At 51.6% G+C, this 140200-nt stretch overlaps 6 protein-coding genes across 8 annotated transcripts in view; 1 reads left to right on the top strand and 5 right to left on the bottom strand.

Annotated features, from left to right (window-relative positions):
* Positions 1 to 331, bottom strand: part of APLNR (apelin receptor) — a 1152-nt gene extending 821 nt beyond the window's left edge. Inside the window, exon 1 of the mRNA XM_060105302.1 lies at positions 1 to 331. This exon is cut by the window's left edge and continues 821 nt beyond it. Within this exon, the coding sequence (XP_059961285.1) occupies positions 1 to 331 (331 nt within the window).
* Positions 332 to 47957: 47626 nt separating this feature from the next.
* TNKS1BP1 (tankyrase 1 binding protein 1) lies at positions 47958 to 72435 on the bottom strand. Of its 2 annotated transcripts, none has more exons than XM_060102922.1 (12): positions 72334 to 72435; positions 69137 to 69244; positions 67437 to 68070; positions 65856 to 65925; positions 60435 to 61802; positions 56317 to 58439; positions 50317 to 50683; positions 49950 to 50100; positions 49711 to 49838; positions 48859 to 49016; positions 48550 to 48622; positions 47958 to 48046 (listed from the first exon to the last, which is right to left on the bottom strand). In XM_060102922.1, the coding sequence occupies exons 2-11, from the start codon at positions 69228 to 69230 to the stop codon at positions 48562 to 48564; spliced, it is 5154 nt and encodes a 1717-aa protein (XP_059958905.1). In that variant the 5' UTR covers positions 69231 to 69244; positions 72334 to 72435; the 3' UTR covers positions 47958 to 48046; positions 48550 to 48561. The 2 variants fall into 2 exon arrangements, with proteins under 2 accessions (XP_059958905.1, XP_059958904.1); XM_060102921.1 differs by lacking the exon at positions 72334 to 72435 and adding an exon at positions 69568 to 69738.
* Positions 72436 to 73469: 1034 nt separating this feature from the next.
* On the bottom strand, positions 73470 to 83210 carry SSRP1 (structure specific recognition protein 1). Of its 2 annotated transcripts, none has more exons than XM_060104634.1 (17): positions 83054 to 83210; positions 82436 to 82536; positions 81804 to 81989; positions 80855 to 80960; positions 80379 to 80569; positions 80043 to 80273; positions 79799 to 79902; positions 79587 to 79715; positions 79126 to 79347; positions 78299 to 78371; positions 77749 to 77887; positions 77586 to 77631; positions 75996 to 76125; positions 75180 to 75350; positions 74955 to 75043; positions 74226 to 74412; positions 73470 to 73973 (listed from the first exon to the last, which is right to left on the bottom strand). In XM_060104634.1, the coding sequence occupies exons 2-17, from the start codon at positions 82487 to 82489 to the stop codon at positions 73902 to 73904; spliced, it is 2130 nt and encodes a 709-aa protein (XP_059960617.1). In that variant the 5' UTR covers positions 82490 to 82536; positions 83054 to 83210; the 3' UTR covers positions 73470 to 73901. The 2 variants fall into 2 exon arrangements, with proteins under 2 accessions (XP_059960617.1, XP_059960618.1); XM_060104635.1 differs by lacking the exon at positions 83054 to 83210 and adding an exon at positions 82758 to 82863.
* A 1896-nt stretch (positions 83211 to 85106) lies between these two features.
* On the top strand, positions 85107 to 112750 carry P2RX3 (purinergic receptor P2X 3). Its single transcript, XM_060104480.1, has 12 exons — positions 85107 to 85225; positions 91851 to 91986; positions 92422 to 92493; positions 92663 to 92726; positions 93431 to 93524; positions 93744 to 93821; positions 94423 to 94564; positions 95115 to 95251; positions 111124 to 111217; positions 111489 to 111554; positions 112161 to 112238; positions 112637 to 112750. The coding sequence occupies exons 1-12, from the start codon at positions 85107 to 85109 to the stop codon at positions 112748 to 112750; spliced, it is 1194 nt and encodes a 397-aa protein (XP_059960463.1).
* A 6355-nt stretch (positions 112751 to 119105) lies between these two features.
* On the bottom strand, positions 119106 to 122551 carry LOC132493849 (proteoglycan 3-like). Its single transcript, XM_060104748.1, has 5 exons — positions 122491 to 122551; positions 121729 to 122042; positions 120909 to 121040; positions 119972 to 120083; positions 119106 to 119164 (listed from the first exon to the last, which is right to left on the bottom strand). Exons 1-5 carry the CDS (start codon positions 122549 to 122551, stop codon positions 119106 to 119108), a joined length of 678 nt encoding a protein of 225 aa, XP_059960731.1.
* A 6038-nt stretch (positions 122552 to 128589) lies between these two features.
* LOC132494120 (bone marrow proteoglycan-like) lies at positions 128590 to 130248 on the bottom strand. Its single transcript, XM_060105156.1, has 4 exons — positions 129973 to 130248; positions 129492 to 129623; positions 128853 to 128964; positions 128590 to 128648 (listed from the first exon to the last, which is right to left on the bottom strand). Exons 1-4 carry the CDS (start codon positions 130246 to 130248, stop codon positions 128590 to 128592), a joined length of 579 nt encoding a protein of 192 aa, XP_059961139.1.
* Positions 130249 to 140200: the final 9952 nt, after the last annotated feature.

Here is a 140200-nt window from a genome sequence, read left to right as displayed (position 1 = left end):
CGAAGATGAGATAGCTGCTGAGCTTGCAGGCGAAGGCACCGAAGGGCCAGTCGTAGTCCCGGTACGTGTAGGTGGCCCACAGCGGCAGGGTCACCACGAAAGTCAGGTCGGCCACCGCCAGGCTGGCGATGAAGATATCAGCCGAGCGCCTCTTCTCGCGGCTGCTCCGAAACACTGTCCAGAGCACCAGGCCGTTGCCCGTGGTGCCCAGCAGGAAGACCAGCATGTAGATGGCAGGGATGAGGGCCCCCGAGGACTTCCAGTCCGCGTACTCACACTCAGACTGGTTGTCTACCCCGTAGTAGTTGTCGAAATCGCCACTTTCCTCCATGCTGGGGAGCCAAGTCGGGCAGGGGGTCCCGGGGGTATCAGCTCCGTGGCTGTGTCGCGCCAACTCAGCAAGTGCCCTCAGCTGCTGGCTGGAGCCTCAGAGGGCAGGCGGGAAGGGCTGGAGGTGTCCAGAGCCCTTCCTAGCAGCAGATGGAGCTGCCTCTGGCTCCTCTGGACCCTGAAGGATGCCTCCCTCCAGCAGGCTTCCCTCCACCCCGTCCTGCCCTGCCCCAGCCTCAGCTCAGACACTTCCTCGCGCCCTCCTGAGTCTCTGTCTCCTCCTTGGCTGTCCCTCCCTCGGCTGTCCCTCCCTCCTCCCACCTCCAGACCAGCCCCTCACTTGTGAGTCTTAGGATCTTGAAGTTACAGCCAACTTTTTTTTTTCCTTCTTGTCCCTGGGCAAGTGGACCAGATTGACCCCTGCAGTGCTGGGCAGAATGTTATCTGTGGTTTGCAGCCTGCTCTCCTCCTCGCCCAGTTTCTCTCCCTCCGGTTTCCTCTGGTGTTTGGAGAACCCCTCCTCAGTCCTCTGCACCCTCCTGTTCTCACCCCCTCCCAGGCCCTCTAAATGGGGCAAATTATGCAGATTGAAACCCAGCCTGAGCTGGAGCCGGGGAGGGTAGGGGGCGAGGAGGGTGTGAGATTTCGCAGGATGGTCTCAGCCTCTGGCATGCCCTCCTGGTAGGCTGGTCTGTCTCCTCCCCTCCCGCCCTCCCAGCCCCACCCCGAGCAGACTTCCCTCTATCCTTCCCCTCACACCCTCCTCCTTTACACCTCGGCTTTGACCCTCTCTCTGTGGGGATGTTTGTGGTCTACAGACCCAGTTATAGAGGGATTTCTCTACGATTCATAAGCTGTTAGCAGATTACAGTTTTCAGATGGCACAGGAAGTTTTAGAGGGTCGAGGAGAGAGTCACCAAAGAAAGAAACCTCAGATTAAAGTATCTAATCAAGCCATTAAATCTATGGGGAAACTGAGGCTGAACAAGGTAAATGTCTTGCCCAAGTTCACAGGATAAATTTTGTTTTGCTTTTGTTGTTTGCTTTTCTTCTTCTCCAAGCACCTAACTCAGTGCCTGGCAGGTAGTAGGTGGTCACTAAATGGTTGTTGAGTGAATAAGTAAGTGGATGGATGAATTAGGGAGTGAGTGAAAAGGGGCGTCCATGTATAGAAGAACGGGTGTTTGAATTACTATGCAGTGAAAACACGGATACATTTCGGTCCCTGAGTTCTTACTGCCGTACATAGACCAGGCAGGGCATGTGGGGGTCAGGAAGTCATAACTGAAGGAAGAGGCAGAAAAAGCGGTAGCCATTTAGTAGATGCTGTGGGCACAATCCCATAGAAACTGACTTTGCCCTGTCTATTGGCCTCTCCAGGACCTCTGGGCAGGAAGGAGGGAATGAGGCACAAGATAAGATTAAAAACATGCACCCCTGAGAGTAGAGAAGGCCATCTGAAGTTGGGCAAGAGTGAGATGAAGCAAAATCCAGAGATGAGTCTTGGCCACATTCAAAGCAAAAGGCTTACAGAATTAGAATCCGTTATCTCAAACAAGAGTTAGTCAGAAAATCTTCTCCAGAGGTCTTAAGACAGGGACCCCAAACTCAAATACTCACAAGGACCAGGCTAAGAATGTATCTGGGTAAAACAAGCAGCCTGAGACAACAGGGAGTGGTGGAGACTGGCAAGGGGGGCAAGCTTACTCTATCAAGAGGAAGACTCCTGGGCGCCAATCTCCACTTGCCACACAGAAATGCGGAAGCTACCATGACCATGCCTTCTGAATTTTCTACATAATTTCAAATTCTAGATTTTATGAGAAATTTCCAGACTTGTAAATTTGGGGAATTCCATTTTTTTAAAATAAGAGGACAGGACAAGTAAAACATGTCCCCAGGCCCCCAGTTGGTGCCCTTTGAACGGGAGCTTACCCAGAATAGAAGGAAGCAGAAAAACAGGAAGGATAGGCCAGGAGGAAGAAACGTAAAATGCAAAGAGAGGGAAATGAAAACAAGCACGGCCAAAGCCTCAGAGTGTAGTGGGGAGATGCAAGAAAGGAGAGGCAGAGAAAGATAAGGAAGATCCTGAGGATCTCGGATGACCTTTCCCTAAAGGCAACGTGCAGATGCGAACATGTTGGTGTTTCTCATGAGGATTAATTATTGAGCACTTACTACATGCTAGACATTCTTCTAAACATTTTCTATTTTATATGTCTTCATGATCTCTTTTAATCAGCAGAAACACTTTAGAAAGTAGGTACCCTCATTCATCTCAATTTACAGTAAGGAAACTGAGGTACAGGGAGGTGAAGTGACTTGGCCAAGGTCAGATCAGAATTTGAACCAAGGCTGTCTTGAGTCTATGAACTGAACCACTACATTCCCAAAGAAAAAACTCCAACCCGTTTTAAATTGGGGGATTTGCCATCTGTAGAGAGTATAAAAATGTAGGATGGTGCTAGGATACCTGTGGTTTACTTTGAAATAAGCTCTCTTGGGTGAAATTTAAAATAGATTGACTAAAATGTGTTCGAGATACTCCCCACTCTTGATTAAACAGAGTATAAGACACTGCCAGGCAATAGCCTGTGCACCTTAGCCTGATCTAGAAACTGCCCTGTGACCAGCTATTCCCCAAGAGGATTTCCAGTTGCCTGAGGCCAGGTAGAAAGTTAACAGGACCCGCCTCTGGAATCGTGGCAGTCTGCAACATGGTGCTCCGGGCACCCAATAGGACCCAGAGCTGGGGCTTCTTTGATCTCACAATACACAGGGCAGGAATTGCTTGGGGCCTGCTTGCTCCTGCACGTTTGTCTAACAGAAGACTGTGCAGGTGGCAGAGGGGCTGTCATTATAACCTGACAGCAGGCTTGGGTGAAAATGGTTAACCTTCAGCCATGTTAGACTTCTTCAGTGATTACCTTGACCTATCAAAAGGGACCTAGGTGTCGAGCAGGAATCAGCTCAGGTCAGGTCACAAGAGATGGCCCTTCCAAGATAAAAGCCAAACGGAAGGAAGCTCAAGAGAGAGGGGATATGGGGATATATGTATACATATAGCTGATTCACTTTGTTGTACAGCAGAAACTAACACAACATTGTAAAGCAATTATACTCCAATAAAGATATTAAAAAAGAAAATGCAAAATAAATAAATAAAATGACCAAAAAAAAAAATTCAAGACCCCCAGTGAATCCAGAGCTTCTCTGGTTTTCTCAGAAAGATGTGGCCACTCGTGCCCTTTGCAGCTAGGAACACAGAAGGAGGTGAGCAAGTGAGCTCAGAGTGTCCCCCAAATCGGCCAGCTGTTCCTGGCTGCTCCCACTTGAATTCCGAGCCAAACAGGAGCCCAGAGACCCTGTTGGGAGAGGAGACGGATCCATCTCTTTAATCCTCTGGCCTCCAGGCTCTCTGACTCAGAGAAGCAGTTAATCTCACCAGAAGAACCAGACTCACTGAGATGGGAGGGAAGAGGGAGCCAAGGCTGGGAGGGGGCCATTGACTGGGGCCAGAGAGGGTGGGGTGCTGATAAGATCTGGCCCCCAGCCGAGAGCCAGCTGGAACCGGATGGCCTGAGTGCCCTGCCATGGCAGCCTGAACGGGGCAGGATCAGCCAGCTTTGCTCCCTCACCCCGCCTGACATCCAAGGTGCCTGGTCACCCAAAACAGAAGGTGAAAGTTTACTCAATGGGACGAGTAGCTGAAGGCTGACCTTACGTGCCCCCAGGGCTCAGAAGTTAGCCCTCTCCAGACAGAGAGTACCTGGGCAGAGCCTGCTTTTCATGTCGGTCCCCCCGAACTTGGCACTGGTATATATCCACTGAGTTAGAACCAAAGGAATGCGCTCGGGGAAAGGACAGAAGAGGTTGGGTCTTCACTGCAGGGCTGCTCTACTGCACTACCAAGGGCACCTTTTTGCTGAACTGAGCCAGAAGAACCTACCGTGAGCCATCTGGCAAAGCAGCAGCAAGGTCAGACCCTTGGCCAGTGTCCTCACACGCCCCACCGGGGTTGGCCGGCCCTGTAGAGGCCAAGCAGGTTTCCCGAGGGACTTGCCCCTCTCCTGGGTGATTTCTTTAGGATACTGTGATGAGTCTGGCAGACCAGCGCCCCAGACCTGCTGTGGGCCCTTTGAGGAGCGCCCAGACTGCTGGGGGGGTCCAGTGACTCCACAGCCCTCGCCCACCCCACCTCCAGGGTTGTCCCTGGCCTAGAAGGCATAGAGTGGCTTGGCCCCGCGCCCGGGCCGTGTGTGACTGCGCACACTTGCGGCTCGGGTGGAGTTGCTAGCGAGCAGGCGAGACCTGTGCGCGCCCGGGGTGCGCCTGCGCGCTGAGCGCGGTATTCGCGCACGTAGTGTGTGGTGGGGTCAGGGACCTGCATCAACAGCCTCCTCGAGGACAGGAAAGGCGGTTAATTGACTCTCTCTAAGGGCTTGGGATGAGGGGAAAGGCTTGAACCTCGGCCAGACCTGGCCCCAAGCCTGGGTGCAGGACATCAAAGCGGAGGCTTGCCTTTCTCTGCCCCTCGCTGACTTCTCACCTCCTCCCCCAGCTGCCCGCTGCAGCCCCCTCACTTCACAGGTCTGCTTTGAACTCAGCTTCGGAACTCACCCAGGGCACCAGGGCCCTGTTCTCCCCTTCCCAAGGGGCAGCAGCTGTGTCCCTCACAGCTGGTGGTGTCATCTGAGGAGAAGGGGAGGGCAGGCGAGGGAAGCAGGCGGGGTGCCCAGCCCACTCCCTTTTCCTCCAGCCACACTCCCTTCCCCATCCCAGCTTATCTGACCAAAAGCAAATGGCCAGCTGCCTTCTGACCATTAAAGCAGAGCCCCCTTGGCAGCCCCTTCTCCCCTGGCCATTTGGTGCTCCTTCAAACTCCCAGGCCAGTCTCCGGAACTCCTGGATCTCCTGAGCTCTGGGGACAGCAAATGCAGGAAAACCCACCGGCCTGGGAGCCAGGAAATATGAGTCCCAATTTCATCCTGATCACGAATTCATTCACTCAACAAATACTTATTGAGCAGCTACTATAGTGTGAACAATTCAGACCGTGTCCCTGATCTCCTGCACGTACATCCTAGAGGCTGGAACGAGACAAAATAGATGCACAGTAAGGAAATGCAATGAAATCTATGGATAATGACAGAAAAATACACGGAAAGGGGACGATTTTTGACAGGGTAGACCACGGGAGTGCAGGGCTTGGGAGTCGCTGACATTCTAGCTGAAACCTGAATGACTAGCTTGCTGTGTGACCCTAGACAAGGCTCTTGCCCTCCCTGAGCCTGTTTCCCTGTTGGTACTTGAGGACATTGAACCAGCCAGAGCTAGCTTTCTGTGACTCTGGAAATTGTGGCAGTGGCTCCCAGAGGTGTTTGAAGAAATGGATTTCCTGCCAAAAAGGTCAAAAGAGAGAGGCAGACTGACTTGGTGGAAGTCAGTGATGGGCAGGTTCAGATCAGAATCCGTTCTCCCCGTCATGGCACCAAAACCCATCTAATGTTTGTTTTGTTAGACTGTGAGTAAGAGGCATCTGGAAACCTTTCCTTATCTCCTCACCCACCCCTCTCACGCCTCCACCCACCATTACCCACACACCCCCTACATCCCTATGTAGCGTGGCACCCTGTATAGAGTGGGCATCTAATAAATACACAGGGACCATTTGGCTGCAGCCAGAAGGACCAGCATTTCTATAACTTCAGAAGCCCTATAAAGTCAGGGCTTTCTTTAAGACCACCTGGATGGAGGGCTAGTTTCCCATGACTTAGAATAGAAAGGACTCCCTAAATTGCATTGAGACCATTGACTCCCAAGCTGAGGTGATGGGCCTTAAGAGGAGAGTAATGGGGCAGAGGAAGTAGCACAGGGCCAGCATCAGCATTTCATAAAACCTTTTGGAAATGACACCTTCCCCGCCTCCCCCTTGAGGAGATAACCCTCTCTACATGTCAAGCTTGGATTTTCACACCTCGAAGTGGTAATTCTGGTGACTACTTGCTGCTCAGGACGCTTTGATGAATAAAAGCTAGAAAGATGAATTCATCATTATTTAATAAACTGAGTGGGCTAGATAAACAGAATCCTCCAAAATGATAACTCATTTGTCGGGGGAGGACAAGAAAGCCGGCAAAGTGGCCTTTGCCAGTGAAAAAGCTTACAGTCACTAATCTGTTCCATATACTTGACTTTGCCGATGAGGAAAGTGAGGCCCGTGGAGGGAAAGGGAATTCCTCCAGGTGTCCCCACGGGATCAAGCACACTGTCCCCTGTGCCACTCTGTCTTCCCCTCGCATCCCTGAAGGTTGCATCCAGAGGAAGGCTTTCTTCCTTGGAGGCTGAGAAGAGGGCTGGCAGGAGGCAGGAGGACAGGAAACAGCGCAGAGGCCGGAAAGAGGTCAGGAAGAGGCGGACAGGACCCGACCCCCGCTCGCACCCAGCCCTATCAGCCTTCAGGAGAGCAACAGGGTGTTTCCAAAAATATTTACAGTGAGTCTAAATTAATGAAGTACTGTATCAGCGCTGACAATGGGAGGATGTGGGGCGGAGCCCTCCAGGGGAGAAGACCAACGCAATCAGTCCAGAGGCTGAACAGGGGCGACTGAGCTTCAGGAAGGCCAGCCTGGCACCAATAACCGAGGAAGTCAAGCCCTTCACCCTGGGGCCAGAGCAGGAGACAGCGCTGCCCATCCAGGCGGCCTGGAGTCCACACTTCCCAGGGACAGGGAGACATCCTAGATTCTCAGAATTGCAAAGAGCATCATTAGCCTGCCACCCTGCCCCAATCCAGTGCAGAAATCTCCTCGACAGCACCCCGGTCTGAGGGCCATCATTCAGGGGCCTCTTGAATACCTCTGTTAACCAGACCCCCACTCCTGCCGCTGGCAGCCCATTCCCAGTCCAATTCGGGGCATCACTGCTCATTCAACAGTGTTACCTTCAATAGAGCAGAGTGGTTCAGAGCATAGCACAGCCGCTCACCAGTCATATTGCCATGGGTGAGCAGCCCAATCATTTCAAGGCTTGGTTTTCCCATCTGTACAATGGGAGTCATTATAGTATCTACCTTATGGGGTTGATATGAGGTTCAACAAGAGAGTAGAGGTAAAATACCCAACTTGGAGGGAATGCCACGGAGGCAGAAAGACAAGAGCAAAAGTGCAGAGATGCGAAAGGAAGAGCTTCACATGTCATGGGGCTAAAGTTAAATAAGGCTGGGAAAGCCAACCACCATTTTGTCGACATTAAAGTGTGACCAGAGAGCTGGACCTGCACTGTCTGGTACATTACCCACTCACCACAGTAGCTATCAAGCACTTGAAAAGTGACCAGGGTGAGTGGAGATGGGCTACAGCTATAAAATATATGATGGCTTCAATGTACGAAGAAAATAATATGAGAGCGCATTAGTAAGTTTTTATATTGATTACATATCAAATGATAATATTTTGGATATATTGAGGTAAATAAAATATATTATTAAAAGGAATTTTACTGGTTTCCTTTTTTTTTTTTTTTTTTTGCGGTACACGGGCCTCTCACTGTTGTGGCCTCTCCCGTTGCGGAGCACAGGCTCCAGACGTGCAGGCTCAGCGGCCATGGCTCACGGGCCCAGCCGCTCCACGGCATGTGGGATCTTCCCGGACCGGGGCACGAACCCGTGTCCCCTGCATCGGCAGGCGGACTCTTAACCACTGCGCCACCAGGGAAGCCCCCTACTTGTTTCCTTTTTTAATGTGAATACTGAAAAAATTTAAAGTACACGTGTATTTTGTGCAGAACTTTTTGCGAATATCTCTGATTTTCTTCAGAGGAAAATTGTTTTGCATGATATCACCATGTTAAGAGAATGAACATTTGTAAGTTTTGTAATGCGCCTCCAGGAATTTGGATCAGTTTACACTCCTAACAATAGTATATGAGAGTACTTATTCCACTGCACTCATACTAACATAGGATATGACCATTAATTTGCCAATTTAATAGCAAACAATCTCATCTCATTATTAATTATTGTCTATTTGATTAATGATGCTTTGATTAAGGTTGAACTTCCGTGCACATGTTCATTAGCATCTATATTTCTTTTGTGATTAGCTTGTTCATGTCCTTTGTCCACTTTTATTTTAGAATGTTTACATTTTACATGGTGACATATGAAAGCATCTATATGTAAAGGATAAAAACTCTTGTCATGTGTATTTCAAATATTCTTCCCAATTTTTTAAAAAAATAGTTTTTTTAAATTATAAAAGCAATAATGTTCATGATGCAAAGTTTAGAAACTATGAAAAGTAGAGAGACAAGTAAAAGTCATAATAATAAAAAAAAACTATACTTCAATTTAAAAAAAAAGAAAAAAGAAGTACACGTGTAGTTCCCAATATATTCCTATGGGGCAGCGCTGAGCTAAAGGATCAGATCTAAGCTTTAAAACGTTCACTCCGGAGCCATCTTGGAATGGGCAGGCTCATTAGGAAACAGCTGTCTAAACCAAAGCCCTGTACTAAGGGGAGAACTCAGATTTTTTTGGTCCCAAGGTAGAATCGGGAAGGATATGATTTCTCTTCTCCTTACACGAGAGCTCCACGTAAATACAGTAATAAATAAATACAGTATACAAATAAAGTAATAAGTAAAGCTTATCGCATCCTGATAGGTAAAGTTTATCGGGCACTGCAAACACATATTTAAATGCTTTTCCCAATGTAATTTCACAAAAATTTTTTAAATTCATAAAAATTTTATAAGGTATTAAAAAAAAAAACTTATGGTTACCAAAGGGGAAAGGTGGGGGTGAGGGATGAATTAGGAGGTCGGGATTAATACATACACATGACTATATATAAAATAGATAATCAACAAGGACCTACTGTATAGCAAGGAATGCTACTCAATACTCTGTGGACTTATATGGGAGAAGAATCTGAAAAAGAATAGATACATGTATATGTATAACAGATTCACTTTGCTGTATACCTGAAACTAACAGAACATTATAAATCAAGTATACTCCAGTATAAAATTTAAATGTTTTAAATAAGATAAAATATATAGTTCTAATAATTAGATTAGACTAATTAGACTCTGATTAGAATAACTCAGAGTCATGAAACAAAAATATTACAGGTGGGAGAAACAAAAGGAGCTTAAAAAGTAAAAAAACAAATTTATAAGATAATTTACATTATGATTCCCATTTTACAGATTAGTAAACCAAGGTTCAGAGAGTCACATCACTAGCTGAGGAGCAAGCAGCTTCTGTGTAACAGAGGGAGGATTTGAACTCTGAGCTTAGACTCCAGAAGCCTGAACGCTCTATAGCCAGGATATACTCTCTCGATGCAGGACTCTGCTTCTGCACCCAAATGGTGCCTGATAGTGCTTCACTGAAGGGGATGCCAGAGGAATCTCCTACACGGAGCCAGCTTTCTCCTGCACTGCAGTGTTAGCTCAATTGCAAGCAGCCTGTCTGCACCGTGAGGTTGAATTAAAAAAAAAGAATTCACCTAGGGCTGTCATCCAGGGCTCACAAGAATTCACAGGACTATAATAGCAAAATGATCCTTTGCAAGACCAACATGCTTTGCGATTATTTAAAAAGTAAACTCTGAAGGCAAAAAGCCTGGTTTCAAGTCCTGGCTCTGCTATTGTACCTCTCCAAGCCTTGATTTCATGAACTATAAAAGGCAGGTAATAACAGACAGCAGTGGTCAGAATTCTGAGATACGAGATAAAAAGACTTAGGTCTGTGCCTGGCACAGAGCAATTGCTCAGTAAACATTGCCTTTACAATTATCTCACTTAATCCTCACAATAACCTTATGGGATAGGGAGGGTCCTTTATGATAAATAGGAATGATAACATTCCCAGTTGGCAGATGCAGAAATTGAGGCACACACTGAGCTCTCAGGAGGACTTGGTGGCCTTGGGTCAGAGGTGGGAGCCCAGAGGCATCACAGGCAATGTAAAGAAAACTGCATTTCAGGGCCTAAGACTATAGTTTCACTTGGTGATGGTCCGAATTGTGTTCTGGTGACTCAGGAAGAAAAAGAGAAAGAAATTGAGGCACAAAGAAATTTGTCCACTTTCCTAAATTTCCAAGTATAGGAAGTAGGATTCAAACCTTGGATGGCTGTTTCCAGGGTCTGCAGTCTTTTTTGGGGAGGAAGGGGCGGTTGCAGTCTTAATCACCATGGTATACAGTTTGTGAAGTCATATTTTTTGAACAATTTGTGAAGTCATTTTTTTTTCTTGCTCCTTTTTAATGGCATTTCCTTAGTTTCTTGAGCTAGGAAAGCTGCCTGATCTACCTGCCCAACGCTTGGATAGCCTCCAGTGGGATAGTCAACCACTTGCTGTGAGCACAGAGGGGTGGCTGTCTCTGGATGCTACAGGGATCGGTTGATGAGTCACCCATCAGCTCCAGGGCTCCAATGGTACCACAGGTATCCAATGGCAACTACCTTTGCCAAGAAGGCACGAGGCAGGTGCTACAGCATCTCCCACCTTTGTGACAACTGAGGCCCAGGAGTGGTTGGGGAGATGGAAATAAGCACCGGACACGGGTGTCCCTGCCAGACAGGAGCGCAGAGCAGCCTCCTGAGGTCTGTCCTGGGCCTGGCTGTTAGCGGCAATGCTTCTGACTGCTGGGCGATGCTGCCCTCTGGTGGTCATAAGCTGGTACTCAGCCTTGACCTTCCTCGGAGCCCGATTCCCAGCACTGGCTTTCCGGCCTTGCCTTGGGTCCAGAGACCCCACAAGCTGAGCCCCTGGGTTAGGGGGGCTCAGGTAAGGCAGACCTCTCCTTCCCATGGCATCTGGAATTGCCATCCCCAGAATCTTCCAGTTCTGGGGCTGTGCTAGGAATCCTTAGCAAAGAGGACTTACAGTCAAATCGGCCGAAGATTCTGGGGCTGAGCAAGTCTTAGAAACCAGCTCGGGCCCCCCAGTATCCTGGAGAATCAAGCACTAGGCCCCTACACCCAGCTCAGTGTTTTAAGCTATGTATTCTCTCCTGAAATGTGATTACATTGCACTGCAATTATCCAGTATCATATTATGACACTGATATAGGAAAAGAAATGTTCTTGTCATTTTCTCTTTGGATGGTACAGGAGTAAAACCCAGAGACACTGAATCATCCTCAGTATTATTCATGACTCTCCATCAAGCATGTCACTCTGTAGATACACATGAAAGGGGGAAATGTAACTCTGTTTTATTAAAGAAAATTATGGACTAGAAAGAGACTAAGGAATCTTTGTTAGAATAAATAAACTGACAATTGATTAGAAAAAGGGTGCCAGTCAAATCCCTGGAGGCAAGACTCGCATTGCTGAGCACCTAGCGCCACCTTGTGGTTACTTTCAGGATAGCAAGCCCAACCTCCACTCTACCTGCTTCATCCACCGTTTAAGACATACCGAGAATTTCTCCTCAGAACCGTTTATCTCCATCAAATTTGTACTGAAACCTCTCCTATTACACCCACTTATTGTAGCACGAAAAAAAAGTGGAAATACAGTTGAATGGGCCCAAGGAAGAAGTGCGAATCTAGAAATATTCTTCATTCAACCCCTCTTAGCTATTCCAGTCCTAGCCACATAGAAATTTAACTAATCATATCTCTTAAAATATGTGCATGCCTTTTTTCCTCTTTCTCTCTCTGGAAATACATTTCCCTATTTCTCAGGCACCAGCCACTCAGATAAGAAGTGATCTTCAGCACAGACAGGTGTAGGGACAGAGCCAGTAAGTGGCTGAGCCAGGCTGGAGCTCCAGGCGCCTGTGACTCACTTAACCAAGGTTTACTGCATTTTTCCTCTGTATGCACTAAGCTCACTGGTGAGTCAGAACACTGCCTAGGCCTCTACCTTCAAAAGACTGAGAGCCTTGTGGGGGAAACAAACATCTACTAACGACGTAAAAAAGCAAAGCTGCAACTTTAGGAAGCCTTACAAGGAGAGTTCCTTTCCCACAGCCAGAGTTTTCGAGGCTGGCTCTTAGAGGCTTTAAGTACTGAAAAGATTATGACCTCTTCCATAATCAATTTAGAATAAAAACAAGCAGAATTAAAAGATAAGTGTAGGGGAATTCCCTGGTGGTCCAGTGGTTAGGACTCCACATTTTCACTGCCGAGGGGGCAGGTTCAATCCCTGGTTGGGGAACTAAGATTCTACAAACCCATGGCACAGCCAAAAAAAAAAAAAAAAAGTAAGTGTACTGAAATTTCAAAAAGTCTCGTCTTTCCCATGATGACTTCTTTGAAATTAGCATCTTACGAAAAATTAAGAGTGACCGTGTTTCACTAACGCCTGAAATACAAAATACATACTTAGTCTGCTTCTTGGGGAATCCAGGACTGGATACATATATAATAGGAGTTTGTCCCAGTCAGGGAAATCAAGAAAGACCTTCCTGAGAAAAGGTAACTGCTCTGAGAGCTTCAAGGTGAGAAGGCGGGTAGGAGAAAAGGATGGCAAGCACTGGGCAGAGCATGTGCAAAGGTCCTGTGGCAGCCTGGAGCTTCAGAAAGCCAAGGCCAAAAGTAGGCAGGTGAGGCTGGAACAGAGGACAATGAGGGGCCAGTCCACACTGGCTTTGTGGGCCACCTTGAGGTGTTTTGTCTTTATCCTCCAAGCAATGGAAAGCTGTTGAAGGGTTTACATTAGCAGGGGATGGTGACAAGACCCAGTTGGTGTTACAGAAAAGCCACTCAGGCTGTATGTGGGAAATGGATATGAAGGAGGACAAGAGTTCAATTAGGAGACGTTTGTCCCCACGGAAGATGATAGAGGCTCTGATTAAGAGCGTGGTGGTCCAAATGGAGAGAAGCGAATAGATTACGGAGATATTGAGGATCAGATGCAGGTCTAAGGACAAGGGAGCTGTCAGGGTGCCTCTTAGGTTTCTCACTTGCTGGAACTAAATGAATAGGGGTGTCATTCACGGAAACAGGGTGTGGCAGAAAGTGGTAAGAGAACCCCAGTGTCTATTTTCTCCTTCCTTTAGTGATTGCATCGAGTCCTCGAATGGGCCAGTTCAGATCTCCTCGGGCTCCACTCCCTTTTGCTCCAGCTCTACCAAGGGCTCCAATGGACCCACAGGCACAGCCGGATGGAGGGCTTCTCACCACCGGCCCGACCACACCTCCTCGCCTCCCACGCTGGGGCTTCCTGTTGATACGGCTGGTGCCCGTGTCCTTGCAGGCAGTCAGAAAAACAAAAGGGTTAGCACCCCAGGGGACCAAATTTGACCACTGGGAGACAGAAGCCAGTGGAAAAATTCTTCCTGCATTCTCTCCCAGAGGGCTGGTCCTCAGGGGAAGTTTACATAACTTGGAGTAGTTGTCCTACAGATGGGCCAATTCATAATATGCATCCTCCTTCCTGCCTTACTCCTCTTGTGACTTACTCTTATTCCCTGGGACTTTATTCCATAATAAAGTAAGAGCACATAGGTCCCCTGCCTCAGACCGTTCTCCTGGGAGGACCCAGTCTAGGCAGTAGAATAACCCTCCATATTTTAACTGGGAACACAGCTGCACTAGACACGGGGTGCCCAGCCCTCCCACTACAGCTCAGTCCCTAGCTGCAGCTTCATGATGAGTCCACAGGATGTGAGTAGAAGTGACGTGTTTTTCTGGGTCAGATCTTTTAAAAAGGAAATTGCTTACTCTTCACTTTCTTTCTTTCTTTCCCTCCCTTCCCTTGGGCTGGAACATGGGCATCAGGCAGGTGAGCCAGCTTTGACCATGTGGCTAAAGCAGAGCAACTGGACACTGCGTGGAGGGGGGCTGGACCACCCACCTGCCTCTCTATCTCACACCTTAGCCTGTCCCATAACCCACATACAGGGAAGAGTGGAACAAGCACGGGTTTGGGCGAAACCCATGAGTCCAGCTTTAGACATTCTGTATTTGAGTAGCCTTCAAGAAATCCAAGTGAAATGGCAATCAATCAGTTGGACATGGGTCTGGAATGGAGAGGGAAGGTCTGGACTGCAAATGTAAGTTTGTAAATCATCTCCCTCTCATGGGTGGCTGGTAATTAAAGTCTAAATGTGTCCAAGGTGTAGTGAGAAGAGAAGGGAACCTGTGGCAGGCAGCTTCCAAGATGGCCAGTATAATCCCCACCTCCCGGTATTTATACCCTGGGCAATGCCTCTTGAATGTGAGCTGGACCTACTGACTTGCTTCTAAACCCTAGAGTATGGTAAATGTGACGGGATGTCACATCCGAGATGACAAAAACTGGCTTCCGTCTTGGGCGCCCTTTCTCTCAATCACTTGCTCTGAGGGACATCCACCATGGTGCAAGCTGCCCTATGGATAGACCCAGGTGGCAAGGACCCAAGGAGGCCACTGACCAACAGCCAATGAGAGACTGAAGCCCTCAGTCCAACATCCTGTGAGGAAAGAATCCTTCCAATAACCACATGGGGGAGATTGAAAGCAGATGCTACAGTCTTGGTCGAGCTTTCAGGTGATGATTCAGCCCCAGCCAACATCTTAACTGCGGCTTTATGAGACTCTAACCCAGAGACACCTAGCTATGCGAGAGTCAGATTCCTGACCCAGAGAAACAGATAATAAAGGCTTGTTGTTCTAAGCTGCTAGGTTTGAGGGTCATTTGTTTCTCAGCGATGGATAACTAAGGTGGGGCCCATGCCAGAGCCTTGAGGATTCCTCTCTTTTAATGGCTGGCAGAGGGGAACAAGCCTGCAAAGCAGACACAAGAGGCAGTCCAGGTGGGTGTCCAGTCACAGCATCCAGGAGCAGAGGACAATTCAAGGAGGAGGGAAGAGCCAACAACAGTGGGATGCAGCTGACAGATCAAATAAGAGGAGAGAGGAACACCTGAAGGACATTGAGATGTGGAAATCACTGCTGACCTTAGACTATAAGCAGCTCTTTCAGGACAGCTGGGCCTGGAAAACCTGTTTAAGGTCCTTGAGGAGAAAGTTGCAATGGAGGAAATACAGAACTTTTACAGTGAAAGCAAAAAGAGATAGAGCAGCAGTTGGAGAAGGATAGAATTTTTTTTCTTTAGTGGCAAAGACTTGAGCTTGTTTAAGACCAGTGGGGACTTCCCTGATGGCAGGATGAGGAATTCCACCTGCTCCCCAGGAAACAAGTATAACTAATGAAAATTATTAAACCCAACCATTTAAAGTCTCTGGAAATTGTCCTAAGGGAGGACAGCAAATGAAGAAACAATTATGCAAGAACTAAATCTCAGGAAGAACAGCAAGAGTCTGTGAAACTTGAACCATAACACACTCCTTCCCTCCACCTCTCAACAAGACAATGAAAGCTGTAATCTGAGAAGGTGTGGTTGAGAAAATGGACCTTCCTATCCCCTAAGTTCCCAGTAAAGGGGTAAAGTATTTCACTGGGAAAGGCAAGCCACTGTCATTTCTCATTCCCCCAAACTCCAAGGTGCAGAGGCTAAACTCCTGGCAAAGGTGACCGAAATATCAGGGGCTCACTTGCTCCACCTGGTCCACACTTATAGATCAGAGGCTCAATCCCAGGCAGTGCAGGCCAAGAATATGGGGGTCCTGATTGCCCGCATCCAAGTTCATGTCAAGAGAGGCAAGCTGAGAAGACTTGAGGCCACCCTCTTCATTCAGTGCCCTGCTCATAAATCAGGGGTGTCACTCTGAAAAAGTGGACTGCTGTCCCTGCCCCCAGCTCTGGAGACACGGTTCAGAGATTTCACCCAGGAGGAAAGGCAGTTAGGAAGAATGGAGAGCTCCATAAAGACAGACAGGACTGACATATATATCAATGAATTAGAGTACAGCCTCCACAAATAAACCCTCACCTTAATGGTGAACTGATTTTTGGCAAGCATGACAAGACAATTCAATGGGGAAAGAAAAATCGTTTCAACAAACGGTGCTGAGACAACTGGATATCTACATGCGAAAGAATGATGTTGAACCCCTATCTCATGCCATATAGAAAAATTAACTCACAATGGACCAACACCTGACTCTAAGAGCTAAAACTGTAACACTGTTCATAGAGTACATAGGTGTAGATCTCATCACCTTGGATTAGGCAACAGTTTCTTAATATGACACCAAAAGCACAAGCTGTAACAGCAACCAAAAAAATGGATAAATTGAACTCTATCAAAATTAAAAACTTCTGTGCTGCAAAAAAACACCATCAAGAAAGTGAACCCATAGAGGGTGCTTCAAGATGGTGAAGGAGTAAGCTGTGGAGATCACCTTCCTCCCCACAAAAACATCAGAAATACATCTACACGTGGAACAACTGCTACAGAGCACATACTGAACACTGGCAGAAGACCTAAGACCTCCCAAAAGGCAAGAAACTCCCCACGTACCTGGGCAGGTCAAAAAAAAAAAAAAAAAAAAAACAGAGACAAAAGGATAGGGATGGGACCTGCACCAGTGGTAGGGAGCCGTGAAGGAGGAAAGGTTTCCACACACTAGGAGCCCCTTCGCGGGCGGAGACTGCGGGCGGCGGAGGGGGAAAGCTTCGGAGTAGCGGAGGAGAGCAAAGCAACAGGGGTGCGGAGGGCAAAGCGGAGAGGTTCCCGCACAGAGGATCGGTGCCGACAGACACTCACCAGCCCCAGAGGCCTGTCTGCTCACCCGACGGGGCGGGCGGGGCTGGGAGCTGAGGCTCGGGCTTCTGTCGGAGCGCAGGCAGAGGACTAGGGTTGGCAGCGTGAACGCAGCCTGAAGCGGGCTAGTGCGCCACAGCTAGCCAGGAGGGAGTCCGGGAAAAAGTCTGGAGCTGCCGAAGAGGCAAGAGACTTTTTCTTCCCTCTTTGTTTCCTGGTGCGCGAGGAGTGGGGATTCAGAGCGCCGCTTAAAGGAGCTCCAGAGACGGCCAGGAGCCGCGGCTAACAGCGCGGACCCCAGAGACGGGCATGAGACGCTAAGGCTGCTGCTGCCGCCACCAAGAAGCCTGTGTACGAGCGCAGGTCACTATCCACACCTCTCCTCCCGGGAGCCTGTGCAGCCCGCCACTGCCAGGGTCCCGGGATCCAGGGACAACTTCCCCGGGAGAACGCACGGCGCGCCTCGGGCTGCTGCAACGTCATGCCGGCCTCTGCCGCCGCACGCTCTCCCCGCATCCGTACCCCTCCCTCCCCCCGGCCTCAGTGAGCCAGAGCCCCCGAATCAGCTGCTCCTTTAACCCCGTCCTGTTTGAGCGAAGAACAGACGCCCTCAGGCGACCTACACGCAGAGGCGGGGCCAAATCCAAAGCTGAGACCCGGGAGCTGTGAGAACAAACAAGAGAAAGGAAAATCTCTCCCAGCAGCCTCAGAAGCAGCGGATTAAATCTCCACAGTCAACTTGATGTACCCTGCATCTGTGGAATACATGAATAGACAACAAATCATCCCAAATTGAGGAGGTGACTTTGGGAGCAACTGTAGACTTGGGATTTGCAGTATGCGACTGACTTGTTTCTAATTTTTATGTTTATCTTACTATAGTTTTTAGCACTTGATATCATTGGGAGATTTGTTTATTGGTTTGGTTTCTCTCTTCTTTTGTTTCATTACTATTTTTTACTTTTTTAATTTTAATAATTTTTAAATTTTAATTATTCTTTTTTCTTTCTTTCTTTCTTTTTTTTCTCCCTCTTCTTCTGAGCTGTGTGGATGACTGTGCTCCAGCCGGGTGTCAGGTCTGAGCCTCTGAGTTCAGAGAGCCAAATCAGGACATTGGACCACCAGAGACCTCCCAGCCCCACCTAATATCAATCAGCAAGAGCTCACCCAGAGATCTCCATCTCAATGCTAAGACCCAGCTCCACTAAATGGCCAGCAAGCTCCATTGCTGGACACCCCATGCCAAACAAATAGCAAGACTGGAACACAACCCCACCCATTAGCAGAGAGGCTGCCTAAAATCATACTAAGTTCACAGACACCCCAAAACACACCACCAGATGTGGTCCTGCCCACCAGAAAGGCAAGATCCAGCCCCACCCACCAGAACACAAGCACAAGTCCCCTCTACCAAGAAGCCTACACAAGCCCCTGAACCAACATTACCCACTGGGGGCAGACGCCAAAAACAATGGGAACTACGAAACTGTAGCCTGCAAAAAAGCGACCCCCAAACACAGGAAGTTAAACAAAATGAGAAGACAGAGAAATACACAGCAGATGAAGGAGCAAAGTAAAAACCCACCAGATCAAACAAATGAAGAGGAAATAGGCAGCCTACCTGAAAAGGAATCACAGTAATGATAGTAAAGATGATCCAAGATCTTGAAATAGAATGGAGAAAATACAAGAAACGTTTAACAAGGACCTAGAAGAACTAAAGAACAAACAAACAATGATGAACACCACAATAAATGACATTAAAAATTCTCTACAAGGAATCAATAGCAGAATAAATGAGGCAGAAGAACGGATAAGTAACCCGGAAGATAAAATAGTGGAAATAACTACCACAGAGGGGAATAAAGAAAAAAGAATGAAAAGAATTGAGAACAGTCTCAGAGACCTCTGGGACAACATTAAACGCACCAACATTCGAATGATAGGGGTCCCAGAAGAAGAAGAGAAAAAGAAAGTGTCTGAGAAAATATCTGAAGAGATTATAGTTGAAAACTTCCCTAACATGGGAAAGGAAATAGTCAATCAAGTCCAGGAAGTTCAGAGAGTCCCATACAGGATAAATGCAAGGAGAAACATGCCAAGACACATATTAATCAAACTATGAAAAATTAAACCCAAAGAAAAATTATTAAAAGCAGAAAGGGAAAAGCAACAAATAACATACAAGGGAATCCCCATAAGGTTAACAGCTGATCTTTCAGCAGAAACTCTGCAAGCCAGAAGGGAGTGGCAGCACATAGTTAAAGTGATGAAAGTGAAAAACCTACAATCAAGATTACTCTACCCAGCAAGGATCTCATTCAGATTCGATGGAGAAATTAAAACCTTTACAGACAAGCAAAAGCTAAGGGAGGGCTTCCCTGGTGGCGCAGTGGTTAAGAGTCCGCCTGCCGATGCAGGGGACACGGGTTCGTGCCCCGGTCTGGGAGGATCCCACATGCCTCAGAGCGGCTGGGCCCATGAGCCATGGTGCTGAGCCTGCGCTTCCGGAGCCTGTGCTCCGCAACGGGAGAGGCCACAACAGTGAGAGGCCCGCCTACCGCAAAAAAAAAAAAAAAAAAAAAAAGCTAAAGGAATTCAGCACCACCAAACCAGCTTTACAACAAATGCTAAAGGAACTTCTCTAGGCAGGACACACAAGAGGAGGAAAAGACCTACAATAACAAACCCAAAACAATTAAGAAAATGGTAATAGGAACATACATCTTGATAACTACCTTAAATGTAAATGGATTAAATGCTCCAACAAAAAGACATAGACTGGCTGAATGGATACAAAAATAAGACCTGTATATATGCTGTCTACAAGAGACCCACTTCAGACCTAGGGACACATAAAGACTGAAAGTGAGGGGATGGAAAAAGATATTCCATGCAAATGGAAATCAAAAGAAACCTGGAGTAGCAATTCTCGTATCAAACAAAATAGACTTTAAAATAAAGACTATTACAAGAGACAAAGAATGACACTATATAATGATCAAGGGCTCAATCCAAGAAGAAGATATAACAATTGTAAATATTTGTGCACCCAACATAGGAGCACCTCAATATATAAGGCAAATGCTAACAGCCATAAAAGGGGAAATGGACAGTAACACAATCATAGTAGGGGATTTTAACACCCCACTTTCACCAATGGACAGATCATCCAAGATGAAATTCAATAAGGAAACACAAGCTTTAAATGAAACATTAAACAAGATGGACTTAATTGATATTTATAGGACATTCCATCCCAAAACAAAAGAATACACTTTCTTCTCAAGTGCTCATGGAACATTCTCCAGGATAGATCATATCTTGGGACACAAATCAAGCCTTGATAAATTTAAGAAAATTGAAATCATATCAAGTATCTTTTCCAACCACAACACTGAGACTAGATATTAATTACAGGAAAAAAAACTGTAAAAAATGCAAACACATGGAGGCTAAACAATATGCTACTAAATAACCAAGAGATCACTGAAGAAATCAAAGAGGAAATCAAAAAATACCTAGAAACATGGGCTTCCCTGGTGGCACAGTGGTTGAGAATCCACCTGCCGGTGCAGGGGACGCATGTTCAGTCCTGGTCCAGGAAGATCCCATACGCTGCAGAGCAGCTAAGCCCATATGCCAGAACTACTGAGCCTGAGCTCTAGAGCCCATGAGCCACAAATACTGAGCCCACGTGCCACAACTACTGAAGCCTGTGTGCCTAGAACCTGTGCTCTGCAACAAGAGAAGCCACCAATATGAGAAGCCCACGAACCACAGTGAAGAGTAGCCCCCACTTGCCACAACCAGAGAAAAGCCCATGCACAGGAACAAAGACCCAACACAGCCAGAAACAATAAATAAATAAAATAATAAAATAAATAAATTTATTTTTTTTAAAAAATACCTAGAAACATATGACAATGAAAACACAACGACCTAAAACCTATGGGATGGGCTTCCTTGGTGGTGCAGTGGTTGAGAGTCCACCTGCCGATGCAGAGGACACGGGTTTGTGCCCCGGTCCAGGAGGATCCCACATGCCACGGAGTGGCTGGGCCCGTGAGCCATGGCCGCTGAGCCTGCGCGTCTGGCGCTGTGCTCCACAACGGGAGAGGCCACAGCAGTGAGAGGCCAACATACCACAAAAAAAAAAAAAAAAAAAAGACCTATGGGATGCAGCAAAAGCAGTTCTAAGAGGGAAGTTTATAGCAATACAATCCTACCTCAAGGACCAAGAAAAATCTCAAAAAACAGCCTGACCTTATACCTAAAGCAATTAGAGAAAGAAGAACGAAAAAAAACCCAAAGTTAGCAGAAGGAAATAAATCATAAAGATCAGATCAGAAATAAATGAAAAAGAAATGAAGGAAACAATAGCAATGATCAATAAAACTAAAAGCTGGTTCTTTGAGAAGATAAACAAAATTGATAAACCATTAGCCAGACTCATCAAGAAAAAAAGGGAGAATACTCAAATCAACAGAATTAGAAATGAAAAAGGAGAAGTAACAACTGACACTACTGAAATACAAAATGACATGACATGACAGATTACTACAAGCAACTCTATGCCAATAAAATGGACAACCTGGAAGAAATGGACAACTTCTTAGAAAAGCACAGCCTTCTGAGACTGAACCAGGTGGAAATAGAAAATATAAATAGACCATTCACAAGCACTGAAATTGAAACTGTGATTTAAAATCTTCCAACAAACAAAAGCCCAGGACCAGATGGCTTCACAGGTGAATTCTATCAAACATTTAGAGAAGAGCTAACACCTTTCCTTCTCAAACTCTTCCAAAATATAGTAGAGGGAGGAATACTCCCAAACTCATTCTACTAGGCCACCATCACCCTGATACCAAAACCAGACGAAGAGGTCACAAAAAAAACTACAGGCCAATATCACTGATGAACATAGATGCAAAAATCCTCAACAAAATACTAGCAAACAGAATCCAACAGCACATTAAAAGGATCATACACCATGCAAGTGTGGTTTATCCCAGGAATGCAAGGATTCTTCAATATACGCAAATCAATCAATGTGATACACCATATCAACAAATTGAAGGATAAAAACGATATGATAGGGACTTCCCTGGTGGTACAGTGGTTACAAGCCCACCTGCCAATGCAGGGGACAAGGGTTCGAGCCCTGGTCTGTGAGGATCCCACATGCCGCAAAGCAACTAAGCCCGAATGCCACAACTACTGAAGCCCGCGTGCCTACAGCCTGTGCTCTGCAATGAGAGAGGCCACCACAGTGAGAAGCCCATGCACGACAAGGAAGAGTAGCTCCCACTTGCCACAACTAGAGAAAGCCCATGCACAGCAACAAAGACCAAATGCAGCCAAAAGTAAAATAAATAAATGAATAAATTTATTTTTTAAAAATATGATAATCTCAGTAAATGCAGAAAAGCTTTTGACAAAATTCAACACCCATTTATGATAAAAACCCTCCAGAAAGTAGGCATAAAGGGAACTCACCTCAACCTAATAAAGGCCATATATGACAAACCCACAGCCAACATCGTTTTCAATGTTGAAAAACTGAAACCATTTCCTCTAAGATCAGGAACAAGACAAGGTTGCCCACTCTCACCACTATTATTCAACATAGTTTTGGAAGTTTTAGCCACAGCAATCAGAAAAGAAAAAGAAATAAAAGGAATCCAAATTGGAAAAGAAGAAGTAAAGCTGTCACTGTTTGCAGATGACATGATACTATACATAGAGAATCCTAAAGATGCTACCAGAAAACTACTAGAGCTAATCAATGAATCTGGTAAAGTAGCAGGATACAAAATTAATGCACAGAAATCTCTTGCATTCCTATACACTAACGATGAAAAATCTGGAAGAGAAATTAAGGAAACACTCCCATTTACCACTGTAACAAAAAGATTAAATTACCTAGGAATAAACCTACCTAAGGAGACAAAAGACCTGTATGCAGAAAACTATAAGACACTGATGAAAGAAATTAAAGATGATACAAACAGATGGAAAGATATACCATGTTCTTGGATTGGAAGAATCAACATTGTGAAAATGACTATACTATCCAAAGCAATCTACAGATTCAGTGCAATCCCTATCAAACTACCAATGGCATTCTTCACAGAATTAGAACAAAAAATTGCACAATTTGTATGGAAATATAAAAGACCCTGAATAGCCAAAGCAATCTTGAGAAAGAAAAACAGAGCTGGAGGAATCAGGCTCCCTGACTTCAGACTATACTACAAAGCTACAGTAATCAAGACAGTATGATACTGGTACAAAAACAGAAATATAGCTCAATGGAACAGGATAGAAAGACCAGAGATAAACCCATGCACCTATGGTCACCTTATTTTTGATAAAGGAGGCAAGAATATACAATGGAGAAAAGACATCCTCTTCAATAAGTGGTGCTGGCAAAGCTACATGTAAAAAAAATGAAATTAGAACACTTCTTAACACCATACACAAAAATAAGCTCAAAATGAATTAAAGACCTAAATGTAAGACCGGACACTGTAAAACTCTTAGAGGAAAACATAGGAAGAACACTCTTTGACATAAATCACAGCAAGATCCTTTTTGATCCACCTCCTAGAGAAATGGAAGTAAAAACAAAAATAAACAAATGGGACTTAATGAAACTTAAAAGCTTTTGCACTGCAAAGGAAACCATAAACAAGACAAAAAGACAACCCTCAGAATGGGAGAAAATATTTGCAAACAAAGCAACTAACAAAGGATTGATCTCCAAAATATACAAGCAGCTCATGCAGCTCAGTATAAAAGAAACAAAAAACCCAATCCAAAAATGGGCAGAAGACCTAAATAGACATTTCTCCAAAGATATACAGATTGCCAACAAACACATGAAAGGATGCTCAACATCACTAATCATTAGAAAAATGCAAATCGAAACTACAATGAGGTATCACCTCACACCGGTCAGAACGGCCATCATCAAAAAATCTACAAACAATAAATGCTGGAGAGGGTGTGGAGAAAAGGGAATCCTTCTGCACTGTTGGTGGGAATGTAAACTGGAGAACAGTATGGAGGTTCCTTAAAAAACTAAAAATAGAACTACCATGTGACCCAGCAATCCCACTACTGGGCATATACCCTGAGAAAACTATAATTCAAAAAGAGACATGTACCACAGTGTTTATTGCAGCACTATTTACAATAACCAGGACATGGAAGTGACCTAAGTGTCCATTGGCAGATGAATGGATAAAGATGTGGCACATATACACAATGGACTATTACTCAGCCATAAAAGGAAACAAAATTGAGTTATTTCTAGTGAGGTGGATGGACCTAGAGTCTGTCATACAGAGTGAAGTAAGTCAGAAAGAGAAAAACAAATATTGTATGCTAACACATATATATGGAATCTAAAAAAAAATGTTTTTGAAGAACCTAGGGGCAGGACAGGAATAAAGATCCAGATGTAGAGAATGGACTTGAGGACACAGGGTGAGGGAAGTGTAAGATGGGATGAAGTGAGAGAGTGGCATGGACATATATACACTACCAAATGTAAAATAGATGGCTAGTGGGAAGCAGCCGCGTAGCACAGGGAGATCAGCTCAGTGCTTTGTGACCACCTAGAGGGGTGGGATAGGGAGAGTGGGAGGGAGACACAAGAGGGAGGGGATATGGGAATATATGTATACGTACAGCTGATTCACTTTGTTATAGAGTAGAAACTAATACAACATTGTAAAACAATTGTACTCCAATAAAAATGTTAAAAAAAAAAAAAAAGAAAGACAACCCATAGAACAGGAGAAAATGTTTGCAATCACATATCTGATAGAGGACTTGTATCCAGAATATAGGGCTTCCCTGGTGGCGCAGTGGTTGAAAGTCCGCCTGCTGATGCAGGGGACGCGGGTTCGTGCCCCAACCCGCGTCCCCTGGTCCGGGAAGATCCCACATGCCACGGAGCGGCTGGGCCCATGAGCCACGGCTGCTGAGCCTGCACTTCCGGAGCCTGTGCTCCGCAACGGGAGAGGCCACAACAGTGAGAGGCCCGCGTACCGCAAAAAAAAAAAAAAAAAAAGGCTAATGATAACAAGTATTGGCAAGGATGTGGAGAAAATGGAAACCTCACACACTGCTGGTGGGAATGTAAAATAATGCAGCTACTTTGGAAAACAATCTGGCAGTTCCTCAAAAGGTTAAACATAGAGTTACCATATGACCCAGCAATTCCACTCCTCAGTCTATACCTAACAGAAATGAAAATATATGTCCACACAAAAACATGTACACAAATGTTCATACAAGCATTATTCATAATGGTCAAAAATAATAATGGCATAGCCATACAATGGAATATTATTGGGCAATAAAAAAAGAATGAAGTACTGATACATGGTACAACATGGCTGATTCTTTAAAGCATTAAGAATGAAAGCTAAGTGAAAGAAGTCAGTTACAAAGAATCACAAAGTGTAGGAGTCCATTTACTTAAGATGTCTAGAGTAGGCAGATCTATAGAGACAAAGTATATTAGTGGTTGCCTAGGGCTGTTGGGAAGGGGAGGTTAAAGGGGGAATAATTGCTAATGGGTATGAGAATTTTTTCAGGGTGACAAAGTGTTCTAAAATTGTGGTGTTATTTTTCTGGATTTTTTGAGTTTATAGCATTTGTCATCTTTTTAAAATTTATAATTTGTTGTGATTTATTCTCCTAAATAGTCTCTTCTGTAAAAATAAATAAATAAATTTCGTCCACAAAATCAGAAAAAATTTGATAAGTAACATAAAATAAAATCGATTGTAGTGATGGTTGCATAACTCTGAATACACTAAGAACCACTGAATTGTACTCTTAAATAGGCCAATTGTATAGTATGTGAATTATATCTCAAAAAATGGTGTTATTTGAAAAGTAAAATTCAACGGAAAAGATCCTGTTGAAAGAAAGTAAAACAGATGAAGGTGAAAAGGGGTAAAAGATAGGGGAGGGAGGGGTCCAAGGCAGAGGTGGAAGGTTAGAAACTGCTTCCTCACAGGGTTAGGATGGATGCAGATGATGGGAGGTCAGAAGATTTGGGTTTGAGAAGACAGCCGTTCTCATCTGACAGAAGAGCCGGAAGACAGAGGTCTGAAGAGAACCGAGAGGGTATGAAGGAGCTGCTGTGGACATTAAGATGAGGACGGCTGGGCAGGCTGCCGCCTGACGTTGCCCTCTGACTCGCCTCTTTCCTGCTTCCTCCTGTGGTCCTCACTCAAATCATGCAAGGCTTCTCAAGCTTAAGCATTTATTAGTGGGTGGAGGGGAATAGTCGTCTGACCAATGAGAAATGGACAAGCTTATTCAGATTTGGGAAGCAATGAGGGGGAGGAGCTCAAAGGAGAGGAGAAAGTCAGAGTGAAAAGCAGAGGAGAGGGAAGCGCTAGCCAGCCTCTGAGCCAGGGGTCACCCACACACAGGACCAGCTTCCTGGGTGCGCCGCACCTTGAACAGTTGCACAGCACCCACACTGAAAGTAGCTCCATGCTTGGTTTACTGCTTTACTGTCCCTGTCTTGAAATTGTTAACAATTTTGGGGGGGGGGGGGGTTGTTGGGTTTTTTTTTTCATTTTTATTGGAGTACAGTTGATTTACAGTGTCGTGTTAGTTTCAAGTGTACAGCAAAGTGAATCTGTTATACATATATGTATATCCACTCTTCTTTAGATTCTTTTCCCATATAAGCCATTACAGAGTATTTGAAATTCCTAATAATTTTTGCACAAGAGGCTCCACATTTTCATTTTGCAATGGGCCCCACAAATTATTCTACCCCATAAATAAAGCTCTTCCATCCAGACCATGGCCAAGAATGGCTACACGAGGAAAAAATGACTTCTATACAGCTGGGAAAAAAAAATTACAAAGCTCAGACTTAGATTAACCCAAGAATGAATCCCCAGATAAGATCATCTATCTCCCTACCATCTATCCATATCTCTTTCTCCCTAGCCTACCTACTCTTACTTTACCCAAAATTTCAGTGAGGAACTGTGGTACTTTTGCTGTTCAGAAACATTTACTGCCACTCCCTGGGAAGGGAGGATTAGTTTCCCCACTTCACTGACAACTGGCTTAGTCATAGTTTTGCTTTAGTCAAGGAAATGTGTCACTTCTAAGCAGAATCTGTAAGACCCAGCACGTGGTTTTACCATGTCTTACTTTTCTTCTGCTACAAGAGCAGTAATGTCCCAGATATAGGGCTGCCCCCATCAACTGATCCTGGAGTGAAAATACCGTGGGGTAATGCTAGAGTGGATGGAACTGTGAAGTGACCAAGAGATAAATCTTTGTTCTTTAAGCCACTGAAATTCTAAGGCTATTTGTTACTGCAACATAATCTAACTTATCCAGACTAATACAGAATAGCCTCTGTTTTCCAGGACCACATCGACTTAAAATCAGCAAATTATGAGATCCTAGAGGTCTTTTCTCTCACCCCTAGACCCTGACCTGATACGTATGTATTGAATACTTGCTGAATTCATAGTCGGGGACTTCTGTTTCCTTGGAGTAATATCCAAACTCCTTTGTCTGTATTCAGAACCCTCCACAATCAATCGTTACAGCTTTATCTTCCACTACCCCCCAAAACAACTGATTTGCTCACTCATCTCCACACACTTTTCATTTTTTCATTCATTCATTCATTCTTTTACCCAATATATACTGGTACCTACTCTTTCCCGGGGATTGTGCTGGATGCAGAAATGTTCACCAGACATGATCTCCCTGCACTGGTGATTCTCAAGATGCCCAGACCTTTGGTCATGCCATTTCCCTCTGCCAAGAGCATCGTTTTCACCCCTTTCTGCTTATTTAAGCTGCTAACCATTCTTCCAGACACAACTTAAACCTCACCTCCTTCTGCTCACCTGCCTATCACCCCACTTACTCTGGAGCACTCCGCCCCTCCTCTCAACTCCTACACCAGTCACGTTCTCACAAATTTCTTGGCAATTAGTTATATCCTGCCTGACGGCCTCTCTCCTGTTGTGTTCCAAAGGGCTATTTAAAACTCATTATTAAAAGATTTATGCTTTTTGTGTTACATCCTTAAACAGGCACATAGAAACAGCACATTGTATGATGCAGACTCAAAGTCAAGCCTCAGTTATCTTACAAGACTTAAGTTCAACCAACTTTAGACCTAGAAAAATGGCAATTTCCTATGGTTTGATCTGATAGTTCTACTATGAACAGTGGTCTGTTGGCTCTGGAGGTCTCTGGGGGAGAACACTCACCACCTGTCCTCACAAGGTCCCGCCCGTTGCCCTTTCTGCTCTGGTCTGAAACTCCCAGCACTCAGTGACACAGACCTCTCTCAGAGAGTGTTCGTAGGTATTAAGGGAGAGGATTGTTTCTGGAACATCAGCTTCTTTCAACCTCCTGAACAAGTCCTTCCCTCTTATCCTGCACTAGGAATATTTCCAAAGATCCAGCAGAAAGACAAGAGAAAACCAAAAAGGAAAGAAAGTAGTATTTGCTGAGCATCTGCTGTGTGCCAGCGTTGCGTGTACACATGGGCCTTTACTCCTCCACGAGGACCTTCCAAAGTGAGTGTCCTCGGTTTTCCGGAGAGGGAAACAGGCTCAGAGACTGGAAGAGCCAAGCTCAAGGTCACTCATCAGCAAGCACTAGTGTCCCCTTGTCCGTGACATCCATGCAGCCCGTGTAACGGGCGTTCTCCGGGACTATTTTCTGGGTTGCAAACATCTCGCCGACCTCTCACTACCATCCTGCCAGGTGGACATGGTCTCCATCTCGCCGATGCAGAGCCAGGCCCCCCAAGCCCTTGAGCCTCGCCTCTCCCATCACTCAGGCAAGGGCGGGCAGGGCAGAGAGCTTCTTCCACAGGGCACACCAGTCACCCTGCTCAGCCCTGGCAGACTTGGCACGACTGAGCTGGCAACATGATGCTCCTGCCGGGCAGCTGAATAATCAGAAGCAGCGCGGCCTGAGCTTTAACCACTATCATTTTAAAGATTATTATTCACAGTTATTTCAGCTAATTAAGCCTTGAGCGCCAGCCAGCTCGGCTTCCAGCCCAGAGAGGGAATGCAGGAGCTTCATGTCGGCTTCCGCTCCAGCTTTGGTCTTGCGCAGGGTGGGGGCGGGACGCAGAAGCAGAGCTCATAGCTGGTGGCTTGTAAGGACCAGGGGGTCCGGGGATCAGGGAGGGGCGCTCAACCTCCACCGGCACCTGCCATCAGGGAAATGAGGTCTGGTCCCTGCCGCCAAAAATCCCCTGACCGTTGTCATCTCTCAGGAGTGGACAGTCTGTCCTCTGCAGGTCCAGCAGGGAAGAGTTAGGACTGGCTTGAAGCCTGGGGTGAAAACCAAGAGCAGTGAGTTGGAGTCCCAGCAACCTGACTTAGTAGCTTTGAGAATTTGGAGAATCCCCTTTTTCTCATTTGCATGCCGTCTGAAATTTAGCTTTAGTGCATAAACCAGGAGACAGTATAGCCTAGTGCTGTGCCCATGCAGTACAGTAGCCATGAGCCACATGTAGCTATTTTAATTTTAATTAACTAAAATTAAATTAGATTTAAATGTTAGTCCCTCCGTCACACTAACTACACTTAAGGGCTCAGTGGCGCTACTGTGGTGGACAGGGCAGCTCTAGGACATCTCCATCATCACAGAAAGTTCTATTGGACAGCACTGCCCTCTGATTAAAGGTATAAGCACCCACGTTTGACTCATGGATGAACCCCAGCACCATCGCTTACTGATAATCTTGGGCAAGTTACTTAATCTTCTTTATGCTCAGTTTTCTCACCTATAAAACGGAGAATTATAGGCGCAGCTCATAGAGCTGGTCTAAAGACTAAATGAGAAATCTATGTGAGACACTTAGAAGAATGCCAAGTAACGGTAAGCACTTAACTATTAGCTCTTATTATGTCTGTGGGAGCGTATGTTTCCACAGATGTGAGGCTTTCATTTTACAAAGCTATTTTACAATTGTCCCCTGATTTGCATTTCACAATAGCTCTATGAGACCAGCAGGGGCGTGAGGAGCCAGCTGAGCCATTTTACGGACAGGCAAACCGAGACCCCCGAGATAACCCAGCCTCTCGAATGGCTGGCAGAACTAGGATTTGCACTAAGTTAATAATTCAACAGCTAACCTCTGTGGACTCTTTCATGTCCGATGTTCTGAAACATCATGAAATGTCCTATTTCAGCCTTAGCCTAACCTCATGAGGTTAAGAATATTCCTCCCATTTTAAGAGCAAGGCTCTAAGGCTCACACACAGCATTTACTCTGTGCCAGGCACTGTCCTAAATACAAATCTAATCTCCATGACAACCCAGTGGAGTAGGGACACTGAGTATTCTCATTTTAGTAATGAGGAAGGTGAAGCACAGAGAGGGTAATTAACTTTCACAAAGTCACACAGCCAGGAAGTGGTGGAGTCAGGACATGAACACTCAAGCAGTCTGATTCCAGCCTGGTTAGAGATCTTACACTTCACTCACCCGCATCCCAGCACATGTGAAGGCAGCAGGAGAAGGACAAAGCCCCTTTGTTCCCAGGGCCTCTTTTTCTCTCCTGCTCTTTCTCTATCGTCTGTGTCCAAGGAGAGGAGAGTGAAGGTGCCTCTTCCGGTCTCAGGGGGCTGCCTGTGGGACGTGGGAGGTGAAGCAGCTAGGAGTCCTCTCTCAGGCGTGTAGCAATGACCCGTGGCCCAGGTGCCTTTCTGTGTCTGTCACTGTCACCCTGTATTAGTCTGCTCAGGTGGCCATAACCAGTTCCACAGACTGGGTGGCTTAATCTACAGAAATGTATTTTCTCAGTTTGGGAAGGTAAAAGTCCAAGATCAAGGTGTCCACAAGGTTAGTTCCTTCTTAGTGCTGTGACAGAAGGATCTATTTCCGGCCTCTCTCCCTGGCATGTAGCTGCCTATCTTCTTCCTGTGTCTTCACATGGCCTTCCCTCTGCACATATAACACCCTAATTTCCTCTTCTTATTAGGACATCAGCCGTATTGGATTAGGGTCCACCCTAATGACCTCATTTTCACTTGATTACTTCCTTAAAGACTGTCTCCAAATACCATCACATTCTGAGGTCCTGAGGGTTAGGACTTTAACATAGGAATTCAGGAGTGAGGGGACACAATTCAGCCCAGAACATGCCCTATCCCTGTCCACACTGCCCGACCCAGGTCTTGGCCACCTGGAGGAGCCAATGAGAGCAGGGTTCTCAGGACAGAGCTGTGGGGAGCAGGTGAATAAGGAGGAGGGTTCCCAGAAGGAAAGCGAACATTCTGGGAGCCAAATGACAGCCCAAATCACACTTCAGCTGGAATGATCGGGATGGGACCTGAGGGGGAGGAAAACGTTATTTACTGACTACTTTCTCTCTGCCAGGCCCTTTAACACATCATGTCCTTCAATCTCCTCAACAAGTCTGCAAAGTGGGTATTGCTATCCCATTTTATAGATGAGGAAAACAATACTCAAGGTGATTCAAAAAACATGGTGGGTGAGGGCTTCCCTGGTGGCGCAGTGGTTGGGAGTCCGCCTGCCGATGCAGGGGACACGGGTTCGTGCCCCGGTCCGGGAAGATCCCACATGCCGCAGAGCGGCTGGGCCCGTGAGCCATGGCCGCTGAGTCTGTGCGTCCGGAGCCTGTGTTCCACAACGGGAGAGGCCACAACAGTGAGAGGCCCGCGTACCGCAAAAACAAACAAACAAACAAACAAACAAACAAAAACATGGTGGGTGAGAAAGCCATGGAGTTAAGCATCATGGGTCCTAACTTCTCAGTAAAACAGCCAAATAATTTGTTCTGTTTGTTTGGTTGCCTTGTTCCTTCACACTCTGGAACCTGCGCAGATGTGTTCCCTTCAGCCAAGGATGCTTCCCCGTGTTCTCAGTTCATCTGTCCTTGTTAATTCCTGTTCCCCCTTCAACTATTAGCTCAAGCATTTCCTCTTTGGAGAGGCCTCCCCTAAATCCCAAAGTTCTTTGAAGGTTATTCTTTCTCATATCACCATGATCTTTCTGCCCTTATGGGTTATTCTGAGAAGTCTGGTCCCCCTGTTTCCACTAGACTATCAGCTCCTTGAGGTCAGGGACCATACCTGTTTGTAAATATCTGTTTGTATATTCCCAGCACCTAGCACAGTATATGACACATAGCAGATGCTCAATCAATACCTACTGAAATGAATGAATATTACCTCCTCTAAACAGCCTTAATTGACACTCCTGTCCCTCTGAGATCCAGGCTTCCTTTCTCCAATTAGTTCCTATGACAGTTAGTCTTTACTTTCTCTCAGCACATCTTACACTGAGGTATTCTAGTTATGTTTGTCACTCTCTCTAGACCATGACTCCTTGAAGATAAGGTCCAGGTCCTATTCCTTTTTGATGCCAGGAGCCCAGCTCATAAGCTGCTGCAGAGTAAGTAATCCATTGTGAATTGAGAGGAAAGGGGGAGAGTGGAGATGCATCCCGATGGTGAGATTTCCCCCATCTAAACGTGTTCAGAGAGACAGATACGGTTTTTGGAGAACCACTGTACCAATCAGGACTCTCAAATCACTGAAAAATTCAGCCGTCCTTCAGGTATGGTTGGATCCAGGGGCTCACACACAATGGCATCAGGATGTGGCCTCTGTCCTTCTCTCAACACTATGTTTTTCTGGGTTAGCCTTAGGGAGACTTTCTCCCTGTACTTACTAGCTTCTAAAAGTTCCAGGCCCATATCCTCCCAGCTGCGAGTCCAGTGAAAAGAGGGATTCTATTCCCCAGAAGTTCAAACAAAAGTGCAGAAATCAAATCCCATTTGACCATTTGGGTCACATATCTACCCCTGAACCAACCACAGTGGCCTGGACGAACTGATGCTGTGACTGGTCAGGCCCAAGTCACTTGCCCAGCTCTGGAGCTGGAGTTGGAATCAGCGTGACTGAACCTATGGGTTTAGAGCTGACTGAGTAAACAGGAGACAGGGCAATAGATGCTGGGCAAAAAAGACCCACCCTGTTCACTCTGACCAGTGTTTACAACTCAGTTCACACGTGCTCCTAACACTCCTATGAGGCTGCCGGCAATGCTGCTGCAAATGGTGGTCCTTCCCACCCTGCTTGGTTCTGAGATGTAACTTCAGGGAAGCACCACCCAGCTTCCCACCATCCTGCTCTCCTCACACCAGCCCAGAAGCCTGGTGGACTGCAAGCCAGAGACCCCTGGACCGTAGTGCCCTGGGATGCAGAGTCCCCCCGCCCCTCCCCACCAAGCTCTTCACACGGGGGAGGACTCGCCCCAAGGAGAGGCACTTAACCTTGATGCTGGCTTCCTGTTGCCGCCCTTCCTACCAAGACGTCATTGGCCTTGGCTCCCTTCCTGACATCTCTATTTTTTTCTAACTCCTGTTAAGGAGGCAGCAGAAGTGTAAAAAGTTTTTTCCAGTAACCCCAGTATTTCAGGCTTTATCTCTCTATTGGTTAGAGACATCCTTGCAAGATCCAGAGAATGATTTTTTTGGTTTTGTTTAGATTGTTGCAAGGATGGATGGATGGATGGGTGGATGGATGGATGGATGGATGGATGGATGGAATGCAGGCTGGATGAATCAGTTTTAGGTGCCTTCAGAACACCCTATCTCCATGTCTTGTCCTATTTACCATCTTAGGCTCCAGATTCCTGGAAGCACAGAACACACTTTTCTTTGTCCTGAAATCAGTTCACATTCCTCCCTTGTCATAACAATGATTGAGATGTACCATGGCTGATTTTTATCAGGCACTGAGTTAAGCACTCATTCAATCTTCACCACATCTCCACGGGCTGGTCTAGGTGCTGTTATTGTCTGAAATTTATGGTTAAGGAAACCAAGACTTAGTAGTAATTTGTCCAAGGCACACAGCCAGTCAATGGCAGAGCCAAGACTCAACACATGTGACTTTAGCTATGCTGTAGGGCCCTGTGTGCAAGGAAACTCAGCTCCATCCACACCAGTTTTTTCATTCTCCCTTTAACATGGTATATCTTATTCATGCTGCTCTGCCTGGAGTAGGGTCTTCCCTTCTCCCCTCTATGTACACTGATAGCAGGAAATAGATTTGTTGGGGCCATGCTAGGCTACATCGCTGAACAAATGAGTCCCAGTCTCAGTAGTTTACCATGACAAAGATTTATTTCTTAGAGATGGCTTCCAACAGGGGAAAAAGAGATGGAAGGGGAACATGGGCTCTTAACTGCCTCAGCCTGGAAAGAACACGTGTCATTTCTGCTTACATTTCACTGGCCCCAACCAAGGAATATGTGGACATTTGTTGAACACATCCTGTCTCTGCCACAGAGAACCACACAGTTCCTGCCAAGGGGCAAGCAAAAAAAAAAAAAAAAGGTAAAGACTCAGCCAGCTCAGCCTACCAGTGCAGATGGGAGTAGGGGGATGAAGGCAAAAAGACCAAGATTCTGGCTGGTGGTTGGGAAGTGGGGAGTGATGGGTAGGATTCAGGGATTAACCGAGTACCACAAGCTCCACACTCCAATGCTTGGGCGGGGCCCCGTTTCTATTGTCCCAAATATTGTTCCAAAGAAGTGAGCCAACGCTGAACTTCTTGGCTAAGACTTGGAACTCTTGTTATCTAGGTTTGGGGCTGCTAATTACAGGATCTGACCTGAGTTAAGGGAACAATGTAATAAGAATAACAATTCCTGACTTTTCAAACTTGAGAGTTTACAAATCAGTCTCACAGCCATAATCTCATTTGACCCTCCCAATAACCCCATGATGTAGGCATGTTATCTCCATTGTATGGTAAGGAAGTTTAGAGAAAGGTGATATAATGGACCAAAATCACACAAAACCTGAGTATCCTAGAGTAGTTCTCAGTGCCAGTTTTCTGAACCTATGCTCAGAAATTCTACAGCTCGGATGACTCCCATGCAAATTTCTATGGAAATTGACAACGTGAAAATGAACGTCAGCAGGATTTGATTTCAAGAAACTGGGCATTCTGGGTATTTGAGAAGGAGGAATTTAAACGTGCAGGTATTGAAGGCAGGCAGCCTGGGTTTGAATCCCCGCTCTGCCACCTGGGATCTGGGTGAGGGTTGGCAAGTTCATCTATCTGGGCTCACTTCCCTCATTTGGAAAACAAGAATGAACTGTGCCTAAAGCATAAGGTTATGATGGAGACTTAATGAGACAACGAATATAAAATGCTCAGCACAAGGCCTGGCTCAACGGGAGAGCTTAATAAATACTCGATGGTGCTGCTGAGATCCTTCTTAGAAACAAAATGATGCCCTTATCCCTTCCTTCCTCCCTAGAGCATGAAGGTGCCTCACTACATTACTCCCTTGGCTTCAGCCACAGAACAATCTGGCACCTAACCAGCCTTAGAGGCAGCAGTCTGCAAGAAGAGAATGTTCTTCCTTTTTTTATTATTTTGTTTTTGTTTACACCACTTTTTTGAGGTATAATTGGTGCACAAAATATTGCACATATTTAGTGTGTAATTATGAGTTTGGAGGTAAGTATATACCCATGAGACCATCACCATAATCAATGCTATCCCATCAATATATATCCATCACCTCCAAAATTTTCCTCCTGTCCTCATTATTGTGTGTGTGTGTCTGAGATAAGCACATTTAATACAAGATCTACCCTCTTAGCAAATGTTTAAGTATAAAATACAGTATTATTAAGTATAGGCACAATGCCATACAGTAGTCCTTGGTATTTATTAATCTTGTATAAGCTAAACTTTCTACCTCTTGATTAATACCTCCTCATTTCTCCCTCCCCAAAAGCTCCTGCCAACCACCATTCTACTCTCTGCTACTATGAGTTTGACTATTTTAGATTCTTCATAGAAGTGATACCATGTAGTATTGCCCTTCTGTGACTGGCTTGTTTCACTGGCATTCTGTCCTCCAGGTTCATCCATGTTGTTGTACATGGCAGGTCTTCCTTCTTTTTCACAGCTGAATAATATTCCATAGTATGTGTATACCACATTTTCTTTATCCATTCACCCATCGATGGACATTTAAGATGCTTCTGTGTCTTGGCCATTGTGAACAAGGCTGCAGTGAACGAGGGAATGCAGATATCTCTTCAAGATCCTGATTTCACTTCCTTTGGCTATATACCCAGAAGTGGGATTGCTGAATCAGAGAGTAGTTTTATTTTTAATTTTTGGAGGAAGCTCTATACTGTTTGTCTCAGGATCAGCAGTGGCCATTGCCACCAATCCCTGGGTCTTCATCTCAGTTTTGCTGCCACCCAGGGGCCATATCATGCCATGCCAGGGTTGCTCTCAAAGCGTTCCTTTTAGGACAGTGATTCTCAAACAGAAGGTGAGGAATGGAGGAAAGACGAAAGCACATCTGCCTCTGGGGGGAAGGTGAGGATTGCGAGGGTTGAGAGAGTCTCACCGGTGCTTCTGACACGTACCTCTACACGACTCCACTTGAGACCCACTGATTTAGGTGGAGCTCAAGAAAAGAGAAACGAGGGGAAAGGAGAACCAGGAGGACCCTGTCTGTTTCCGCCAGCACCAGGAAAGTATGTTGCTTCCAAGAAGCGTCAGCTCTGCCTCCAGAATGAGGCAATGTTTTGTTTCTAACGCAGCTCTCCAGCCAGTAAACACTCGATCCGGGAAGTTATGAAATGGCCTTTCCTAAAGAGCCTTAAAAATCAACCAGGATAAGGGACTTGTATGGAGAGTGTATAGACAACTACAACTCAATAAAAAAAGACAAATCCGAAAAGGGTCCGAATAGACATTTCTCCAAAGAAAATATACAAAAGATCAATATGCAAATGAAAAGGTGATCAGCATCATTAGCCATCAAGGAAATACAAAGCAAAACCACAAAGATACGCCACTTCACACCCATGAGGATGGCTAGAATCAAAAAGTCAGATGTTGGGCTTCCCTGGTAGCACAGTGGTTAAGAATCCTCCTGCCAATGCAGGGGACACGGGTTCGATCCCTGGCCCGGGAAGATCCCACATGCCGAGGAGCAACTAAGCCCGCGAGCCACAACTACTGAGCCCAAGTGCTGCAGCTACTGAAGCCTGTGTGCCTAGAGCCCGTGCTCTGCAACAAGAGAAGCCACCGCAGTGAGAAGCCCGTGCACTGCAACGAAGACCCAACACAGCCATAAATAAATAAATAAATAAATAAAAAAGACAGATGTTGGTGGAGAAATCAGACCCTTCCTACACTGCTGGTCGAATGTAAAATGGTGCAACTGCTTGGAAAACAGTCTGGCAGTTTCCCAAAAGGTTAACCCTAGAGTTACCGTATAGTCAGCCACTCCACTCCTCGGTATGTACCCAACAGAAATGAAAACATACGTCCATACAGAAACATGTACACAAATGTTTACAAAATCATTATTCAGAACAACAATTAAAAAGGGAAAACAACCCAAGCCTATCAAATAAAATGGAGTATAGCCATACAAGGAATAATATTTGGCAATAAAAAGGAAAGGTACCTGCTACGGCATGGGTGAACCTTGAAAACATGCGAAGGAAAAGAAGCCAGACACAAAAGACCACGTGTCATATGATTCCGTTTATATGCAATGTCTAGAATAGGCACATCTATAGAGGCAGAAAATAGATTAGTGGTCGCCTAGGGCTGGGGGCCAGGGGAGGGTAGAATGTTATGGCTAAGGGGTGTAATGTGTCTCTATGGGGTGACAAAAATGTTCTAAAATTGCTTAATGGTTGCACAACTCTGAATATCGTAAATGCCACTGAATTGTACACTTTAAATGGGTGATTTGTATGATACGTGAATTATATCTCAATAAAGTTGTTTAAAAAATATATAAATCAGACTCTTCCTTGTACACCTGCTTGAGGTAAGGGCAGTTTCCAAGCACCTGCATTCAGTCTAGATCACAGGGAAAAAAAAAAAAAAAAAAAACCAGGGCCTTCTGGGAGGCAGGGCAGTGGTACTGCAGTGCAACCTTCTGGACCCTTCAGTGAACCCTTCAGTGGCTGCAGCCTGGCATGGCCAGGCTCACCGGGGCTGGAGGGGGCACTGCCGTGGGCTGCCACCATGCCTCAGGAGAGCAACCCAGTTCTACCAGCCTTGGATGCAGCCGTGAGCCTGGACGGGGCATGAAGCTCTGCAAGGTCACGCATGGGCTCCAGACCTACAGACACTTGCTCTGAAGACAAAGAGACAGAGTGAAAGGAGCATGAGCTTTGGCCGCAGCCAGACCCGACCTGGCACCACGTCTCTTCCACCTATTAGCTCCATGACCTCAGGCCTTTTCTTCACCTGAAAAAATTCAATAATAATGCCTATCACATCAGCTCCCCTCCCCCCATTCCATTTTGTTTTGTTTCATGTGTCTAACACTTATGGAAAGCTTAGTATGTACCAAGCAAAAACTGTCCATGCACTATTATTTCTTTCAGTCTTCACTGCAGCCCTGGACAAAGCAAGGACTATTTATTATTATGCCCTTTTTACAAAATTGGAGGCTGCAGCTCAGAGACGTCAACTTCTCCATTGTCACACAGCTAGTAAGTAGCAGAGCAACTGTGCCAAATCTATCACTTTAAGTGCCATAATCTACCCCATCCCCACAGCCAGGATGACATTTCATAATGTAGGTAAAAAGCTTGACCCAGAGCTGCACCCTCAGAAAAGAGTTCCAAGAGCCACCATGCCAAAGTCCTGCCCCCCGAGCAGTGTCTCCATCCAGAGGCCACAGAGAGGACCCCTGGTCGTAGAAGAGGAATGATGATGCTTTGGATACACACATCTCTTGAGCACTATGGGCCTGGGACTTGTCATGTGATTTCCTTGCAGCGGCCAGAGATTGTCTATAGCCCCAAATATTCCATGCACTCCCCTCTCTGGGGAGAGCCTGATAGGAAGGCAAAGATGTGTGGGAGGAATCACACCCTTACCAGGAGAAGCCTTTGGCTTCTGGGGTCAGGGAGGCAGGGAATTAATTGACAACTGGCCTAAAACCGAGAGGAGCAGGTCTGAAGAATGGACCAGACAATGAGGCCAAGGCAGGGCTGTGAAGCAGCTGGTAGGCTCAGGAAAGCGGATTTTCTTGCCATTTTCCACCCAACAAGAAAGCTAAACTCAGCCTTCCTGAATCTACTTCTTACTGTGTGTTCCAGTTATTATTGGGGTAATAAATTACCAAAACTTGGCTGCTTTTACAACAGCCAATTTATTATGTGCCTGTATTCCGTGGGTCAGGGATTTGGTAAATGGGTCAATCGGGGCGGGGCGGGGGGGAAGCTAAGGCAGGGAATGATTGACATGTGGGGGCTGGAACCCTCTGGGGCCTATTCACTCACATGCCGGGTGCCTGGGCTGGGTAGACTCAGAGATAGACAGAGCACCTGCCATGGCCTCCCCATGAGGCTAGGCTTCCTCACAACATGGCGGCCTTAGGTAGTGAGACTTCTTACGTGGCTACCCAGCACTCCAACCACCAGTGTTCCAGCAAATAAGGCAGCAGGTGCACCACCTTTTACGCCTCGGCCTAGGAAGTCCAGCATCATTCTTCACACTCTATTGGTCAAAGCAGTCACAACCCCACCCAGATTCAAAGGCAGGGACACCTTGCCATGAGAAATGTCAAGGAATTTGGGGGCCAAGCTCAGGGGGCATATGTGGAAGAGACTATCTGAGGAGGGTCTGCCCTGTTGCCTGCAGAACTCAGAAGGAGAATATCTCAGGTATAATAACGAGTGTCGAAAGAAGCCAGACGCGAAAGAGTGCATCCTGTGTGATTCCCTTTATGTGACATTCAAGGGCAAAACTAATCTATGGTCAGAATAGTGGTTCCTGGGGGGTGGGGTGCAAGGGATACAAAGGAGGGAGTTTTCTGGGCTCTGTACGTTCTATATCTTGATCTGAGTGGTGGTAACACACACGTATATTCTAACACACGCATGTATATTCTAAACCAAAGCCCCAGGGAGGGCAATGCTTAACCCAAAGATATGGGTTGCTAGTGATGAAAATGCTGGCTTCCAGGGGCTGAAAACTAGCAGACTTGGGGGCAGGGAGGGCCTTTCCCATCTTCCCAGCACCCCAAAGCTTGAGTCAATGGCTCCTTCTCATGCTGATATGTAAAAATCCATCAAAGCTCTATGCTTAAAATTCATGAACTGGACACACCAGGTCAATAAATGATTTTTTTTTTTTTAATTATCCAGCAGAAGTACCCCATCCTCCATCCCTGCCCCAGCCAGCTTTCTGTGCCTCCTCATCCTGGTCGGTGGATGGAGCAGAGAGGCTCTCCCCAGAGGCAGGGGCCTGTTCCATGCCCTCAGCTGGCCCTTGTGCCCCCATTTCCTTCTCAGTTTCAGGATCCTAAAGTCAGTGGCAGAAGGGCCAGGCCCTGTTTTTTACGGAAGAGGAAGCAGGAAGCAGCGAGATGAAGGGATTTGAATGTGACAGCATGGGACCTCATACCTCCTCCGTTGACCAGGGCCCCAGGATGGTGAAAGCCCTAAAGGCAGAACTCCACCCCTCTGCCTGTCTGTTGAGAGCATGACCTGAACTCTGGTTGCTCATCAGACTCTGCTTAGTGAGGTCTTTGTACAACCATGCCCATTCAGATGGGATTTTCTGGAAAGCCGGAAGGTTTCCTCCTTGACGAGTTTCTGCGACCCACCCAGCTGGGCGGAGCTCCCACAGAGCCCGGGCAGAGGGACAGTGCTGGCCCCTCCTTGGGGCGTGGCCCCAATGACTAGCCCTGAGGGCTGTAGGCCTGAGAGCTCTCACCCCTCCCAGAATCTCCAGAGCGCTGGGAACAAGATGAGATGCTTTCACTTTCCAACTACAGAACAGGCGCCAGCACCTTTACGTCCTATAACATGAAGCTTAACTCTGACAGTCAAGGCCTCTCCTGACCCTGCTCTGTCCACCCTCACCCCCGTCAGCCTCATTTCTCCCGTGTTCCATGGGCAACTCCTGTTCTCACAACCAGAATTGTGCCCCCTCCAGCCCCCAAAGTCACATGTTGAAGACCTTCAACACCTCAGACTGTGACTGCATTTGGAGATAGGGTCTTTAAAGAGGTCATTAAGTGAAAATGAGGTTATGTGGATAGACCCTAATCCAATATGATTGGTGTCCTTCTAAGAAGAGGGAATTAGGACACAGACACACACAGAGGGAAGCCCATGGGAAGACACAGGGAGATGGCTGCTGCCTACAAGCCAAGGAGAGAGACCTCTGAGGACACGACCCCTGCCAGCACCTTGGACTTCCAGCTTCCAGAACAGTGAAAAAATAAATTCCTGTTGTTTAAGCTGCCCAGCCTGTGGTATTTTGTTACAGCAGCCAGAGCAGACTCAGACAACTCCCATCCTAATTGCTCTGCACTGTCTCACACTGTACATATGTCACCATTATTATTTCTGTGACACCATATTTTGGTTTATCTCCTGTAGTTGTCTTCCTTGCCAGACTTTCTGACCCTGAGTTGATGGCTGTACCTGACTCATCTCCACTTCCCCAGCATGAGTAACAGATGGCTCGATAAAATGTCTGTTGGATTGCATTGCATGGAGGAGTTTGCTGAGTGTCTCAGCATAGCCCCAGCAGGGTCCCGGGCCCTCAGACCCCATGGCTTCCCCTTCCGTGCTTTTGTCCTGCTCCCTACACAAACACTAACAAAGGCTTTAAGGTCGGAAGAATTAGCATTGCCTTAGAGATAGTATATTCTAAACCAAAGCCCCAGGGAGGGCAATGCTTAACCCAAAGATATGGGTTGCTAGTGATGAAAATGCTGGCTTCCAGGGGCTGAAAACTAGCAGACTTGGGGGCAGGGAGGGCCTTTCCCATCTTCCCAGCACCCCAAAGCTTGAGTCAATGGCTCCTTCTCATGCTGGGTGAAACCAACCCCGATCTGTCTGTGGATCTGAGAAAGTGTGTGTGTGTGTGTGTGTGTGTGTGTGTGTGTGTGTGTGTGTGTGTGTGTGTGTGTGTGTGTGTGTGTGTGTGTGTGTGTGTGTGTGTGTGTGTGTGTGTGTGTGTGTGTGTGGTGGGAAGGGGGAATGGTTATGTGTGTATCTTGGGGTGGAAAAGACCCCAAGCTCACCTGTGTGGTGAAGCAGGGATAGAAGCTTCTGGAGCCCCGGATAGAGCACAGCGTTTGAAGTTCAGACAGACCTGGGGTTTGAAGCCTATCTCCTGTGCTGCCAGCAGATTAAATGAGCCAAACACTTAGATGAGAGGGCCCAGCACAGCTCCTGGCCTTTGGTGGGTGCCCTTCATCCCCGATGTTAACCTTCTCCTGATGGCTGTCTTGCCCTGGTGCTGAGCCCGGAGCACAGAAAGCATCCTGTTTGGGGCCAGGCCGGCAGGGGTTAACAAGAGAAAGGCAGGTTGCTTCTCGAAAACAAAGGGCCCGGTCAATAGATGTGCAGCAGCAGCCATTCATCAGTGAGGGCAAAGCCTCCACGGGGAGCTGCCAGCTGGTTTCTCTGAAACATCTAGAACAGAGCAATCCGGGAAAGCCAGGTTGAGGCTTGAAAGGCCCCAAGGTATGTCTGTCCTGTGGTCGATATCCTCGGAACACAGGGCTCCTCTCTCCCCACCCCCGGAAACCCCTCGGGATCAGACTCGAATCACACATTGTAAGAGCTGGAAGGGACCCCGGGCATCCACTGGCTCCCTTCTTAACCTGGGGTCCATGTTAAGAATTCAGCCATCTGTGAACTTGGAGTGAGGGAATAAATGTTTGCTAAGTGTTCAGCAATGCTAATGGAGATTGAGTGTTTCTATTATGAACACAGGCATCAAGCCCCAGCAGAATTAGGAGGACCTAAGACTTTGTCACTAAGAATAATGACAAGAGGGCTTCCCTGGTGGCGCAGTGGTTGAGAGTCCACCTGCCGATGCAGGGGACACGGGTTCATGCCCCGGTCTGGGAAGATCCCACGTGCCGCGGAGCGGCTGGGCCCGTGAGCCATGGCCACTGAGCCTGCGCGTCCGGAGCCCGTGCTCCACAACGGGAGAGGCCACAACAGTGAGAGGCCCGTGTACCAGAAAAAAAAAAAAAAGAATAATGACAAGTATCTTCATAGCTCATTATGGTCATGGCAGAATTCTCAAAACATTATTCATACGACTACCTCAAAATTGTAGCAGTGACCGGACCTACCACTAGATCTTGTTTAATGCATTAATAAATAAATGTATGTATTACTATGGCACAAATTCGTTTTTCAATATTTTGACAACTGTTTGTTGATATAATTAGTTTCCTTTGTCATCCTATGTCTTTAACTTTACCAGACCACCTAAAGTGTCCAGTGGCACAAAAAAGGTTAAAAACTCCCACTCTTGTTTAACGCCCACTGTAGATGGGGAAACCAAGGCCCAGAGCAAGCAATGCTTTTCATGGATGGATGGAAGAATGGATGGATGGATGAATGAAAGATGGATGGATGTGAAAATGAGAAAACAGCTTAGTAATAACTATAATAACCCTTGTTGATTTCCTACCCTGAGCCAAGCGCTGTTTAAGTAATTTAATCCTCATTGTTTAAGTAATTTAATCCTCTGAGGAAGATAATGTTACGCTCCCAATGAACAGTTAAGAAAACTGAGGCTTAGAGACGTGAAGTGACTTACCCAAGGCCACACAGCTAGTAAATGGAAGAACTATGATCCAAACCCCTGAGCCTGTACTCTGACCTCCCTTCCCTATGATTGCTCTTCTTCACCAGTCCAGTCAAGCATGGTTTAGGGCTGAGCTCTGGGGTCACAGACCAAGGTTTGAATTCCAACTCTGTCACTTGCCCGCTGTGTGACTCTGGGCGACTTACTTCACTTCCACGAATCGCAGTTTTCTCACCCACAACATGAAGAGAAGAAAAGTATCTCTACCACCAGGTGGTACATGGACTAACAAGCCATGGAAGACACTTAGCACAGCGCCTGGCACATCATAAATGCTCGAAAACTACGTTTTAATTGATGAAACCAAAGCACAGACTCATTTTAAATGGTAATATGTGCTTACATGCTAAGATTTCCAGAATATAAGAAAATAAAAACTGTCTAGGCTACACCTTCCCTGGTGGTGCAGTGGTTGAGAGTCCGCCTGCCGATGCGGGGGACACGGGTTCGTGACCCAGTCCGGGAGGATACCACGTGCCACGGAGCGGCTGGGCCCGTGAGCCATGGCCGCTGGGCCTGCGTGTCCATAGCCTGTGCTCCGCGGCGGGAGAGGCCACAACGGTGAGAGACCCGTGTACCGCAAAAAAAAAAAAAAAAGAAACATGACAACTAAATGTAATGTGGGATCCTGGAACAGAAAAGGGCTATTAGGTAAAAACTAAGGAATGTGCATAGTCTGGACTTTAATAAAAATGTATCAATACCATTTTGTTTGTTGTAACCAAAGTACCAGACCAGTGTAAGATATTAACATTAAGGAAAACTGGGTGTGGGTTGAGGGGAACTCTCTGTACTATTTTTGCAATTTTTCTGTTAATCTAAATCTATTCTAAAATAGAAAGTAAACTTTTAATAAATGGTATATCTGGGTGGTGAAGTTACAGGCAATTTCTTTTCTTAATTGTACTTCTCTGTATTTTCTAAGTGGTCTACAATGAATATGTTTTGCTTTTGTCATCAAAAAAAATTCAACAAGTTTTGTCTTTAAAAAAATGAATGAATGGGTGTTCGGCCCTTTGGAGACAGAGTGCTATATAAATGAAAGTATAATTAGAGTTGTTCCTTGGGCAGCGATTAAAACCTACTTGATCATTCTGCACCCAGAAGGCTCCAGCCACGAGGGCCTGGCACTCTCCCCAGGGTAGAGCTGTGTGCCTCTGAAACCCGCCAGCATGTTTCCTGTCTGTGATGGGCTCTCTCTGGCAGGGGAGGGGCAGGGAGTCAGGGCAGCTGCTCAGTGGCCAAAGGCTTATCCCAGGTGAACCTACACTTCAGGCTCAGAGAGACCCCAGAGGCAAATCATCCCCAAGAAAATCCCGTCCACCAGCTTCCAGGCCAAGTGTCAGCCTCCTCTGAGCCTAGGAGTCAAGAGATCCAAAAAAGGTCCTCTGTTCCCACATATAAACAAAGGAAAGAAGAGAAAACTAGCCAGGACCACTTGCTCTGTCCCAGGTATGTTCATTTGCCACCATTTAGACCTCAAACAGTTCTGTAGAGGAGATCCTCTATTTTACACCTCTTTTAAAGCTGAGGCTCAGAGAGCGTCCCTGAGGGTCAGAAGCCGCAGATAAATTCTGACCTGCTCACCCCTCCACCAGAACCGCCTGTCTCTAGCCCTCTCGGGGATGGGCTGTGCCCATGGCAGATGGCTGGACCACATTTGGGGTACAGGATGCTGGAGGAAGGACAATGGGCAGCAACAGTGGGTAGAAGATCTCCCACAACACCCACCACTACCACCCAAACAGCGAAAGGCTTCCGTGGGCAACGGCCAGCTCGGTTCTCGGCTTAACCCCAACCCAAACGCCAATTCCAGCCTTGGATTGTAGGGAATGTGGGATTGCCCCGTGGACTCCATTCCTGTTCAGTTCCCAAAAGCTTCCTCCATTATCTGGTTCATAATCATTACCTGAACCATAATCTGGTTCCTCCAAATTCACACGTGGACAGGCTCTGGGTGAGGGCCTTGGAAGCAAGGAATCAGGGAGAGACCGTGTTGAGTGTTTCTAATTATAACGGGATTGGGACCAGATCCTCTGAGAGTTATCAACAAAAATCCCGGGAAGGGACAGTTCAGCTTTCTGACATGTAGGAAAGGGGTGGATTCGTTTATAAACACATGGACTTGTTGCCTTTAAAGTGGTGCCCTCAAGGGCTGTACACTTATTCTAGAGCTCATTCAACTCTTCAGAAATCGCCTTCAGAGCCACCTTTGACCAAAATTGATCAGCCCGCTTGACTGCCCAAAGAATTCCCCACTACAGACATCCAAGTGACTTTCAGCCATTTCCAAAGCCACGTTCCAAAGACCAAGACCTGCCCCTCTGAGGCCACTCCCAAGAACCCCAGGCACAGTCTGAGAAATGACTACATGCTAAGAAGATCACACTTTCCCAGTTGTTAAGAATCGTCAAACGCTTTACAGGCAGTTCAAAGCTCATGTATGTTGCCCTCTTCTCTCCCTGACTCCCACCAAGGCCCCCAAACCGGTCCTCAGACAGAGGGAGAGTGTGCCGTCCCCACCCACCAGACCTGGCTCTGGCCTTCTCTGGAAGCAGGGCCCCGTCTCTTCCCCCTCCCAGCAGAGCCCGGGCACTGGGACCGGCCCAGGCTCCACTTTCCCCACTAATGAGTCTTAAGTGTTTGGCTTGGCCTCCTGCCAGTCCTACCCCTACGGGTAGGAGGGCGGTGCGGTAGGAGAGAAGGAACCGGAAGAAGCTTATGCCAGCTCGGCTCCGCTGGCTCCCAGGAGGGCCGGCGCAGGGGCTGTGTGGCACAGACCCACCCAGGGGCACAGCCAGGCACCTACTTGAGGGCCCCTGTCTTTCCCCTCCACTTCAGGGGGCCTCCCAAAATGCAGGTTCCTAGGCACACCGTCTAGATTGGAATCCGGGGATGGGCCCAGGAATGTGCATTTTTAGTAAGCACCCCCAGGAGATCGTGATGCAGGGTGAAGGCTAACAACCGCTGCTCTAGTCAATGATGGGAATTCCAGCCTCATCTGCGCATTTTTCTAAAGAGTCCACAGCTTTGGTCAAATTTTCAAATTAGGTCAATATCCCCTATACTCCCTAAAAAAAAAAAAAAAAAAAAAAAAAAACCCCAAAAGGCTAAGAAGCTCTGGTGAATGGGATGATTTCTAAATTCAGCTATAGCTACAATTTAAGTGACTCTGTTTGGCCCCCATTAAGGTGAGTCCACAGGAGACTCTCTTTTTCCCAAACCTCAGGAAAAGATGATGCCAGCTCTGAAAGAGGCTGGCCAGTCTGGGGAACCCAGGATGACAGAGGACTAGGCTGAGGGACAGGAGGATGCCAATGGTCAGGGGTTTAGGTGAGAAAGGGCAGAGCTCGGGGGACATTCTAGACCGCATGGGTTCAAAGGACCCTTAGGGATCACAGAAACCAACACAATGCTCCCCCACCCCCGCTCTAAGAAGGGTGAATTTTTACCAATATCTGGTCCTCTCTCTCTCTCTCTCTCTGGCCACATATCTAAACTACATTTCTCAGTTTCCCTTGCAGTTAGCAGGGGGCATTAATTGAATTTCGACCAGTGGACTACAGGTCTCCCATAGGATCCTGCCCTCTCTCCATTGGATGCTGCAGAGACTCCAGGGCCCCTGCAGATGGCTGAGCCACAACAGGGAAGGAGCCTGGGCTCTGAATGACTGTGAGGTGCAGAGTGTCCCTACCACTAATCCACCCCAGACGGGGCCATGAATGGAAAATAAACCTTTGTGTGTTAAGCTACGGAGATTTGGGGGTTGTGTGAATCGGCAATCAGCCTACTGTAACCAATACACCCTCCTCAGTGGGTGCCCAGCGAGTGCCAGGGAAGTGACGGGTTCAAGGTCAGAGCAAGCTCCTGGTCGGCCAGGGCTAGAACCAGCATTTCCCCAGGTACAGCCTCGGACAGGGGATGCGGTGCCATGACGACACACCACAACCTGGGCAGCACCAATTCCCAAAAAACTTTATTGTTTCAAGTGGCAAAATGGTATCAGTTTCTGTGGGGCACCTGGCAGAGCGGAGGGAGACCGGGGGTGGGGCTGGGCTCCGCCCGTTACAAAAATCAAAGGCTTTTATAAAAAATGCTATAAACTGGTATCAAAAGAAAACCCAAGGGAGGCTGGAGGAGGAAGCAGAGAGGGAGGCGGGAAGACAGCGAAGGAGGGAGGGACCTAAACCTTCGACAGCTAACAACTGGTTGGGAAGGAGGTGTGAGGGGAGCTGGGACGGTGATACAAAGTGCATAACTGTGCCTCCCCAGACGGCCCCCAGAGGTGGAGGGGGCAGAGGCTGCAGCCTGGGGCGTGGGGGGCTCAGCAGTCTCCTTGCCGGGGACCCCACAGGGACGGGCACTGCCTGAGACTGCCAGATGGGAAGGACCTGCAACAGGAGGAAAGAGGTCAGGCAGAGACGCGGGAGTAGAGGAGGTGCTTCGGCGTCTCTACCCCACCCCCACCCCCCACCTCCACCTCCACCTCCACCTCCACCTCCACCGTGCACCCGCCTCGCCACACCGCAGCCTGGCTACCCCAGAGGAGCCCGGCGTGATGGAGACCCTGCTGGGCACCTGGAGCCTAGTGAATGGACCCCAGGGTCCCAGATTGGAAGGGTGGGCGGACCACCCTCAGGCCACCTACAGGGCACGGGGGACCCTCCTTGAGCCCAAGAAGGAAGGTGGGGATGGATGTCCCCAAGCCAAGGGACCCACCAGGTCTCTGGAACTTGGCCTCAGCTGCCTGCTTCCAGTCTCGCAGAGAAAGAGGGATGGAGAGCTCAGGTCTAGAAGAGGATCTGGGGCCTCCTGAGTCCTCCAGGGCAGGCCCTCCTCAGCCCTGAACTCACTCCCAACCCCAGACAGGCCCAAGCCCAGCTCCTGCCCTCACCTCAGTGACTTCTCAGACCTTCTTCTTCTTCAACTTCAGGGCTTGCAGCCAGTTGGGCGATGATCCTTCTGACCTTGAAGGCAGAGGGCGAAGGTCAGAAGGGAGTGGTAGGGACAGAAAGGCAGCTCCCACCGGGAGAGGTGACCTCGGGCTTGGTTAGAGACCAGCGCTCGGGCACCGACTGAACAGAGCCGACTGGGCTCACGCCAACCACGTCAGGGCCTCAGTTCTCCTCTCTTGTAAAGCAGGGTCTTCCTGGGAAGGCCAACGTAGTGAGGCCAGTGAATGCCCGGCGCTTAGGTCACCTACCCTGAGGATTTCTCTGGCTTGGGAGGTAACGCGAGGGGCTTCCCCAGCCCCGGGACTTTGCAGGACTTGGAGCGATGGATCACGGGCTCCTTCTGACTCGACTTGCTCTCTGTCGGTTCCCCCTCATCAGCCGAGCGGTTCCGGGAGCGCAGCTTGGCCTGAGAGACAAGCCAGGCGCAGGCGGATGTCAGAGGCGCAGGGAAGAGCGTCCACAGGAGGCTAGGCCTTCTCCCCAGAGCGTGCCGTCCCCAGAATCAGGCTCAGACCCCCTTTACCTTTCACCCCAGTGGATGCGAAGTCGCTTAGAGATGAGCTTCCCCCGAGAGCTGAGCCATGCCTGGCACACAGCAGGCCCTCAAAGAGACACTGCTGAAATGAATCCAGACTAACTGGGCTGGACAAAGCCAGCAGTGACTTCCCGCCCCTGTGCCTTGCATCTTCCGTTCCCTCCGTCTCCAATGTCTCCCCGCCTCACACCCTGCACAGTCACCTCCTCTGCGCGCCTCGAAGCTACACTCATCACATGAGGCCTTCCCCAATCGACCCTCCCATCCTGCACCCACTGTCTCTCCCTCTCTCTGAGCAGGCCCGCCTCTTACCTCTACCCCCCAGTGACCCCTAAACTTCTCCCTTCACCAGGGCTAACGATGGCATGGCTCATGTCCCCCACCACCCTGGGAAGTTGTGGGACACAAACACGCCTTGTTCTTCCTTCCATCCCACTTGGCGCCCAGCACAGGGAGAGCAGAGGGAGAGGAAGAACGGGAGGAAGGGGATAGGGAATGAGTAGACGGATGGAGAGAAGGCAGGCTGGATGCAAGGTGGTCAGATGGCCCCGTTTTCAGATGGTACCTTCAGGGCTGATGGGCTCAGGCCAGGAAAGAGGTTGACTTTCAGCCCCTTGGTCACCCGTGTCCGGCGGCTCTGGGGCTCCTCCACCACCTCCTCGTCTGAAGATGGTACCCGCGAAGCCCGCGGCTCTGCAAGGGCCCAGAGGAGGGCTCAGCACAGGCGGCAACCCCAGACCTCCCCGCCCCTGCACCACCCTCAGACATGGACACGGATGTCATCACACAACACCCCAGCCCCACCTGTAGAGTCCTGGAACAGCCTTGCGTCCGATTCTGCCACCTTCGACAGGCCCAGCGTCCCCCCAGGCCGGATGGCCGGGGCCCGGTGCCCACGCTTGCGCCCCAGGTTGGCACGGCTCCGATACATGGCACTGTCAAGGATCTCGGTGTCCTGCTCGGGACAAGGGCAACACCACTGCCATCGTCTTCGTGGTCCTGCCCCATCCCAGGGGAGCCCCTAACAGCCTCGGGCCGGAGCTTCCTGCTTTCTGCCTCCCAGACTGAGACCGCTCAGGGCTCACACAGATGAGGGAGGCCCAAGGGACGAGCACCGCCCCCATACCCCCGACAACATCCCACCCACTGCCCTGGGCTCCCCTCCACTGACCTCGATGAAGGAGAAATCCTGACTGGTAGAGCTGGCGGGAGGGCCCTGGGGGGACCACTGGGGGGTCGGCGTCCGGTCCTGCTCTCTCTGCCCGGTCCCTGCAGGGCCCCAGCTACCGTCCACCTCTTCTGTCTGGCTGGCTTCACCATCAGGCTGGGGTCTCCAGGAGGGCAGACGGTCCCGGCCAGGCTCCAGAGGCTCCCCTTGGTCAGCGCCTGCTGTGGCCCCTTCCTCCTCTGACAGCTCCCTGAGGCCCGAGGCTGCCGACTCCCTCCGGGCCGCTGCCTTGGAGCAGCTGGCAGCCAGCATCTCCTCCAGCGGGCCCTGGGAGCCGGAGGGCGGGGAGCGGGCCAGGCATCCGCCAGGGCTGCAAAGGACCAGAGGCTAAGGTCACGTGGGACCACCCCTCCCTCCCCGAAGGGCGCTTTCCCCAACCTCTCGCTCTCCCTCTTGTCCATGCTTCTCCTGACAGGGGCCTCATGCAACACAGCACAGAGGGCAGGACCTGGGCCAGCCTGGCGGGTTCAAATCCCAGGTCTACCCCTTACTGAGACTTTGGATGAGTGCCTTCACCTATAAAAGCCTCAGGGTCTCCTGACTACGGAATCACTGGGGGACCGCAGCGAGACTCTAAAGCCCCCAGCACAGTGCAGAGCACGCGGTATGTGCCCTATAAATAAGTTACTATTACCACGACCGTCACTGTTGTTGATGCTGTCAGTGTGTCCCTCCCAAGGGCACCAGCTTGGGTGGTCACTCTTCTTGGGATAAGCCAGGCACCGGTCCATCTGCCCATCCTGCCTCTTCGGCCCCCACCCTCCAGGTCATCCCTCCCCGCGCCCCAGTCTCACTGAACACCCGGCCCTCACAGATGGCTATGTATCCGACTGTGTATCTGGACAAGCTGTTCCCGCCTGGAAGGCTCCCCCACTGCCTCTCTGCTCGCTCTCCCTGCAGTTCAAGTCCTCTTCTGAAGCCGGCTGGCTCCGCTCCCCCAGCCAGCGCTCTCCCCAGCCCTGCAAGCCCTGGGTTCTACCTGCGCCAGCCCGGGCCTCAGAGTCCGTGGTTCTTTGTCCCCACTGCCCATCTGTGAGCAACTCAAGGGCAAAGACGGGGCCCCTGTCACCTTTGCGCTCCCAGCCCTTGGCCCAGGTCCTGGCCAGGAGCGGGACTGAGCAAATATTTGCCGAGGGAATGAGAGGCTGGGTCACCTTGCACCTCGACACAGCATCTGCGTCTTCTGCCCGCCGCTCCCCCAAAGCATGACAAGGACACACCAGGCACAGCACACACCACACTCTCACTAGCTCACGTTCCTCACACGAGGAGCCTGTGCTGCCCACTGCCCCCCTGAAACACACAGATACACCTGCACACTCTCACGGCACATCTCCTGCAGGGAAGTGTGCACTGTTCATCGGTCACTCCTTCCACACACACCTCGTACCCACCACACCACAAGCACAGCAGAGCCACACCCGACACACACACACACACCGCGCACACAGCCATGGGAAAGGCGGGCAGGACAGTACCCCGAAGCCAGGCCATGAGTCCCAGATTGGATGGGAAGAGCGTGAGGCAGGTGAGTCAGTACCAGGCTCGAAGGGAATAGGGCAGGAGAGAGCGTGTGTCAGTCTGTCCTTCCACAAGCTGCTGACAGATGGAAATTAAAGCAGTCTCAGGAGGGAGGGAGGGAGGGAGGAGGCGGAGGTAGCAGCAGAAGTGCAGCAAGGCGGCGGAATCAGGAGCAGCCCTGGAGGGGGGCCAAAGGCAGCTTACCCCACTGCTTAAACTCAGGGAGGCCAGGGAGGGAGGGGGCGGCCGCAGCACCCCACCCAGCCTGAGGAGGCCCTGCCCAAAGCCTCTCCCGGGGTGAGGCAGGGAGGAGGCTGAGGGCAGGCCCCGAGACCTAAGGGGATGTGAAACAGCAGATGGGTGGGTGGAAAGATCCACCTCCAGAGCGAGCCCTGGCCCAGAGCCACGTGGGCAGAGGGCAGTGGAGGAGCTCGGTGGGCTCTGGGGGTGACCATGGGGTGGGGGAGGGAAGCATTCATCCCTGCTGACGTGTCTAAACCCCACTCACCCTTCTCCCCATCCCGGGAGAAGCTTTCCTTCTCCTTGTTCTGGGAGCACCCAGAACACCTATAACCTGAGCCGCTCCCTGGCAGGGAAGCAGGTCAGGAACGCGTCCTGAGCACTGCCCACTCCAGCACACATATGGACTGCACCCCTTGCCTGTGGCCTTGGCAAAGTTACTTATCCACTCTGAGCCTCAGTTTCTTCATCTGTAAAATGGGGATAATATAAGTACCTATACTTTGCCGGGTCTGTTGGCAGAAATATACACCAAGCACATAGTTAGCCCTTGATGAATTTTTAGGATAATCATCCTCGTGCTCAACACAGGTTCCCGGCCTGAGGACTTGTCTCACACCATCTCTACCCCTCGCCCACCTGGACTTAGAGGCTCCTGAGGGCCGGGACTCTATCCAAGCCCACCCCACAGCCACTCCAGGTGTAAACACGGGGATTGGCATGTAGTAGATGCACAAAAACTCAGTTTCCTTGTGTTCAAGACTCCAAGACCAAAAATGAGAGAGGTGAGGACTGAAGTTGGAATGATGTGTCTAAAGGGGGAGCAGCTGACCTTGACCCCAGGGAGACAGGAAGAGCACCCAGAGAGATGGTTACGGGGCTGGGGCCCAAGGGAACGTGAAGGACCCCACATTCACAAGCTGTGGGGCCTTGAGAAAGTCACACTGCCTCTCTGGGCCTGCTTCCCCACCCACAGAATGAAGGAGCTGGCCTCAGTATCTCTGAGGGTCCTCTCACATTCTGTGAAGAAACCCCCTCCCGCCAATGGCTGGGAGGCTTCTGCCTCGCTGCGGCCTGGGGGCAGGGGCAGGAGATGACCAGGAGGCCAGAGAGAGGAGAGGGGCAGTGCAACAGCTCTCAGGAGACCCAGGAGCACCACTCCCACCAGGACAAGGTGACCTAGACACAGAGGGGAGGGGCCTGAGCTCTCCCCAACGCTGCTCTTGTCCCAGTTATATGGACAGTGCTATAGCCAATGACCACCAACAGGGGAAACTTTGTCCCACACAGGGTGATGACCAAAATGTCTTCCAAGGCCTCACTTTCGGGACAGCTCCTCACATCCATCCACACTTGCAAAACAGATACAAATACTGGTGGTGAGCATTTAGTCAGTGACAACCACGTGCCAGGCAGGTTTCTATCACTTCCTGTGTATGAACTCCTAGCCCAACTCCAGAAAGAGACATTGCTGACTCAGTGACCTTAAGCGGGTCACACCACTCCCCGACCTGCTAACCGGAGATGATACAATCCCTTTCCCAGGCTTCCCTGGTGGCGCAGTGGTTGAGAGTCCGCCTGCCGATGCAGGGGACACGGGTTCGTGCCCCAGTCCGGGAAGATCCGACATGCCGCAGAGCAACTAAGCCCATGAGCCATGGCCGCTGAGCCTGCACATCCGGAGCCTGTGCTCCGCAACGGGAGAGGCCACAACAGTGAGAGGGCTGCGTACCGCAAAAAAAAAAAAAAAAATCCCTTTCCCGTTTCACAGGGTAGGTGTGAAGATCAATGCTGTGGGTGTCGGGGGTCGATTACTCCCAATTACAGACGAGACACAGGAGGCCTGAGCAGAGACGGGACTTGCCCAAGGTCACAGGGGTGGTGGCAGAATCAGGACCCAAACCTGGCACAGAGGCCCAAAGCCAGCCGGCTCTGAGCTGTCCTCAAGGACTTCTCATTACCAGGAGAACCTCCACAATTTCCTCTAAAGAGCAACTTTCCAGAGGGTAGAATTTCCCTAAGTCAGATACTCAGAACACCAGCCCCTTGGATACTAGTCAAATAAGCTTGAGAAACATCACATTAGAGAAAGGTACACAGGTTTCCTCACTCCTGTGCTTTCAGTACTAGTATCCATACTCCCTAAGTCTCCTGTACACCCACTGAGTACACAGTGGCGTTTTCCAAACACACAACATGGCCGGAAAAACCCAAGTGTTTTCAAGGTGTGATGGAGACCGGAGCTCAGAGAGCTGAGCACTGAGGACTCCCAGTTTCTCTGCCGATACCCTTCGCCTTCCCCAGTCCAGTCCCCCAGCCAGCCTCTCCCTCCATCCTAAACAAGGGGAGATATTCTGGCTTTCCCCCTCTCAAGGCCCACCTCAATCTTCGGGGAAAGGTAGAGGGCTGTGGGTCCCACTGCGTGGTAGTCTAACAGCCTTGAACGCAGTAAAGACGCAGAAGTCAGAAAGAGACATTGCTGACCCGGTGACCTTAAACGGGTCACACCACTCTCCGACCTGCTAACCGGAGATGATACAATCCCTTTCCCGCTTCACAGGGTAGGTGTGAACATCAGTGAGATGCAGTGTGCAGCTGAGCACGGGGCACTGCGGAGTTCTGAGAAGTTCTGAGAGTCCCGGGAAGAGGAATCCGGGGCAACCGCGGGGAGCCTACACTCTCCTCCCCCCAGGAATGTTACAGCTCAGAGAGGTCCAGAAACTTGTGCAGGATCCCAGGAGCCTGTGGACTCCTAGTCCCGGGCACTCAAGCCCTTCCTGCAGGCTCACCTCTGCCCACACACCTCCATCTCCCCCTCAGCAGCCTGAGCCCCCAGAATACTCCCCGGGGCATCGTCCTGGCCCCAGGCTCTGTCCACCTTCCCCTCTCCCTCCTCCTCAACCCCAAATGCCTCTCCTGACCCCTCCAACACCCCACCGATTCCCTCTAGACACACACGGGGCATCGTCCTGGCCCCAGGCTCTGTCCACCTTCCCCTCTCCCTCCTCCTCAACCCCAAATGCCTCTCCTGACCCCTCCAACACCCCACCGATTCCCTCTAGACACTTCCTGGTCCCTCCTGCCCGCCTCCCACTGCCATCAGCCCCTTCCACTTCTAACACAGATCCCATCCAACACCCCCTCCCTTCTTCACGCCAGGTGAGAAGCTCCAGGGTTGGAAAAGGTCAAACCTGCTCCTCAGTCAAGAGAATTAAACCCAACCTCAGTGGATGGAAATGTGAGGGAAATAGAAACAATGCCTTTTTAGCACGCTTACCAGGTGCAACATCACCTCAGTTGGTTTTAGAACAGAAAAATCTCAGGGACAGACTGTGGTTGGCTCGGAAAACTATCGGTTTGGTTTTTTTCGGAAAGTTATTTTTCAGAAACTCTGTGCATGGAGGCCAAGGTCATGGGGCCAGGAGCCAGGTCCCAATGCCCTTCAGGTTTTTTTTTTTGTTTTTTTTTTAAACCAGGGTTTATTCTCTGTTGTTGTTATTTTATTTATTTATTTATTTATTCATTCATTCATTCATTGGCCGTGCCACAAGGCTTGTAGGATCTTAGTTCCCTGACCAGGGATTGAACCCGGACCCGCAGCAGTGAAAGTGCAGAGTCCTAACCACTGGACCGCCAAGGAATTTCTGTTTCAGGTTCTTAAACTGATGCTCTTCTGGGCCTTAAGACAAGGCAGGCAAGAAGCACAGGGATCCTACCCGCTGCAAGAAGCAACGAGTGCCACTGCCCGCTCCACCATGACCTGGAGTGCTCAGGCCAAGACGATGCGGAGTCCTCCTCCCCAAGCCTATGAAAGCATCCGTGTTCCCTGGTCCTGGAGCACCTGCAGCTTCAGGACCGAGAGGCCTGGGGAACAGCCACCAGAAACCAACCAAAGACAGGACATATCTTCCAGCATACTCACAATCACCAAGGAAGCCTAAAGTACGAGTTGCAAAAGTCACATCTCAACCATCACATTCATCGTTCAAAAAAGGAACTCACCTGTATGTGTGTCAGAGTTCAGTTTAAAAAATAAAGTAAAAAGTCACAGTCCAAACCATCTCAATTTTCCAAACACTACAAGTTCTTGGGGAAAGGCAGTTTCTATCCCCCTTAGAAAGGGTGCACTTTTCGGACAGCCATCACACCTTTCCTCCCCACCCTGGGATGGCGCTCCCTTACCTGGCTCCAAAGCCGGGGGATCCCCCTGCCTCTGATCCAGGTTCCTCGGGGCAGATGGCCACGGAAGGCAGGGGATCGTCTCCGCCCTGGGTCTCTGGCCCACTTGTCTTGCCAACTCCCAGCTCCCTGGCCTCCGAGGGGTCTCTGGCCTCCAGGCCAGGGGACAAGACGCCGTCGTTCCTCAGGCCTGGTTTAGGAGACTGGCTGACCTCTCCTACCCCATGCTCCCTGGCTTCACTCAGGGCCCCCAAGAGCTCCACGTTCCGGAGCCCCGAGTCCTGGGTCCAGTCCATCTGCCCCACTCCACATCCCCGTGGCCCCCGGGAACTCTCAGACTCCAGGTCGCAGGGCATCTCCAAATTCCTCAGGCCCAGATTGTCGCCCCAGTCCACTTGGCCTGCCCCGAGCTCCCTGTTTCTCAGCCCTGGGTCAGGTGTCCAGTCTGCCTGACCCACTCCGTGCTCCCTTGATTTAAGGAACTCTCCTGCCTCCACACCTGACCAGTCGGTCTGCCCCACGCCACTCTCTCTGGCCTGGCTGTGGTCTCCTACCTCCCCCACTGCCACCAAATCTCTGCCCCTCAACCCGACCTCAGAAGTCCAGTCCTTCTCCCCGACTCCGATCCCCCTGGGCTCCACAGACCCTCCAGTCTCCAGACGGCCGGCCAGCTCCACGTCTCTCAAGCCCAGGTTGTCTGCCCAGCCCACCTGTCCCATGGCACCCTCCCTGGCTTCACTCAAGCCCCCAGAACGCACACAGCTGGACACTTCCAAGTTCCTGAGGCCCAGCTGGTCCCTCCAGTCCATGGTCCCGGCCAAGGGCTCCCCGGGAGGCACAAAGTGGCCGCCTCCTATCTTGCCAGAAGGGCTCAGGCCAGCGCCGCTCGCTCTGTCGTTACCAATGATGCCAAACTGATGGCTCCTCTCGGCAGCCTCCAGGCAGAAGTCGCCGCTCCAGTCCCGCTGCCCTGGGCTGAAGGCCGCCTCTGGCCGGGGGACAACGCCGAGGCTGAAGTCACCGGCCCAGCCTCGCTGCCCCACCTCCCTGTCTTCCTGGTCGGCATCACTGGGGCTCTGGCCCCCTGCCTGCTGTCTTCCCTGCAGCCCTCCAACCTCCTGGCTGGCACCACCACCTTGCCAGCTGCTCTGGTCTCTCTGTCCCAGTACCCCATCCTGTGACTGGGGGCTGCTGGGGCTGAACAAGCCCCCAGACTCAGTCTCTTCAGGCCAGCTTACATCCCTGTTGGCCTCGCCCAGGCTCTCTCTGCCACTCAGAATCTTCTTCTCAAACTCCTCGTCCTGTTGTTGGGCTTCCTCGGGGCTGAACCCGGCACTCAGGGCTCTCAATCCGAAGCCTCTGTCCTGGGAGCCGAGGGCCGTGGAGCTGCCACCGCGGCTGTAGTCTCTCATCCAGGCGCTCTTCCCGAAATCCTGGTCCGGCTGCTCTGCGCCCCGGCTGCTGTAGGTGCTCCGTGAAGAATCGCTCTTCCCAAACTCCTGGTCCTGCTCATCTGCGTCCTGGCTGCTGTACCTGCCAAGCTGGTCCTTCTTCCCCAGTTCCTGGCTCTGCTCATCTCCACGCTGGCTGGCATAAGCACCCAGAGAATCCCTCTTCCCGAATTCCCAGTCCTGAAGGCTTGCATCCTGACTGCTGTAAGTACCCAGAGAATCTCTCTTCCCGAATTCCTGGCCCTGGATTTCGACACCCTGGCTCGGGTAAGAGCCCTGGGAATCCCTCTCTCTGAACTCCCAGCCATGAACGTCCACCTCTTGGCCCTGCGGAGTGCCAGGCTGGGCTGGCTTTCCAATCGCCCGTTCCTGGGCCGCGAGCCCCCCCGGGGCCGACACTCCACTCCCATCTTGGCTGCTGACCTCCATCCCCTCCTGGCCGATGCCACACCTGCCGGCCCACTCCCTGGAGCTGCCCTCCGCCGCTCCGTGCCCGCACTTGTTGGTCCAGTCCCTCTCTCCAAGGCCTGGGTCCCCTCTAGGGCTTGCACTCCCAAGGCCATAGTCCTGAGAAGTGTCTTGGGACCAGCTGGAAGGACTAAAACTGCTGGGATGTGTGTCTGCTACAATCCCAAATTCACTCTGCAGATCTTTCTGGGCCCAGCCAAGGAGTCCCTGGGAATCAGGAAAAAAGAGAGAAACAAAGAAACTATGCTTAGAGTCAATCAGGGTAAGAATCAGTCCAGAATGAGAGAGTCAGCACTGCCTAGTGCCCAAGAGCCCCACTTTGGCTACAGAAAGCCTGGGTTTGGATCCCAGCTGTGTGACCTTGGACAAATCACTTAACCACTCTGGGCCTCAGGGTCCGCCTCCCTAAATGGGGTAATTCCTACTGCGTAGGGTGGTCCAAGAGGATTAAACAAAATCATTTAAGCCAAGTACTCAGCATAGTGCCTGGCGCCCCATGGACACTCAATCGATGATCCCATGGTCGTGTTTACAGCCCTTGGGCAACACTTGGCAAACCGCCAGGAGAGAGGCTGCCTGGCAGAATGGTCTTCACATGGGTATGGGGCTATACTTTCAGCAAGGAGAGATCAAGAACTCTAAGCCCCTCCACGATCTCCTTTCCAAGGCAAAGTCCCAACGCCACCCAACACCCTTCTAGCCCCCGGGAGTTCCCAGCCCCTTCCTCCCTAAGGAAAGCACCCTCCTGCCTAGGCCTCCCCGGAAAGACCTCTCAGTCCTCGCCCGCCTGCCCGCCTGGGAGGCAGAAGGGACAGCCTCCTCCTGCACAGGGGAAAAGACCCAGCCGGGGCTCCGGCACCCCACCCCACCCCACACTCCCTGACTCACTCCTGCGGGTGGGGGAGCCCTGGGCTCAGGGCTGCGGAGCCAGCCAGCCTCATCCCGCAGCGCTGCGTTGGCCAGCAGCCTCTCCAAGACAGACAGGCTGGACTCCCCGTCCCCAGGTCGGGCCATGGCCCCTGCCTCCTGCCCCCTGCCCGTCCTGGGCTACTGGGCGCGGCGGGTGCCAGGACAGGGCTGGGCCGCTCCCCTCGCCCGGACCTGTCCGGTGGCTCCGGCTCTGGCTCTGGCTGGCCCTGGCCCCGGCCCCGCTCCCTCCAGAGCAGCTGCAGCTCCGGCAGCCCCGCCCAGAAGCCAGTTGAGTCACCCACATCCTGGGACAGACACACCTACTTCAGGAGCCAGCCCGGTCTTAACTCCTTCCTGCTGGTCCTCCTCCCCCCACCTCTGCCCCCAGAGGCCCCCAGGCTCCTCCCTCCTTCCAGCCCCACCCCTACCAGCCCAGGCTGGGCTTGAAAAATACATTTCAAAAGCCACCTGGACCCCAGCCCTGAGATTCCGGGGCAGCCTGGTAGGAGAAAGGGCACTGGCCCTGGAACTGGCGCTCTGGCCCTGGCCCAGCCACCAACTTGCTGAGTAACCTGTGCACAAGGCTCTGCCTCCTCTGGGCCTCAGCTGCCTGTCTACAGAGACAAGTCTGAGCTTAATAGTAACTTCATAAAAGGCAACACTCACCAAGCACTCGCAATGAGCCAGGCACTATTCTTAGTACTTTACAGATACTGTAACCATCACACGACAAGGTAGAGCTCATCACTGTTCTCCCCATTTTACAGATGCAGAAACCAAGGCACAGGCAGAAAAGTCACTTGCTCAAGGTCACACGTGGGCAAAGAGCAGGGCCAAGACACAAACCCAGGCAGTCTGGGTCCAGAGCCCATAGCTCTAACTGGCTATGCTGGTGCCCTTCATAATGCCACCCGTAATAATGTACTGAACACTCAGTGTTTGCCAAGCTTTGCACCCAGCGCTTTCCACGTCTATCTTACCCACAATACAAGCCTAAGAGGCAAACGTTATCATTGTGAAAGGACTCTGAAGCTTAGAGGTTAGGGTATGTTCCCAAGACAAGTCAGCCGGTGGATGCTGGAGTCAGATAAGAACCCACACTAAACCCGAAGCACCGTCCCATACCCTCTGCTCTGCCAGCTCTGCCAGACGGTACAGCTCTGAGGGGCACGTCCTAGGTGCCCTTGATCATGGCTGGATCCCAAGCTCTGATCACATAAAACCCATGTTGAAAGAACAAAGCCCTCCGAAGCCCTGGCTTCCATCCCAAGCCCCGCCCCGTGCCGTCCTCACCTCAGAGCAGGCACTTGGGGTCTTTGTGTCCTTCAGTTCAGATCCAGCTCCCTGCCTTGCACCTCCAGCACTGGGTGGTGGTGAAGCCAGGAGGTCATCCAGCCAGTGGGAGCTGGTCTCGGGGCCTGCAGGCTCGGGGGACGCCCTACATGGGACTTGAACCTCCGTCCTGGGTTGGGTGGTCTCAGCCTGGGCCAGGGTCACGGCCTCCTCCTTGGCAGGCAGTGCCTGCCCGGGGTCGGGGATGGCAGCAAACAGGACACAGGGCTGGTCACGGGGTGCCGGCTGCTGCTGCCCCAGGGCCGGCTCCAGGATGGGCAGGGCGGCCTCCCTGGCGGGAAGAGGGAGCAGGGATCCCTGTCCAGGCAGGGGCTCCCGTTCCTCGTACCTCTCCTCTGCCTGCAGCAAGACTGGTCCAGGTGGGTCCCCTGCTGTTGGCAGGGGCTCGAGGGGGACAGCTGGGGGCTGAGGATGGCTCTCCCCATCGCCCTTTTGGGTTGGGGAGGTGCCCGGATCATCCGCCTGCACCCAGGAACCAGGCCTTCCTGGGCCCTCTGGAGCTGGCGGAGCCCCTCGTGCCTGCTGGGACACTCCTTCCTCCCTGCTGGATGCAGCCCAGTCTCCAGCCTCTGCAGCCTCCGCGGCCTCAGCGGCTTCAGTGATGGGGGAGGGGGGCGGGTAGTCCAGCCGCCACACCCCTAGACCCGAAGGCCGCGTGGGGAAGGTCCATTCAAAGGACTGTGACAAGCTCCAGCTGGACTGTGTCCCACTCCCAAAGGGATGATCCAGGGCCGACTGGCTCCCCTGGGTTTGGGGCAGGGCAGCCAGCGAGCCCCCCAGCTTCTCCTGGTCTTCACCGGGCGGCTGGAGCACACCTTCAGAAAATCGGCGCTGAGGCAGGCTGACGGGACGGAGGTCCTCACTCCCTGTGGCCGCCACCTCCCCAGATGGCAATGTCCAAGAGAGGTCTAGCAACTCACCCCCCTCCGTCAGGGGCTGGGGCAAGGCGGCTGGGGGCTGCTCCGGACTGCGGCACCCCAAGAGCTCCTGGAGGGGAGGGCTGCCAGGTCTGGGGGCCTCCGGGGCTCCCAGAGAGGGAAGCCCCGGACTAGGGGGGTGGCAGGAGCCCTCATCAGGAGGGGCCGCAGCTGGGGATGCCCGAGTCTTGGGGAGGCAGGGAGAAGCGCTGGAAGCTGCAGGGGTCTGGGCTTCTGGAAGCTGTGAGTGGCGGGGAGAGCTCTCATCAGGTGAGGAAAGACGGGGAGACTCGGGGGCTGAGCCCGAGGCTTCAGCAAGGAGGCCTGGGCTGGCGGAGCCTCCATTCTCCAAGGTGGAGCCTGGACTGGAGGGGACCCGGGGCTTGGAAACCTGCAAGAGAAAGGTCAAGAGCCATCACTCACCACTCAGCTGGGTGGGGGGCCCCCTGCCAACCCCACAGAGACCTCAGGTCAGCGGTTGCCTCACACTCTCACACTCCACAGAGGAAACCCGGGCGCAGAGGGTCAGCCACCCAGGATGGCCGCAAGAGGCTCCCAGATGACTTCGAGTGTCTTAAACTTCTCAGGGTCCACACACCCCTCCTTTTGGCCCTCTCCCCACAAAATGCATGTCGCCTTATTCACACAGTATCACTCACACCACTTCAGGTGGTTCAAACCCTCCCCCCTACACCCACCCACCCCAAAGCTCACCTAAGGATCTTCTAAAGGGTCCGGGGTTCATGGGTCAAGAACACTGGCTTTACAAAGGGAAAAGGAAAAGTGGGACTCTGGCTGCCTGGGTGTGGGGGAGGTTCGGCCTCAGAGCAGGACTCCAGGCCCCACGCAGCTCCAGACCAGCTCCCAGGAGCAGCTCCTACCTCCCAGGGGCGGCGTGGAGCTCTCCACCCTGCTCTGTGCATCACAGTCCTGACTCAAGGAGGCAGGCAGGCCGACCTCAGCGTTCAGGTGAAAGGCCCAGGGGTCGGGAAAGCACCCGGCCCAGAGCTACCCCTGCCCCGGCCCTTGTAAGCTGTACGCCCTCCTGCACAGAAGTCACTCTGAGCCTCAGCTTCCCCCTCTGTACCCTGGGGCTGGTGGCAACAATGTCCGTCTCACAGTTAGGTGAGGATTAAGTAAGATTTGTGCACGTGGCCTTTCAGGAGAGGACTCAGAGGGAGAATGGAAGCTGTGGGACACTGGGGCCACCAAACACCTGGCACTCCTTTACCCCTCCACTCAGCCTGTCCCCAGACGGCAGAGCGCGTCTTGCTCTACCTGACCTCTGCCCACCCCCAGAGATCACGATTCCCCTGCCGCCCTCTCGCCAATGGGGCTATTTCTGCCACATCGTCACCTACTGCGTCTGGGCAGGGGGAGGCACCCTGCTTCCTTTTCAAGGCCAACTTCCATTCCCTCTACCCTCTGACCCCTCTACAAATCTCTGGTTAATTTAAAGCTCATGCCCTTAAACTACACAATCCAGAACCCCTCCTGTTAGAGCCCCTTACAGACCCCTCCTTCCCTCAAGAGCAGAGCTCCTGGACCACTGCCACCCTCCCCAGCGCTACCCCTGTTATAACGCATCGTGATTCCAACAGTCACACCGTCAACCCATCCAGCATCCTGGCTCCGGTCCTTGCCCGCCTCTTCCCCGATTACTGACAGGTGACCCACCTGTCCCCAGGATCCTACCCTAGACCTTGTCCTTACCTGTAACGCCTGCTCCTCCATCACCTCGTTTTCAGGTGTCCCGCTCACCCATTCCCACCCCCGTCTGTCCACCTCCCTCTTTCCATCCCCCACCCTGCTTCATCCCTCAGCCCCTCTGAGCAGCACAGCCACCAACCCTGCCTCCTTCTGCCCGTCCCACTCCCTCCCTTCTCTCTTTATTGCCACTGATGTCACTTCTTTACACAGCTCCCTCCCTCACCCTACTGCTTAACCTGTTTAAATACACAGCTCTCCCCACCTCAAGGCTGCACCCGGGCAGCCATGCTGGAGGTGGCTGGAGAAAAGCACTGCACCCAGGATGGCTGGGCCCCCTGCGGCTCACCCCCCTGCCCTCAGAGGGCCCCCCTGCGGCCCAGCAATCCCACTACGCACCCCGCCCACCCCCCCCAGGCAACGCTTTCCCATCTGGTCTCCTCAAAAGTCCACAGCTCCTCCCGGGCTCTCTCAGCTGACGGCCTTGCCCCGCTTCCCTGAGAACGAAGAGGTCGTGGGCGGAGGACACCCACACCAGCACCCACAGCCCCGCCGCCTGCACAGGAGCCCAAGCACCCTGCTCCCTGCCGTGGCCATGAACTGTCCTTGCCCAGAGCTAAGGCCAACTCCTCCTCTCTCTGTCCTGCACCACTTTTTCCTACTCTGCTGGATCATTTCCATCAGCACACACACTGCTCTCGTTCCTTCTGGCTTAAAAAAAAAAAACAACAACACAGTGCTGTTGACTTCTTTTCTCCCTCTGGCTACCACCCCTTTTTCTTAAACACAGGGCTCTCCATTCAGTATCCATCCCCACAGCTGCTCTCGCCCATCCTCTGCTGAACCCCCTCCAAATGGGCTTCTCTCCTCGCCCGCCATCCCACGGCTCTGGCCAAGGTCACCCATGACACCCTGCAGCTAACTCCCATTTCTCAGTGCTCATCTTCCTTGCCGCGTGTGGGTAGCGTCTGGGTAGCGTCTGACCACGAATCCGCCCTCCTCCAGTCCCCCCGCACCCCCCAGTCCTGCAAGCTACTAGCTTCATTTGGCTTCCAGAGCACTCCACGCTGGCTGGATTTTCTACCTCACCGCTGCTCCTTCCCGCTTCTTCCACGCTCCTCCGCTAGGCCTCGTCCTCTTCCCTCCTACGCCTCATCCACTCCCCTGGTGATCTCAGCTGTCTTTACTACCATCTCTACACTGACAAGGCCCTGCAGCTCCAGACTCAAATATCCCACTGCCCCCTCGATGTTTCCCCCTGCATGTCTACAAGGCATCTCCCACTCAACAAAGCCAGGAGCAGCTCCTCTGATCTCCCCCTATCCTGCTTCACCCCAAGAAGTCCCCTTTTCCGTAAAGGGTAACCTTCTGATCGCTCACATCAGAAGCCCTGGAGTCATGCTTGATTCTGCTCTCTCCTCACATCAATCTATCTGCAAATCCCGTCCACGCCACCTTCAGATCCTAGACAGAGGCCACCACTGCTCGCCATCTCCACCACGGGCTATACCTCCAGAGTCCATGACACCATCATTTCTCACCTGGGTCATCCCAACAGCTCACTAACTAGTCCCTGCTGCTGCCCTGGGCTCCCTGCAACCAAGAGGGCAGGGTGACCCTTTACAACTAAAACAGCAGAGGTCACTCCTCTCCTCCAGCCCCTCAATGGCATAATACCCTCACGCAAGCAAAGGTCCCCCTAGGGGCCTGCAAGGCTATCACCTCTGGGTCCTCCCTATCGCCCAACTCCTCCTCTCTCACTGCGATCCAGACATCCAGGCTTCCTGGCCAGGAAGGTACCAAGTCCTTCATACTTGCAGTTCCCTCTGCCAAAAATGCTATTCCCCAACATCCACATAGCTCACTCCCTCCCCCTCTTCGTAGCAAGGCCTTCCCCTGTTACCCTCACCCCAGAACCCTTCCAGGTATCCCCAGCACCTGTCTGACACACTACACATCTGCTGGTTCCCAGGGATGTCTGTGTTGGCATCTGCCTCCCGCATTGGAAGGTGGGCTCCCTGAGAGCAGGGGCGGTCTTTGTTTTGTTCTCTGCTGTTTCCCCAGTACCCAGGTCACAGTAGTTGCTCAATAAATACTTTTGGACAGACAAATGAATGGAGTCAGGTCTCCCTCATGGGGCAGATAGGACAGCTTCTGGCTAGCAAGGGCTCTATGAGTAAGAAGGACCACCCTTTACATCACGTACTCAGAAATTCAGGCCGTCTGCCCTCTGAGCACACTGTCGGGAGAGGGGGTGTAACAGGAAACCCCCCAAGAAAGGACTCTTCCTCTCTTCTGAGCCCTGAGAAGGCAATCCGTCCAGGGAGAGCCGTGGACTCAGGCTCTTCAGATCCTGCCTCAGCTCCTGGGTAAGTCACTGAACCTTTCAAGCCCAGGTGCCCTCACCTCTCATATGGGACCAAACGGGCCTGCTAGCTAGAGTTATCACACGGATTAAGTTAGTCAACATTCCTGGGATGTGCCCAGCACACAGTAGATAATCAAGGACAGTTGTTCTGGACACTGTAAGAGCCTCAGGGCCTGAGCCACACTTAGCCAGGGTGGCCTGGAAGTTGAGAAATCTGAGTCCCAGGGCCAGCCCTTGGGCCAGTCACCTCCTCCACGGCCTCCGCTTCCCCATCTAAACTACAAGGAGGTGAAAGAGATGATCTTAGATGACCCTTCCAGCTCTAAAATACCACGGTTCTGATTTGTAACTGGAGGGTGGGTAACTCACGTCAGTAGGGGGCTCAGAGCTGGCCAGCTGAGCCAGGTCCCCGTTGAAGGCCAGGTCCGAAAGGGGGTTCCTGTGAGGGAGAAAGAGGGGAAATGGAGGCCTAGAATGGAAAAGCCTGTCACAGGGTAGATAAGGGAGAGCTGATCACGGGTCTGCCTGAGTGACTGCAACAGCATCCAATGTTAACTGCCTCCCACCTCCCACAGGCATTTCCTACTGGGGGGCAGAGACGCTATGCAGTTTCCACAAAGTGCCCGAGAGACAGTGCCTGTTCCCCACCTGCACACCAAGGGTTAAGTTCCCCCAACTCCTTTGGGAAGAGAATGCAGCTTGCCCAGACCCCTCCATGGCTCCCAAAAAGATACCCGCCCCCCTTCCCTTAAGGGGTTAATGTTCTCCTGCCACCAGGGAGAATGCAGCTGGTCCTGCTGCCCTGCCAATACTTCTTGAGGAATTGCAGGGGGAGGGAAAGGGGGAAGAGGGAAGAGTGATTTTCCAAGGTTGAAGTTGTTCATTTTTAAGTCTGGCTTGGAGCAAAGGAGGGGAAGATGACAGGCGGAACCCAGCCAGGATACGGTGTGACCTCCTGGGAGCCCAGGCCTGGGACAAAAGAGTTGATAGGAGGTCCTGCCTTCCAGGCACTTTAAGGTGAGAGAGGGGAAAGGCTGGAGGGCAGGGCAGTGCAGGGTAGGGCAAGGGTCTTACCTTCCAACTCAGCTCAGACCACAGCGGCCCTGCCCTCCACAGCAGCAGGAGTGGGAAGGGGCCTGTGGGCCCAGCAGAGCTGCCAGGGCCCCAGCTGCCAAGTGCCTCAAGCAGCTCTCCCTGCCCTGAGGATGGCCTCCATGCAGCTGACAGCCCTCAGCCTCTTCCAGTGCCCAGGGGCACCTCCTGGTCAGCCTTCTTTTATATACTGGCACCAACTCTAGGCAAGTATACCATACCCAACAGTCTCCAACCTAGCTGTACTTCCTGTGCGTTGACACTAGCTGGCCTGGCATCAAGGTGTGTTCATGTCTTTCCTCTCCCATCAGACTCCTCCTCACAGCCAGACTGTGCCCTCCTCAAACTGACACACTCACACACACACACACACACACACACACACACACACACAAGCACCTGGCACACGGCTGCACCCACAGCACGAGCTAGCAGTTAAAGTTAAAAGCACACACTGGAAGAAAACAGACCCGAATTCAAACCCCAGCTCTGTCTCTCTCACTTGCTAAGGGACCAGGGGAAGTCACTTTTGAGCCTCAGTTTCCTCATCTCTAAAATGGGTCTAATATTCCCTTCACTAAACAGCATGGCTGTGGATTAAGTGAGGCACAGATTGGCTCTCGGTATAAAAAAAAAACCTGAAAATAAACTTCCATACCGTACATTTGAACTCTACTATAAACATACATCAACTCTGTATAAAGAACTATCGTTGTAAAAACAACATAGTAGCGCTGGCTGCTAGGCGAATGTTTTGTGATTCAGACCTAACCTAAAAGCGAAGATCACAATCCCAGATGCAACTACCCACTTTGTCCTCCAGGCTGCAACCAAACATACAGCCTCCCACCCCCTCACCTCTCCTCGGGGGTCTTGCTGGGCTCTTCAGGGCACTCTGTGGCAGACTTTGCCGGCCCCTCCTGGGCCCATTCCCTGGAGAGGGTCCCACCATACTCATCCCTGGGACCTGTGGCCACACCATAGGTCCTGGGGCCATATCTTGAGCTGCCATCATGGTTAAAGGTGAGGCGGGAGCCCCAGAGGCGGTCAGCGCTGGCCGGGACCTCCTTCCTCGGCTGTTCCATCTTGGCCAGGATCGCTTCCACTGTGGTGGCTGCAAAGCGCTCCGAGGTTGGACGGAAGGGGGCGGGCGCCTTCCGCACACCCATCGGGGCGGCACATCGAGCTGGAGGTGTCAAGGGGGCTACCTCTTCTTTCCCAGCCTCCTCTTTCACAGTCTCTCGGGTGGCTTCTCCTCCAGTAGGGGCCTCAGCCATAGGCCTTGGTGCAAACGGAAGGGGACGCTTGCTGCCACCATAGGGCTGGGGTCCCGCCAGCATGTTCATCTTCCGGGCAGAAGGCAGCTCGGCCAGGGGACCCCGGGGAGGCCGAGGTCCAACAGGCACCAGCAGGCTGGGCTTGGCAGGCAGGGCTGGCTTGGCGGGCAGGGCTCGGGGTTTGGGCTTGACAGGGGGTTTGGCCCGAGCGTCACCTACCAAAAGGAAAGGGTTGGTTGGGGGGATGTCAGAAGAACAGCAAGCAGAACTTCATCTCCCACCGTACAAACTCAGAATGTTCACATCCTTCTAGGTACAAGTCAAATGTCACCTCTTCCACGAAGCCTTCCTTGATTTTCCATACACATGCCAGAAACATATTCTCCCATCTCCGAATTCCCAAAATGTCTAGTCAATCCCCCTTATAAGCTAAAGCTATTTAAGGGTCCAGCTGGCAGCTATTTCTCCCTGTACCCACTTTGCACGTAGTACACGTTCTTAACAAACGAATGAATGAGCAAATGAGCTAATAAATGAGTACCTGCCTACCCACGTCAAGTAGTCAGCCCACCATCTCCCCAAGGTAGTCCTTTCCTCTTACACGTCTGCTATACTATCATCCACAGTAAACCTGTTATCCCAGCTCAGCGTCCCTACTCTGCCACCCTGCTGCCCCCTCCCCCAGCGCACACCCAGGCCACCTCCCCAGTGTCATCCGGTGTGTGATCAGGAATGCAAACTTACTATTGACCTAAGCCAAACAGAAGTAAACCTGGTACAGGAGGAAAAAAAAAAAAAAAAAAGACCAGAAACCTACCTTCTACATAAGGCATTTCAATACCAAATAAAAAGACCTCGAATTACTCATGGCCACGGCCCTTTTAATAGAATCCTTCATCGCCCACTCATTTGGCTCAGGGCAAGAAAGGCGTCTAGACAGGGAGCCAGGAGGCCTGGGTTCAAATCCAGAGGTGCATGCCATTTCCCCCCTAGGCCTCAGTTTCCTCCTCTGTCAAACGTGTTTGATCCACACCATCTCGAAGGTTAGTCTGCTCTCCTCTGCTGGAGAGTGCTGATCTCAAACAGTTCTGAAGGGTCTCGATGGGAGCTGAGAACCTTTCAGACTCACCCTGCCCGTCCTCAGTGCTCCTCCCTCCCTCCCTCTCACTGCACAGAGTCATCGTTCGCCCAACCGCTCCAAGACAGAATGGGGGTTCAAGCCTCCGACCCTCCCACCCTCCTCCCAGCCACCCCGCTGCTCCACCCTGCACCCATAGGTACCTGGCTCAGAGCCAGCAGATACCAGCTCCTCCTCTGGCTCCCGGGGCGGTAGGGAAGCCATGGCTGTGCCTTCCCTGAGAGCAGATACTTCCATCGCATGCGGCGGACCTGCGTGAGAAGTGGGAAGCAGAGGGGTGTGAGCTGGGGTGGCCGAAGACCCAGGAAAAGAGAGAAAGCAAAAGGGTTGGGCGCTGGCAGTAGGCTCGGTGGCGAGGGACGTCTCTCCAACTTCTGGCAGAGGCAGAGTGTGGGACAGGAAGAGGGAACTTCAGGAAGGGGGCTGGGGGAGGTCAAGGGAGGTGCCCAGCCGCCACACCCTCCGCACTCCCTAGATCACTCTCCAACTCGTCTCCTAACCCTAAAGCCCTGAAGCTTCAGGGAGCCGCGCACGGCTGCCTCCTGCGGCCAGCTCTCCGGGGCACCCCACTTACCTCTCCCAAGGCACCCCCCGGGGTCCGGTGGCCCCACTCGAGGTATCTACTCAGGGGCAGAGTAAGAGGTCCACAAAGTCTGAAGTCTCTCTGTAAATCACCTCATGGGAGAGGGGAAAAACCCGCTCCTCCCCAACCTGGGGCTCCGCCCCACTGCCTGCCTGCCTGCCTGCCTGCCTGCCTGCCTGCCTCCCCCTTCCTGCTCACCCTCCTTCTCTCCCTCCCTCCGGCAGCTGGGAGTGGTTCCCTCTCCCCCCACTTCCCCCCTCCTCCTTCCACATCCCTGCCCCACTCCCGCCTCCTTCAGAGCTGTCTCATCCAAACACGGAAAAATAAGGAATAAAAAGTAAACATCTGGAATACATTTTTTTCTTTAATTTCTCAATCGCTTTGGCTTCAGCTTGGAATTTGATGAGGTAAAGTCAGGGCCTAGTCCTGTTGCCATAGCAATGGCCTCCCACTGGATTTCCAGAGCCTCGCCAAGAGGAAGGAGGAGCCGCCGGCCCAGGCCTGGGCTGGGAGAATGGGACAGGGCTTGAGAACACCCGGGGGGCGGGGTGGCTTGGGGGAAAACTCCCTAGGGTTCCCTTTCTTGGACAGTCACAGTGGGACAGCCACAGCCTAGGAATGTATGTGGGCATCACTCAGCAGCCTAGACTTGACCTGAGGGGTTTTGAGGGGGGCTGAAGTAGAAATTTTAAACCTAATGACACAACCCTATGGTAGAAGCCAAACGGGTGCCCCTCCTCTAAGCTTGTAACAGAAGCTTCAGGTCTGCTACACCAGGATTCAAATGCTGGGTGGATCTACCACTTTCTAGCTCTGTGACCTTAGGCACATTGCTGATTTCTCTAAGTCTCAGTTTCCCTATGTGAAAAACACAGTCACTGAGACTCTTAAGAGGCTTACATGAGGGACTTCCCTGGCAGTCCAGTGGTTAAGACTCCGCGCTTTCACTGCACACTGCAGGGGGCACAGGTTCCATCCCTGGTCAGGGATGCACACAGCTGCTGAGCACAATGCCCAGCACCTAATAAGCGTCCAGTAAATGTTGGCCATTACTAGTATGATTCTATTTAGTGTCACCGACGAGCTAACACATTGGTGACCACCTCCCTCCTTCCCCCAAACCACAGGCTTCCGTTGTTCCAGACCATTCCTTCTCTCCTGCAGGCCCCAGTCATGTCACCTGCTCTTCAGACACTTCACCACCTCCTCAGTTCCCATCCTGGCTCCTGAAGCACCATCCCACCCTCAAGACCACCCCCCCCAGGTTGACAGAGCCCTGCCCCTCTTGTTCCAAAGGAAGAAGGGTATTTCCTATCACCTGGTGTGCCCACCGTCAGTGAGGACGACCCAACCTTCTCCAACCTGCAAGGGGCACTGCCTTCCTCAAAGTCACCCACTCCGGCTGGTCTGGCAAGACAGCACCAAATCCGAAGGGACCTCAGGTGCCCAACCTTTGCAAAACCTACCCACCTCTCACTTTTACCCTGCCCCAGCTTGTTCCAAAGATGGGAGGGGATATGAAGGAGGTAGAGAGATACCCATGATTGTCAATCCCTTGGTCAGCCAGCTACCACACAGGATGCTCCCTGTGGGTGGGTGGGTGAGTAACTGTGCACAGCCGGTCCAAGTGTGCATGGAGGAGGGGCCCATGACAGGAAAAAAATAAAATTAAAAAAAACACAAGACTGCTTCCTCGTCCCTGAACATTAGTACCAGGGACATGCTGTGGGTGGTTAGAAATGGAGATGAACTGGTCCAGAACCGAAAAACCCTTCAGCTGGGGGCCTGGTGGACACCTCAGCAGTGTGAGGAGCTGCAGCAAAGAAGCTGCAGCTCGCCTTCCCCAAGAGGAGGGGGTCGCAGCAGTTCAGAGGCCCCAGACAGGAAACCCAGGTGACCAAGGCCAGAGCCAAAAGCTGTAAAATCTCAGTGGCTCTGAGCATTCCCAATCCGTAAGAGTCAGGAGGAGACTAGCTGACCCCTGGGAGCACAGGCCGCCAGAAGGGCAGGGGAGAGGCCAGGCAGCTCCTGCCCCGGGGGCAGAAGCCCAGAGAAGCATCGCCGCAGGCGGGTTCGGCCCTATGGACCTGGGATCTCCGGCCGGATCTGGGGCCAGAGAGGTCGGAAGGGACAGCCTGTAAACTGCTGGAGGAGGGAGGGCCAACGGGAAGACGGAACAGCCCGGGGCGAGGGGCCGTCTGGAGGGGCCCGGTGGGGAGCTCTGGACACAGAGGGACGGCTGCAGCCTGAGAGGAGAACAGGGTAGAAGAGGCGGAGGAGGGGGCGGCAGCGGCAGAGGCAGAGAACCTGTGCGCGGGATGTGGAGCAGCCGGCGAACAGACGAGGGACTGGGGACAAGGACCGGGTGGGGGCGGACTGGGGCGCTTGGGGGCGTGCCGAGGGAGTCGGGGGAGGGGGCTAGCGCAGGCCCGCGGGTAGGGAAAGGCGGGGGTCCCTCCAGCAGCTCCGCCCGCCCCCGGCTCCTCCTCAAGCCCTCGCCCCCTCCCCCCTTTCTTCTGGCTCGGTCAGCACGAGCTCCAAACCGTGCAACCACCGCCCCCGCGCACACGCGGCAGCTCCCCTGTGTCCCCCGCCTACCCCGCGCCCCCGCCCCCTGCAAACTTTCCTGGTGACCCCCCCTCCAACCTCAACCGAGGTCCCGACTGAAAAGCACCCACTCCTTCCATGCCTCTCCCCCGCCCCCAATGCCGGACCCCGCCCCCTCCTTCGCCCTCCCGCCCGCCCCCGCACACTCACGCGCTCCCCCAGGATCCGGCTCCGCTGTGCTCGGGCTCGGCACCCCGATGCCAGTCTCCGCCGCCACTACCGCTGCCGCCGCCGCCGCCGTCACCACGGGACCAAGCCAGTACGAGCTGTGGCGGGGCCCCGCCCCTAGCTCCGCCCAGGACCACGCCCCCAAAGCGCCTCATGAATATCCATGAACCGGTGAAAACCGGGAGTGGATAGACCGTGCAGAATCCGCTGGGTCGTACACAAACAGGCGCAGCCCAGGTACTCAATTATTAATGAGCCTTGCAAATGAGGGGCCTGCCACAGGATCAGACCCCGGCGAAACTGACGCCACTTAGCTGCTAAAGTGCGGTTGGGCAAAATGGCCACCGAGACGACTGCCTAGAGAGGAGACTGCCTTAGGACGGCCCAATTCTCAGGCCCAGCCGCCTGTACTGATTGCAGCACCATAGAGTCACGGCTAGAGAAAAGGTAACCATTGGCCGACTAGAGAGGCTTCCTGTGCGAACACCTAAGGGCCTACGCAACGTGGCCACTCCACGTGTATAAATTCAGGTTTAGAGCCACCGCGGGGATGACTGGAAGCTCTATTTTCCTCGCTAATCCTCATTTATCTCCTGTTATGCTCCCTTCCCATATATAAACTCCTCCCAACCTAAAAATGCGGCATACTCATTTCCTCCCGTAAGAAAAGCTTCACGCATACTCCACACCGTTCCTACATCTCCATCAGACTTACACCACCACCCCCACACACATACACACCACTCATCCTCCCCAATTCTCCGGGCTCAGGTTTCCATTACCCCTGCTGCAGGGAAGCTGGTCAATCCTGATTCCATTATCTAAAGACCTGGAAAACCCTTGACTCACAGGTGATGAAGGACGGAGCCGGAGCTGCCCCCTCAGCTTGGCTAATGGAGTGCAACTATGCGAGAGACTTCCTAATCAGATCAGCTCTCATTTCTAGACTCTCCGGTGGCCCATCCCAGCAGAAGAGAGTGAAAAACGATGCTTGTCCAGCCGGGAACAGAACAGGATGTACCTGGAGACTTGCTTCCCAGATGAAGGGTCAGAAGAGTGCAGTAAACACAAAAGTGGCAGCAATACAACAGGGCTAGAGAGAAGGCATAAGGACATGGTTTCCAAAGTCAGTTCCCTTTATTAAATGTTGATTTTTCACAGACCAGAAATACAAAATAAAAGTAGAAATAGGCCCCGGTTAAGAGCTACAGACCTGACCTCACATGACCCCTGCTTGCAGCAACTTGGACCAGGACAAGCAGCAGCTATATCCCAAAGGTAGGGAAAGCAAGACAAGGATTTGGATCCTGCACTGCCCTGCCTCCCACCCAATCTCTCCCCTAATTATAAAGAGCCATCCTTGTGAAGCAGCAGAGTAAGACGCCTCCCCTGCTGCCCCAGGGAAGTGCATACTAGCAGGAGAGCTTGTTCAGATGGCACGGAATCCAAGGACTACATTTCATACGAGGAGAAACTGGTACCAAAACACGGGGCGGGGAGACTGGGGGTGTGACAGGGTAAAGTCCAAGAAGAGAGAATTTTCCTCCTCTCTATTCATCAGATCCTGACGCCGAGTCTTCGGAGCTGGGGGGAGTGCTGGCTAGTTCCTCTTCTTCAGAGTCCTGAAAACCAAAGGTCTCTTAAATGGAAAGGTGTAGAGTCCAGGTGCGCCCCCCCCGACACTTTTCCGTGAAGAGTCCCCAATTCCCAACTCCCTCCCTAGACTCCAGCACTAGCCTTCAGAACCACAGAATTCCACCTCGCATTTCTCTTAAGGGCCAAGCACAACCCTTGGTCCAGAAACACCTGCCCCACCAACTCAGAGGCCCCTCACCCTCCCAGGCTCCACAGCCCCAGACTCCTGCTGCACGCACCTCACTCCGCCTCCTCTTCTTTTTGCTCTTATTCTCTCCTGAAGAGCTCTCATCGCTAGACACAAACTCTTTGCTCTTGAAGCTCTCACTCAGCTGCCTTGACGAAGACTTGGATGATGAGCCCCTAGAGGGTGTTGATTTCTTCTCCATCTTTACCTTTACTTTCTTCTTCTTCTTTGACTTATCCCTAGATTAGCAAGAGGGGAAAGGGGCTGGGCCCTCAAGTTCCCAACCATGGCCAAGGCCAAATCTCTCCTGGCTTTAACAGGGCCTTTCCCAATCCCAGCCACACTGCCCAGCTCACTCTCAATGTGCACAGCCAGCCACCTCAGCCCCAAGTGCCCCAAGGGAGCACATCATAAATGAATAACCGGAAGAATCAGGGGCTACCCTGAAGCAGCCCTATATGCAAAATTTACTTAAAACCTCTTACTTTATCTTTAAAAATCCATGTGAATTATGCTCCATAATAATGAGTATTTTTAATTTCCCCATACCTTCAAATAAAATTGACCCTCTTAGGAAAATGAGCCATATTTATCCAAGTGACTTAGGAAATTCTCTAGCACATTACCCATACTTGGGCAACTGCCTACCCAGATCTGGGAAGCACTGCCCAACACAGTCAGAAGCATATCTATTATCTTTAACACCCCAATCCTCAACCTGGAATTGCAAAAGTATCTGCCAAGAAAGCAGTTACTGGGCCATTTTGTTCCCAATACTCACCTTTTAGAAGACTCACCCCGGCCCCCTTCATATTCTTTCATGGCTTTTTCATATTCCCTCCTGGCATCCTCAGCCTTGCGATCCCACTCCTGACTCACACACACACACACACACACACACACACACACAGAGGAAAAACAGAGGGAAAAATGAGGCCTCTTCCCTGACGTAGGCTAAACCAATACAGCAAAGTCCCACCAACCCCTCATGTCTGCTGCTACTTACCTCTTTCTTCTCTTTGGACATTCCCTTCCAGATCTCGCCTGCCTTCTTGGAAAGATCCGTGATACTGATGCCAGGATGGTCTGACTTGATCTTCTCTCGGCTGGCGTTGAGCCACAGCATGTAGGCAGACATGGGCCTTTTGGGGGCGTTAGGGTCTTTGCCTTTCTTTACCTACGTAAGAACCCAAATGCCTTTGGCCATCCATTTCCACAAACCCCCCCATTCTCCCAAAGAACTTATCTGGACAATTTCTTAGGGGGATAAAATGGAGAGAAGACTAAGTAGCGTCACGCCAGACTGAGAGCTCCCCAAGGGCAAAGACCATGTCTTCCTCCCCTCTGCACCCCAGGGTCAAGCTCACTAGGGGCCCCTTTCCTTGGGCTCCTGGCACAGAAGAAGCCTGCTCCCAATTCAAATCTCCCAGAAGCTGATTATCTCAAGGGCCAGAGTGAAAAATTTCCAAGATATTCATTCCTCAAGCCCATCATCACTGACTATAAAAATCAGCCCCCTTGGGCTTCCCTGGTGGCGCAGTGGTTGAGAGTCTGCCTGCCGATGCAGGGGACACGGGTTCGTGCCCCGATCCCAGAAGATCCCACATGCCGCGGAGCGGCTGGGCCCGCGAGCCATGGCCGCGGAGCCTGTGTGTCTGGAGCCTGTGCTCCGCAACGGGAGAGGCCACAGCAGTGAGAGGCCCGCGTACAGCAAAAAAAAAAAAAAAATCAGCCCCGGAGGACCGGTCAGCAGGCCCTACTGGTGGAGGACAGGTAAAGAGAACGGCTTCCCCAGCGCCCTCCCACTTAGCAGAGTCTCTACCTCCACGGGCTTCTTGCGACTCTTGCGATCCTTGGCCATCTTGGCCTTTTTAAGCTGCTTCCGTTTCTTCTCTTCCCGGTCACTGTCACCCTCATTACTGGAGGAGCTGGCAGAGGCGTTGCTGTCAAACCTGTCAAGGAGAGTGGGGCTTAGACTCGGGGAGAGAGGACAGCACCCCGCAACCTCAGGACAGGAGGAAAATGAGCCCAAAGATACCTGCCCAGAAAGGAGAGAGGGAGGAGGACCGTGGCCTCCCCCAACCAGGCCCCAACCCTGCTTCCTCCCCTGTGCTGAGGTGGCTTCAACCACATCCTCTCCAGACCCAGCCATGGCAATGGGTTACTTGCTGAATCAATCAGTGAGAAACAAATGAACCAGTGTGCTTCAGTGGCTCTCCTTGGTCATGGCCTACCTAACCCAGGTCCTACGCTGTCCCCACATTCCTGGGGACAAAACCACTGTCTTGTTTTGCCCAGAACATGCCCCAAGCCCATTTCACCACTTCCTTTGATCTAATCGTTTTAATCTGCCCTATAGTCTTTTCCGATGAAGAGATAATTAGTTACTATATAAAAAGTGGGGAAAACCAACTTCAGTCCAACCCAGTACCTACGCAAACAACCAACACTCCTACCTGTTACACTTGGAACTCCTCAGAAGGTGGAGCTGCTTTACACCTGAATGGTGCTGAGCCGTGTTCAAGGCATTTTCACAAGCATTTGCTCACTGACCTCGTAAGTATGCGGCGAGCAGAACTAGTGAACTCTAGCAGATTTTTTTTTCTTTTTGCCGCCCAACGTTCATTCCCAATTCTTCTGGATTAAGAGAGTTCCAATTTCCTGCTGGGAACCACCCTGCCCCATTCAGGAGGGGCTCACCCCAACCACAGGCTCTAAGGGCGGGTAAATGGCTTCGTTCTGGCCCATCAGAGCACATCCTAGTGACTCAGACTCAGGACGGGGCAGTAACCTCACCGTCTACCACTGCTCTGAGACACTAGCGCTTCTGGGTGTTCAACCAGTAGGATTAAGCCTGTCCAAAGCTCCTCGGGGTCATTTAACACCGCATGGGGCAAACCTAACTAAAAATAAGGAAATCCGAAGAAATAAAAAGACTCCCCGCAGCTTATAAGCAGCTGGGTCCAAGTGCCTGAAGCCAATGCTATCACCAGACTCTCCAGTTACATGAGCTTATAAAATGCCCTCTTACACTAAAGTCAGTCTGAGTCGTGTTTCTGACATCAGCGATCAAGAGTCTTGATGAATACGGCACGGGGAGAATACTGCCATCTCACAGGTGAGGACACCGCGATGCAACGCCTGACCCAATGATCCCCAGCTGGGAAGCTGGCAAGCACTGATCCTTACTCCCATTCTCTCTCCACTGTCATTTTCTGGCTCCACAACGTGCCTTGCACTCACAAAGCATCTTGACAACCTCCAAAACATTTCCACATATCACTTCACGGGAGGTCACTTTTCCACCCTCGGTCAGTAGGTAACGCTGACACATGGGAACGTCCAGAAATATTCTGGTGCCCTAAGTTTATAGGCCGCCACCTCACCCCCACGAGGTGGACCCAAAACTCACTCCTCTGCCACATCCTCCTCCTCTTCACCTGGGTTGAATGACTCATCTGAAAAAGAGCACAGGAGGCATCAACTCTGCCCCCATGGAAATCCCAGACGCCCAGCCCCCGCCCCACGGAAGAACCGACCCGCCCCCATGCACAGCACTGCCAAGGTGAGCCCACCGGTTTCTTCTCCTGAGTCATCACTGCTGTCATTGGCATTCTCCTCCCGGATCTTGCCCTCCTCCTTCATCCGTTCCAAGTAGGCATCGTGCTGGTCTTCGTCGGAGTCGGCGTATTCGTCATAGCTGGGGTTCATGCCCTAGTCAGGGCAGAGGTGAGAGTGAGGGGCAAACCACCCTGGCGCCTGCAGACTCAAAAAAGCGCACCCCATGCCTGTGAGTAGATCAGAGCAGCGCCCAGAAGACCCTGGGGCTGGATTGTCCACACGCAGCCAACGTGCAGGGCCTTTGCCCCAGACTTCCTGCTGACGGGGTTAGTCCAAGCCCCTCCCTCTCCCAGCCCCACTGGGGGCTCCTGAGGGGCTGCAGAGACTGCTCTAAGGTCATGCTGAGGAAACCTGCACCAGGAGGGGGAAGGGGTCACACGCACCTCTTTTTTCTATAAGAGTAAGAAGAGAAAAGAGAGTGAAAAAGAAGCCAGACAAACCCCTGCCCCTTCGCCCCGCAGAAAGAACAGGAGAGAGGCGCATCCTTTCCACACACACAGGTACCTCTTTCAATCCTCGGTTTTTGATGTTGAGTTTTTTTGCATTGACAAAATCAAACAGCTTTCCATACTCCTCCCTGTGGGGAGAGATGTACCACATCACTAGACAGGCAGGGCCAACACAGGGGTGGACCCCACGCTGTCCTGACACCCACGGGCCAGGACAGACAGTGGGGCTTGGAGCTCTTGACCGCACTATCCAACCCAACAGCTCAGAGACTCCCGGAAGATGGCAGGAAGGAAGACTCAGGCGCTAGCCTTGAAGGAAACCATAATGGTCTCAAGAGTTCTGGGAAATTAAAGGTGGGGAAGGAGGTGCACCTATTTACCAATATGCACAGAGCAAGGGGAGGATGCAGGGGGAGGGGATGTGTTCATCTTTTTACTGGTCTGTATCTCATACTTCTCAGGGTTGTTATGAGGATTAACGTGAAGACGTTTGTAAAACGTTTAGCCCACGGCGAGCGCTCAATAAACATTAGCTGCCGTGTTCTCGGGCACAAAGCTCATTCCAGGAAAGAGGGAGATAGCATTTCCATCGTGGGGGGAGCGGAGGAGAAGAAGGGCTAGTTCCAAACACATAGAACTTTCGTAATACGGAGAACGACTTTTTTTGAAAGTACAGAAAGAAAGCAATGCAGAGGCAGCCAAAGCCTGAGCACTCCAAGGAGGAGGACCAAATTCCAGGAAGCGAAAGAAAAATTCTGCTCAAGGCTTGAAGAGTCAGGGAAGAGTCCCGACCCTGGAGAGTACCCCAGGCCATGCCAGCCTTCCCGGTCGAGGCTGGGTCAGGACCAGGATGCCCAGGAAGTGACTGGCAGAGACTCTCACCTCTCAATGCTACTGAAGGTATACTGAGTGCCCTGCTTGGTCTCAATTTCAAAGTCAAAGGAACGAGTGGTGGTGGTACCACGGGCAAAGTTGACGAAGGAGATCTCATCGAAGCGGATGTGCACAGGTGGCTTGTGGACGTAGATGAAGCCCCGCTCCAGTGGGTACAGCAGTCCCGAGCTGGCCTTGTAGGAGCAGGTGATGCACTGGGCCCCCGAGTGCCTGGTGGAAGGTGCAGGGAGCCCAGTCAGCGCCGCCTCAGCAGCAGGGGGCACAGTGTGTGCTCAGGCCCTCAAGTGAGTAAACCTCACTAAGCTGCTAGGATGGAGGCAACGGACACCATCAAGCTACAACCCAACCAGGCCTCCAAAGAGCTGCATTCCCATCCCAGGACAGGTTTACCACGGAGACACGGCACAGCCCATCCCCAGCAGGCCACGGGCCCAGGCCTGCACTCTCACCCTTGGAAGTTGCCTGGGACTGTGATCTTGCGGTTCACCAGGGCTTTCATGACCCGGCTGACCATCTCGTAGAGGGACCCTGACATGTTCTTGGTGAGCCGCCCCTCAAAGCGCTTCTCCACCTCTTCCCTGAAAACAGGAAGACGTGGTCACGAGCACTGCTGCCTTCTGCCGGCACACCTGCCTCCGGCCTGGGCCAGGGACACACTCACTCATTCATGTTGAGAGTCAAGGAGATGTCCTCGTCCTTCGAGAAGAGGAGGATCAGGAAGTGGTAGCGGGTCTGGCCCTGCTTGATGGGGGGATCCAGGCTGATCTGGGAAGGAAGAGCCGACCAAGTTCAGCACCAGTCGGCGCTCCGCAAGAACGTGCTGGTGAACTAAACGCTGGTGAGATACGTCTACCAAAGACTCGGGCAAAACCCAGGGCAACGCACCCCCAGCGGTTTCTGCTTACCACAAAAAACATCTGGCGCTGGTCCTTGTGGGGCAGCAGAAAGAGACGCAGCACTGTGGTGTAGGGGATCTTGTAGTCAAAGGTCTTGCCGTGCAGGTGCAGAAAGGTGGGGTAGATACGGATGTCATAACGGCCTCGGGGAGTCAGACACTGCAGCTCCCGGAAGATGCAGATGGCGTCTCCAGTGGCCTGGATCACATCCGCCTTCGACAGCACATTCTGGGCAAAGGCCTGCAAAAGCACACACTGGTAATCAGGCAGCAGAGACCCCACCCCTGGGCTATCTGGGGCCTGCTCCACACCACCTGCTGCCAAGGCACCCGGGGAAGGCCTCACCTCAACGGGGTCCACGCCATCCTCCTGGGTGGGAGGCACATAGAAGCGCACCTCCATGAGAGAGACCTCTGCATCGTCATTCTGGTGGAATTCCAATGTCACCTCATTCTTGCCTGTGGTGCACTGGGACACGTTGCTGAGAGGTATCTCGAAGACCGGCTGGTCACCAATGTCGAAGGAAAGCAGCTGCCCTGGGGGAAAAGGCGTATGGAGCCACAAGCTCTTCCCTTGGATCTGCATAAACTATGTCCCGCCACACTACAGGTTGCCTAAGGACAGGGCACTGAGGCTATTTTGTTAATACTGTACCCCAGGGACTAGGCACAGTGCACCGTTGGTCCTCGACTTAAGTACATGATAAATTACAAACTGACAGGAAATCAGAAACAGTGGCAGTAAGAGAGTAAAACAAGCTAAAGGCTGAAACCCTTCATCCTTCCTTCTCCCCCCAGACCTCAATCTTCCGCAAGACTCACCACCAAACTTCACTGTTCCCCAGTTCCAACCCTTCACACAGAGATCCTTCTCCATGAGCTCCAGGCGATAGTGAGTTTTGAAGAAATCAGAGAGTTTCTCAAACTCCTGTGAGAAGGGAGAGAACAAGCCCAGTAAACCCCAGTGGCCTTAACACAAACTTGAACGTTCTGGGATTATCTATTTCTGAGAAACTGCCCCAATATACCTTTTATCAGAAACCCATACTGACTTAAAGTCTCAGCTATAAAGCTATTTAAAAGGTTTTTGAGGGCTTCCCTGGTGGCGCAGTGGTTGAGAGTCTGCCTGCCGATGCAGGGGACACGGGTTCGTGCCCTGGTCCGGGAGGATCCCACGTGCCGCGGAGCGGCTGGGCCCGTGAGCCATGGCCGCTGAGCCTGCGCGTCCGGAGCCTGCGCTCCGCAACGGGAGAGGCCGCAACAGTGAGAGGCCCGCGTACCGCAAGAAAAAAAAAAGGCTTTTGATAAAGGTTGTTTCTGGGGGCTGGCTCTCAGGCTGGGGGAGGAGTAAACGACTGACATTCCTGGCTATGCACCTCACAATGGTTTTCTGACTTTGTACAGGTATTGCTTTAGTGAAAGTGGAAATGAAGATGAAATGAAGTCTTTAACTCAAGCAGTTCAAAATGAAAAAACAAAACCCAAACTAAAGCATCACGTAAGACCCGGAACCTGGAGAGAGGCAACAGGCAGAAACCACAAAAAAATCAAAACAGTAGAAACACTTCCGGAGTCAAGGCACAAAGAAACTCCCAAGACTGACACCCAAAGCTGAACACTGATTGCTTAATAGCTTCAATGGTCCTGCACTAAGGAGCCCAAACTAGCATTTACATGGTTATCAGAAAAAGGAGCCCCACTTCTCTCTAGAAGGTTAAAAATCAAGAAGACGGCACAGTAAAAAGCGGGCTATGGCAACAGGACACCTCACCGACTCCCGGAAGCCGTCGTACTTGTAGACATGTCCGTTCTTCGTCAGCAGTTTAAGTCCGTGGCCCAGAGCTACTCGGCGCCAGATACCTTCCGTCAACTCCCCAGCCTGGATGTTGTCCACTTTGCCGGTCTTACTATTCTTGAAGATGATGCCCTGGCGGCTCAACCTCAGCCGACCATCATTCTGTTGGAAAAACAGGTCCAAATGCACGGGAACAGCACACAGTGCAGACCAGGGTCAGTCCCACCCAGCACCCTTTCTGGGCTGGCCAGATAGCAACGCAGGAGCAATAGCTAAAGGGGTGAGGGCCAGTAAGAGACAAGCAGCCAGAAAATGTGGATTCTAATCCTGTCCCTGGCATCCAGAACGCTTGCAGGTCCTCAGTTTCGGGATTCAGGGCTGAGCAGCAGGTGTGGTCCCTTCAAATTCTAACATTGTATAATTTTTGTACTCTCTCAGTATTGCTTCTTGTTGAGGAAACACCAAGTACATATCATACTCGGACTCCTTTTCCAAAGTCGCTACATTGATGATATTACTACATCATCAAGACAAGCTCTTGTTAGTAAACAAAACGTCGACTCCACTTCCCTCCCTCTACCTGTATTAAAAACCCAAACCCTTCTTACCATGGAGCCTTTCACCTCCTGATACACGTCGTTGAACTCCAGTGTTTCTGCCATGCTGACCTGACGCTGTTAGGTGTGCAGATACACGGCAAACTGGGAATCTGAATTCGAGAGAGGAAGATAAGTAAGTACAAAGGACAACACCTCATTCTGCCCACGGATGGAGCCAAGTGGCAACCCTTGCTCTGCCTGGGATGTCTCAAGATCTCCTCTGCCTGGGAACCTACAGGCCGACTCTGCCTTACTCCAGGGACCAGGCCCAGCCTGGGCTGAAAAACCGGGCCTGGGCTGAAAAACAGGGCCTGCCTGAAGTAGCGCTTACATCCCAACCAGACACCCGCTCTGGGCACTCCACCGGGCGCCATGGCAACAAGCAGCGGAGCCCCAGGGCCTGCCCGGGAGGCCGCACCTCGCCCGCGCCTCAACCCAGCTCAGAGTGCAGGGTTTCCCTCCCGGAGCCCCCGCCGCGACGCGGTACCGGACCCACAGTTCTCCCCTCCCCCTAAAATGGATTCGCCCGCTGCCCGCGGATTCCAACGCGGAATGGTCCCATCACGCGCATCCCGCGGGGGAGCAGGGCCCGCGCCCTCCTGGGGAACGGGGACGGCGACCACCCACCTTCTCAAGCTGTCGCCTCGCGACGGCCCGGGTGCGGGCAGTGGGCGCGCTGGGGGACGCGGAGCGGGGGTGGGGATGCGGGGGATGGGGGGGACGCTGGGGAGGCTTTTCCCGCGTGCGCGGCCCAGCGTCCCGCCACCGGAAGCCCTGCACAGACCATAGAGCAGACGAGCTGGCTAGAGAGATGCGAGCCCGGCCCGCCTTAGCGGCGGACACATAGAGCGTCGTCGGCGCTGGAGGACCTGAGGGAAGAGGGGTGCGCTGAAGTCTCACCCGCTTGGCATCCGACTAGAAAGTGGGAGCGCGTCGGGCTCTTTAAAAATTACAGACACTTCAGGGGATGACTAGGTTTTAAAGAGAAATTGTGTAGTTGTATTTTATCAGACTTTCCACAAATGCGTGTGTACGTGTTGGAATGATGTGTGTCCTTTCTCTCCTGCACAATAGTGGTTTCGTGGAGTAGAAAGGAGTCTGTGGGACCAGAAGGAAAATATTTCATGAGTTGTGGAGAGAAATGACCCCTCCCACTGCCTTCTCTGAGAGTGCGGGTGTTGGTGTCCCTGTGACTGTACTGCCCTCCCCTGTCACATGGGATTGGATCCTTTTTGAAATGAGTTCACTGCATCCAAAAACTTCACATCAGTAACTGCAAGTTGTGAGTCGCCTGGAAGGGGCTGGCCAGCAGCAGTATCAAGTTCAGTGCTGGTGTCAGATTCACCATGGAGCCGGAACTGATCTGAAATCACATCAGCCTGGGATTGCAGAAGCCAGGGCCCCCCTTATATAGTGCTAGGGTGCGTCTTGCAAAATCAGAGAAGGCCAGACCTAGAGGACATGTTTGGGTTCGTCTGCTCCAACCTCCTTTTGCAGATGGGAAAGCTGAGGCCCTAAGAGGTGTGGCCCAGGGTCTCAGTTGGCAACAAAGCTGAAGACTAAGAATCCAAATCTACTTACCCCAGTCTAGTTCTCCTCTGTCATCCTCACCATGACCCTACATTCAGAATGACTGATAATATGTGTCTTGTATGAAGACATCAGGACAGAATATTTAAACTCAAGATTTCTCTGACAATCTGACCTACTGTTACACCAGCTTGCTAACTTGATCCTGGGACAAGAGACAACGTGAATGCTCTGTTGCTCCCTGAACTCATAACTTTAACCTCTGGGTAATGGCTGTTACCGCACTATCTAGCAACATAAATTCAACTAGATTCAATAAATATGTATTGAGCTCTGATGCAGTGATAAGATTTGAGGAAACTAGTAAACAAGATGGAAACAGCACCAGCCTTCCAGGACCATGTAATCTAACAAATGATTCACATAAGTAAACTGACAGTAAAACAAAATCCCCAAAAAACCCAGTATGATAATGCAGTGTTAGAGGTAGAGCTTCAGCCACTGCCAGCATGAGTAGGAAATGGGAACTATAAGACTCTTTAATCACCCCTTCCCAGGAGACCAAGAGACCCCCTCCCCATGACCCATGCTATTAGTGGCAACTCGAGAAAGGAGGGGATGGCTGTAGAGTCGAGCAGCTTTAGGAAGACACTCAGGAGTGAAGGGGATACTCAGCTCAAGCAGGCTATTAGGTGGCTGGGGGGTGGGATATTGCAAGGGGCTTTCAGGAGAGCATGAAGCAGCTGGTGAGCCGGGCTGAAGATGCAGCATAAGAGAATGGAACAGAAACGGTAGACAGAGTGCAGATAAAACATGAGTCCCAGAGGGCCCTAGCCAGATGCATCCTGGGCAATCAGGAGCCTGGGATTGGAGACCCCACCCCTGCCATGACATCACAGGGGAGTGGGGTGGAGACGAACAAAAAGGGGGTCCCCCACCCTGGCCCTGGACTCTTGGCAGCCCAGAGTGTCAAGAGCAGAGAAAGGCTGAGCACTGGGCTAGGGTTGCCCGACTTAAAGGAACAGGCTTCCCATTCCTCAAGACCCTCTAAGCTGCCCCCTCCAGGCCTCCATCCCTTGTCTCCCCATCCCTATGACCTCTCCTCCTTGAGGCCACCGTCGGGTCTCTTCTGAGGGGTCATTCTCTCAGCATGAACTGCATCTCAGATTTCTTCACCTACGAGACCACCAAGTCGGTGGTTGTGAAGAGCTGGACCATTGGGATCATCAACCGAGCCGTTCAGCTTCTGATCATCTCCTACTTCGTGGGGTGAGTCTGTGGCCCTCAGGTCCAAGAAGGAGGGCTTCCCGGCGTCCTGTCCTCCCCATCCTCCCCTCAGTGTTGCTGCCCAGCTGCCTGAGCTTCTCCCCTCTCGGGGCCCACAGTCTCTTCCATGGGGCCACGTCCCAGAAACTGGCTTCTGCTGCCGCCATCGGGGATCTGGTCCCCAGATGCGTTCTTTCTCCCAGTAAATCCTCCAGACTTGGGCAGTGGCTTCTATGCACGCACCCCGAGGAGGGGAGCCCTTGCCCCTGCACCACCCTCCAGCAGGAGAGGTCCCAAGTGACCAGCTCCCCTCCCCGCTCTCATCTGCCCCCGCCCCAAGCAAGCCAGAGAACAGACAGACCCCACACACACACATCTTCCCATTCCCCTCAGTCAACTCTTCGGGGGTCTCAGAAAGACAGGGGAGCCAGGGAAGGGGAAGGGAAGGGAAGGCGCTGAGACAAGGGAAATGGTGACGGGTTGACCAGGTGGATGGCTGAGGGGGAAGGAGAGAACGGACCCGCTGTGGAGTGAGGAGCTCCTGTCTGGCAGGGGGAGATGCTGAGAGAACGTGGAAGGGGAGAAGCCCTCGCTCTTGGAGGGCAGGACGAAGAGGGGCATTGGGTGAGGGCCTCTGTCCCTGGGGATGGGTGGGGAGAAACACAGGTGCAAATGCCACTCAAGGGGAGAGTTACTGTGGAGAGAAGTGGCTTTTCTGAACATGATGTCAGGACTCCCCTCAAGAATCCAGAAACGCTCCCCTTTGTCAGAAAGCATAAATTCCCTACATCTACCTGACTTTGTACCCTAGAACCCATCCTGGGAGTTGCTTAAGAGCCATCAAGGTCCGAACACCCCCTCTCGGCCCCCACCTCTTGGAGGCGACCCACTGCACACACGCGCACACACACACACACACACACACACACAGATACATATGTACAGAGGTTCATGGAGCAGACGACGGCCGGGGGAGAACACGGGTTCTGTCCTTCTTGTGGTCATTTGCGTTAGGAAAGCTGGGCAGAAACCTCGGGGAGTTTCTTTCCTGGCGCTCGGGTCTCCAGGCTCATGCTGTTCCCTGAGACAACAGTTCTGCGCGCGTGTGAGACAGGAAGCCACTGATGAGTGCCAGGAGTTAAGGCAAGGAGATCAAAGGAGGCCTGTGTGCGCGTGGGCGGGGCTGCGAGAGCCGGCGTAGCATGCGAGCCAGCGTGTGCCTGGAAAGGTGGGCAGACGTGGATTAAGGGATTTGTTTTGCTCCACGTGCTTGGTGAGAGGCAGTGGGCTCCGTTCACGTGGATGTTGTAGGCAGGGCTGCACAGCCAGTGCTCCTCTCGGAGATATTAGAGGAGGGATTCAAGCTCTGGGGTGGGATTAAATGGCGTTAAATCAAGTTCCCTTCCAACTTGTGGTTTCACAAGATGTGATGTTTGCAAATGTTCCCCAGCTGCATGTCCAGCGCCTGGGGCAAAGTTGGTTCTTAAAGGCTCCGTGTTCCCATGTATATGTGAGGCTGTGGTTGTTTATAGCCGCAGAATGGTACGTTGGTCCAGGTGAGCGCAAAAGCTGCCTCAGCACATTCCGGCCTAGCCTGGCTCCAGTGGGCTCCAGGCAGGAGATTGATGGAGGGTAGACACAGCAGGCTCCAGCCCCCCCACTGCCCTTGTCTCTCCCTCATGCTGATCCAGTCTGATGCTCCATCCTCAGCGCTGGAGCCCAGCCTGCTGGGGCGGGTGTGAGAGGCTCTTTGGCGTCTTGATATCCAACCCCATCGATCTCCCAGCCTGACAGCTCCCCGCAGAGCAGTGCCTGGCAGTTACATCAGTGCGCTCTTTGGCCCAGCCCCTGGCCTGAGCCCCATCTTTGTGCACATGAGCTGTTAGGACTGCACGAATCCATTGTCATGAATGTAGCAAAAAAATGTATCAAGCATCTCTTCATGACAGGCATTAGGCGCCCAGGAGAGAGCAGTCGGCAAAAGCAGGAGGGTCATCGCCCTCATGGAGCTTACAGTGCTAGAGACGGATATTAACCAAATCATCTCCACAAACAAATGTAAAATTCCAGCTGTGGCTTAGGGTTGAAGAAGGGCCGCACAGAGCTAGGAGGGCCACCAGCGCAGAGGTTTTTGAATTGGACCCGGTCGGGGAAGTAAGGGAAGGCTTTCTGGAGACGTAACACTGAAGCCCAGAGCGGAAGGATGAGTAGAAGCAGCCCAGGTGAAGGAAGGGAGGGAAGGGGGTTCAGGGCAGGGAAACGCAGCTCTGCAAAGAGAAAGAGCCTGGCAAACGCGGGGGAGACAAGGTCTTTGTGGCTGGAGCAGAGAGAGCAAAGGCGAGGGTGGTGTAAGGTGGGGGTGCTCTCACAGGCAGAGGCCCTCAGATCAGACACCCTCAGATCTTTCGTTTTTACAGAAGAGTGATGGATGTGGATGGGAAGCTATTGATGCGTTTTAACCTCTGTGTGTGTGTGTGTGAGAGAGAGAGAGAGAGAGAGAGACAGAAAGAGAGAGGGAGAGAGAGATGGGAAGATTGCTCTGGCTGATACACCAAGGATTGGAGTGGGTGGAAGTGGATACAGGAAAACCTGTTAAGGGTCCATGCAGTCATGAGAAGAGAGATGATCATGGCTTAGACTCAAGAGAATCTGAAAGGATTTTTAGTGCTTTGATGTTAATGCTTAGCTTGAATCTCTTCTGTATGAGCTCAGCCAGGTAGACCAGATGCACAGCTTTACCTAGGACGTATGTGACATGAGCTAACCATTTCACACAGCAACACACCACCTACTCAACTACACACACACACACACACACACACACACACGCACACACACACAAGAGGCCGGGACTTACAGGTGTTTCTCACGTTCTCTTTTCAGGCCCAGGTGGTAATGCCCAGTCTCCTCTGGGGGTGGGACTTCCTAAGAGGCAACCCCCTTCCTGTATCCTGTGGGCCCCTGAGGTGGAGGAAGAAGATCCCTGGGGCCTGAGTCCCCAGAAGCAGCGGGCAGCGCTTGGCCTGAGGTTGGTTTCCAGGGAAGCCACCTTCCTGGAAACCAGCAGGGAGGGCATTCCCGGCCCTTTGATGCTCCATCCATGGGAAGGGCCTGTGGAGGTTGATGGCGCCCCTGACCCATCCCAACCCTGCTCTTCCCGCCCTGTTCCTCCCCCTACGAGGCCCATCTGCACAACAACCCACTTTGATTCATGATATTCAGCCTCCTGTAAAATCTTATGGAGCTCAACATGCAAAGCAGTTAAAAGAGGGAGCCTCTCTAGTTTAAAGAGGGGGACGTGGAATCCCGCCTTCTCGGCCCAAGGTAGCCCCTGAGCCACCTGGACGGCACACCAGGTGCCTTATGGTGGGAAGAAGTGTTGAAGCCCCTCCTGCAGGTCAGGAGAGAGGAGTGGTTTTCATTCTTGTGTCCCCTGCCCCCTCACCGCAGCCCCGTGAAGGGGAGACCTGGTTAGAAGCCTGGCTCCGACACCGACAGGAGTGGAGCTTAGACAGGTCGCTTTACGTCTCTACGTCTCAGTTCCCATATCTGGAAAATGGGCGTAGGAATGCCCCCTCCGAGAGTCCTGGGAAGGGGAGGTGACATAAGCCAGTGCCTGCCCTGGACGGGTGACAGTTGTTATTTCTCAGATTCCCCTGCATGTCCCCGTTTCGCTCGGCCCAGCTCACACCTTCCTAAGAGACCCCTCTGCTCCCCGCACACACACACGCGTGCCCCCCACACACACACACACATACCCTCCCCGGCCTCCTCCCTGACTCCCGGGCCGGGGTGGACAGGAGGGTGCTGGGACACTACTCTGGCCTCCTTCCTGCCCATCCCACCTGCCAAGGAGTTGCCACCCGCCTTCCGCTCTATAAATAATGAACCAGGAACACGAGAAAAAAACAAGTCAGAGCAGCAGAGTAAATGCCAAGAACTGAAGGCTCAGTCCTGCCCCATCTCCTCAGCCCTGGCCTCTGGAGACAGACTCAGTCCCTCTCTTCTGGAAATGAAGCATCCCCTTATCTTGAGCTGCCCTGATGATGTCCTCGGGCCCCACGGGGCCACTGAAACTCTTCCGCTTGTTATTTAACTCGGAGAGAGAATTCTGACGTGGCCTCACCTCCCGACTGGGCACAAGAGGAGCCGTGAGGGTGGAGGACGAGAAGGAGAGAGGCTGGTTAATTGTCCCTCGAGGCCTGGGCTCTTCCTCCTGAGGCTCTCCTGAGCTAGGAGGTGCTATCCTTGGGGATGGGGCAGGGCCAGCAGGACAAGGACCAGTCCAGGGGGCCAGCTGTGGCCAGGCCCTGAGTGGAACACAGCTGGGGACCCCCCCGGGGTGGCCGCCGGCGCTCTGCAGCCGTCTGCTGGGGTTGGAACCCGCACACCAGCTCGGCGAGTTAGCACACTGCTCTGTGCCTTGGTTCCTTCGTTTGTAACATGAGGATAATAACACCAGGTGTCTCGTTGGGTTGTGAGTAAGGATTCAATGAATCCTCAGCACGTACAGCACTCCGCGTGCTGTGTTGATTACACGGTGGTAAACAACCATCTGAACTCTGCTTCTCAGAGTCCTGAATGCGACCAGACTTTAAGGACAGGGGAGGGCCCCCAGGAGACCATCTCACTGATCAACACTCAGAGGAGTGTCCGTTCCGTGGCCAGGCACACGGAGGTTCCAGAAGGGTGTGCGGCATCTGTGGCTCCCACCCGGGCGAGGGCACGGCAGCGGCAAAGGTGCTCCAGCTGCAACCTCCCTCCCTTCACTCCCAGGGCCCCAGCCCGGGAGCTGGCGGCGCTCTTTTGGATGACTTCACCGTTTTCCTTAATAGCGATGCTCCCTTCCCTTCTGCCAGGACATTAGACGGCAGGTGGGATGTTTATGGGAGCCACACTCCCTTCGGAGACCTTGATGAAACCCCTCCCAGTTTAAAAACAGAAGAAAAGTGCTAGGGAAGTAAAGCATGGCAGACTTCCACGGAGGCGTGGCGTTCCCGGGAGCGTTTTACAAGCAGGCGAATAACTCTTAATGGTGCATTACTCGGAATGCTGCCTGGGATAAGGCAGCAACCGTAAAACAGGTGACAAGTTAGGAGCCCTCTGCCAGGCTGGCTGTGACCAGCCTTTCTCTCCCACTCGTGACAGCATTCAGGATTCAGGGGCCTGCGGGAAGCCCCAGTGGGGGATGACTCCGAGCCCTCCCTCTGAAAACGGAACAGGGAGCCGCTTGCAAACGTCAGCCTGTGTTCCCATAAACAGGACCCCACAAGTGACCGTGACCCCAGCACGACCCAGGAGCTGCTCCCCTCTGCATCTACCAACATCAGGGGGCCCCAGAGGTCAGAAAACTCCTGGGCTTGATGTCCTAACACCTCCTTATAAACTCCTTGGGTCAGCCTGTGAGCTGCCCTCACCGCTTCCCAGCCTGGGAGCCCCCCAGCTTTGTCTCCTCTGTGCCACAGTCTCCGTTTCTGCCACTCAGCTTTGTCGGATGGAGTTCTGCAGCCAGATACCACCCTGGTTAGCATCAGAAAATGACCCTAACCCCCCATTTCCAAAAGTGCGCTCCTAGATTCCCTGAGATGTCACCAGTGTTTCTCCAAAGCTGAGCATACGCAGCACTTTCCAAACGTATTTGAAGAGGTTTTCTGGTCTGCACGGCAGGGACAGTGAATGTGCCTCCCCACGTGCTGTCAGGAACAAGTATTGAGGCCCCTCGTGGTACTGAGGCCGAGAGTGGCTTGAGCCTCGAGGGCTGGGATGGGTGATTTCACGTGGAAAGGCGGGCACCTCGCGGAAACGCAGAGGGAAACAAGTGATGTGTCGGCAGGCCCTTCTTGCTGCTGGGGGAGGCTTGCAGGGAAGAAGGGAAGGGGCCCCTCCCTGATCCACGTGGTCCCGCACTGGCTTGAAGCTGCAGGGAGAAGCCAGTACAGGTAAATGCCCACTGGGTGGCAGCAGAATCCAACGAATAAGATTAGAGGCCCCTCCTCCCTTCCCACCCGACTCCCTTTACCTGCCAGGTGAGGGCTTGGCAAGGCCCCTCCTTTCCTCCTCCGCCCCTTCTCACCCGACCCGTGCACAGACGGAGCCTCTGCGAAGCGCCCAGCTCCCAGGGCCTTCACTGACTTGTTTGCTGAACACCTACTATGTGCCAGCACCTAGGATACAGCCATGAACAAAGCTTGGGATGCACAGAGTCAGAGGCCTATGATCCTCTCCCTTCTCTGTCCAGATGCCAACCAAAGAGGGAAAGACTGTGTTCTCAACAGGGGTGAAAATTGGTTCTTGGAGAATAAAAAAAAAAAAAAAAAAATCACTCTTTTTATGTATAAAGCACAAAACCACAAACAGTACATAAATGATATCTATGGTATTAAAGTTTCCAGGGGGGTACAATTAGGGAAAAAGTCTAAAAGGGCTCTTTAAGGAGGAAGTGAGGGGAAAGGTAGAGAAACGTGAGTTTAAGCCAACCCAGGGCTCACTCGCAGGGCCCATGCCTCCAGCACCCCCTGCCAGGCACCCCAGTTCCTCTTGATGTTGACAGGAAGGGGACCTCTCCCGGCCTCTGTCTGAAGCGTCTAGCCCCTCCTCTGTTGCTCTCCGCCCCTGCTCTCCTGCCCAGGTGGGTTTTCTTGCACGAGAAGGCATACCAGGTGCGGGACACAGCCATCGAGTCCTCGGTGGTGACCAAGGTGAAGGGCTTTGGACACTATGCCAACCAAGTCATGGACGTGCCTGATTATGTGACCCCACCCCAGGTAGGGTCCCCCTACCTACCCCAGGGCGCTGTGGATGCCCAGACACTGGGCAGGTTGAAGGGGAGAGGGCAAGACAAGGAGAGTGCCAATGGGATTCCCAAACCAGATTCTGTGGCATCAGTGATCCAGAGAACCCCTTCCCCAGCATCTGGGAGGTGTTGGGGGCTTGGGCCTGCCTTCCCACTAGGCAGCACTAGGTATTGGGGAAGCTGGGTTTCTCTGTAGCCCTGGCACAACTTGTCCTGAAATCAAGGACAACACACGGAGCAAGAAGGGCCAGGTGGGTGGAAAGAGCCTGGCTTGGACCCCACCTCTGCCTTTTATTAGCCCCGTGACTTGGGCCAGATCTTAGTCCAAGCCTCGGTTTCCTTGTCTGTACAGTGGGGATAACAGAATTAGCACTGTTGCATTTTTCCTCTCCCTTCTCCTCCCAAGGGCACCTCTGTCTTTGTCATAATCACAAAGATGATTGTAACCGAAAACCAGATGCAAGGATTCTGCCCAGAGGTGAGGGGAGGACAGCATGATCAGGGGGTGGGGTGAGGGTGTGAGCAGAGTCCCAGGGCCCAGCCTTGGAGCTGTGTCCGGGGACCTCCACCCTCCAGAGGCTGCCGATGGGCAGGCCCCGCCCCCCCAGGGGCCAGTGCAGATCCTGCACGCACCTGTCTCCCTGCAGAGCGAGGAGAAGTTCCGCTGTGTGTCAGACAGCCAGTGCGGGCCCGAGCGCTTCCCAGGGGTGGGTGAGTGCAGCTTCTTCCCCACCCCTCACTGCCCCGCACTGTCAGTGGGGCCCTGGGGCAGCATGTCCCCCCCAGGGGAGAGGCCACCCTAAGGGAGGGGGTGGGAATGGGCTTGTTCCATGTCAGCTGCCAGCACTGATGGATGCCCACTGTGGGCCAGCCCAGAGGGGCTGCCCCCAGAGTTCCCAGGCCAGGGATGGTGCTGCAGACAGGTGTGCCATGAGGTGGCAAGTGCTGTCACGGAGGTACCGTGAGACCCCTGGGGGGTGGGGCAGGGAGAGAGAGAGGTTGGTGCCTGGCGGGTGACCCCGAATGGCTTCCTAGAGATGGGCCCTAAAGGATGGGTAGGATTTGGCAGGAGAGAGAAGCTTCATAAAGGGCATTCTAGGCAGAAGCAACAGAAGCAGCAAAGGCTCAGAGGCAAGAAAGAGCAAGCGGTGAAGGGGTCTTCAGGGAGACTGGGGCTTGGAACGTGTGAGGGGAGGGCTATCACCTCCCTCTGGCTTGTCTAGGGCTCAGGAGGTGAGGAGGGGAGAGCCCTGCAGGGCTAACGGACCCCCAGTCCCTGGCCCTGCCTGTCCTCTCCCTCCACCTGCGGGGTCGCTGTGTGCGTTGGTGGGGGGGGTGTCCCTGATGGAGGGGTGGGGGGAGGAAGGGGGGAAGGGCCAGGGGTGCACCTAGCAGTTCTGGCTCCACCCTCGCAGGGATCCTCACCGGCCGCTGCGTGAACTACAGCTCTGAGCTCCGGACCTGTGAGATCCAGGGCTGGTGCCCCGCCGAGGTGGACACGGTGGAGATGTGAGGACCCGAGGAGGGCAGGCGGGAAGAGGACCCACCCCAGCTCGGCTCTGCCAGCAGGGGGAGCTCTGCATCTCTGGGCACCCCCAGTACTGACCACTCCCAGGGCGGGCAGTGCCCACTGGGAGATGCTCCCAGGAAGGTGGTCCCTGGGGTGAAAGCTCCTCCTCTTTCCCCTCTCCTTCCCAAGGCGCTAAGACCTCCTGCTCTCGCCCACAGGCCTGTCATGATGGAAGCTGAGAACTTCACTATTTTCATCAAGAACAGCATCCGTTTCCCCCTCTTCAACTTTGAGAAGTGAGTTCAAGCTCCCTCCCTAAAAGCTAGAAGCAATGCTGCCACCCCACCCTTCCCCCATCCCCCAGCTTCCCGGGGGGGCTCCTATTCCCAACCTCCCCAGGGTGGACCCTGGGGCCAGTTTCTCTGCCAGCCTCCTGCCCTGGGGCTCGGGACTCACAGGAGCTTTTGCTCAGAGCAGGGGAGGGACAAGCTGAACCTGGGCCTGGAACTCGGACGCCTCCAAAGGTGGGGCCCGAGGCGCCCCTCTCATCTGTCTTCTCCCCACCTCAAGCCCAGTGTGGGTGTCCCCTTTCTCTTAGTTCAGCCCCCCTTCAGTGACTTCCCCACTTGGCGACTCCTGGGTGGGTGTCGGCCACATGCAAAGCACAAGGCGGGCACAACAGAGGAGCCATGGGTAAAGACTCCTGCCCTCTGGGAGCCCCGGCACACAGAACCTTCTACGGGAGGGAGGGGTAATCACCAGAAAGATGTAGGGACAGAGGTAAGGGAGAAGGCGAGTGGCCAAGACAGCGGGGGCCCTGAGGCTCCGGACGGCTAGAGGAAGATCCCAGCGTGACTGTCCTCGCGTTAACCCTGGACCTTGCCCTTTCCTCCCCAGGGGAAACCTCCTTCCCAACCTGACTGCCGCCGACCTGAAGGCATGCCGCTTCCACCCCGACAAGGCCCCCTTCTGCCCTATCTTGCGGGTGGGAGATGTGGTCAAGTTCGCGGGGCAGGATTTTGCCAAATTGGCCAGCACGGTGAGGAACGAGCCACTCTTCCTTTCCCTGGCCTGGGGGCCCTCGGGCAGGGGGAGCGGCTACCGGGGAAGAGGAGCTGCCTGCGGCGCAGCGCCACCTGGTGGGGGCATCCCAGGCCTGCGACCGGCTTTGTGCCCGTCCTACCCACCCCTGCCCTGAGTGGTCTTGCCTCCCGCCCAGCCTCAGTTTCCCATTCCTGTCTTCGTGCTTCACCTGCAGGCAGAGGCCTCAGATCTCCGAGGTCTACACTGTGGGAAAGTGGATCTGTGGGCACTTTTCTGGGTTGTAGCTAAGGGACTAAAGACACCAAAAACAGGATTTAGAGGCTCAAGGGCTGTCACCCTTAACTACAGAACTTCTTTACTAAGCAACGTGTGACAAACCACTCTTCTTTCTCCCGACCTCTGTCCTCCACCTGGAGAATGAAAAGAAATCACTTGTCCATTTGTCATGACATGCACCCCCCGCACCGGGACCCACTCCACTCTGACTGAGGACCGGGAGTCGGGGGCTGTGGAAGGACTCACATCTGCCCCCTTTCTCCATCCAGGGGGGAGTTCTGGGCATTAAGATCGGCTGGGTGTGCGACCTGGACAAGGCTTGGGACCAGTGCATCCCCAAATATTCCTTCACCCGGCTCGACAGCGTTTCTGAGAAGAGCAGCGTCTCCCCAGGCTACAACTTCAGGTAACCCCCGTCCCCTGGGACTTCGGGAGAAGGCGGCAGGGCTGTCCTAGAGAATGACACTTCAAGCAGCAACGCATCCTGGGCAGAGACGGTCCCACTTCCTCCCCCTCAGGTTTCAGCTCAAAATTAGGAAGGACTTTCCAGCAGTCGGCCACTCGGAGACGAACAGGCCATCCTGTGAGTTCCCCGTCACAGGGAGGGACCGTGTGGAGGATTCATGCTCCCAGCCGGCAGTTAGACTACAAGACCAGGTCTCCTGAAATGCTGGGTTCTGTGATTCTGAGCCTATTCTTAGCTCCGGCTCTGAAGCTGCAGGTAGTCCCATTCGTCTCCTGTCCCTGAATTTTCTGAGGTTTCTCACTTCACAAAGCAAGAGCAATAGTTGGTATCATTTTACAAGGTGGAAATTTTACATTTCTCTCCATAACCAGGAGATTTCATCTGAGTCACAAATAACAATTACAATGGCCATTAGTTTTTCAGTGCCTTTCCAAACAAGAACTCATGCCAGTCTTTAAATAGCATCTCAGTTATATTCCCAATGGCCTTGAGACATAAGGGATCCCTCTCCCCATTTTGAAGAAAGGGAAAGAGAAGAACTTGGGGTAAACCACTGGGAAACAGCTGAAAGCCCTTGACCTTCTCCCATCCTCATTTCCTTATCTATGAAATGGTGATGATATCCTTATTATCTTGAGCCTATCAGCCACTGTGTGAAAAGCTTCAGCTCTTGCGAGTTTTTTTTCCTTAATTTTTTAAGATCCTGAAGTTTCTGGCAGGGCCCTGATTAAGTACACAGTGTTATATACACTAAACAGGCTAAATTAGGTAAGTAGGTAGGTATCAGGAAAAAATATGTATAAGAATATATTTCAGTTATATATTCAAATTTCCTTTGTTATAGCAGTATTATCTAATATAATAGTATCCATAAGCAAAAAAAAATAATTTCACCTTTTTTCCCACCTTTATTTGTAGTTTAAAAAAATAATTATCTGCCCCATTAAGCTTTATATTTAATAGTTTAAAATATATGTGTATTCTCTGCAAAGAAGAATTTTTTAAAATTGAAAGTGCCTTCATAATCAACTCTAAACTTAAAAAAAAAAACCCATAGGAAACAACACATATTTTAAAGTAGGTTAAAAATACTGTTCAGCTCCCTGGCAGAAACTGGCATATTTATTCAGTCAGTACATCACACTGAAATCAATACAAAGGATATTTGTATGGTGGCTTAAAATAGTAACAAATTAATAAAATCCTCGTGATCTAAAATGCAAGTTTTCATCTTCATAACTTCTCTCTGGCCATTGGGAATTCTTCAACCTTCCAAATAACTCATTTGGCAGGAGAGCTTATGAAGAATATAGCTAGTTTGAAGACCCCGACTCTTGGTCTCATACAGCTTTAGAACAAAATCTTTCATTTAAAGAAGAATTGGTTTGGAGTTCCTTATTTCCAGTTTGTAGTGGCTTGGCTGACACGCACACACACTCTCACACACACACACACACACACACACACACTCACACACTGCCCCCACCCTCTACCCTCTATCACTCCTAGGCACAGCAGGAGAGCAGGAGATGGATTTGGTCCTAAATAAGCTTGGGTTAAATTTGGAGAGACAGGGACTTTCCTGGCGGTCCAGTGGTTAAGACTCCACGCTTCCACTGCAGGGGGCACAGGTTCGATCCCTGGTCGGGGAACTAAGATCCCACATGCCACGCAGGGCGGCCAAAAAAAAAAAAGAGAGAGAGAGAGAAAATTTGGGGAGACAGGTCAGAGGGTCCCTAAGGACCCTGCAAGCTCAATTCCCGGGGGCCTAAAGGAAACCATCTGAGAGGTGTGGGCCCTGGATGACTGACCCCCTCACCAAAAACCTCCAGGCCAGAGTATGAAGAGGCAAAGCTGCTGCATTTGACCCTATGGTTTAAGAGTGTCCAGAGGGCCCGAGGAGTAGCCTGGGCATGGGGGAATCTCTGTGGCCATGGCAAGCGGGGGGCTGTACCCAAGCTTCCTCAAATCCCTCCCCTGGGCGACCACCCACTACCTCATGTTGCCTTCAAGCTGCTGGCACCACACGGACACCCAAGACTAAGTTAAGACTCCCCGCTGGGGAGGCTCCAGGCCACCCATCCGAATCCTCGGTTAAGAGAAAAAGGGTCACGGCCAGATTCAGCACAGCTGCGGTGCGGTTCCTATGACACGGTAGAATGTGTCTGCTCTGTAGAATCCCGCAAGGCTCCTTGCTAGAGGCCCGATACTGGCCGCCCCACGTACAAAGTGTCCCATGTGCTTTGGCTCAAGGTTCCTCACCCCCTGCCAAGGAGGAGCTTCCGTCCCCCCACTTCACAGATGAGAAAATGGAGGCTTGTGAGTTAAGTAATTCTCTCAAGGTCACAGAGCCAGCAAGCATGGGTGCCTGAACGCAAACCTATTTTCTTGGCTGTTTTCCACCGCATAGGAAGGCTACGGTCATTCGCTTTTGTTTATCCTCAGAAAAACACGGGCAGTGGGGTTGATACTCTGATCCCCAGTTAAAGACAAACAATCTGAGGTCCTGGGAGGCTAAAAGACTAGCAGCAGCTGGAGGCACCATTCCTTGCCCGGCCTTTTGTCTCCCAAACAAATTCATCTGCCTCTCCCTCTCCAACTGAGGCCAGTTTTTTTTTTTTTTTTTTTCAACGTTCTGCTGTTGCCATTTGCTCTGGAGGGAATGGAATCATTCAGCCAAGATTCAGCCTTGTTTTAATCTGAAAACTCCGACATCCAGAGGCAGCTAGAGACTCGCATTTCCATCACTAATTATGTCTGCAGCTCCTTTCCAAATGCCGCCCCCACCCCTGTGGATCTTGAGGGATCTTTGCCTGCAGACTCAGAGACTCAGAGAATTTATAGCTGTTAAAGACCCCTTGAAGAGACCTAGACTAAGGCGGTCATTTAGCAGATAAGGAAGCAGACCCTCCAAAGGGGGAAATGATGAGCCCAAGGTCACGGGTGCACCTTAGAGTCGCCTTAGAGGTCATTTGATCCCAAGTCCTACATCATTCTTGGCGATGCAGCCTCAGAAAACGTCTGTCCATCATTGACAGCTCCGATTATTGGAGAGGTGACCTCGTATTGAACTAAAACGTGTCTCCTTTCAACTCCCACCCAAAGCACCTGGTGCTGTCCATCTAAATTAACCTTTCCAAGTACCTTGAGGGTGTGCAGTTGGTGGGTTCGTCCACATTAGTCCCAGACAAAGTGCAGCATTTCTAAAAATAAGAACTGGCAAGAATCGTGAATTCCATGGTGCGCAGGGTGATGGGCCCCAGAGGCAGGGTTCCTGCATGGCTGGTGCACCCTCAGCTCACCAGAGCAGGACTTTAACCAGAGCACTGCATTCCCCAAAGTGCTGGGAACAGGCAGTATTGCTGAGGGAGTACTGAGTGTGCATTTGCCCATGAATGGGTGTGTGTATGTTTGTGAATGAGTATGTGTGAGTATGGACATGTGGGTGTGAGTGTGTGCATCAGTTGTGTGAGTTGGTGTGAGTGTGTCAGTAAATACATGTGCGTCTGTGTGAGCGTCTATTAAAATACCATATCAGGGGACTTCCCTGGAAGTCCAGTGGTTAAGGCTCTGCGCTTCAAATGCAGGGGACATGGGTTCGATTCCTCTTCGGGGAACTAAGATCCCACGTGCCTCGTGGCCAAAAAAAAAAAAATACTGAATCAGTCAGGGTCCCAGCAGGGAACAGATGGCACATGCAAACTGGGTAATTTGAAGAGAGTTGAATAAAGAGACTGTTTCAAAAGTTATAGGGAAACCGCAAAGGATAGTGCAGTGTCTGGGGGCAGTAACGGGACGTTGGTGACTGTCCAAGTGTGGGGGTAGAGAGGAGCATGGTCAGAGGAGATACCCGGCACAAGTCTTGACAACTTTCCTTTGTGATATCACAGCCCTGCCGTAACTATTGGAGGTCTCTGAGCCTTTCATGCCCCCCAGTGAAAGCACTGATTGCCCAAGAAAAATGCACATATTCATACACGTGAGCAATTTTGCGGGCAATTTCTTTTTTATGAAGGCTACTTTATTTCTACAAATAAGATTAAATCCATTCTCTGAATAATACATCCAAGCCAAACAGAGTAATGACATGAAAACTCTCCTCCCTCCCCCAGTCCTACTCCTTTTGCAGGAAGTTAACCACTTGGGCAGTTTGTCCATCTTTTTTCTCTGCATTTATATTCATGCAGCATAGAATTCCAGGACTCTGAAGGCCTTTAAAAGCTTATCCCTGGACCTCAGATTAAGAGCCCCTAGAGTTAAGTTTGCAAAGCCCTTTCACCCCTATTTTCGACAGGATTTATAGCTCATTGTCTACCCCTCACCCCCAAGGTAGGCTCAGAAAGATTTTGAGACTTGCCCAAGGTTACACAGCCTAATGAAGAGGAACACTGGTCCTCAAAGCCAGGGACCTGATCTATCGCCATTGCTTCTAGCACACCTTCCACCAACACATTGCTTGCAAAAAAGAAAAAAAGAAAAGAAAAGCAGCTATAAGGGATATACCACCCCCCTACCCTCCCCCCCTCATCCTGATTGCTGGAATGATAGGAGGGAAGCAAAATGGTGCGTTTAGCAATGGCTGATTTCTTGTTCCTCCCCTGAGAGTCCCTAAGACAGCTTTGCTACTAAAAGGCAACGCAGTTTTGGATTTCCTCTCTCGGTGTCTGGGACAAAAAACACCCGTTCAGCTGCTAGATGTTCCTCGTGCTGTAGGTGTTTCTAGTGATCGTTTCGTGTTGGAAATGTACCCACAGCAGCTTTCACGAAGCTCTGAAATTTGGCGTGTGTTCTGCTTCCATGTTGCAACATGCAGATCAGCAAGATCTTAGGCCAATTGACAGAGACAGAATCGAACTGCACCCTTGGCTTTGATCCTTCTTTCTCCAATCTGGATTTTTCTCCTTTCAAAAGCCATAGAATATGTGTCAAATGCAGCCATTTCCATCATTTCCACAGAAACATGTGAAGGCCCTCTTGGATGGGGCATACTTGCTTGAATTCTCCCTGATCCATTTTCCCCTTCACTTTCTTTAGCTTACAGTGAGAGGCGAGGCAATTAGAGCAATCCTGAATTTATTCAGCCCTTGCTAATTTCCATGTCTACCCTATCTTCACAACAACCAACCTTATGGGTAGAAAATATTGGCTAACACTCACTGAGCACTTACCTGTGAGCCTGGGACTTAGCAAGTGCTCTTTGTGGATTATCCCATTGACTCTAAAGAGGGAGAATTTTATAGCTGGAAATCTGAGGCTCAGAGGTTGCATTTATCTGCCCCAAACCGCACAGCAAATGGTGCTGGAGCTGGAATCCAAACCCTGGCAGGCTAGCTCCAGAGCATGTGCTCACAGCCACAGGTATCCTGGCAGGACCGGTATGGTTCCTCCATTTTACAGATGAAGAAACTGAGGCCAAAAAAAAAGATTGCTGCCAGGATAAGACAGCTAGTAACCAGGCTCTCTGGTATATCTTCTAGCTCAGTGTCCATTGAGCCTTCCCTGCCTCATTAAAGATAGATTAATAGTAATATGTTAAATTTTTAAAAAAAGATCAAACAAACCGTATTTTAAATGTTTTCCTTTGAGGTGGATTAGATTCCTAGAACATGAGTAAATCAATATAGCTTGGGACCCTTCTCTAAGGGGAAGAGTCCCGCCTGCTGGAAGGATGTTGCCTCAACCCCATGCAATGAGTCTGCCAGGAGATATTTTCCCATCAGTATAAAATCAACTGTAAAAGTGTATTTCAGCTGGCAAAGTTACTTCCTATCAGGCAAAAGCTTTGCTGAGAACACCACCTCCCTCACTTAGACGCCCAGATTCCAGGCCCAAGTTTTCCCTTGCAGGCCCAACCCAGATCCCGCAAGTTTGTTGCTGTTTTTCCTGCTGTTGTAACAGTTACGTGTCCCTGCTTTGGGAAGGAATTTCCACCACTTCTTGGGAGATGGATCGTTTCTAAACAGATGTCTGAGAGCTTCCAAGGGATTTGAATGTGGTGATAAAAACCCTTCTCCATTCAGCTTATTGACTGCCGACAACTACAAATGTCAGCTCAGCGTGGGGAAGTGCTGCTAAGGGTTGGAGCTGTCCAAAGCTGAATTGGGCTGCTCCCACAGGTAATGGTTCCCTCTCACTGGAGGTATGCAGGCAGCGGCAGGGAACCTCTCGTGGCTAAAGTGCGGGAGGGCTTTGAGGATTTCTTTTAACATCTAATTATATCATGTGCTGGGCTTTGTGGCTGACATGTGCTGGGCTTTGTGGCTGACCCAGAGGTGAACAGGACCAGTTCCTGTGATCAAGGAATGTTTAATCTAGTGGAGATGGTAAAACTGAACCCAAATAACAAAAATGTTTATACAAAAAACATCTGATGCTGGGGTGAGCCAAGAATAATTCAGATGAGGCAGAGGTGAAACAGCAGTGTCCAGGCTGTGGGTCAGGAGACACAGGCTATGGTTCAGGTCTCGCCACAGAAACTCAGTGTGATTTTTTTTGACAAGTCTCATTCCCTCCATGGGCCTTAGTTTCCTCCTCTGTAAAATGGGTTGGTTAAAGGTGATCATCTCTAAGCTCTAAAAGTCTGAATCAGTGCATGTGGGCATCTGGGGAAGGGCTTTGGAAGCTTGGGCTGCTGAAGCATGCACTCTTATTTATAGACCTGTGATATATATATATCACAGTGGAATGTAGCTTCCACACTGCCCTGCAGCAATACCTCTGACAAGTGACTTATTATGGTAGTTGACATTTGTAACTTACTCATTCTTTATCTGTTGCTGCTTGAGGCAAGAGGTAGCACGTGTGCATGTGTGTGTGCGCGTGCGCGCACATACACACACACACACACACACACACACACACAAGCTTCTCAGTACTGTCAGGCCTCAGAAGTGTTCGATTCAGTCCTGTGTTGGGGGCTTCCTGTCTGGTCACAGAACGGGTATCTCAGTGAGGGGCCTGGTGGGAAAGCAGGCTCAGCTGGGGTTTGTGAAGAAACTCACACACAGGGCCTAACAACGTGGGAGCTGTTTCCACCCCTAGTCCCCCAGCCAGTAGAAAGGATGGGAGCCTGGCCGAGAGCTGGGGTCCCTGGCAGGAGCGGCCACAGAGCAATACAGCCTCAGGCAGAACCACAGCGAAGCAGGGAAACAGCAGGTGGAATAAATACCCCATCTCTCTCCTTCCCACCCTCTGATCCCCGGCCAGTGCTGGCCAGTGCTTCCCAGTAACCAACCCACGCCCCCAGAAACCCGAAGCAAAGAGGGGCAGGAACGTGGCCTGAAGAGGTCAGCCTTCAGGGGCCCACCATCAGAGACTGGGTGTTGGGATCGTGGAGAGTAGTCAGCACACCAGGTGATCGTCCCCACTTCACTCAAACACCCGGGCTCAGGGGGCCTCCCAACCCCAATGGCCATCCCTGCCAGTGCCCCCCCCCCAGCCCCCAGGCTTCCTTCCCTTTCCCAGCTCAGCACTTCTTCCGTCAGCCATATAGCACTTGCTATTGCAGCTATTCTTTTTTTTTTTTTTTTTTTTTTTTTTTTTTTTTTTTAATTTTTTTGCTGTACGCGGGCCTCTCACTGCTGTGGCCTCTCCCGTTGCGGAGCACAGGCTCCGGACACACAGGCCCCGCGGCCATGGCTCGCGGGCCCAGCCGCTCCGCGGCATGTGGGATCCTCCGGGATCGGGGCACGAACCCGTGTCCCCTGCATCGGCAGGCGGACTCTCAACCACTGCGCCACCAGGGAGGCCCTGCAGCTATTCTTATCCAGACTCCTTGAAGTTACATAGGAGCCATCGCTTTAATAATTGCCCAGGTGTCTGGGCGGTGTCTGGGCTCTGATCTCTCCCCAGATAGTTCTGGCATCATCACAGTCAGAGCCACACTCTGCTTCCCTCCACAGCTGAGGTGTTTTCTCAGGCACCAGCTGAACAAGCTCCCTGCCCACCGCTGAGGCTGCAGTGAACTCTCTTTTCTGGATCTTCTCTCAGGGAAGCAGCAGTGGGTGAGCAGTGGGTGAGCAGGATTCAAGAGGCCTGAGTTCAGATCCTAGCTGTGCCCCTGCAGGCCCAGTAGCCTGAGGAGAGCTGCGATGCTTCCCTCCAGCCTGGAGAGTCTGGACAGCGTCCTCTCATGGTGATAGATAATAATTCACAGAAAGCTGCGAGCTGGGGCTGTGCTCAGCCTTCACCTCCAGCAGTTCATGGAATCCTCTCTAATAAGCCTGCAGCTGTTGCTATATTCCATTTCACACCTGGGGAAACTGAGATTCAGAGAAATAAAGCACTGTGCCCCAGGTTAGGTAGCTCATTCAAATGGCAAAGCCAGGATTCCAGCCCAGGACTGTCTCGTTTCAGAGCCCCTAAGCCAGCAACTATGCCGTGGAGCTGTTGTTATGAGGCCTCAATGAAATAATGGGTGTGGAAGTCTCCAGCCTAGCACTTAGCTGGAGTAAGCGCTGCACGTATATTATCTCCCTACTCTTTTCCCCATTTCCCCTCCACAGGGGCTATTCCCACCAAGAGCACCTACTTTCCCACCCAGCCAGCTGCCAGATCTAAATGTTTCTGCTGGGGAGGGAAACAGCCTTTGTTACCACCTCGCACTAGCTCTACCTGAACAGCAGCGAGGAATGCAGAAGGCCGAGTCACTAGGAGGAAACCTGGAGGCTGACGTCGCTAAGCTCCATCTGTGAGATGTCGAGAACCTCCGAAATCCATTCATCCCTCCAGCAAGCATTTACCCCACTCCTTGCTGCGCTGGGTAGCCCCTTGGGCAAAGAGAGACAGTGAGATCTAGCTTGTAGTCAATAGTCCCAATTATTAACTACAGTCTGGTGTGGCAGGTACTGGAGTAGAGGTCTGGATCCCAGCAGAGACAGGAAAGGTAGCCTAGGGGGATTTTACAGCCTCAGTGCTACACTGGTAAGCCGGCTCTCCTCCGGAGAAAAAGAAAACAGCGCTGATTTGTAGCGCTTGCCGATTTCCGTAGTGGAAATACTCCACCATGGTCAATTTCAAGCTAAAGCATGAAGCCCCTGAACGTGGAAGTGGGAAGAGAGACACACACTGGCTGTGGCAGCCCCGGCCACTTCCATCTGGCTCTGTCCTCCACCCACCAGGGCTCTCTCTGAGCTTCTTCACAACACCACGTCCTTTCCCTTGACAGGGCTTGCAGATCCCTCAGACAGGAAAGCTGCCCCCCGCTCTGTCCGTCTTACCTTTCAGCTCTCCATCCTTCAAGTCTCAGCTTTCACGTCACTTCCACCGAAGCCTACCTTGACCCGCCAGCCTCCATCCGGCGTCTTGACTACCTGGGCTCTAGAATGGCGCTCTTCTCCTTCCTAGCCCTTATGTCCGATTTTACCTATTTATGGGTTACTTCCAATCTTACCTCTTTATGGGACTGTATGGTTCATTCGTATTTCTCTTCCTCGCCTGAGAACAGAGCTTGCCAATGGATCATCAGTGCCTAGCACCATGCCTGGCATAGGGTAGGGTGCTCTAAAGATCTGCTGAATACAGAAAAAAATGAGAGGCCACAGAGCTGGGCCCTAATGGATGAATAGGAGTTTGCACAGTGGAAGAGGGGAGGAGAGGGGAACAGAATGGGCAAAGGCACAGAAGTCTGTCTATGGAGTGTGTTTGGGGGACTACAGAAAGCAGGTAGCATGGTGCATGTGCAGTGAGAGGGGTTCTGCAGATGAGGCTGGGAAGGTGGACCCAGCCAGGTTGTGGGGAGGGCGGTATTCCAGGCCAAGGTGTTGAATGGAGGTATCATTCTCACCAACTCTACTTCCCAGACGAGAAGACCAAAGACAGAGAGGTAGAAGTTGGAGGATTTGGGAGAAATCAGGGCCCAGGCATGGGGTAGCTCAGCCCTTTTATTTATTTATTTATTTGGCCACGCTGTGTGGCTTATGGGATCTTACTTCCCCAACCAGGGATCGAACCCAGGCCCACAGCAGTGAAAGCACCGAGTCTTAACCACTGGACCACCAGGGAATTCCAAGCCCTTCCCCCCGCCTTTTTTTTCCCCCTGTTGCAAGAGAGTTTATTGACGATAAGGAGAGAACAGAGGGAAAACGTCAAGAGAGAGGTGAGCCAGGCCAAGGAAGGCCCCTTCCCCTTTTTAGATGAGGAGGCTGGGGTCCTTCGTACACTTCATGGCTCTCCTGTGCTTTCTGTTCTACTCCCACCTGATGACTCTGGGTCATTTTGCAAATGCAAAAGGGGCTTCCAGCTGGGGAACTTGAAAGAAATTAGCCAGGACCTAACAGAAACCAGGCAGCAACAAAAAAAATACAGTCTAGGATACTGGCTAAGAGTGTGGGCTCTAGAACTGGACTGCCCTGCTTTGAATCCCATCTCCACTCACTGACTATTGGTGGTGTGACCTTAGACAAGTGGCATAACGTCTCTGATCCTGATTCTTCATCTGTAAAATGGGAATTGCAGCAGTACTGGACTTCATGGGGTGGTCATGTGTATTAAGTGAGTTAGTAGGTGTAGAGCATTTAGCACAGTGCCTCGCACACAGTAAGCACTCAATGTATGTTGGCCATTATTCTTACTAATGTTATTATCTCCAGGAGGCCAGAGAGTGTAATGGTTCAGACAAGTCTAGATACTATTATTTCACTTTACCTTGATCTCAGGATAAGAAAGGAAAGGGACATGCCTTGAGCACGTACTATATCTGGGCACGTACTATATATCTCATCTCATCCTTCCTGTAGCTCTTTTTACTCTCATTTATCAGTCGAGGTAAAAAGCTCAGAGAGGTTGAGTGACTTGCCAGGGGTCAAAAAGCTAGTTAAAGACAGCCATAGGACCACACATAGATCTCCTGGACTTTCTTAGAAGGTTTATTCCTAGGAATGTGGTATCCTTACCCCCTCTCTGTCTAATCTTGAATTACTCCCAATTTTAACTCATTTTTTGTCCTTTAGCAAAGACTTCTTCTCCCTGAGCCTCAGTCTTCTCAGCGATAACATTATAAGAGTTTGTAATGGTCAGCGTAAATATTGCTAACTGCTGTAACAAACAGCCCCTGCATCTCAGTGGCTCAGCACAAAGGTTTGTGTCTTGCTCATGGCACAGTGCCCTGTGAGTCAGGGTGGGTGGGGAGCTCCGTGCAGTCATTCAGGGATCTGAGCTCCTGCCACCTATGGATCAGTCTCCTCTAGGGCCTGAGTTCTCCCCTGGCTCTTCAGCACCTGGCCACGAGGAAAGGGAGGATGAGGAAGGCACCCAACTCTAACACACGTCAGCCCAGACGTAACAGACCTCACTTCCATTCACAGTCCATTGACAAGAACTAGTCACAGGGCCCAGGCGAGGCGACTGGGAAATATGGTCCAGCCAGGTGCCAGGAGAGAAGATAACCCAGATCCTGGTGAATGCCAAGCCCATCTCTGCCACAGGGTTGGGCCAGATTCTGTGATCTCCACTGGCCACACTGAGTGCATTAGTCAGGATGTCCGGGTCCTTCCCCTGTCTGCAGCGGGGGGCCTCCCCCCACCCACCAAGAGCTGTCCCTCCTCCTGCCCTCCCGGGTAGAGAACCGGTCCCTGCCAAACCCCCTCCAAGCGTGTGTGGGTGGTGAGATATGATCTTATCATGCTTATTGCCTCTTGGAAGGCAGGTACTGGAGGAAAACCAAGTCTGCTTTGGTTTTTCTCCCTGTTCCCTTCACATTCCTTCCCAAGATAAATTTAGCCAGCCCTGCTTTGAACGGCAGTGCCCAGGATGCTGACTTTTTGTTCGAGTCCATGTCAGAGCATTTTCCACAGCTGCAGCCTTAGGCCAGGGATGTAGTCCTCAGGACCACAGCCCCAGGCTCTGCCCGGCCCTTAACATCTGTGACCCACCTCTCACCCTTGCCTGGTCCCCATCTCTCAGTTGCCACATGTCTCAGACAAGGGCCCTGAATCCTCCCAGGATGTGAGACAGAACACAGACTACAGAAGGGCTTTGAGATCCAGCACGAGGGCTGCCTGTGTCCTTAACGGCCACTTAGAGCTCAGAGGAAGGACAGTTCTGGGTTAAGAGCACAGATTTTGGAGTTGTAAGGGTGGATCAAAATTCCAGTTCAGGCAAGCGACCTTCTTATCTGTCTCCCCATCTACAAAATCGGCCAATGGTGCCTTCTTCACGGGATTACCTGAGAGGCTTATCTTAATAGAGGTGCATATTTTTCTGGTGCTGTGTAAAAGTGGGTGTGGAGATGGCAATGGTTCATACTTAGCCTCAGACCAACCCGAAAAAGCCACAGTGAGGACTTCCTGAAGCCTTCTGCCCATCCCACATACTTCTTTTGCAAACTTCTTTGGGAGAATTACGTTCTGGGGCCTCTTCATCTTTACAGAAACGATTTCCTTTCTGGTGTCTGTCCTATTCTTCTCCTGCTGGTACAGCTTAAGTTCATTGCATTTTGCCTTGGTCTGTGAAGCTCTCTTCTGCTGCCACCCAGACCACACTTCCCACATGTTTAAGGATGGTGTAGCTGCTGCCCGCTTTCCTTGTCCTCTTTTGTTCTTTTTTTTCTCGCCGTGCTGCACACCTTGCAGGATCTTAGTTCCCTGACCAGGGATTGAACCCGGGCCATGGCAGTGAAAGCACCAAGTCGCAACCACTGGACCGCCAGGGAACTCCCTCACCAAGCCTTTGTTCTTAGGGTTCAGTAGTTCCTTCCTTGGGCATCCTTCCCAGGGCCGCTCTCGGGTTTTCCTCTGGTCTCACTTTCAGGAAGATCATCCTGCCTCCCCTGCCTCTCCCTCCAGCCGCTAAGCCCACAGGAAATACATTCCCAGCCCAGGCTCCCCAGAAACTACTTTCTCACTGAATAGTTTACAGCCTTTTTTTTTTTTTTTTTTTTTTTTTTGGTACGCAGGCCTCTCACTGTTGTGGCCTCTCCCCTTGCGGAGCACAGGCTCCAGATGCACAGGCTCAGCGGCCATGGCTCACGGGCCCAGCCGCTCCGCGGCATGTGGGATCTTCCCAGACCGGGGCACGAACCCGCGTCCCCTGCATCAGCAGGCAGACTCTCAACCACTGCGCCACCAGGGAAGGCCGTTTTAAGGCCTTAGCCAGGTAACAGGTGCTTTACTCGGGCACGCGGCGACAGCCCTGCCCAGGCACAGGCAAGACAGAAGATGGGTCGCCCTCCCCCTGCACTCCTTCCTAACCCAGCTAAACCTCTCCAGGCCTGAGCTTCCTGCTCTGTAAAAACGGGGATGGTAAGGGTCAGTGTCCTGGGAGGAAACAGTCAGTGGTCTCAAAAGGGACGACTGGGCTTCCCTGGTGGTGCAGTGGTTGAGAGTCTGCCTGCCGATGCAGGGGACACGGGTTCATGCCCCGGTCCGGGAAGATCCCACATGCCGCGGAGCGGCTGGGCCCGTGAGCCATGGCCGCCGAGCCTGCGCGTCCGGAGCCTGTGCTCCACAAAGGACAAGCAAAAACAGTGAGAGGACCGCGTACCGCCAAAAAAAAAAAAAAAAAAAGGGACGGCTGTGTGCAAAGGTGCAGGCAGTTTAAAGGAAGCTAGGAGCCTGGGGCAGGACCGGAGCAGCCACCACAGGAAGGCTGCTACCAGCTAAGCTGGCAGGGCAAGGGGAGAGAGCAGTCACAGGACTGGAGAGGGGCGCGCCCGACAGGCTCTGGGCCTCAGGAGGGAAGTCAGCTTTGTTAGAGGCCCAGCAGAGGAACTGGGAGAGGAAGAGCCCTCGCCCTTCTTCCCTCCCACCGTCTGGTTTCCTGTGGGTGCCTCCCACTGGCTGAACCCAACTGGAACCAGAGCGCAGGGAGGAAGCAGTCTTTGCAGACCAGGCTCCCAGGCCCCGCAGAGAAGGGCCGAGCCTGGGTGTGGAGGGGCAGGCAGAATGTCCAACGTGGGAATCAGGGGAGCACCTGCCTCGAAGGGCTGGTCTCAGGGCTCAGCCTTCTCGCTAACAGACCTGCAAAGGGGGCCTGAGCACCCCCATTTTATAGGCGTGGGAAGTCAAACCCTGAGGGCTAAGTCCCCTAAAAGGCCCCACACCGCCAGCAAGTGGTGCAGCCAGGATTTAAACCCATTTCTGCTTGACCCCAAAGTTCCCTGGCAGCCAGAGCAGACAGTGGCCGATACTTACAGTTTAAGGAGGCTCTTCCCCGCCACAAATGACCTTCCTCCTCTGCCCGTGAGCTCTCCGTTATTCATCCCCTTGGGCTCAGCACTTCATTCTCCCTGCTGGACAGTTTCGAAGGCAAACATCCCTGGGAGGGGTGTCACGTCAATCACGGAACACTTCCAGGGAAGGAGTTTCTCAGATGCCCTCTTTGTGCTGGGAGAGGCCTGGGACTGGCCTGGGAATCTCTGGGGACTGGAAACACTGAAAGGGAGGCACCGAATGAGACCGATGTCGATGCCACACAGTTACGGAGGTTTCTGAGCTCGTTCTCGACCATCCTCCCCCTTAATCCTCACCAGCTTCCTGGGATGCTGGCCTCAGGAGCCTGTGTTACAGCTTTGGGACAGTAGCCCAAAGAGATTGCACTTTGCTAATGTTAGAGTTTGGCCCGTGGTGGGCAGAGCCGTGTAAGGGGAAACGCACTGGCTTTAGAAGCCAAAAGCCAAATGCAATTCGAATCCTTACCGACTGTGAGACTACAGGCGGGTCCCTTCACCCCACAGGCATCTTCCAAGTGGGGGTATGAACACCCACCTCACTGTGTTTGGTGAGAATTACATGCGATCATTCTTATCAGTCTCCAGCACGGTTCCTGGCAGCCAGCAGCCCAGGCAGAGAAGGTACAGGGGACAAATCCTTGAACTGGGGCAAATCCAGCCCCAGGTCTCAGCCAGTTGGGTAACCCTGGACCAGTCACTGAACCCCTGGAGCCTCATTTGAAAAACAGAGCAGTCACATCCCTATCCCACATGTGTGTGAGATGAGGTGTCTAAAGGCACTTTTTGAAACTGCTCTAGAAATCAACGTGAGCATTTCCTGGGTGCTTACTTTGTTCCAGACACTATTCTAAACCCCTGACACATGTGGTTTCATTCCATTTTCATGGCAACCCTTTGAAGCGGGACTTCTGTATTAGTCCCACTCACAAAAGAGGAAATCGAGTATCAGAGAGGTTAAGCAACTGGCCCAAGTTGCACAGCTGACATGTGGCAGAACAAGGTTTTGAACCCAATAGGCTGAGAAGCCTGTGGAGAGAGGAGCCCCTGCCGGGCCCTGGGATACCCAAACAAAGAGAACTGAAGACGCTTGGAGTCCAGCTGGGCTCCAACTTTCATACACGTCAGAATCATTTAGGGAAATTACTTAAAAGACAGAGGGCTTCCCTGGTGGCGCAGTGGTTGAGAGTCCACCTGCCGATGCAGGGGATACGGGTTCGTGCCCCAGTCCAGGAGGATTCCACATGCCATGGAGCGGCTGGGCCTGTGAGCCATGGCCACTGAGCCTGTGCATCTGGAGCCTGTGCTCCGCAACGGGAGAGGCCACAACAGTGACAGGCCTGCGTACCGCAAGAAAAAAAAAAAAAAAACCACAATAAAAGACAGAGTCCTGGGCTCTACCCACAGAGATGCTGATGCCATGGGTTCAGGGTGGGGCCTGGAAATCTGCCTTATTAACAAACCCCCAAGGTGATGCCTGTGCAGGGGTTCAGCTCACCACACAGGGAGGACCACGGCGGGTGTCCCACCAAACCATCAGTAAGGGTTGCTCGGTAGGTGAGGGTCATAGGGCTCTAGAGGCCCCTGGATTTTCAGGCAAGAGAGACAGGAGCCCACAGTGGGACCCACCTTCCCCTCTGGCCTCCAGGTTTGCCAAGTACTACAAGATGGAGAACGGCAGTGAGTACCGCACGCTTCTGAAGGCTTTTGGCATCCGCTTCGACGTGCTGGTGTATGGGAATGTGAGTGCTTGGGCCAGGCAGACACGGGGGATAGGGGAGGAAACCCGGACCCATCCTGGGCCCTAAAGAGGCTCCTCTGGGGGCAGGGTCCTGCCACTGACCAGCTCTGAGACCCTCGCTGGTCACATGTCCACAGCAGGTGAGGCCTGCTGATCCACCAAGAGCCCTCCTGGCTCCAGGGTCTCCCTGGCTGGGAGTCCAAGCTCCACGTCAGGCCTCGCCCCGGCCCTGCTGGAGCTGTGCCCACTCACCCGGGTCTTTGCGCACACAGGCTGGCAAGTTTGACATCATTCCCACGATCATCAGCTCCGTGGCAGCCTTCACGTCTGTGGGAGTGGTGAGTGCAGCCCCTCTGGGTTCAGTCCGGAGGCCACTCAGGGTGCAGCCCGGGCTGGCAGGGTTTGGGCAAGCGGTGACCCTCTCCTTCCCAGACCGTGAGCCCAACCTCTCGCCCTCACCTCCCTGCTGGGCCAGCCCTTGCGTGAACATCTCCAGTCCTGGAGAGCTCACTCCCTCCATGGCAGCCCCCCCGCTGCTACAAAGCCCCCGTTTGCCACCGTGAAGGGGGGCAAGGAGACTCCAGGGTCCCCAGACCTGAGAGCCCGGTCGAGGAACAGAGCCCAGCTGGCAAGGTGGGGACAGAGCCCCGTCCCCAGGGACTTGGACCCCCGCGGTCCCTCTGCGTCTCCCACCAAGTCCTCCCTCTGCGCTCTGGTCTGGGCTCACCCCAGGAGCTGGGGAGGTGGGTTCTGGAGATATTCTGCAAAGCCCCTCGATGTTTTCCTAAGAGGAACCATCAGTCAGGTGTCTCTGGAGGACTCACCCCGACCCCGAGGGCAGTCCTGCCCGCTGCCCGTGTTTCCCGCCGCCCCGCTCCCCGTGCTTCCCGCCGCCCCGCTCCCACCCTGCAGCCCCTCTGAGCCGCCCTGCTCTCCTCCTCCAGGGGACTGTCCTCTGCGACATCATCCTGCTCAACTTCCTCAAGGGGGCCGACCAGTACAAAGCCAAGAAGTTTGAGGAGGTGAGTCGGGGGGGGTGCACCCACGAGAGGAAGAGGGGAGCTGGACCCCAGACTCTCAGGGACCCACTTTCTGGGGGCCTCTGAAGGGGAGTTCATTGGGCCTCAGTGCGTACTGGGGATCCCGACAAGAGGGGGTCTGGCCAAGAGTGGGCTCTGTGGTCATCGTCCGCATCCACTCACGGTCCCCTCTTTGCTTCGGGGAGGGACAAATCCTGCTACTGGTTGGCTCAGGTCTGTTTGCCCTTGAGGTGCATGGGAAGAGTCTTGGGGTCACAGACTCGCTCTAGCTCCCCTATGACCGGGCTGTGAGCCCCAAAGGCTGAGTCTGTCCCACGGGGGCCCAGAGGAGGACCCTGCCCACAGCCAGAGCACGATCATGCCAGCCCTTCTGCCTGCAGGTGAACGAGACCACGCTGCAGGTCACGGCCTCGGCCAACCCGGTGTACCCCAGCGACCAGACCACAGAGGAGAAGCAGTCCACGGACTCAGGCGCCTACTCCATTGGCCACTAGGGCCTCTTCTGTGGGCCCCACTCTCACCCTTGGGCTCCAGGCCTCCCAACAGAGGGTCCCACCTGGGCAAGGGGGGATGGGAGAGAGGAGAGGCTCTCATTTTTCCTGCTCACCCCTTGAGGCCACAGCCGGGACCAGGTGTCTGGCCCTCCCACTGCTCTACAGACAGGTCCTGTTCCCACTAAGACCTCAGTCTCACCTTCCCCCCTCGCCTCCCAGGCAACCCCTCTGTGCTTCCCAGGACCCCCGGGGCAGTGGTACCTGAGTCATCCCCTTCCGAAAAGTAGAGCTAATAATAGGAATAGCTAGTGGCCACAAGGGCCTCCCAAATGCCAGGCACTTTCACACACATTATCTCATTTAATCCTTAGAATAATCCTACGAGGTAGATAGTAGCTTCCCTATTTTGAAGATACACTGAGGCTCAGAGAGACTGAGTCGTTTGCCCCAGGCCACACAGCCAGGAAGCGAGAGAGCTGGGATTTGGACCCACGTCTGACTAACTCCACCGCCCACACCCCACAAGGAGAGAATGAACCCCCGGGGGCCGTCTGCCCTGCTGCTTCAGCCTCCTCCACCTTGACCATAATTCGTTTCAGCTTAGTCAAGAGTAAGCCCCATGCTGTCCCCAGGAACGCAGGCAGGCCCCGTTTTAGGGGAGATCAGTAGGACTGGGGTGCGGGGTCTCTCTCTGACATGGGTGGGTCCCAAATTCAGAAGGAAATAGGAGGCGTAACTGTCAGTGAATTTTTCCTTCCCTCACCCCAAGCGAGAGAAGAGACCATTCTCATTTTCTCGGGGACCTCCACGTGCTCATACATATTCCAGGCCCCTCACTCCGGGAGCCCAATTAGGCTCCCCCAGGGCGGGACAGGATTCCCCAACCTGGTGCCCTGTTCCAGGAGGTCAGCAAGTCTCCTCCAGCACATTGACGGAAAGGCCCGGTGAGACCCAGCGCCCGGCGAGCAGCCGGTCTGCAGGCCAGTCCCCGCGGGACCCTAATGAGGTGGTCGGTCCTCTAATGTCAGAAACTAAAGGGGCTTTAGGAACCATCTTGTCTGATTCTCTTGTTTATAGATGAGCAGACTTAGGCCAGAGAGGGAAAATGACTCGTCCAGCGTCCCCCAGTTAGTGGCACAAAGAGAAGCAGGTGTCCCGCCACTCAGGGAAGGAGGAAGGAACAGGCAGCTGGGAAGGCTGCCGAGGGCACGCCAAGCCCGCCCCGTCTTCCTTTGCCCCGACGCCCCCTCCCCTTCTGGGCTCTTCCACAGTGGAGGCCCAGAAATCTCACCAGGAGCAGATCCAGGTTTTATGAAGCCTGAAGCATATGCAATGTGGGTCATCTTTTAGGATTAGAAGGGGCTCAGGCAGGTGAGCGGCCCTGCAGTGTAAGTTTCACTAGCTTCGTGGTAAATCCCTTGGAAAGGTTGGCTCGCAGGCCTGATCGTGAGGTCTTAGCAGAGACGAGCTTAACTGTACATGGAGGGCTGGCCCCTCTACAGAAGGTGCAGGCAGCTTGGGGGGCAGTTCGGGAAGGCCCAACCCCTCTGATCCCCCACCCCAGGGAGAGAAGGGGTGAGATTACACCACATGAGGCCCATCACCACCTTCCCCACTCTGCCTTCACCCCCAGCCCCATCCTCAAGAGGATGGGGTAACACCTCCCCCTGGGTGGCCTAGGGAATCAGGCAGCATCTGGAGATCTGACCAGCAGAGACATCAGTGAAGACAGCGCTGAGCTCTCCCACCAGGAGCCCCGGTGAATCCAGCTCTCAGGAGGATGGGCTGAGGCTGGGGTCACAGGGATACTGTCTGAGGAGGAGACAGAGGCAGCTCCGTCCTGGGGGGACCCTTTCCTCCAGACTGGGGTGGTCCTCCTACGGGCGCATCAGCCCGTCCTGAGACTGCCAGCCCATCCCGAGCCTGAGCTTCTGTATGTGTGAGCCTGATGTTGTCTTCCCCGCGGCTGAACTAGGTTATGGCTCCCTGTGCAAGACGTAGGGCTGATCCCAGTAACTGACTCACCTCCGCTGCATCATGTGTACTCAGCACAGTCACCAACATAATCACGTGACCCCTCACACCAACCCTGGTAAGCTTGCTATGCTTTGTCGTTAATCCTAGAAATAGAAAAAGAAATTTGCAATACGTGGACATTTGACCTGAAACCCACGCTCATGCCTAACAGCGCAGCATCAAAGCTAACATTTAGTGATAACTCACCATCGCCAAGCAATGAGTTAAATGTGTGACAGGCATTGTCTCATTCAACCCTCATTTTATAGAAGAAACTGAGGCTGAGTAAGGTTTGAAAACTGAAGTGGTAGAGCTGGGACTTGAACCCAGACCGTTATGACTCCAGAGTCTGGGATCTTGACTTCTGGGCCATATCTGCCTGGGAATTTGTTGGCCCCTTCTTTTCTATATGTGTTAGGCTAAAGCAGATTTTTGTGCAGTAACAAGTTAATTGTGAAACCTCAGGATTTAATACAACAACGTAGGTCAGTCAGCCCCTTCCACCTGGCAGCTATGCCATCTGAGATACATGGACCCCCAGATCACTGTGGCAAGGAAAGTGAGAACTGGAGGATCATGGATGATCATAGGGGATCATATAAAGGCCAGGTCTGGCCTTCGTATCACATCCAACCACATTGCACTGGCCAGACTCGGTATCATGCTGCAGAGCCCAGGTTGACTGCAAGGAATACTGGGGAATATAGTCTTCCTAGGTCCCCAGGAAGAGAAAACTATGAGCACAGCACTCTCTGCTTCATTATCTCCTTTTTAATAGCTTTTCTTCTCCACAACCCCCCACCCATGCACGCTAACAGTTACACACATTTTTCCCTTCTGTGTTCCTCCTCACAAAACCTTGTTCTCGGCAAGTTACCAATCAATCTTCCAGAGGTATTAGTAGACAACACACTCAGGAGTTTCTTGTACTAAGAATATTTGCTTTTTAATCAAGGGCTTCAAGTCTGAAAGGCCTTAAACAGCCAAAGGAATGAATATATAATGGTTGAACCGGAGGCCCACTAACAGACAGTACTGGATATTTGAAGGACATCTTTTCTACCCTGGCCTGCCTCAAGCAAGCTTCAGTCTGGAAGGGTCTGAGCACCACCCTACCCCGCCCCTTTCTCCTCCCTCCCTCTACCTCTGGCCTTGGCTGGCAGTGTATTTGGTTACTGGGATTAGCTAGAGCCCATGCCCCACCAAGGAGATAAGTGGAGGCTGATAAGAGGGGGCTTGCCATTCAGCAAGTCCCAGAAATACCAGTCCCAGAGCTACCTGTGCAGAGCTCATCCTTCCCACCCCCCACTGCTTCTGCTTCTTCTAGAAGTACAGCATCAAGATTAGCTTGTTGCAGTACACAATGCAGGGACTTGGGTAGGAGCCTGACCTCCAGGCAGCTCCCCCTCCATGCCCTTGGGGAGACTGACATGCTGTGATTAAGAGCTTCCTGACCCAATCTCTATCCAAGGCAGATGGACAGACCCCTCTACTGAGGACAGGCCTCTTCACCTAGAGGCAGTCCCCAGGGCCCAGCACTGGTGAGGTTCATAGCAATGTCAAGGCTCCTTCTCCTGTTGCCAGAGGCCTGCTCATGTTCAAGGGACTCAAGCCTGCTGCTTCGTCACCAGCCACTTCCCCTGGGGTTCTCCGATCCTGTCCTGCTCCATCAACTCCAGCATCTTTAGAAACAAAGCACATCTGGCAAAACTGGATTTTCTGTTCCCAAAACTCCACATCCGGTGGGAATGTAAATTGATACAACCACTATGGAAAACAGTATTGAGGTTCCTTAAAAAACTAAAAATAGAACTACCATATGACCCAGCAATCCCACTATTGGGCATATACCCTGAGAAAACCATAATTCAAAAAGAGTCATGTACCACGATGTTCATTGTGGCACTATTTACAATAGCCAGGACATGGAAGCAACCTATGTCCATTGACAGATGAATGGATAAAGAAGATGTGGCACATATATACCATGGGATATTACTCGGCCATAAAAAGAAACGAAATTGAGTTATTTGTAGTGAGGTAGATGGACCTAGAGTCTGTCATACAGAGTGAAGTCAGAGAAAAACATATACCGTATTCTAACGCATATATATGGAATCTAAAAAAAAAAGATGCAGACATAGAGAATGGACTTGAGGACACGGGGTGGGAGGGGGAAGCTGGGGCTAAGTGAGAGTAGCATCGACATACATACACTACCGAATGTAAAATAATTAGCTAGTGGGAAGCAGCAGCATAGCACACGGAGATCAGCTCGGTGCTTTACGATGACCTAGAGGGGTGGGATAGGGAGGGTGGGAGGGAGGCTCAAGAGGGAGGGGATATGCGGACATATGTATGCATATGACTGATTCACCTTGGTGTACAACAGAAACTAACGCAGTATTGTGAAGCAGTTAAACTCCAATAAAGATCAATTAAAAAAAAAAACAACTCCACATTTCATCAGATAGCTGTACAGATACACACACACATACATGCACAAAGGTAGACCTGTACACAGGTATGCTCAGACACACTGACATGTACACATACTCCCAAAGATACTGGCCAAAGACACAGCGGTACACACATATGTATGCATATACAGATTCAGGAGTATAAGGTACAAAGCTACACAGATACACACACTCAAAGATGGACACAGACATAAAGGCATATCCATAAACAGAGATGTATGAAACGTACGCACAACACATAAATACATGCTGACTCACACACAGATTTATGCATATTTACAAATATAGATTCACATATACACAGGTATCCAAAGACTGACTCTTGTACACACCAAGATACATATACACATGTGCATGTGTGCGCCCCCAGAAATACTTGTACATTCTCCCTGTGCCCCATGTAGAACTACACCCCCAAAGAAGTCTCTCTTTCTATCCCTCTCTCTCTCTCACAACCCGGGGCTCTCTGTCCTCTGAATACCCAGTTTCCAGTCTGAGTTTCTCGCTTCATCAAGCCCAGATCCTTCCTGGAGCCCAGCCTGGAGCAAAGTTAAGAGCAGCAACAGTGTTCTCTCTCAATGTCCCCAGGATGTGAGAAAATGGGAGAAGCAGAGGAGACCTGGGGCTGTAGAACCAGCATTGGAGCCACACAGCTACAGATGCCCTGACTTTGGGCCCAAGGCCCCGGGATGAGGGGCTTCCCTGGTGTCACAGTGGTTAAGAACCCGCCGGCCAATGCAGGGCACACGGGTTCGAGCCCTGGCCTGGGAAGATCCCACGTGCCGCAGATGCAACTAAGCCCGTGCGCCACAACTACTGAGCCTGCGTTCTAGAGCTCGTGTGCCACAACTACTGAAGCCCACGTGCCTAGAGCCTGAGAAGCCCGCGCACCGCAACGAGGAGTAGCTCCTGCTCGCTGCAACCAGAGAAAGGCCTCGCGCAGCAACGAAGACCCAACTCAGCCAAAAATAATAATAATAATAATAATAATAATAATATATTTTTTAAAGGGCCCTGGGATGAGAGGCAGCTCCTTCCTGAGAATGCGGCCCCTCTAGGGAGGGGAGGTAGGCTGGGGACCGGGGAGGGGACGAAGGATTCGGGGGTGCAGTGAGGAGGACAGCCACCCTCCTGGGAATGGGGTGGACAACCATCTCAGAAGAAGTTGGGGCCTCTGAACTCACACACAGGTGGCTGGGAGAGTGGAAAATAGGGGCCATTATCATAAGTGACACAGACACAGGTCTAGAGAAGCCGGCTGCCCCGACAGACTACTTTCTCTTCCCCCCTACGTGGTTAGCCCAGGTGGCACCTCAATGGTCCATCCAATTCTTGAATCCGCCACAGAGCCTCCATTTTGGAAAGCCGCCACTCCCACCCCGCCCCGCACACTTGACTGAATCCAAACAGAGCAACAGGGTCAGTTCCCCACCCCCTCACCAAAGGAGTTCTTCCTCCCAGAACCTGGGGGAGGTGGGGCGCGCGGTGTGGAATCCTCGGAGCCGGAACGAGAAGGACCGCCGCCTGGTACGCACTCCGCCCCCCGCCCCCAGGTGGCGCTGCAGACACACCCCGGGGCCCCGCCCCCGCCCCCGCCCCCCCCCATCCGGCGCCCTACTCCAACATCTTTTCCTTTCCTCAAAGTCCCACCCCACTCCCCACGAAACCGGAGTGAATGCTTCCAGGATTTTCCAACCCAGAGTCCAACTCCTCTAAAGTGCTCAATGAAGAAACAAGAGTCAGGAGATGCTGTGGGAAGTCTGGCTTTATGATCCGGAGAGGCTGAGGACAAGTGCCAAGGGTAGGACAGAGGCCACCAGGAGGGCGTGAAGGGAGGATCTCCGTGCCTCTGGCTTGGCTTAGAAGGCGCAGACGAAGGGCAGACGTCTTTTGCATCGAGCTCGTCGCCAGCGACCCCCTAGCGGTAGAGAGCACAGTGATGTCAGCTGCCCACCTGCGTGTGTGGCCTGTGCTCCCTCCTCCCCTCCTCAGGCACCTCATGTGTCATCTTGGCCTGCCGTAGTCATGATCCGATGGCCACGGGTTTCCCACACATCCGGACTAGCCATTGATCTCTTCCCTTGCAGAGGCAATGTGCTAAGTGCTTTATATGGACCATCGTTTAACCCTCACAATGACTCTCCAAGAGGTCAGTGCTGTCATCACTCCCGTTTCACAGATGAGGAAACTGAGGCTTCGTGGGAGTGAAAACTTGCCTGTGTCTCAGCTGGCAAGTGACACAGCGGGGATGTGAATCTCGGCCATCTTACTCCAACCCATATGGTCCAGCCATTGTAATAAGTTCCCTCACATCTGGCAGCCATGCTGTTCAAAGCTGGCAAATTATGTCAGTCATCCTTAATGCCCGCATCTTCACCTCATGCCTCATCCACACCTTACATTCACATCTGTTCCTCCCATCTGTCCCATATTCACTCCTTGTCGCCATCATATCAGAGGAAGGAAAGGAGCCCCCAGGCCCCGAGCCCAGCTTTGCCTGGGAGGATGGAGAGTCCCCATCTAGCCCCTGTACTGGGAGCCTCATCACCTGGTTTTGCTCTAAGGAATCCCTACATCTCAGCCCTCCTCACAGACAGGGACATTGGTTCTCCAGTTGGAGGGAGGGTGTGGGTTTGGGGAGGTGTGTTCAGGCAGCTCAAAGGGACATGTGTGGGAGTCCACCTTGCCACCCCTTCCCCTTGTCCTGGTGCCCGGCCCCCCTCACCTCTGGTGTTCAGGGCCACACAGTGGCCGCACCCATTCCTAGGTTGTCCTGAGGCCCAGTATACAAAATTCCAGGCACTGCCATCAGTCCAGTGAAATTTCTTCCAACAGAACTAGAGAAGAGAGAGGCTGGGTCAGAGGGCAGAGGTCCAGAGAGACAGACAGATTCTGGGTCTCCAGAAAGCCCACTGGGTATCCCTTCCTGAACACTGTATATATAATCTCCTCTCACTGACTACCTGCCTAGGATACCGTTGAGACCCATCCCTGAGCGTTCGCAGGCAATGACAATGGAAGAGCAAACATCACTTCCGGCTATCACACAGAGTAGGCTTCTCCAACTTCACTGTGCACACAGATCTCCTAGGGATCTAGTGAACAATGCGGATTCTGATTCAGGAGGTCTGGGGCGGGGCCCAAGATCGTGCATGTCTAATGAGCTACCCGGTGATGTTGATACTGCTGGTCCGTGAACCACACTTGAGTAGCAAATATAATGGCACTTATTTGTCCACAAGCCCAAGGCCACTCTGAGAGAAGGACCCTACTTTAGAGATGAGGAAACTGAAATTTGGAGGCAGTCATTCAGCTAGTAAGGGACCAAACTAGATATAGAATCTATCTCCTGGTGCCGGGAGTGTGCTGGTAAACGTGTAACAACCAGCTTTGGGGGAAGGTGAGAGGCTAGAGGGAAGAAAGAAACCTGATTTGTAATAATTGTCAATTTCCTTGGTGTAAATACATCCACCATGGCAGATTTCAAGCTACAAGCATGAAGCCACTGAACATGGAGTTAGGAAGAGAAGCACTCAATCATCAGTTCTCCTAAGCCGGTATGAGCCAGCTTCAGCTGCTGGGATGAGGCTTTATGCCAGCAGGTGGTCCCTTGAGGCAATCAGAAAGACCTTCGTGTACCTGGGAGTTGGCCCCTCGCTTACCCAGCCCTTGAGGAAGCCTCCGATCCAGACCTGTGCTTTGTTGATCCTACTGACCGAGACCTGGATGCGATAGTTGGAACAGGAGTTGTGGATGGAGACGAGGTTGCCTCGGTAGCACTTCCTGCATACACTCTGCAGAGAGAAGAGGTGGGGTAGAAAATTCACTGTTTTCTCTCAAGTCCCTGAGTCTCCAGGAGAGACCCCCTCATCCCTTTCCAAGTCAGAAATCAGGGATCTATCGCCCCCCTGAATCCCGTCTCTTGTTCCTTTATTTGGTGTCAGGAACTTCTTGCAGAAAAGAATAATAATATTCAGAATAACTACAGCCACCATTTACTGAGAGTTTACAATGACCCAGGGACTATTCTAAATACTTTCCATGTATTATTTAAATCCTCTCCACAACTCCAACAGGTGGTACGGTACACCTCCATTTTACAAATTGAAGATACAGGAGCCCTGAAAGGTGAATTGACTTGCCCAAATAAAATGGCTGGTGACAAGCAAAGCCAGGATTTAGCACAGGCATATCTTATACCAAAGCTTTTTATCTAAGCCAGTGGTTCTCAAAGTGCGGTCTCCTGACCAAAAATATCACCACCTGTGAATTTGTTATAAATGCAAACTCTTAAGCCCCAGACTTGCTAAATCAGAAATTGAGGAGATGGGACCCAGAAATCTGTGTTTTAATGAGATTTCTAGGAGACTCTGATGCATACTCGGCTTGGAGAACCATTGGTCCAAATGACAGGGGACAGAAGTTTGCCTCCACTCTTGTCTCCTCCACCTGGTCCCCCATAGTAACCTCCCTGCCATTTACCTGAGCTTCCCAAAACGTCGTCGGGGTCTGCACCAACAGGAGGCGGCAGGTCTTGCACCCAGGACCGCCTGGAAGCTGAATTGTGTCCTCTTCCTTAGGGCACTGCAAATCCTTGTCTAGGGCTGCTGGGTCTGACTCCATGGCCCCCTCATCCTCAAACGCATCTTGATAGCTGGAAGCCACAGCGTCCTCTTCCTCCGACTCAAGCACTCCATAATTCAGGGCCAGCTCTCCCTCCTGTTCCCCCGAACCTTCCAGATCCTGGCTCAGGTCAGCCTGTGTCTCTCTGCTGCCCAGATGGGAGGCATCATTCTCTGGAAAGAAGAGAAGAGGTAACCTGCCCTCAGGCCGGGCTCTCTGTTCTTCCAGGACCACGGACAGCTCTGATGGCCCCACTCAGCCTTCCAGGGGACGCCATCTGGAACCAAGACTGGAAGGATCCCTTGGGGGTTGGGCAAGCCAGAATTCTTGCATCACACACCCAAAGGCATGAGAACCTGGCTGACACCACAGGTGGGGTATTTTGGGAGCGGGAGGCAGCACCTATGAGAAGCCCTCATCTTCACAGGTGGGTGTTTTTCCTTGCAAAAGAGCCCTGACGGAAAGTTCAGGTCACAGTTCTGAGTCCAGGAGAAATCTAACTAGAGGTGGGCTGGGTCAACTGAAGAGGGGAGTCTGTGGCCCTGGCTCACAAGAGCAAAAACAGATGCAGGAAAGAGGAGAAAAGAGAAAAATGGATGAGGGCGGAAGGGGAGGACTTACCCAGATACAGAGCAGAAACTGTCCCCAGCAGGACAAGCGGCAGAAGCAGGAGGCATTTCATATCCCCCCAGTCTTGTGACAGGGACACAGCTTCACCTTTCCTCCTTGGGGACTTCTCACGTGTCTGCACGGCCCCTGGCACACAGTGGAGATGCAGTGTTTGCTTCACTGGTGGATTAAAGGGCAAACTAGAGAGCTTCCTTCTCCCCCCGTGAACAGACCCTGAGCTGGAGAGTCAAGAAAAGCACAGGGGGTTGTCAGCTCAAGTACAAAAGACCCTTTTTCCTGAGAGCTCCATCACTGCTCCCTGGGGCAGCACTTAGCTCAGATGCTAGCCGCCATGGGAACAGGTCTGCTCACATTGAGGGCCAATTTCACTCACACTGGGGGTGAAAGGGGAAGGATAGTGGCCATAATGGTCCTAAGGACAGGCCTCCAGGGTGTTTGCCATATAGGGTCCTGCTTCCCCCAGCCCTGGCCCTCTCCTTCCCGGGCAGCCGAGGGAGCACTTACGTCCTCAGAGTCTGGAGCCTCCACTCTCAGTGCCTCTGGCTCCTGGGTGCCAGAGGCAACCCTTATACTGGGCTTTCGGGGAAGTGGGAAGAAGCCAGGACGATTGCCCCAGGCTTGGGCTGGTGGGGGCGGGGGGGGGACAGTGGAGCTGATAAGAGGTTTGCTCTGTCCTCCCACCCTTGGGCCCTGCTCTCTGCTGGGACATCAGGGACCTGCCTCCTGCCATATGCAGGTGCCCAAACATCCTTGTATGCTCGAGAAAGCCCCAGATGACTACTGTCCAGGCATGATTATCAGCACCCCTAAAGGGTCCCAGTCTGAACAATACTCTTTAGCCCCAGGAGCAGTCTTCCTCTGGTCAATATTCCAGCAAATGAAGTGGAGAATCCCAGGGAGAGGGAGACCACAGGAGAGGAGGTGGGAGATGAAGGGGAGACTCAGCCCTTCTGAGCTCTTATCTAGACCAAGTACGTTATGTGCATTGCATCCTTGAAAGCTCACCTTCCTAACCTCAGTCCCATGAAAATGTATGATTAGCCCTACTGCACAGATGTGAAAAATGAGATTCAGAGAGGGAAAGTGACTTGCCAAGGTTATGCAGGAAGTGGGGGAACTGGGATTTCTAAGTCTTTGGGGCTCCCAACATTCTCTACCCACCCCATCTCTCTCTCTCTCTCTCTCTCTCTCTCTCCCACCCTCCCTCCTTCACTCTCTTCCTCTCTCTCTCCTTCTCCCTCTCCCTCCCTCCCTCCTTCACTCTCTTCCTCTCTCTCTCCTTCTCCCTCTCCATCTCTTTCTTATCTTTAATATGTGAAAAACTTATGCTCCTTCCTTTATGCTGTGGCTCTAGATCAAGTTTCTCAACCCTTGCACTATTACTATTTGGAGTCAAATCATTCTTTGTTGAAGGTTGGGGGAGGGGCTGTCCTGTGTCTTGTAGAAAGTTTAGCAGCATCTCTGGGTCTCTACCCACTAGATGTCAACCGTGCCTCCCCAGATCATGTCACTCAGAAATGTCTCCACACAGTTTCAAATGTCCTCTGGAAAGAAGAAGTACCCCTGTTGAGGATCACTGATCTAGAACATGCTATTTGGTCCAACCTTGAGGCATATCTTTGTGGTGCGGAGGCAGCAGCTGGAATGGCAACCTTCCTGCAGAGTCATTCAGACGCTCTGTGGGCCAGCCTCCCCACACCACCCCGACTCCCCATCTCCCACCAGCCCTCTTTCATGACCAAGGTCAAGACTAAGGGGAAGGCACTTGCCTCAGGTGCAAAATTTAAGGGGACACTAAAGAACTCAGTAGTCAAGATAAATAAATATTTAATGCCATCTTTCTTAAAAATCAGAATTGATGTAAAGCTACCATGATGAACAAAACGTCAAAATATTAATCAACCAAGTTCCAGCCACATTCACTGCAATCCAAGGAGAGGCCAGCAAGTGCTGAGCCTTGATTTTGCCAGACATCACTGCCAAGAGCTTGTGGCCCTGTCAGGGTGGGTGACTCCACTCTGTGATATCCTAGCTGGGCAGTGCATATTTGTTCCTTGGATTCCAGCCCAGCCCTCCAGCGCTCAGGGCATCAGGGACAGGTCACCCAGAGGGTGAAAAGGCCTGGATTCCTTCCACTCCTCTGCCCTCTCAGGGGACCTACAAATGGGGAAGTATCTGAGTGGTCACTTCTGGGCCTGAATTCAGAGTAACGGTCTCGGCTGTTATCTCCCTGGCCCAACGGACGCAACCCTCAGCTTATCTACCTGACTTGGCGGTTGATTGTCTAATTCCAGGGCCCAAAAGCCTGGTCTCCAGAGTTCAAGCAGGAGACTTCCTTAGCTGGGGAGGGGTGGAAAACTAGCCCCCCTCCCCATTATTCTCCCCAATCCTGGGGCCCAGGCCAGGGGCCTCATTTCACTCAGTGGTTGGGATGAGCAATAAGGTTGGCTACTCCCGTTAGCCAGCACCACGATAAGCTTTACAAGCGTTGTGTCATTTAAACGTCCCTGTATTACACATTAGGAAACGACATCTCAGAGAACTTAAATAAGTTACCCAAGATTACACAGCAGGTCAGAGACGGCCTAAACCAAGACCTTTCGGCTCCCTAGTCACCCCCACGCCTGCCTTCCCTCTACTTCCTCTCTCTGGCCTGCCTCTCCCCGGGGTTGACCTTGGGCAAAGACATCCCAGGGACTTCAGGGCCCTGCTCAGTCACCACGGTGATGTCTGATGTAAAACTGGAAATAACTCTTTTTTTTTTTTTTTTTTTTTTTTTTTTGGCCACGCCGTGCAGCATGTAGGATTTTAGTTCCCTGATCAGGGATTGAACCCACGCCCCTCGCAGTGGAAGTGCGGAGTCTTAACCACTGGGCCGCCAGGGAAGTCCGGAAATGACATTTTTGAAGGTCTACCACATGCCAAACACTATGCTTCATTAAGGCTTTCCCATCCATTATCCTACTTACTTAATCTTTACAATCATCCTGCCAATTAGACACTGCCATCCCAGCGCGCAGACCTACCACACAAGCTCAGAGAGGTGAAATAACTTGCCCAAGCTCACACAACTAGTTAGAAGTGGCATGTCTGACCCTAGTCTGTTTGACTCCTACATCCGTGCTTTCTTTGATTCACCCAAATGTGTTACTCCCAGACTAGCCAATGGTGCCCACCTTTTCAGCATCCATGAAACGCCAACTCTCTGGCTTACTGTTTGCATCTATCTTCACAGGGGTTTCAAACTCTGTCTCTCGTCTCAAATGTCCATCCAGCCCCACGTTATGCAGAGGGCAGCATAGTGTGACGTCTTGATAGAATGGAATCACCATTCCAGGGTCAGCCCCTCTGGGTCTCAGTTTTCCCATCCATAAATTGAGGCTAAGGACAGGACCTACCTCAAATGAGATCAGCTCCAGTAAAGCCCTCAGAACAGCACCTGGCATGTGGAGCTGGGGGTAGCCCTTGTCAGGAAACTGAGACCGAACTGTGACCCTCATCAGCAAGTAAGCGCTGAGAGCTGCTTGAGCTCCCGCTCTGTGTCCGGCATGACGATGCAAGGAACCCTAGGGTTACCATTGTAAAGACACAAGCTGAGCTTCCCAGAGCTTCGTTAGCGTCATTTTGGACAGGAAAAATACCACACAAGCCCTTATTTGGGGACATAAGGCCAGTCCTCTTATTTCATTGAAAGCTTTTTTTTTTTTTTTTTTTTTTTTTTTTTTTTTGCGGTACACGGGCCTCTCACTGTTGTGGCCTCTCCCATTGCGGAGCACAGGCTCCGGACGCGCAGGCTCAGCGGCCATGGCTCACGGGCCCAGTCGCTCCACGGCATCTGGGATCTTCCCGGACCGGGGCACGAACCCATGTCCCCTGCATCGGCAGGCGGACTCTCAACCACTGCGCTACCAGGGAAGCCCTAAAGCTTTTCTTGAGGATGCATCTTTAACATGCATCCTGTAATGTGCACTGTAGCGTGCACTGCTTGAGGCGTTGTCACGGAGGGGATGCACCCACGTAACCCAGGCCAGGTCAAGATACAGGATGTTACCAGGAGCCCAAATGCTCCTTCATGCCCCCTTCTTGACATTAATCCCCCAAAGGAGACCTTTGTGGACTGGAAGTCACGCTTCTGTCACAAACCACTGCCAACAAGAGAGATTTGTGAGGAATAAAACAAGGTCTCACCTGAGCACAAAGTCTCCTGATACAGACACTGGCACCTATTTAGTGCTTAATACATGAGGGGTTTTAAAAAAGAGGGGATGTGTGTATACGTATGGCTGATTCACTTCACTGTACAGCAGAAACTCACACACCGTTGTAAAGCAGCTATACTCCAATAAAGATCAATAAACAATTAAATGAGAGATTTTGTTACTCTTTATTAGTAGTACTGGAATAAAGAGAAGCAATGCCTCCCCACACCAGAATACAAAGTCCATGAGGGCAAGGAGGGAACGTTCTCGCAGTGCATCCTCCACGGCACACAGCACAGGGCTGAACTCGTAAGAGTGTGTCAGAATTCCACCGTCACTGAAACCAAGAGAACAGCAGTTACAAAGGACCTCAGTGTGATTTCTATCTTTTTCAACTTCCTGTGCAACCTTGAGTAAGTAGCCTCTTCTATCTGGGCCACCAGATAGAATGGAATCCCTGGGGCCATCTGTACTTCTAAGAATTTGAGGAGCCCTGGAGGAAATGGGCTTCGGAGCATTGATGCCTTACTTTCTGCTCACCTCCCCATTAGAGGGAGGGTTCAGAATGCCTTCCTTCCTCACCTCTGATTGGGACTCCCTCATCTCCAGCTGGGTTGGAGTCCGATGCCCCAAGATGAACCCAAGGGTAGATGAGTCTCTCGTGCCTCCCCTCTGTGCTCTGTCCCCATATGATCATGTCCTGGAAGCAGCCGACACTTCCAGACATGAAATCCTAATGGTTGAAAGAACACGCTCTGGAGATACTTGAATCACAGCACGGGTCACATTTAGATGTTCAGCCTTGGGTAAAAAAGCAGGTCATAACTCCTCTGAGCCTGGTTCTGTACAATGGGATAATAATTACTGATCAAACAAGGTCATCGGGCTTCCCTGGTGGCACAGTGGTTGAGAGTCCGCCTGCCGATGCAGGGGACACGGGTTCCTGCCCTGGTCTGGGAAGATCCCACATGCCGTGGAGCGGCTGGGCCCGTGAGCCATGGCCGCTGAGCCTGCGCGTCCGGAGCCTGTGCTCTGCAACGGGAGAGGCCACAACAGTGAGAGGCCCAAGTACCGGAAAAAAAAACAAAAAAAAACAAGGTCATCTTTGTAAGATGCCTGCCACAGCAGGGGGTACTTTGTGGGTGCACAATAAGAGGTAACAATTAGTAGATGCTGTTGTGCTTGTATTACAAACATCTGTATGTTCCCGAATGGCAGGGAGCTGTGTCTTGTCATATTCCCAAACCTTACACAGAGTTGGACCTATAGCAGTTTGTCTTATGTTGAGATTCCCCGGAAACAGACCCTGAGGCAAGGATTTGAGTGCAAGTAGTTTATATGGGAGGTGCTGGGACAGTCGTAGGGAAGAGGAGAGTTCATGTGGGGAAGAGAAGACAGCCAATAAAATGTGTGTTATAAAGCCAGCTACCTCAGTGGATAACTGGAAGTTAATCCCACTGGGAAACGCTGGGAAGCAGTGCCCGATCCTTGCCCCAGAATTATTCCACTTGAGGGGGCAAAGGACTGGGGTACTCATACACCCACTCCTGAGAGTTGTGGGCTGTTCCCAGGGACATGTTAATATCCTGGCACATTAAGGCGATCACAGGTTGTGGGAGAGGAAGAAAAGGCCCTCCGACGTGGAGATGCAAATACAGTACATTGAGAATTCACCTTGAAAGTCTGGAGAGAGATGCGTGATAACTTCTGTTCCTTCATGAAAGACAGTAGGCTGGGGAGGTGGGGTCCTTGTATGGCAGAAAGCTCGTGGGTGGGGCTAAGCAGGGTAGATCAATGATTGGAAGAAACAGAAATCAGTTTCAGGAAAACAATTTTATTGCTGGGGGCTGGAGGGGAGGGGATGGGAGGAGGCTGCCCACAAAGCTCCAGCTCAGTAGCAACAGATGATCGGGAGAGCCACGCCACAGGGAGCTCGACGCCAGTGGCCTCCTGTGAAGACGCAACAGGAAGGAGTCTCAGCCTCATGTTCTCCCTGACGCAGCCCCAGTAGGGCCTTCCCCTCTCCCTACCCCACACCTCAGTGGAGGTGAGTCTAAAGAGCCAGGAGGCCTCTCCTGTGCAGGGTCTGGCTCTTCCTGGAGCCTCCTCCCTCCCAGGCCTTGCCATTATTCATCCCCACTCCCGCCACCTCACTTCCGGTGCACAGGATCACACATCTACCAGCACTGCCCCAGAGCTGGCCAGCAGCCCCGTATGCAAAATTCCAGAGAGTGCCATCAAGCCAGCAAAAGCGTGTGCAGCGACCCTAGGGGAGGCAAGAGGGAAAGAGGTGGGCTGGGACACGGGCAAAGGGAAAGCAGGTAGGCAGAGCTGGGACTATCCCTGCCTGACCCTCCCGCTGCCTGCCTCGCATTGGCCCTTAAAGGACCGCTGGACCACAATGGACACAGTCCTGGTCAACTGAAATGTAGATCCACAATGCTTGTCACCATCACATTCTATGCATCCCAGTGACACCCCCATCCTTTTGGCTCTAACAAGAGGTAGGGCAGGAGTTCCAACCCCACCCTACAGACGAGGAACAAGGCTCACGGTCTTGCCCAGGTCCTATAGACAGTCAGAGACTGAGCAGAACTCGCACCTAAACATCCTGATTCTAAATGCTTGGCTGTTCCCGATGCCTAGGCAGCCCCCTTGTTGTCTCACCCAGGTGTCCATCTATCCCCAGTTCTTCAGGGGATTGTAGAGGAGAAGCACAGACAAATCTGCAGCAGGTTGAACATGGGCTGGGGTCAGGGGGTGCCCCCCACTGAGACCTGGGACCCCTCTTACCCAGCCGGTGACCTGGCCTCTGATCCAGACTTGGCCCTGGTTGATCTGTCTGACTAAGCACTGGATCTGGTAATTAAGGCTGAAGTTGTGGATGCAGATGAGTCTGCCCCGGTAGCACCCCTGGCACGTCAACTGCGGGGCAGAATGAAAGAGGAAGAATGGAGTGCCTGTCCCACAGGAATTCACGTCACCTTAGTCCTGGGTGTCTAAGTCTCCAAAACTCACCCGCCACCCCACCAGCCCCACAGACATTTGAAGGCTGGAGATTAAGATGAAACTTCTGTTTCCGCATGACCCTCACCTCTTACCCCCAACACCTCTGCGGGTCTCAGCCTCTGCTAACACCCCCAGGGTCCTCAGTGCGGAAAATGACCAGCGACACAGAGGCTGGAGCCACCAGCTCCCCATCGCCACCCTGGGCCTCAGCCTCTCAGCCACTGGCCACTCACCTGAGCATGAATAAAATTCAGGGCCTCCCCACCAGGAGGAAGCGGCAGGTCTTGCATCCAGGGATGCCCTCCAGTTTTACTGTGTCCTCATCCTTAGGACACTGAAGGTCCCTGTCTACCTCATCCAAGGCTGCAATGGACTCAACAGCCCCCTCTTCCCTGGGGGCATCTTCACTTCCAGAGCCCCTGTCTTCCTCTTCCTCTAGCAGCATCGGCTCCTCCACAGGGACCCCCTTTGCCTCACTTTCTGGCACCTCCCCAACCTGAGGCAGGGTGTCATCTCCCAAGGGGCTCTCAATGTTGGCCATTTCGGTTCCTGGCAAGAAGAAAGACCAAGTGCCCCTCCTTCACATCTTCCCCTCTTCCTCCCCAGAACCACGGACAGCTCCCTCCTGGCCCCAGGCATTTGCAAGCTGAGCCCTGGAAGAAGAAGAACCCGGAACAGAGCCCACCCCACCCCAGGAGAAGCCAACCTCCCACATGAGGTCCTGGTGGTGACGGGCATGAACTTAGAGTCAGGCAGTTGTGGGTTTTGTTCTGGTTCCATCCTCTACTAGCTTTAGTTCTTCATTTGTGACATGGGTATAGCACACCACATACCTCATGGGGATGCTATGAGGATTAAAGGAGATAAGGCATAGAAAACGCTTAGCACAGCACACTCAGTGAGCTCAAAGTAAAAGAAGTGATCATTTGATCATCGTTTGCATCTTGCAGAAAGGACATTGAGAACGTCACAGTAGAACCAAGACTGCAGACATGCAGATGCCCTGAGGAATCCCTTCAACTCCAGCTCTAGAGTCCCCGCTCCTTTCTGTGCAGAGATCCTGAAATAGGGGATGGCCAGAGAGGAAGGTGGCTATGTGACTCTGACCGTATAAACTATAGAAAGGAGTCAAGTAGAGAAAGAAAGGCTGAAGGCCAAGGAGACTTTCTCAGATGAAGAGCTGAAACTTTCCCAAGTAGAAGAGCCAGAAGTAGGTGGAGTTCCATTTTGGCTTTATCCTGCAATGGAGAACAGAGTTGGACACACACACACACATACACAAGAGCCACACCATTAGGGGACCTTGAGAGGGAGGTGGAGAAAGAGAAAGCATGAATAAAAGTCAAGATGGGATGGAAAAGCTACTGCTGTGCCCACGCCCTGATGCTCTAGGACACTGAGACCTCTTTCTGAATAGAGTGAAGCAGACCATGAGGGGCAGCCAAGGCTGACTTTCCTGTGGGCTTGGATGGGAAGAAGGGAGTATTACCTTTCTTTGTTTGTACTTAATGGTCTCCGCAGAGTCTACGAAAAAAGAGAGGATCAAGACAACATGATTGTTGGCCTTCTTAGGAACTCGCAGCCCTTGGAAAGCATGTCTCCTCTTCAAAGCTCAGAAAGCCACACACACCCTCGCATCCTCCATGCTCTGCCTTCCCCAGCCAAGGAGAGCTTTCACAGAGCTCAAAAGAAATGTGATAGGCTGAGGCTGAGAAGTCCTGACCCTGCTAACATCTGAGAGCCACACACAGTCCAAGCCAGCCCTCTAGAACCTCTCAGCCTGAGTCAGGCACCTCCCAGGAGATTGAACATTTACTTAGGACCAGCTCCACTGCAACAGGGAAGGCACGCACTAGCCCAGAGCTCCTCCTGGGTCCCGAGGCGCACCCCAAACTCCGTCCTCCTTCACTCCATCCCAAATGATGCTTTATATAGGAGCTTTTTAGGAAGTTCTCCAGAGGCAGGAGGGTTTGCCTCACAGCCTGAGGGAGATGGGAGGGCTGAAAAGAACCATTTCTTCACATCTCTGGGGAGCCCATTCATTCTCTCCTGACACCCCTTTCAGGAACCTGGGGGCCATTCTGGGCTTGCTCTGGGCCAGTGGTTCTTATCCTGGGCTGCACTTCAGAATCTCCTAGGGAGTTTTCCAAAATACACAGCTCTCCCGCTTTACTGACGGGGATGTGACTGCCACAGATATTTTGGAAACACATCTTGTCAATATCTATTAAAATTAAAAGTGTACAGATCAGGACTTCCCTGGCGGTCCAGTAGTTAATACTCCATGCTTCCACTGCAGGGGTTGGGTGTTCGATCCCTGGTCGGGGAACTAAGAGCCCACATGCCGCAAGGGGCAGCCAAAACAAAAAAACGTGCATAGATCATTTGATCCATTTGAGTTTTTGGACATTATCCTTTGGAAATAAAAGTACCTATAAATAAAAACACTTTTACAAAGTTGGGTATTGCTTTACCATTTACAGACATCAAAACAACCCATATCCATCAGTGGAGCATTGAGTAAAATGTGGCTCATCTATTCTACAGAATATAATGTGACTCGTTTGTTTGGTTGGTTGGTTGGTTGGTTTTTGGCCGTGCTGCGCAGCTTGCGGGATCTTAGTTCCCCGACCAGGGATCGAACCCAGGCCTCAGCAGTGGAAGTGCAGAGTTCTAACCACTGGACCTCCAGGGAATTCCCCAGAATATAATGTGACTCTTTAAAGAAGATATGGACCTATATCTGTAAACCTGAAGAGATGTGTATGCTGTACTGTGAAGTGAAAAAAGAAAAGCAAAATACAGAGAAATACTTACAAAAGTATGAGAATACTTTTGTAAAGAAAAAAAACATATGTGAGTATCTATCTGTGAGTTTCCTTTACATAACCACAGACTGTAGAGCTGGTGTACTAAACGGGATTCACACCAGCCTGCTTACTTTGGTGGCCTCCAAGAGTAGATGGAGCAGAGGGAAGAAAGGGGAGGGAGATTGTTGTTTTCCTTCTTTTTATAGCTCTGCATGTTTCAATGGTTACAGTGTGTGTACTCACTCTGAAATTTTGCAAGAGACCTTATTAAAGAGTTTAAAAATACACAAACCCCTAGGGACTTTCCTGGTGGCACAGTGGTTAAGATTCCGAGCTCCCAATGCAGGGGGCCCAGGTTCGATCCCTGGTCAGGGAACTAGATCTAACATGCATGCTGCAACTCAGAGTTCACATGCCACAACTAAGGAGCCCACATGCCACAACTAAGGAGCCCACATGCCACAACTAAGGAGCCCACCTGCTGCAACTAAATAAATAAATAAATAATTTAAAAATACACAAACCCCACCTTGGGAAATTTTGATTGGCTAGTAGATCTAGAGTGGAGGGCAGACGTATGCCTTTTTAAAAAGCTTCCCAGCTGATTCTGATGGAAAATGTATCTGAGAATCACTGTCCTCGGGATGTCTGAGCGCAGGATATGCTCACATCTGCCTAACCCCGCTTTCCTTCAAAACTTAGCCACTCAGTTGGCCAGTGTACCAGCCTTGATTATGGTAATATTTACTGCACATTTTAAACCTCTGTGCACTGCATCTATTACCTCACTTACAACAGCCTAGTGTGCTAGGTAGGTGATATCTCCGTGGTTCAGGTGAGAAATCCAAGGCTCCATGCGGCTCCTAACCCACTCCCCACACCCCCTCCCCATATTGGATCAAACTCCATGTGTTTGTCCTTCAGAGTGCTTTCTGGAGTTAGTCATTCTCTCTTTATTGTGAAATTATCTGGTCAATGGGTCAACATCTATCTCCCTCCCTAGACTACAAGTTCCTGGATAGCAGAGACCATGTCCGTTTACTCACCTTTGTAGCCTTGGTGCCTACACATAGTAGTGCCTGCACATAGTAGGTCAATACTCAATAAACATTGTTGAATGAATAAACGAATGAAGAGTTAAGCAAATTGCTCAGGTAAATAAGTTGGGATTCAAATCCAGTTCTCTCTGGCACCAAATTTCTCTTCCCTTCCATGTGCCTGTTGTATGTCAAAAACTAGGCTGTCTAGGTGGAGACAAAACACAGTAAATTATAATCCTTGCCCTCAATTTGCTTGCAATCTAACTGGTAAGAGGAGACACATCCCGAAAAAACAAGAGAAGATGGGTTAAGACCCAAGCTAAGAGGCACTCTCTGCTGATTCAGAAGAAATTCCAGAGTGGAAGAGTGTAGGTAAGGCTCTAGGAAAACAAGGAGCTGAGTCTCATCTGGATGGATTTGTGGTGAATAGAAGGGAAGGAAACAGGTGGTCCGGGTAGAAAGAAGGGCATGAGCAAGGTGTGCAAGTGGTGTGACATTGGCATGTGCACAGGACAGGGTCCTTTCATAACTAAAGTCAAGAATAGTATGCACCTTGGAAGAGGGTGGGAAAAACAGGGAACCAGTACATCCCATCTTGAGCCAAGGATGGAGATATCCTTCTCCTGTATCCACTGACTTAATGAGACAGACACAGGAATAAGGGGATGACTCAACGAGAGCCAAGACAGGAGCTCCGAGCTGTGTTCTGCTCACTCCCATCCCGGGCCGCCCCGGCAGGGCCACTTTACATGTGTGTGGAGAGAGCTATTACAGTCAGACAAGGACAGGATGGAGCCGACTCTTAGAGCCCAGTTGGTGGCTTGGCACTGGCTTGTTTCTGGTCACACCATGCGGCTTGCGGGATCTTAGTTCCCCCGACCAGGGGTCGAACCAGTGCCCCCCGCAGTGGAAGCGCGGATTCTTAACCACTGCACCGCCGGGGAAGTCCTGGGAAGTTCTCCTTTAGGTCACACAATCCACAGGCTGAAATCCACAGCTAAGTGAACACAGAAATTCCATTTCCTTGACATCCAGTGGAGGTATAGAGCAGTGGCTGAGAGTGTCGGTTCTGGAATCAGACAGTCCCAGTTTGAATTGAGACTCTACCACTTAGTAGCTGTGTGACACTGGACAAGCTTCTTAACCTCTCTGTACCTCATTGTCATTGTTCATAAAGTGGGGATAACAACATCTGCCTCGCTGGGAACGAATGAGATAGCACATTTGCAGCAGACACGCCGTGAGCTGCACAGCCTCCTCCTTGCCTTCTGGCTTCTGGGATTCCATTTCCTATGGATCTTGGTGGGGGCCAGGCCTCTTATTATTGAAGACAAATGTGACAGATAGATTCCCAGCTTCCTTCATAGCTAAGGCATACGACTAGGCTCCATCAAATAGAAGCATCTATTCAAGACTTCGAATAGAGCTAGGGACCAAAAAGTGGGGGCCGTGAAGACCTCTCTCTGGTGGTAGTAATGATGAGATTGAGTTCCTGGGGACCTCCCTGGTGGCCCGGTGGTTAAGAATCCACCTTCCAATGTAGGGGACGTGGGTTAAATCCCTGGTCGAGAAACTAAGATCCTACATGCCACAGGGCAACTAAGCCCACGCGCTGCAACTACTGAGCCCGCACGCCAAAACTAGAGAGCCTAAGTGCTGCAACTAAGACCCAATGCCGCCAAAAATAAATAAATAAAATATTTTTTAAAAAAGAGAGATTGAGCTCCTGGGGCTGCAGTGGTCATGGGGCTAGAGGATAGACCCAAGGTCCAAGCCTTACAGCACCCTGGGTGCCAGCCACAAGGTCTGAATCTCAGCAGCAGCAGTGGGATCTTCCCCAGACCTGATCTGTGGCCTGGTTTTGGCCTCACACCTGGTCCTCTAAGCCCTTCCTGCAAACTTATGATCTACCCACTTTCCTTTTTTTTTAAAATAATATTTATTTATTTATTTTGCTGCATCAGGTCTTAGTTGCAGCACACAGGATCTTCGTTGAGGCATGCGGGATCTTTCATTGCAGTGCATGGGCACTTCGTTGTGGCACATGGGCTTCTCTCTACTTGTGGCATGCGGGCTCTAGAGCACGCAGGCTTAGTTGCCCTGGGGCATGTGGAACCTTAGTATCAAACCCACATCCCCTGCATTAGAAAGCAGATTCTTAACCACCAGGGAAGTCTCAACCCCATTTCCTTATTTTTATGTTTATTATTTGGCTGCGTTGGGTCTTCGTTGCTCCCTGCAGGCTTTCTCTAGTTGCAGCGAGCAGAGGCTACTCTTCGTTGTGGTGCGCGGGCTTCTCATTGCGGTGGCTTCTCTTGCTGCGGAGCACGGGCTCTAGAGCACAGGCTCAGTAGTTGTGGCGCTTGGGCTTAACTGCTCCGTGGCATGTGGGATTTTCCCAGACCAGGGCTCGAACCCGTGTCCCCTGCATTGACAGGTAGATTCTTAACCACTGTACCACCAGGGAAGCCCCCCATTTCCTTTTGATAAATTCGTTTTTCTCTCAGATCAGCCAGGGAGAGTTTCTTTTGCCTGCCACTGAAAGCCCTAACAGATACAGCATTTAGCACAGAAACTGGCATTCAGTTATTGCTCAACAAATGACAGCTACTTGTGTAAGTGACTGAGGTCTTTGGGCTGACCCACATTAATCAAGTTCTCAAGAGACCAATGTCTACATCCGGTACCAATGATATAATTTAGGTTGACCTATATCCGCAAAGGACCCACTTAGGGCCCTCTGATCAGCATGTTCTCTCCCTGCATCCCAAGCTACAGTGTGCTCAGTTTACCTGGATTTTGAATGGAAGCAGAGAGCTGGAGGTCTCGGGGCCCAGTGCCTTTCAGCCTCAGGCCTGCCTTCTTCCCCCAAGAAGTGTTGGACAAACATTGCAAGATCCTGAGTCTTAGGAATCCCCCTTTCTACCTCCCAAAGTTACTCCAGAGCTTGGATGACCCTAAACAGACTCAGTCATCCATTTCCATATCAGCACTCCCATGGGGGATCCCAGCAGACAACCCCTGTATTTCATCTTTCCTGATCTCATTCTCAGGGACTCATCCCAACTTCAGGCTCATGGGAGAGCTTGCTGTAGCCCCGGTACAGCCTGTCCAGGGGCAGACCAGGCACTGAGGCATCTGCCCTGTCACAAATGTGCACACGTGTCTACAGGGCTCTGAGCAGAGGTCACCTTGGCGAAGGTGGCCAATACCAAGGAAGTCTGGTTTATGTCCCTCCCATGACCAACACAGAGCAGCTTGAAGGTAGAAAGCACTGCAGCTCCAAATACCCAACTCACACTACTCAGCCCTCATCTCCACTTGCACCCTCCCCACACCCTGCCCCAGGGTTTATCAACCTAGAAACGATGAATGCATTCAAGGGGCCATGAACTCTGCAAACATAGACAACATATGGTGTGATGTTTCTAGGGTGAGTGTTCAAACCATCCATACGATGGCTCTATGGCCTCCCAAAAGGCAAAGGAACTTCTCACTTTACTGGATGATCTGTTCTCAAATTGCCAGGAATGACCTCCATCCTTCTCCACCAAAAACGTCCTCCTTGGCTCTCGTAATCAGCGGAATTCTAAGACGTCCCTGAAGATCCTTCTCCCACTCCCGTGCACATATGGTGCATAATCCCTGGGACTGCACATAGGGACAGAGGATGGATTTTACTCCTATGGTTGTGTTATATTATATGGCACAGTTGACCTTATGAAAGGGAGACTATCCCGGATGAGTCTGATCTAATCAGGCAAGCCCTTTAAAGTGACTGGGCTCTTTCTGAAGTCGGAGATTACAAACATGAGCAGGATTCAACCCAAGGGAGGCTCTCCATTGCTGGCTTTGAGGACGGAGGGCAAGGAATGTGGAGCAGCCCCCATGTGACAGCCAGCCAGGAACAGCAGAAGGAACAGAATTTTACCACAACCATGTGAGCTTGGAAGAGGACCCTGAACTCTAGATGAGAACACAGCTCAGCCAACACCTTGATTTTAGCCTTGAGAGATGCTGAAAAGAAAATCCAGCCTTGCCATGCCCACACTTCTGACCTACAGAACTATGAGCTAATAAATGTGTGCTGTTTGAAGTCACTAAATCTGTGCCAATTTGTTATGTGGCGTAGAAGACACATACAACCCTCGAGGCCCATTTCCTTCCCCGGATGAAACTTACAGTTAGTGCAATTGATGGTGGGGGACTGATTGGCACAGGGGAGTGTCCCAAAGGAATGGACTGGAGGACCTTCTAAAGAACCCAGGGAAAGAAGGTCAGGAAATATGGACAGGGAGAAAGGGAGGTTGGATTCCAGCCAGAGGTCCCACCACCCTTCCCCTCAGACCATAAGAGGCTGGTTAGCCTCTTCTAGCTCCAAGTTCTGCCCTCAGAGAAGCAATGAGCTGCAGGAGCCAGAACTTCAGAGCTGATCAACTGCCTGCTGCCTGGGCTTAGCCAACATCTCCCTGGGGGCGGATAAGAGGTGGTGAAAGGACTAACATCACCCCAGGGTAAGCAGCCCAGGAGACAGAGACCTGGGCCTTTGCTCTGTGAAATCAACCTTGATTTACAGCTCCTGTGACACTTCCCCCTTTAGATGCCCCAACAATTGACATAGACCAAGGCCTGGGCTGCTAGGGCTGGAAGGGCCTTTAGAGTTGACCCAGTCCAGTCTCCATGCCTAAGATATGGAGGACTCAGATGTCCTGATTCCCAGTTCAGTGCTTTTCCTTCGCCCTTGGTGAGAGAACCCCCCTTGGCCTCCAGGCATCTCCTCTCCCAGGGACTGTGTACACACAGCAAGGTTAGAAGGAATTCGTCTTTGCAGTCAGTGCCCATCCCCCACCCCACCTTCCACCTTCAAGACTTCCCCAGACCATCTAATTCTCTCCATCTCTGCTGCCACCTCCTTAGCCCAAGCTGCCAACCTTTGATAACGTACATCCGAGCCCATCATCCCCATGCTTGCTATTCAGTGTCTTCCTTCTGCGCTAGCAGTTCATCCAAACTCATTACCATTGCCTTCAAGGGCCTCCATGGTCTGGCTCTTGTCTACTTGTCCAACCTCACTGGTGTGTGTGACCCTGGTCATACTGGTTTCTGCTCCACTGGCCAAGTTAAAGTTTGGTACTGGCTCCTTCTCATCTAGCGGGTCTCGGCTCCAAGGTCGCCTCCTCAGAGAAGTCTTCTCTGATGACTCTTTCTAAAGAAGCCCACTCTGGGGACTTCCCTGGGGGCTCAGTGGTTAAGAATTCACCTGCCTATGAAGGGGATACGGGTTCGCGCCCTGGTCAGGGAAGAGCCTACGTGCCGCAGAGCAACTAAGCCCCTGTGCTGCAACTACGGAGCCTGCGCTCTAGAGCCCACAAGCCACAACTACTGAAGCCCGTGCGCCTAGAGCCCGTGCTCCACAACTAGAGAAGCCACCACGATGAGAAGCCCGTGCACCTCAACGAAGAGTAGCCCCTGCTTGCTGCAACTCGAGAAAGCCCGCGCGCAGCAATGAAGACCCAACGCAGCCAAAAGTAAAATTAAGTAATAAATTAATTAATTAATTTTTTAAAAAAAGCCCACCCAACCCATTCGCATATCTCGTTACACTGGTGCACATCATTCATTTACTTCCATCAGAATATTTGCCAAAGTGATACAATCTTGCTCTTTCACTGGTTTCTTGTTTACTGTCTGTCTTTCCCAGTAGGAAGTAAGTTCTAAGAAAACAGGGACCTCATCTTTCTTGCTCACTGTCTAGAACTCTACCCAGATCATAGAAGGAGTTTTTCAATTAGTTGATTAATCAACTTGAAATTTACTTCCTGGAGAAAGTCCAGCTGAGTTAAAGTCAAAGTCCATTCATTTCAATTCTACAGGTGTCTTTCTGAGCCCCACCTGCCATGGACACAATCGTGGGCCAGGCTCTGTGCACTGGGTCATACATTCATTCATTCAGTAAATACTCAGGGCTGGTCTCTAATCTCAGGGAGGCTTCATGTAGCTGATAAAGCAAGACAAACAAAATGAACCTCTTAGTAAAACAAGGCACTGTATTGAGTGGACACTTAGAAGGATAAAACTTTCACTTGCTAGAAGATACCAATTTTCCGTGCTACCAGAGTCACATTAAGGGCAAGGGCAGGCAGAGAGGGCTTCCTTGTAAAGGTGTTCCTTGGCCTGGGCTCTGAAGGATTGACAGACAGGAGAGGAGAGGCAGAAGAGAAGTAGGAGGCATTCTAGGAGCCAAACCATGGCCCTGAACTGATGGAATTTGAGCCAGGATATGGAGGATTGGTGTTTCCTGGAGGCTGTCAAAGAACGAGGTGGGTTCGTTTCTCGGCACCAAAGCCAAGCTCCTCCAATGAGCAGTGTAGACTTGCTGGCCAGTTCGTCAACCCCCTCGACTCCTTACACCATAGTAATCTGGTTTCTGCCCACCCCGCATTGCTCCAAGGAAACTACTCTTGCCAAGGTCCCCACTGACCACCTAATTGCCAAACCCAACAGACATTCTTCAGTTCTTGTCTTCTTTGACCTCTGCAGTGCCTGATACCTCTTTACTTCCTCCTTCTTAAAAACAGCCTCTTTTCTTAACAACTTCTCTAGCCATGCCTTCCCAATTTCTGCTGGTGGGCTCCTCTTCCTC

Source organism: Mesoplodon densirostris, chromosome 7 (assembly GCF_025265405.1).
Source record: "Mesoplodon densirostris isolate mMesDen1 chromosome 7, mMesDen1 primary haplotype, whole genome shotgun sequence".
Taxonomy (NCBI): Eukaryota; Metazoa; Chordata; class Mammalia; order Artiodactyla; family Ziphiidae; genus Mesoplodon; species Mesoplodon densirostris.
Note: the sequence above shows the minus strand (reverse complement) of the source record. Positions and strands in the feature narration are given on the sequence as shown.

Coding starts and splice junctions, on each gene's coding strand:
- TNKS1BP1 (XM_060102922.1), bottom strand. CDS start 69,230: ATGGAAGTATCTGCTCTCAGGGAAGGCACAGCCATGGCTTCCCTACCG. Junction 58,440..60,434: donor CCCCAAGTGCCTGCTCTGAG/GTGAGGACGGCA, acceptor CCTGATTCCCAG/GGACTCCTTGGCTGGGCCCA. Junction 50,101..50,316: donor AGGATTTCTCCTTCATCGAG/GTCAGTGGAGGG, acceptor TGTCCCGAGCAG/GACACCGAGATCCTTGACAG.
- SSRP1 (XM_060104634.1), bottom strand. CDS start 82,489: ATGGCAGAAACACTGGAGTTCAACGACGTGTATCAGGAGGTGAAAGGC. Junction 80,274..80,378: donor ATGGCGTGGACCCCGTTGAG/GTGAGGCCTTCC, acceptor GTGCTTTTGCAG/GCCTTTGCCCAGAATGTGCT. Junction 75,044..75,179: donor TGTCCAAAGAGAAGAAAGAG/GTAAGTAGCAGC, acceptor TGTGTGAGTCAG/GAGTGGGATCGCAAGGCTGA.
- P2RX3 (XM_060104480.1), top strand. CDS start 85,107: ATGAACTGCATCTCAGATTTCTTCACCTACGAGACCACCAAGTCGGTG. Junction 95,252..111,123: donor TCCCCAGGCTACAACTTCAG/GTAACCCCCGTC, acceptor TCTGGCCTCCAG/GTTTGCCAAGTACTACAAGA. Junction 112,239..112,636: donor AAGCCAAGAAGTTTGAGGAG/GTGAGTCGGGGG, acceptor TTCTGCCTGCAG/GTGAACGAGACCACGCTGCA.
- LOC132493849 (XM_060104748.1), bottom strand. CDS start 122,551: ATGAAATGCCTCCTGCTTCTGCCGCTTGTCCTGCTGGGGACAGTTTCT. Junction 122,043..122,490: donor AGTTTCTGCTCTGTATCTGG/GTAAGTCCTCCC, acceptor TCTTCTTTCCAG/AGAATGATGCCTCCCATCTG. Junction 119,165..119,971: donor TGTGGCCCTGAACACCAGAG/GTGAGGGGGGCC, acceptor CTCTACCGCTAG/GGGGTCGCTGGCGACGAGCT.
- LOC132494120 (XM_060105156.1), bottom strand. CDS start 130,248: ATGGCCAACATTGAGAGCCCCTTGGGAGATGACACCCTGCCTCAGGTT. Junction 128,965..129,491: donor GAGGCCAGGTCACCGGCTGG/GTAAGAGGGGTC, acceptor TGCCTCCCCTAG/GGTCGCTGCACACGCTTTTG. Junction 128,649..128,852: donor TGTGATCCTGTGCACCGGAA/GTGAGGTGGCGG, acceptor GCGTCTTCACAG/GAGGCCACTGGCGTCGAGCT.